Source organism: Eleginops maclovinus, chromosome 3, assembly GCF_036324505.1.
Source record: "Eleginops maclovinus isolate JMC-PN-2008 ecotype Puerto Natales chromosome 3, JC_Emac_rtc_rv5, whole genome shotgun sequence".
NCBI classification, from domain to species: domain Eukaryota; kingdom Metazoa; phylum Chordata; class Actinopteri; order Perciformes; family Eleginopidae; genus Eleginops; species Eleginops maclovinus.
The window spans coordinates 12,120,410-12,261,784 of NC_086351.1; the positions used below are offsets into that span (position 1 = coordinate 12,120,410).

General features: G+C 40.6%; 12 protein-coding genes across 15 annotated transcripts in view; 9 read left to right on the forward strand and 3 right to left on the reverse strand.

Annotated features, from left to right (window-relative positions):
- The first annotated feature begins 3,270 nt into the window (after positions 1–3,270).
- gpr20 (G protein-coupled receptor 20) lies at positions 3,271–5,126 on the forward strand. Its single transcript, XM_063879107.1, has 6 exons — positions 3,271–3,297; positions 3,415–3,681; positions 3,798–4,042; positions 4,252–4,336; positions 4,628–4,753; positions 4,956–5,126. Exons 1-6 carry the CDS (start codon positions 3,271–3,273, stop codon positions 5,124–5,126), a joined length of 921 nt encoding a protein of 306 aa, XP_063735177.1.
- A 50-nt stretch (positions 5,127–5,176) lies between these two features.
- On the forward strand, positions 5,177–16,679 carry LOC134862088 (solute carrier family 45 member 4-like). 2 transcript variants are annotated; one of them, XM_063879785.1, is made up of 13 exons: positions 5,177–6,697; positions 7,694–8,649; positions 10,901–11,089; positions 11,182–11,361; positions 11,607–12,283; positions 12,441–12,590; positions 12,678–12,923; positions 13,074–13,193; positions 13,313–13,412; positions 13,546–13,626; positions 13,705–13,835; positions 14,176–14,244; positions 14,530–16,679. In XM_063879785.1, the coding sequence occupies exons 2-13, from the start codon at positions 8,427–8,429 to the stop codon at positions 14,827–14,829; spliced, it is 2,466 nt and encodes an 821-aa protein (XP_063735855.1). In that variant the 5' UTR covers positions 5,177–6,697; positions 7,694–8,426; the 3' UTR covers positions 14,830–16,679. The 2 variants fall into 2 exon arrangements, with proteins under 2 accessions (XP_063735855.1, XP_063735856.1); XM_063879786.1 differs by having other exon boundaries at positions 5,178–6,697; positions 12,444–12,590.
- A 1,304-nt stretch (positions 16,680–17,983) lies between these two features.
- Positions 17,984–33,865, forward strand: LOC134861590 (DENN domain-containing protein 3-like). 2 transcript variants are annotated; one of them, XM_063878901.1, is made up of 28 exons: positions 17,984–18,121; positions 20,846–21,008; positions 21,727–21,913; positions 22,043–22,120; positions 22,286–22,401; positions 22,560–22,675; positions 22,986–23,097; positions 23,328–23,447; positions 23,546–23,644; positions 23,950–24,069; positions 24,486–24,601; positions 24,792–24,947; positions 25,038–25,134; positions 25,260–25,363; positions 25,517–25,704; positions 25,788–25,944; positions 26,140–26,335; positions 26,476–26,644; positions 27,690–27,949; positions 28,059–28,229; positions 28,500–28,629; positions 28,772–28,879; positions 29,578–29,717; positions 29,988–30,148; positions 30,283–30,419; positions 30,682–30,800; positions 31,318–31,455; positions 31,860–33,865. In XM_063878901.1, exons 2-28 carry the CDS (start codon positions 20,925–20,927, stop codon positions 32,076–32,078), a joined length of 3,798 nt encoding a protein of 1,265 aa, XP_063734971.1. In that variant the 5' UTR covers positions 17,984–18,121; positions 20,846–20,924; the 3' UTR covers positions 32,079–33,865. The 2 variants fall into 2 exon arrangements, with proteins under 2 accessions (XP_063734971.1, XP_063734972.1); XM_063878902.1 differs by lacking the exon at positions 20,846–21,008 and having other exon boundaries at positions 17,995–18,121.
- On the reverse strand, positions 32,856–41,531 carry LOC134861591 (potassium-transporting ATPase alpha chain 1). The gene is made up of 24 exons (XM_063878903.1): positions 41,359–41,531; positions 40,963–41,067; positions 40,266–40,325; positions 39,838–40,041; positions 39,591–39,704; positions 39,294–39,428; positions 38,842–38,959; positions 38,450–38,718; positions 38,140–38,218; positions 37,906–38,025; positions 37,590–37,699; positions 37,319–37,453; positions 36,949–37,141; positions 36,597–36,772; positions 36,342–36,478; positions 36,013–36,163; positions 35,621–35,789; positions 35,136–35,290; positions 34,782–34,905; positions 34,370–34,515; positions 34,097–34,230; positions 33,574–33,675; positions 33,278–33,369; positions 32,856–33,186 (listed from the first exon to the last, which is right to left on the reverse strand). Exons 1-24 carry the CDS (start codon positions 41,368–41,370, stop codon positions 33,158–33,160), a joined length of 3,069 nt encoding a protein of 1,022 aa, XP_063734973.1. The 5' UTR covers positions 41,371–41,531; the 3' UTR covers positions 32,856–33,157.
- A 3,614-nt stretch (positions 41,532–45,145) lies between these two features.
- On the forward strand, positions 45,146–51,118 carry tbrg4 (transforming growth factor beta regulator 4). Of its 2 annotated transcripts, none has more exons than XM_063878231.1 (11): positions 45,146–45,278; positions 45,577–45,998; positions 46,119–46,439; positions 46,753–46,927; positions 47,430–47,587; positions 47,688–47,798; positions 47,890–48,034; positions 49,193–49,435; positions 49,621–49,732; positions 49,870–49,984; positions 50,565–51,118. In XM_063878231.1, the coding sequence occupies exons 2-11, from the start codon at positions 45,582–45,584 to the stop codon at positions 50,664–50,666; spliced, it is 1,899 nt and encodes a 632-aa protein (XP_063734301.1). In that variant the 5' UTR covers positions 45,146–45,278; positions 45,577–45,581; the 3' UTR covers positions 50,667–51,118. The 2 variants fall into 2 exon arrangements, with proteins under 2 accessions (XP_063734301.1, XP_063734302.1); XM_063878232.1 differs by having other exon boundaries at positions 49,870–50,049; positions 50,565–50,674.
- Positions 51,119–52,847: 1,729 nt separating this feature from the next.
- On the forward strand, positions 52,848–65,439 carry nacad (NAC alpha domain containing). The gene is made up of 10 exons (XM_063879449.1): positions 52,848–53,147; positions 56,282–56,562; positions 56,655–62,094; positions 62,392–62,640; positions 63,129–63,220; positions 63,862–63,930; positions 64,051–64,197; positions 64,282–64,416; positions 64,538–64,660; positions 65,207–65,439. The coding sequence occupies exons 1-10, from the start codon at positions 53,063–53,065 to the stop codon at positions 65,219–65,221; spliced, it is 6,636 nt and encodes a 2,211-aa protein (XP_063735519.1). The 5' UTR covers positions 52,848–53,062; the 3' UTR covers positions 65,222–65,439.
- glipr2l (GLI pathogenesis-related 2, like) lies at positions 65,418–71,109 on the reverse strand. The gene is made up of 5 exons (XM_063879450.1): positions 70,673–71,109; positions 69,962–70,070; positions 68,589–68,692; positions 68,087–68,164; positions 65,418–67,017 (listed from the first exon to the last, which is right to left on the reverse strand). The coding sequence occupies exons 1-5, from the start codon at positions 70,683–70,685 to the stop codon at positions 66,851–66,853; spliced, it is 471 nt and encodes a 156-aa protein (XP_063735520.1). The 5' UTR covers positions 70,686–71,109; the 3' UTR covers positions 65,418–66,850.
- Positions 71,110–87,127: 16,018 nt separating this feature from the next.
- Positions 87,128–93,192, forward strand: LOC134862075 (metalloreductase STEAP4-like). Its single transcript, XM_063879760.1, has 10 exons — positions 87,128–87,719; positions 88,117–88,224; positions 88,314–88,384; positions 88,507–88,594; positions 89,597–89,875; positions 89,972–90,066; positions 90,159–90,269; positions 90,483–90,525; positions 90,704–90,868; positions 92,363–93,192. Exons 1-10 carry the CDS (start codon positions 87,501–87,503, stop codon positions 92,618–92,620), a joined length of 1,437 nt encoding a protein of 478 aa, XP_063735830.1. The 5' UTR covers positions 87,128–87,500; the 3' UTR covers positions 92,621–93,192.
- A 3,658-nt stretch (positions 93,193–96,850) lies between these two features.
- LOC134862077 (C-reactive protein-like) lies at positions 96,851–98,926 on the forward strand. The gene is made up of 5 exons (XM_063879763.1): positions 96,851–96,963; positions 97,165–97,219; positions 97,878–97,980; positions 98,074–98,368; positions 98,506–98,926. Exons 2-5 carry the CDS (start codon positions 97,165–97,167, stop codon positions 98,722–98,724), a joined length of 672 nt encoding a protein of 223 aa, XP_063735833.1. The 5' UTR covers positions 96,851–96,963; the 3' UTR covers positions 98,725–98,926.
- A 7,269-nt stretch (positions 98,927–106,195) lies between these two features.
- Positions 106,196–108,039, forward strand: LOC134862076 (C-reactive protein-like). The gene is made up of 5 exons (XM_063879762.1): positions 106,196–106,307; positions 106,453–106,507; positions 106,874–106,976; positions 107,073–107,364; positions 107,544–108,039. The coding sequence occupies exons 2-5, from the start codon at positions 106,453–106,455 to the stop codon at positions 107,772–107,774; spliced, it is 681 nt and encodes a 226-aa protein (XP_063735832.1). The 5' UTR covers positions 106,196–106,307; the 3' UTR covers positions 107,775–108,039.
- A 3,975-nt stretch (positions 108,040–112,014) lies between these two features.
- On the reverse strand, positions 112,015–121,096 carry LOC134862018 (metalloreductase STEAP4-like). The gene is made up of 9 exons (XM_063879673.1): positions 120,861–121,096; positions 120,647–120,754; positions 119,503–119,573; positions 119,027–119,111; positions 116,676–116,954; positions 116,490–116,584; positions 115,660–115,813; positions 115,406–115,576; positions 112,015–113,965 (listed from the first exon to the last, which is right to left on the reverse strand). Exons 1-9 carry the CDS (start codon positions 121,062–121,064, stop codon positions 113,708–113,710), a joined length of 1,425 nt encoding a protein of 474 aa, XP_063735743.1. The 5' UTR covers positions 121,065–121,096; the 3' UTR covers positions 112,015–113,707.
- A 20,166-nt stretch (positions 121,097–141,262) lies between these two features.
- LOC134862174 (G patch domain-containing protein 8) overlaps positions 141,263–141,375 on the forward strand; it is a 29,187-nt gene continuing 29,074 nt past the window's right edge. Inside the window, 1 exon segment of the mRNA XM_063879922.1 lies at positions 141,263–141,375. This exon segment is cut by the window's right edge and continues 40 nt beyond it. Coding sequence (XP_063735992.1) covers positions 141,263–141,375 — 113 coding nt within the window.

The following is a 141,375-nucleotide window of genomic DNA, read 5'->3' on the forward strand; positions in this document are numbered from 1 at the left end:
GGATAAACCGTCCTCAAACAGTACTTTGTTTTTAAAAAGAGGAAATGTTGTTATCCTCACAGAAAATAACCCAACTAAAGATTAAAATGAAATTACAATACCAAAACTCATTATAAAAGGGTCATGATTAATCCCTATCACAAGTAAATTCAGTGGTTAAAAGTGTATAATTGTTTGATTATAAAGAGTTGATGTGCAAGCAATACAATACAATAACTATATTTTACCAGAAATTGACACATTTATTAGCAGGGTTGAAAAAGTATCATATGTTTGTAATACGTCATGCAATCACAGTACATGGAAAGACCCCAGTGAAGTTTTATTGCAAGTAAAATAACAAATGTATTTTAAAATGTACAGTTACAGCAGCAGCTAAATGTACAGTTTTTCTGGAGAGGCTTTCTGTGAAGCTTTAATTTGATGCAGGGAAGCGTGAGATATAAATTCCACTATTCCATCCTGTCTGTCTCCCTTTCTATGTATTTCTGTCTTCCACAAAATCTCACACACACACAACCGGGACTCCCACGGTGCTGAAATTTATTTGGACAGTGTTATTTGCAATCTGCCCCTGGGCTCCTCTGCGCTCCCCTCAGTATCACTTTACATTCATTGCATCACCACTTTCTTTGATGTCGGAAGAGGAAGAGCAACAATGGGATAGCTGCAGTAGATTGATATTGTATGATCTGACCCAAATCAGGGACCTATACAAAACCTCCAGTAAGCTATCTATTTTAAATAGTGCGTCTGACAAAAGTTTAGCCATATCAGAATTGTATTTGGTACATGCATACAGGTTTTATTGTTTAACCCAAAGCTGATTTTGCTGGGAATTGTATTGGCCAAATTATCATTTAATATGTTTCGATACAATGCAAAAAATGTAGTCACAAAGAAACAGTAACTCCCTGCTGGCTCAAATGTTCCTTAAACTTACTGTTTTTGTGCTACTCAAGCCTTGAATCAACAACCACTCTAGTATCTCGCGAGGCTGTCCTTTTGCTAAATGCAAACAGATTTAAGATCACAGTTGTTGTTCTTTCCATTTCTTACTCTATCGACATTTTCACCATTTACAAACCTCAGTCCCACAGAAAAAATGCAAACAACTATCTTTAAATAAAAAGAATAGAAAAAAAAAAAAGAATGGGTTTATTTCATGTTTAAGTTAGGTTTCCTTAATCCCTTGTCTCAGTTGGGTCAACTACTAAATCTATTGTCCTTTCCTTGGTCTCCATCTCTGTTTTTGGGCCTAAATAATGTCCATTTAATGTGTCCTTCTGTGCAGTCCAATACGTTCCTCTAAATTTCTATCCATTATTCTTGGAAAGGGGAGTCTGCTCCAACCCATTTTGTTGAGAGTTAAGTTAAAGTTACGTTTTTTGCTAATGGAATTGCCTACTTTAGCTAAGTGATAGGTGTACTCTAGGACACCATGACGTCTCCCTTAGATGTAACAGAGCACTTATGACCACACATGCTTTAGATTTGGATTGTTAGGTCAGGATAAATTGGGACTAAACAATTATCTCACCAAAGACCAGCTTAAGCAACACATTATTGAACAACACTGGAATGTATTACTTGCGATTGTTATTTTTATCTGAACAGATGAAGTGAGTAGTTCAACACAATTTCCCTGAGGCTACGCTCATAACACTCGTTAGCGCTGTTAATGATGATGAACTAGCTCCGAGTACGGGGATCAGGGGATGTCACTGTGAAAACACCCATTTATTTCCTTCAGTGGTCTTAATGTTCTCTGGCTGGACTGATCTTGTTAATGCAGATGAATCACATTATTCATGCCTCACCCTCAGCTGAGCATGTTATTCTCATTAGCTTGAAAAGACTACATTTTTCATCAGTCTGATGATTGTTTTGAGCCACGAGCGTACACAACACAAACTCGAGTCACATGAGCAATTAAAACACATTTGTTATGGAGGGATAGGGGAACATTCCAGCCTCCAGCCAAGTTTTGGATGACACTCACTGTGATGCTTCATGGAAAATATGGGGTTTAACCTTATGTGACCTGGCAGTTTTTAATGCGAATAGATTTCCCATGAGTTTGGCTCGATCAAGACTCTTCTGGATCTGTGTCCTTGTTGTCAACCCATACTCATAACTATGTAAAGGTTAGTGATAGTGCCCAAATCGATTTTCTAATTATATCCCATTGGGATACACTTCATGCAGCACAGTCACTGACTGCCCTCTGCTGTCTATAATATTCACTCCTGGTAAAAAACTAGCCCATATTTGCACCTTTCCCTCTTCACAACTTAAAACACCATATGTAAAGCATCATATAGCTAACCTGAATGTCTAATTTTATAGTCAAATAAAAGCAAGATTTTGCTTGTGCACTCAAAATACCACCACACTGTGAAATGTAAAAATAATGATGATAGTGATGATGACATGTCATGTCACATGTTGTCACTCTGACATCTGTTACAGTTTCACATCTGATATAATCTACTTTTTACTGTTCTTTACTGTAGCTTTTCTCCCAGCTTGCAGTTATTTAACAGTCCTTAAAAGGAAGGTTCATAAAGTGCCCTTTTCTCCAATAAATGTGTTTACTGAGGTTGTAAAAGTCTCAGTGCTGCACCAAATATTTGAATATGAACGTATCGTCTCTGTGATAAATGTATCCAGTTTATTCAAATACAAGCTGTTTATCTGAATTTAGGAAAAGAATGCATCTTCTTCCTCCATAGGAAATAAACACAAACTGGCCATTTGGATCATGATTAATGCAGGAACAAGTCACTCTTTGAGGTTCAGATCTGTTTTGATCTGAGCTATTTAAATGAGATGAACACACACAGGATTTATTCTTCTGTCATGATTACCATGATAAGGGTAGATGTATTATTGCTGTGTGTTTTTTTAAAAGGTTAAGATTTGTAGCAGTAAGAGTTCAAAGACTAATTGTCAAGTAAATGTTCATTATACAACAACAATGTGTGTTTTTGTCCAACAGTTTCTGCAACAACTCTGGATCAATATCCTCATCCTAACCATCACCTAACTACGTGCTTCATCGTCATCGCCACCAACATTATTCTCATCATCACCTTTATAATGGACTTCAACAGCACTGAGTCCTGGCTTTTGATCAATACTTCATTTCCCACACTGCCTGTAATTGGTAGTGCCAGTAACAGGAGTGGCATGGAAGTATATTTTCAAAGAAAGGCTCATTTAGACGAGGGGCTCTACAATGACTTTTACGGCCTTTGGATCGCACTGATGGTCATAAACTCTCTTATTTTCATGGTAGGCACTTTTTGGGAGCCCTCATAGTACAAGTAGATATACATCCTTATGAGTTTCAACTCATATTGACAATGCCAGTCTGCTCAAACATCCCAATTCTGCTCTCCTCTCCCACAGGTTGGCATGGTGCTCAACATACTCGCCCTTTATGTTTTCTGTTTCCGCACCAAGCAAAAGACCACCTCAGTGATCTACACCATCAACTTAGCGGTGACCGACCTCTTGGTGAATCTCTCTCTGCCGACTCGCATCCTGCTGTACTACAGTGGAGGGGCTTGTCTCACCTGCTCCTACCTGCACATCTTCAGCTACTTTGTCAACATGTACTGCAGCATCTTGTTTCTGACCTGCATATGTGTTGACCGGTACCTCGCCATCGTGCAGGTGGGTTTTGCCTGTAGGGTGGCGCCAGAATTGCTCTCAAGCATTAATTTACAAAAACCTGATAACTCTGACTTAAAACCCAGGACGAAACGACAGATTTTCTTTTGTCCTTGCAGGTTGAAGCTTCCCGTCGGTGGAGGAACTCCAGTGTGGCCAAATGTGTGTGTGTGTCAGTCTGGCTGTTTGCCATCGTGGTCACATATTCCTTCCTTTCCACTGCTTTCCAGCACCCGGGCTGCTGCCTCTTTAAGCTCCTGTTTCTTACCATCACTGAGTTCTTTCTACCGCTCATCATCATTATGGTCTTCACGTTGCGGATTATGTGGGCACTAGCCGACCGCCGCCTGATGCAGCAGAGCAGGTATGATCGATTCTATATCACCAACAAACACACACACTGTAAGGAAGTACATAATATCATGCATTTTAACAGGTTGTGTGTACAAGTGTACAAGCTTCATATACAAGAACACAACTTAAAGTAAAAGGACCAAGATAAATTGACTGACATTTGCATCATTGGCAAATATATGGGATGTTGCAATGGTGGTTTTATCTGTCATTTCTCAGGGATAGGAGAAGGAGGGCTGTCCAGCTGCTGACTACAGTGTTGATCATCTTCACTGTCTGCTTCACACCTTTCCACATCAGCCAGGTGAGTGAGAGACAGACGTGCCACATTCTTTTAAAAGTATTATCATCATGTTTTTCTAGCCCATTATCACCCAAGTAGCCAAAAGAGAAAAGGGTCATAAGATGATTCACCATCTGAGACAGAAAAAACATTCTTTGGTAGAGCTCATAACTCGTGTCCATACTCAGGTCCTTATCTCTTACAAGTGGAATCTCTTTGTAAGTGGTCAGAAACAAAAACTCCTTATCAAGAGGAGTAGATGCAAATGTAACAACATAAGTAATCTTATGACTGGGTTCTGTTGTGTTGCAGGTGGTGGTGTACTTCCACCCTGATATGCCTCATCACCTGATAGCCTACCACTTGACTGTCACTCTCAGCAGTTTGAATAGCTGCATGGATCCTGTGGTCTACTGCTTTGTCACAAATAATTTCCAGGTGAGACCGGAGTATTTTCCCTCCTCACCTCAATGTATCCTATCATCCTTTCTCTCTGCCACCTGTCCATCCATCCATCCATCCATCCATCCATCCATCCATCCATCCTTCCCTCTGGCCATAATTTGTCCTTCCATCCCTCTCGCAGTCACTTATTTACTCATCGATTCATTGAATAATTTACTTCTCTTTCCTCCCTTAGGCTACCATGAGAAATATCTTCCGCCGCGCTGAGCCAGAGCAGACTAGTGGCGACATCATCAGCATGCAGCACAGCTCCAAGGCATCAAGAGGGATGGCCAATGCCATCGCTAATAACATGATTAAGATGACCAAGATCCCCACTTCACTGCAGAGACAATCTGGGGAATAACCACGCACTGTTGATACCCTTTCACATGGGCTGAAGATAACTGAAAGTTTCTGACATGTCACAGTCGCCTCAGGAAAGGTGGCTGATTTTTCTTGGCTCAGAAGAGCTCAGGAACAACAGCTGATAATACTATTAATAATGATGATAATGTTAATACCAACCTTTTTATTCTTCTCAAATTAATTACAATTGACAACAGACCAATTCAGTCTGCAACTTTATCATTATCATCAAGAAACATTCCCACAACTTTAGACTTGAAAACAAAAATGTCTTATTTCTATTATTCCTTGAATATAAAAAACATAAAATACTAAATCTAATTCATGACACAACTTATTGTATGTAATCTTAGATACTGTACTTAGATTCATTGTGTAATATTACTTACCAAAAGCCATGGAATTAGGAAATGCTGGTGTTATCGATGGATGATATAAGCTTTTTTGGACCTGATACTGTCTGGGACCTTTACACTGACAAACAGAATTGGATCAACGTGGAGGACTTCACAATATACAATTGGAGTACAATGCTAAACAGACCAAACCTGAATCTCTTTACCATGGGGAAGGATATATATGTATATATTTTTTCTTTTTTGCCTAGATTACACATTGGGAACTTCTGAAGATCCACTGCTAAACATTTTGGGGGAATGATTACCGCTTTTGTGCAGCAGAGGGCAACATTGCACTGCCTTTCAAAGACCATTATAAGACTAAGGAAAATAAAACCACTCAAAGGGCAACTGTTTGGATGACTGAAAGCAGCTACAACGTGAATGTTTGAGTTGTAAACATTTTTGTATAATTCCAAAGTTTATTATGTGCCATTAAGTTAACCACTGACATTGTTTTTATCAAAACAATTCACAAATGGAGAAACACTCTGTCTTTCTGTATTGATCCTCCTTTTGGAAAAACGGTTCTTTTCTAACGTAAAACATATACAATACACTTTAGTTAAGCTCTCTTTGTCTGGTTCTGTAAATGTAAAACCAGTTTTATTGTTCTAGCCTATTGTGTGAAGAAAAAATACAAACCAAAAACAAAATAATAATCCATTGTCAAAAGTTATTATAAAACCTCTCTTCATTTGATACATTGTTATTATTATCAGTTTAATTCATCAGTATCGGCATCATTCATTTTATTGAATAACCTATTTATTTAGTGCAATGTAAAAACAACTAGAAGCCATAGTAAGGAACATCACAATCAATCCTGGCCCTTTTCAAAATATTAACGAAATAACATTGAGATGTAATTGTTAAATTAGTTATAACATGATATAAAAAGTAATCCATTATTATTTAAACTCGCCTGTTTAGTATCCGCCCACTGTAGGTGAGCAGCTTGGTGATGAGATTTGCGTCCTTTTTCGACCACGCCCCGCTTTGTTACTGTGGAAACCAATGAGATTGATGAGTGTAGTGAAGCAGATGGTCTCTCAGTTAGCTGGAAAAGGTTAGCCAGATTGCTAACCTAAACCAACTTTTACTGTCACGTTATAAAAACATGACAAACACGGACCTACTTTGACTTTACCTTGGCGGAGTATAATCTATGGTATGTTACATTTTTCTGTCTTTAACATACTGGTTCTCTATGTATTAACCGGCTAACGTTAGCTGCCTAATATACGTTAATTTATTAGCCAACCTGACGTTAGCTTGCTAAGGTAGCCACAAGTCAAAGCACAGACAGAGTAAAGTGAACACTACTGTGTCCAGAGTAAGGTGTGTATCTATTGCCATGTGACACGCGTAAGTAACTGATCATTCCCAGTTAATAACTACATAGACTGTAGTGGTCTACGCAGTTAACAAACATAGAAGGGTCGGTATGTGGCTCAGAACTGCTTCCCGAGCTAGACATGTTTTAACTGGTTCAAAAAGCCCCGTAGACCAACCCCTATCATACACCCCTTTGAAAAAAACACGCATTTCAACTGTAGGGGAGAGAGAGGCTTGTGCAGACTAGTCACTACACACCGGAGAAGGTTACTCAGTCACTGAATTACTCTCAACAGAACATTTCTCAAGACTGCCTCTCGTCTGTGGGAGGGCTCAGTTTATTTTGTTCAAACATTAACTTCTACCTTAACTGTGACTGACTGAAATTGGTTGTGTTAGAACGAAGAGTGTGTGGTTAAACTGTATCCCCCACGTCTACTGGTTTTAACGGTTTACAATTACGGTTCAGCTATGGTATTGTAACAAGGGTTTATTTCATAATGTGGCATTTGTTCATGCCTCTGATGTCTTTATACCCTGTTAGTGTTGTGGTCTAAAGGTAGTGTTCAAAGGTATTTCAATGACTTTATCACACTCAAGAAAATGCATGGATGAACAGCTTTATAGTGATCTGAAATAGTTAAATTGTTGCAAAATGTGTAATAGCCTTCTAGTGCTTGGACCTTGACCCTGCATAATAAAATATAATCTCTGTTAGTCTTATCTGTCATTGTCTGTAGAGAATGCATTTAAATTCAGATAATAAGTTAGGAGTTTTAATATTTAAGAGCTTTAGCTTACTATCTAACCGCTGTCTGTTTTTCTGCAGGTTGCTGTGTCACTCAGTAGGTCTTTGCCAAGAAGTTTCCACATACTTTGAATCCAGACCTGCCAGGAAGTACTTTCACTTCCACACACAGACAGGCTTCTGCCGAGCCCCTCTCTCACAGTCCAAGTACAACATGCACTCAATCTCCAACACACACTGAACAGCCACAGCAATCACAAACCTAAACTAACCCGTCTAAGCGTGGGATACATACACAGCAACTGAAACAAACAACACACATATAGCCATCCCCCCTTCTGCTACCTCTTCTGCTTTTTTCCGTGCTCCTCCCCTCTAAATATCTCCGGAGCAATGCAGAACGTCTCTGCTCTTCCTGAATTATGAGTCATGCAAGCCACAATGAGGACCTCAATCGCTCTCCCACTGAGCTCCTGAGCCGTGCAACTGCTCACATCTCAGCTTGATGGCCAAGGGATAAAATGTATGGAACATTTTTTTGGACCCAGTCTCATTTTAATTATGATTCCTGCCTACTCCTCAATTATTTGCAATTCATTGGCTATCAATCCAGAAGGTGCTGACCAGCTGACATGCTATTTGAATAATATTTCTGGATATCTCTGCTGTGAATGATCAAGATGAAACAAATGGACAATGCTGATTGTATTTACATTTAATAACATTGAACAGTTCTGCTCCAAATATTGAAATACTTATTTTTACACTGATATATATCAACCATTCAACAAAGTAAACCCATTACCAGACTGTAATGGGAGGGAGAGCAGAGGAGAGGGAGGCATATGTCCTTCCAGAGTGGAGGAAACCCCAGGAAGAAGCAGAAGAGAGTGACAGCGAGAAGGATGTGGAGGTGGTGGGCAGAGTTATGCACATCCCTCTGCACCGCTGGGTGATGCACGGAGCTGTGATGTTCGGACGTGAATTCTGCTACGCGATGGAAACGGCCCTGGTTACGCCAGTGCTGCTGCAGATAGGTAAGGAGATGCTTGCTGTCATATGAAGACAGACACACTGTTGTTCCTCGTTAAACAAGTGTTCTAGTAATGCCACTTTGTCATTCCTATCTACACATGCAAATTCAATGAAACTTACCGCACTGGAATTTTCACTTTCTTAAATGTATTGCACTATTCTATGCTCCCTGTTTGAATGGTATATGCTTAATGCCACAGAGAAGCACACATACCTGTCTAAATACACGTGAATATATTGAGTAAACATACCTGTCTAAATACACGTTCCTCAGTTTATTCCGAGGGTATTTGAACCCACCCCCCACACAAGTTACACAGAGTATCAGTGAAGCCGTACATTGTTTTACGCTGGTTTACACTAGATGTAATGTGTCACAGGCTCTGTTTGCCTTTTAGGTATATCAGGGATATGTCTGTGGCAGTGCTCCCCTGGTTAGTGTCAGGAAAGTGGCAGACCCACTTTGACTGTTTGCCCAGAGTCAGCTGAGAGCATGTTGTATGTAATATATAAGTATGATTGGGTTTTTGTTTAAACTTACTACAGCGATCTAAAAGTTTACATTCCCGCTGTACCAATAGTCAGGTGACCGCACCAACACTGTAGAATTTGACTGTTGTTTCGCTGCCAGACGTGATCTATTGATTTCCCAGACTGCACCACTGTGTCCTATAACTTGTCTGCCCAACAGTAGCCCACCGGGGGCTATGCAGTTAGATGTAGATGAGGTTTGCCAACATAGCAGAAATTGAACAAAGGTATTTTACCCTGGCTAGGTATGACAAGAATGTCTAACGAAGCACATTTTAGCCTCTCCGCATTCCTCCCTATTCTCATTATTGTAAGAAAGGTTATGTGTGAAAAACTTTTATGCACACTCCATTGAGGATGTGTTTTCAAAGCATGTTTTAGGTAGTACTGCAACATTGAACTCAAACAGGATATTCCTCATTGCCTTCTTGCAACCCAAACCTATTGAATGACTGAGTCATACATCTGGTTAAATGTGCCTTGTGGAGTTTTACTTAGAACAAATAAAAGTCATGTTGGCACACTGTGTTGCTCTTGAGGTCCAACAAACGTCTTGAAAGCGTTTCCTTCTGATTCATAGGGCTACTACAGGTCAAAAACTCCACAAGGTCCCTAAGTGAAGTATCCTGTAGTTCTAGTGACCAAAAGGAGAGTGAGCAGCAATGGAAAAGACAGAAAGGAACTGTTTTCCTCCTGCGAAAAAGTTATCTGCTGTGTTGTTGTCTTAAGAGAGGGAAAGCAGGAGCAGAGCAAGGCAGCGTGGGTATCATGTTGTTCCCGTGAGAACCAGTCGCACCACCCAGCGAGCAGTTTAAGAATGCCAATTTCTTACAGTGAAACCACGTCTATATAAGGTTTGGAAAATCAGGATATGCTCATTTAGCAGAGCAGCTGAGAGATGGGCAGCGTCCACAATAAGTCTTCCATATATCTGGGCCGAACCAGGACATGACAAAAAGATCGAGCTACATTGATATTGACATAGCTGCAAGATAGGGATGACTGTTCCCTGTGTTTAGTGCATGCTGAAGCCTAGCTCTGTCTCATGTCCAAGTGATTTCAGCACCCTCCTGGCTGCTTGGTGTATATTTCTCTCTGTTTTGTTGTAACAGGCCACCTCATTATCTGAAGTGCTCCAACTCAACATTGGTAAAGGAAGCTTATTAAGAGCACTAGTGACTTTGCATGCATTTGTATGTAAAAGCTGTCACGTTATATGCCTTTATAAACACGAATAGATCATAGAAGAACATGCGCATTTTCGTTTGTGGAGAGATAATGAAAAAAGCTTCTCTGCTGAGACTTCCACAGTTTGAGGTATTATGGCAAGCCCCTAGATGATCATAAAACATACAAACACCTCGTCTTATTGATGAGTTTCCTACAAAAATGACAGGATAAAACAGTTGAGTAATATTCACATTTAACACTGGTTCTCATGTCTGTCTTCCAGTCCGTAGAAGTTAAATAAAAAGACTTTTTAAAAAGACAATTCAATCAGATTCAACTAATCGAAAATCTTTGACTGATCTCAACATCATATAATATAGCATATATATGAAGATATATATCACAAAGATATAGCCTCTAGTGCAAAGTGGACACAACGGGCAAGCTAAATAAAAGAATTTAACAATCTCATGGTTTTACATAGTCCATCAAAAGTGTTCTTTCACTTTATCTTAATACTGAATCTACCATTTGTTTGTGTGTGTTTTTTAGGTCTCCCCGAGCAATATTACAGCTTAACCTGGTTCCTCAGTCCGATCCTGGGTCTCCTCCTCACGCCTGTGATTGGCTCAGCCAGTGACCGGTGTACTCTGCGTATTGGCCGGAGAAGACCTTTCATTCTGGCCCTGTGTGTGGGCGTGCTGCTGGGAGTGGCGCTCTTCCTAAACGGATCATTAATAGGTGAGAAGACGGCTGCAGTGAGATTTCTATCTGAATTTTAGAACAAATAACGTTTAACTCCGTGTTTGTTTGATTTCGATGTGTTCTGTTAGGCCTTTCCCTGGGGGATAGTCCCGGCAGCCAGCCAATCGGCATCATCCTCACTGTATTAGGTGTGGTGGTGCTGGACTTCAGTGCTGATGCTTCCGAGGGACCAATCAGAGCTTACCTTCTGGATGTTGCTGACACCGACGAGCAAGATATAGCCCTGAATATTCACGCCTTCTCTGCTGGTAAGACAACATGCATGTAGGGACACCAACACACATGTACTGTCTCCACAGATCAGTAAATTGATATGCATACATATCGTTATCATGCATATACAGTATAAGTGATATTCCCTACAGAATATGAGTCTAATATGTTCTACACATAGAGGCGGTACCGTTTTAGAAGCTGCTCATACTTGTCCTTGTTTCTTAGACTTGGCACACACTAACCTATGTACCTGTGTCCCTTCTTGTCTTCTCTCCAGGGCTGGGCGGAGCAGTGGGCTACATGCTGGGAGGTCTAGACTGGACTGGCACAGCTCTGGGCCAAGCATTCAAAGCACAGGAACAAGTCCTCTTCCTGTTCGCTGGCATCATCTTTATAATCTCTGTCACTCTGCACATGCTCAGTATCCCCGAGCAGTCTTTCGCTCCGTCCAACCGGCTTAAAGTCACAGGAAAGGCAGCGTCTACCAGCCAGTTGTCTTTCAGACCTATCATTCACTCTGCACCTTTCCTTGATGTGATCGCAGAGGAGGATGCGTTTGTTCGAGCATCTTCCCGGCAGGAGAACGAATCAGATTCTGAGGAAGGGGACATGGACTTCCTAGCGGTTGAAAGAGTAAGGAGTAAAAGCGACTCGGTCTTAGCCATGCCAGATGCTACGATCGAGATGGATTCTGATCTCGATCCAGACTCGCAACACTTCCTGCCAGAGGTCCATCACTTTCTACCAGAGAGGCAGGGAGAGCTACAGGATGCTTTTCAGCCATCTGATCACATTAATGGGACTCTGTCTCCTTCTGGTGGACCACCCAACCTCACTGATGGGTTGGTAGCCTCTACAAATCCAGGTTGCACTGAGTCTAAGGGGCCAACACACGGCCCTCCTCTTCACCTTCAGATCAATTCTGGCTCTGAGAACTCAAACCTAAAAAAACAGGTAAAATCTCCTGAATATGTTCTATATGGTCTCTTATATTATATATATATTATATATGGAACTTCTGTGCTGTGTTTCAGATGTGTTGTCCCATGTATTCAGTTTAATTTGCTCCTTTTAATATGTACTGTACATCTGTTCCTCTCTTGTGTCCCAGCAGGTCAAGGCTGTCAATGGTATCAATGCGGGCCTGTCCTCTTCTGACTCCTCCGATGCAATGAAAGACAACGCCCCCAGTAAGCTGCCCAGCCGCCCTGCCAACACCTCCGTTTCCTCACGCCCCCACCCACACACCTTCTACAGACAGGTACAATTGCATCAAACATTTCCCTAATTACTTTCTTTAAAAGTAGTTTTGCAAAAGTGGAAAAAGCTTGTATCTTTTTCTCCTTAGCCCTCCTTCACTTTTTCCTACTACGGACGAGTGGGATCACAGCGATATCGACTGCGAAAGGCAGCGCCTTTGAGCCCTCGGCCAATCACCACCTCCCAGAGTCTGAATGACCTGAGCGAACTCCATCGGCGAGCAGACCGCCGGGAGCTGCAGCTGTCAGCTAGCAGTCTGTCATCTGAGGGCTCCAGTGAGGGGGGACTAGACAAGGGCACAACTGTCCGGCTGCTATGGTTATCCATGTTCAAGGTGAAGTCAATCGGAAATGTCCTTAATATTTATTTATTTTTTACTTTTGCAGTGCATCTCATTCACAATATTATGAGGCTTGCAGTTGAAACTCATCCTTCATGTTTCCCCGGCTAGTCTTGATTTCTTGTTTCTCTCTGTCCTCCCTAGATGCCGAGGCAGCTGTGGACATTGTGTGTGTGTCACCTCCTCACATGGTTCTCCATTATCGCTGAAGCTGTGTTTTACACTGATTTCATGGGACAAGTCATTTACCATGGAGACCCGACGGTACACACACTCTAAAGACACTTGCTAACTGACTGCAATCCACACTTGCCATGTATACCCAGTCTATTTGTGCAGTCCGGTATATGACTGCATTGCTAAAATGATCCCACTGTTTTCAGGCACCATCCAATTCCACAGAGCTTCTCAAATATCACCAAGGAGTGCAGATGGGCTGCTGGGGACTGGTGGTCTACGCCGCTACTGCTGCCGTCTGTTCTGGTATAACCCACACATTTTTTGAACTTCATCCTAACTGCATTATTTACAAATAAAATGTTTCCCCTACCGTTTCTATCCAACTTACCCACACTGTCTTCAATAATTTATATTTTCTTGTCATCTGTCCACTCAGCAATCCTGCAGAAGTACCTGGATAATTTTGATCTGAGCATTAAGGTTATCTACATTGTTGGAACTCTGGGATTCTCAATAGGTACATTTCCACAAGAGAATAATATATTGCAAATAAAATTGCAATACATTTAAACAGACTTCATCTTTCTCAACTTAGGAACGGCTGTCATGGCGATCTTCCCTAATGTGTATGTTGCCATGGTGATGATCAGTAGCATGGGCATCATCTCCATGAGTATCTCCTACTGTCCCTACGCATTACTCGGGCAGTACCATGAGATCAAAGAGGTATGTCCAGACACAGAGTATATACTCAAATATCGTAGTATACTGCACACAGTTACAAACAAAAATACTTCAGGTTTTATGTTTTGTTTAATTTAACCTTGGAACATCACCTAAGTCTTTGCCTTTTTCAACACTTTGCAATGTGTAAACATTTGTAAACTGATGTAATTCTGTAGTCTTTGTTCTGTATCTCCTGACTGTTTGGATTAAGGTGTAATCAAATAAAATCACATGTTTTGCCCTGTCTCTAAGCTTAGTCAACATTATAGTTGTTTTAAACCTAGACGCCGACAATCTACAGTGTGGTTTACGGTAATGTCTTCTTTGTTCTTCTCCTCAGTACATTCACCACAGCCCTGCAAACACAAGAAGAGGTTTTGGTATTGACTGCGCTATCTTGTCCTGCCAGGTGAGCATTCTCACTCTTTTTCCTTCAGCTCTGAACTTAAACTAATCCAGTGGCATCCAGCCAAATCTGATTTTGAAATAAGCACTTAAAGACGACTTATCTTTCTTTAACTGAACCAGATACGTCATGATCAAGGCTGTGAGCTTGAGTGGAAGTGTATTTTCTAACTTTGCCTCATACTCAGGTTTTCCTGCTCTAGGGTTGGTGATAAGAGCAACAGAGAGTATGAATGTCCTCACAGCATGTACTCTTCTGTTGTATCATTCTATCTTGTTTTGTTTCTAGGTCTATGTCAGCCAGATCTTGGTTGCATCGGCCCTGGGCGCTGTGGTAGACGCAGTTGGAAGTGTGCGTGTCATTCCTGCAGTTGCCTCCGGAGGTGCCTTCCTGGGCTTCCTCACTGCCTGTTTCCTGGTCATTTATCCTGATATGGAGCCGAGCAGCTCAGAGCCGAACCAGGGCTTGGTGGGTTTACCTGGAGATTCAGACCAAAGTGAAAAAAAGAACAGTGAACAGAGGCTGGCTCTGCTGAGCCTCACAGATGGAGAAAGCTTGAAAAAGACAGAGAAGGACACTGTTGCCTGAGCATGAGAGGATTAAACCAAATGTCTGTCTCTTTCTGACCGAGGGAATTTAATGAAAAGAGAGAACACATGGCAAACATGTTCCCATCTACAGAAATGTAGGTGGGGTGGATTTGAAAGGAGAATATTTTTTTGAGTAGAGGGCTGACAATCTCAGTGTTGGGCTGATACGCCTGTCTTATTGCTACCTCATCCTTAAAACAAAACAAAGTTTGGATGGCTAGATGGATAGAAGTGAGCCATTAGGGAATGTGTGAGACTGTTCAAACTAACTTAGCTCAGACTACTGAAGCAAATGTAAGCCTTTATTGCGAAAGCACAAATGGGAAGCACGCAAAGCACTTTCTATCTCACTTCAGAACATTATTATCAAACTGATGCTGCAGAATGACGGGATTTGTGATATTTTATTTCACAGTAGCTGCTCCAATAGTGCTGAATAGACAATCGTAGTGCCGTGAAGGTGCGTGTGCATTACATGTACACTGAATACAGATGTTCATATATGTTACAGTGTTAAGGGAATACCTTTGGTTGAGGTTAGGGTTATTGTGTTGTTATTTAAGAAATTGCCAGAAAGTTTCAAAACAACAGTCAAAGCCTTTTGCATTTGTTCAAGACTCAAAATGTTTTTTTTTGTTGAATTTATTAATGCAAAGATCGGTAGTGTGCAGTAGGAATTGCCATTTCTTTTCTTTTTTTACGACTATGCCATGAAACACAATGTTTGTTTTTTCATATGAAGCCAGCAGCTGACAATTTATTCGTTGCACTACTGTTGAGTGCATTTAACAACAAAATGCAATGCAACGTCTACCACAAAACATTCTGCATTGCATTTTTGACCAATAGTGCATCATGGATTCTAACTTTCTTTGGGTTTCACTGGGATTTGTTTTCGAGGTAGCATTTGTTTTGCTTTTTATTGAATTATTATTTTATTGTATATTGAGATACACATTCCAAAAACAGTTGAAAGGAGAAACACCGTCATCATGTAGCATCCATTAGTTGGTTAGGGTGCCAAACTTATCATTCGACAGCCGTAAACTGACCTGATGGTCACAGTGGTCAAACATCAAGATGAATAGCTGCCATACTGCCAGGATTCAGTTCACTTTAGAATGACAAACATGTGTGGAAACCGAGAGGGTCTATGGAGGATCATTGTTAACATTTAGCAACATGCAAGATAATGGTTAGCATAGTCCCTATAACATATTCTCAGGGTCACAAACTGAGTGCCGTGTGCAAAGTGTAATAATCTACAGACTAATGTACAACCTTGACTCAAAAGCACCTAATGCCACTTAGTATAAATGTCATGCTCAGCCTTAAGTCTACTTATAAGAACAATATTTTTATATTTTTGGGAGGTTTTAAGTTATATCTTCTAAAACTAACGTTGCATATTGAATGGTAAAGCAGAGAACTTCTATGCAAGGCCACTGACGGATCTATGCAAGCTTGAAATTTCCCCGGTGTGGGATGTGGTGACCAAATTAAACGTTTTGCAGAAAGAAAAGTGCACTACAGCTTTTATTCCTTTAACTTTTACTTGGTCTAAATGTTTCAGAGATTTTTCAGCAGGAAGCTTTTTAGAAAAACTCTTAATTTTAAGAGTTTATGGAAACAGGTCCCTGACTTACTGAAATTGTTTTGGTTTTATACTAATGTTAAGATGTTTAGGATTCTATTTTATGTTTTGGTTTGAAAGCCAATCCCTTGCGTGATTTTAAAGGGATCTTTTAATAATTGTGCTGCTACACATAGTTTTGTACTTTGTAAACAAGACATTTTTGTACCAATTGTTTTGGAATTGGGCAAAAAAAAAGAATGAATCCACCTTCACCTGTGTCTTTGTTTTCAAATAACAATCGCTCACACACACTTTCTATGTATATAGTCTTCTTTTCCCTTTTCGTTCTTTTGCTAATATTTGCCAAAGTCCTAATGGAGATAAAATAACCTTCCTTTAAAGCAATTAACCATTATGAGTAATTATTGATATAAGGTGCAAGAAAACAGTTAATAAGTTAAGGGATATTTAAACTTCTGTCATGGCACCTCTCTTACCCTTGACAGACAGAGACGAAGCATTAAAAAAATGAAGGGTTTGCGACTGCGAGCCATTGGTTGAGTCCCAGGATGATATTTTGACCGGGGACTAAATATCTTCTTTAGACAGAAAACAAAATAATCTTATCTTTAGCAAACGAGAAAGTCAGCAAAATGTTCTTACAGCTCACCAGAGACGCACAAAGGTATGATGTTCAAAACCTCTTAAGCAAACATACTTAGTGTGTCACAAATTCAAGATACAATTCCCAAAACTTGTTTCAACAGAGTTCATCAGGGAGGTTATTCTAATCAAACCATTCCTCAATACAATACAAATAATCCCTTTCTACAAACTCATTTAAAAAGAAAGTGATTTGATGTATTCCATATATAATCTACAATATGAAAATCCAAGGTGTAGATTATATAATAATCATATAATAAGTTTTACATTCATTCATTTTAACTGTGTAATTTAAATAAAAAATTGTTATAAATCAAAACCTCTTAAATAAGGTTTACAGTATTTAGCACATCTTGGGCTGTATTAGTCAACCACCACCATCTGCAGGCCAGTGTGTGCTATTACAATAGAATCAAACATACTGAAAACCCATAAAGAATTACAGTGTCATTTACAGAAGGTTTTGGGGGTCCACAGTCAGTATGTAATCGCACGTGTGTACCAGGACTAAATTAAGTTTGTTTATTATCCGAGGTCATCAAGTCAACAATGAAAGGTTACATTGGCTTCCATAATATTTGTCAGAGACATTATTGTGTTTAAATGGAATTAATTATAATAAATATATAATAAAGGAATTACAGCTGCTAATGTCTATTATAGTTAAAAATGTTGAATGAATGTTCACGTTTTTAAGTTTTCAAAGGTTTTCAAATGACTTGGGCTACTTTACAAATTCTAAGCAAGACATTATAGAACGTAATTATGGTAAACTATATCTGAAATGCATAATATCTTGGAGGCTGGAAGTTTCTAAAACGTATGCTTCATATTATACTGCGTTTTGCTTCCTCATATCATCAATGCGCATGTTTGTAGTCACAGAGACAGGAAGCTGAGTGACAGACAGTAAACATGGGAGCCGGGATGAGCTCGTGCCATTCAGTCGCGAGGAGTTGGCTGCACAGCTGGAGTGACTTTCGCTCGGCGCTGCTGCCCTGAAAGTGAAGCGGGATGAATGAGGAAGCGCTCGGTTTCTTTTGAGGAGGTTAGTGACCCGAAAGTGTAACTTGACATTTATAATATGTTACTTTAGTCGCATTCTCGCACCTGTGTAGCTTGTGACCCAGGGTCACGTGTCTCAGCCGCAATAATAAAAAAGCATTAACTAAACTTTATGAGTTAACACTTTGCTTGATTCAACATCATTTGCTTAACTTGTTCCTGTATAGACCGGTTATGTAGACATGCGCAGAAATGTGACTGAAAAGTTTTGTAATGTTAATCATGTATACAATGAAGTTTTTGTTATGATGTGTGCCAGTGATCTATTTTTAAATCTGCCCTATAACACAGCTGGATCCGGCAGTTGGTATTTCCTCTACAGGTGATACTCATATTAGCTGTAGACGCTATTAGGCAATAGACTGTTTAAGTTTGACGTATATGATTTTCGAAAGTAGTATAGAAAGTGAAAGGATGTCATGTTGGTTTATTCGAGATTATTTAGCTAAAGAGTCAATGAGATTTTCTTGCATACTTTACAAGTGGAGACGAACCCTGTCCCATTAACTTTCTTTTAAACAGATCAAAGATTGATGTGTAACAGGCAATTGTTTTGTCTTTTAATGTTGGATATATATTTTTTTAATCCTGTCTTTTTACCAGCTTGGTCCTCACTTGAAACTTCATCTTCTCATCTGCTCTGTGTAAATAAAAGCAGAAAGGTTGGGTCTCCTTCACACTAGTTTCCTATGGTTGAAGGGCACATTTGATTTGGACTATAGATGCTGTTTATCAGTCCTATTGCAAGCTTTACCACCTCAAGGTTGGACGATCGGAATCAGATTACCTTTATCCGTCCAACAGAGGGGGAAAAAAAGATATAAATGTGTGTTGGTGTCATTATGTCCGAAGATGTAACACTATTATAATGTTGGTATGGTTTGATGTGGAATGTGTGCAATCGGTCAATGTATGGTTGTAATGTATTGAATATAACTATGATCATGTCAGATCCTTGAACTGATATTGGAGGGACAGCTGCAGGTCATGAGGCACTGTGTTTATTTAATGGGTTATTCCTTTAGTAATGCTGGACATTCCTGCTGCTGAAGTTTTCATTTTGGAGCGATGAAAACACGGCTGTTTCAACAGTCACATTCTTTTCGGGATGATTTAAAAGTATACATGTTAACAAATAATATTTATGCATAATGTGTTTCCTAAGGAGAGCACTTACAATTGTATGCAGCTCAGCATTCGCCAAAAATGTGCATTTATTTTAATTCAACCTCAACACAAGTCTGCCTCTGTCAAATTTGCAAGTATTATTTCTGTGTTTTTCTTATTGTGTGCATGTTATCATGTGCACATTGCAAACATGAGCCTAATTTCCCAAGATTTCCAGACTAGACTTACAAACAGTGAAATTATATTTTAAATTACCCTAAAAAGGAGTATCCCATCATTTGAAAAAAACCAACTGCATATATGAAATATAAGATAATGCGTCTTCATCACATGATGTGAATCTGCAGTGAAAAAAGAAAGCTAATTAAATTATGAGTGACATCCTGTTTCATGCATTTCCTCAACATAGCTTAAAGTCAGTTTAACTAATTTTGTTCTTTTCCTGATTTGTGATAAAAGTGAATAAATAAATAAAAGGGTCCAGCTGAAAGTATGCTGCCAACATTATACATAATAGGGCCCGCTTTTTCATCCTGTTTTCCCTAAAGATGGAGTTTCCTGTTATTCTCTTTGTTATATGTTGAAACATTCAAAACTAATTGATTGATGAGAAGTGCACATGAGTGTAGTAGAACTGAAAGGAAAGAAAGGCAATGGAGAAGTTAGGCGATCCCCTCTAAATACTTTGATTCGTATAAAGATTAAAAAACAATTGCTGGTTGTCACAGGTTTTTAGAATATAAAAGCTGCTATTTGTCAGCTTCCCGAAAGGTATCATCGTGTATATTCAAAATAAAGTGACTATCTTTGGATTTTGTCTTGAAAATATCAGACATTTAAAGACATCCTCTTGCCAATATCTCTTTAGTAGGGCGGTGGCAAAGTGGTTAGGGGCTTGGCCTGGGAACTGGAAGGTCACCAGTTCAAGTCCCCGAAAGAGTGCCCCTTAGCAAGACACTGGTTACCTACACTGCTTCCCGGGCGCCTTACATAATGGCAGCCCACTGCTCCTAACACTAGGATGGGTCAACCGCATTTCGTTGTCCTAGTACTTGTACTCTGTGCAATGACAATAAAGTTGAATCTTTTTTTTTTTTTTTTTTTTTTTTTTTTTTCTACCTTGATTTCTGCCTCCTCAACCCACTTTTTACCCCCATACCCTCTACCTCCTCTTTTTCATGCTCCGTCTGACTAGTCAATACCGCTTCTGTTATCATTGACGCCTGCTCTGTTCTGTTCCCGTTGGGGAATTTGGCTGCTGCTCCAAAACGGAGCCGAACCGTTAAATATCTTATAAGGAAATACAAGTTTTCTCTGACTTAAGTGACGCTGACTGAAATGTTGGACTGAGTTGTTGTATATAAGTACCTCTGCGGTGATAATGAGCTGGAACAAGCACTGATATGTGTCATGTGTTGTGACTTTATATATCTGGAAAATGTTCTCATGCAGAACGATGAAGATGAGAGAGCTGCAACAACTCTCTGCCTTTTTATAACACAATCTTTTTCTGTTTTCTGTCGTCTTGAATTATCTCCTTCTATGACTGATTTTCTGTTTCTTCTCTTTAAACTTTTAGCGGTTGTGATCTGTCAGGTCTGATTTGGAACCCTGGTCTAGTTTTGTTGTTCCATCTGGATCCAGAGTTGGTGTTAGTGATGGCTGACCATCTGCCCCCTGCTCTGCTGGAGGCCTGTGTGGTGTTAGGAGCCTCTAGTGAAAAACTCAGTGAGGTCTATCAGGTATCCGCTTCTAAAACACATGTGACTGATGTACTGTAAACTGAAAATTAGTAATGAGAAATTTTTGTTTTTGAAGTTAATATATATATATTTTTTAAGTTGTATGTTCCTTACTTTTCAGAATCGGACTAGTCCCTCTGAGATTAAAGTATTCTTTTTGAATATCTAAATTCATGTTTGAAGTAAGATAAGCAACATTTCTGTCCATCCTTGTGACGTTGAGATAAAGAGCAAACAAAATGACCGCAAACTCAAAACAACCACAACAACAACAACAACAGGAATGTTAAACTGGTGTTTCCAAGTTTGCTGACTGTATCTCTACTGTCCAAATCTATAAAGACAAAAAAGAAAAACAATCATAATGAGCAAATTATTGATAATATATAACAATAGTGTTTGTTATTTGAGGCTCACCAAGAAAAGACCATTGGGGAAATGTAATACTTAGTGCAGTAAGCAGAACAAGGAAACATTACTCATTGGTCAAGAGAACCAAAAAGAGCATAAATAATGCTAATGCTAATGATGCTAAAAAGCCATACCACTTTTTCCAATTAGGTAGTCAGTATTAGGATATCAGCATTACAAAAATTCCTTATTCTATTAAAATAGCTACATGAAAATCTGTAGAATATGGGTAATGTAACATTTGTCAGAGTAAGCTATAAAAAGAATACAGCACCTCCAAATACTTTCCTTTCTGTCTCCCTCTCAGGCTATTGACAATAATGAATCTCCAGACCACCTCCTGTTGGAGCCTGAGGTGCTGCATGTCCTGGCGCCTCCCTTCTTTAGCAGACCGCTAGATGAGAGTGATACATTGAGGTCACATGGCAGGAGGCGGCGCTCCTTTCTCAGGAAGAAGAGGGAACATCCTTCAGCTGCAGCGACCCCGAGCCAAGGTCTGGTACTTCTATCCACACCACCTTAGGACTTAGTTGTTTAACTAGGTTTGATGATTTCTCCCTGGCTTAACTTTCTCCATGTTATAATTGTTGATTTTTGTTATTTTCTTTGGTTCTATTTACCAGGTGGCAGAAGAAAAAGTGAGGATGTCATTGTACCCGGAGACATCGACCTCATGGCTTTACCCCAACTCTGTTTCCCGGGTATTTTAGAATGCATCGCCTGCACATGCTCACACAAATTTGGTTAAAAAACTACAGCTATTTGAATTTGCATGCATGTTGATAGTAGCACAAATAGATGTTTTGTAAGTATAGTATATCATGACCATGTGTTAACAAATTAGGATACCTTTTTCTTGTTTCCAGGTGGGCTACAAGTAACTAGTGAGCAGAAAGATGAACAATTCCACTTCCTGGTTTTCACTGATGTCTTTGGCAACAAGACCCATGGAGTAGTAATGCAATGTTACCGACCAATACTGGTACAACATGGAATACTTCACGAAATACTTCACACATAACAGTTAACATAAATGTTGACAATTCAAACAATGAGCATGTGTCAATAAATAGTTTGCCAACATAGAGCAAACTGAAATGAAAGCAATTGACTGTCCCTTTCTTTCCTGTGTTTTTACAGGAAGGGACGTCTATCTTCCAGAACAGAGCTGGGGCCTCTAAACATTTCTCTGCCTACGGCTTCTGTGTCATATCCAAATATCCTTACTTTACTGCACTCAAAGATTGTCTGTCATGGTGAGAAATAGCTTGAAAGATGTAACCTCAATATTCACTTCAGTTCATTTAAAGCACAGTTTACTCTGTACATTTAACAAGTCAGTAAAATGATGTTTAGCAACAAAGATCATACAGTTCAACCCTACAGTAATAGGATCTCAGAGGCTGGCTTATTTATCAATGAGGTAAAGGACTCAGTGATTTTCATTCCCAGCCAGTACAAATCTTAAAAAGTATTCACAGATGTTGTGTGAATTTAATGGGTTTAGCTTTACAATACAAAACCTATGCTAATATCTCTGTCTCTGTTTCCTTTGCTTTTTGTTAGTCTGTTAATCCAGTTAAGAACTTGTCGTTTATCTGACATGGAGGAGAGAGTGAAGGAGTTTGCAGCCAAACTTTCCCTGGTGCCTATTCCCCCTCCTGGAGTACTACATTTGGTGTGTATGTATGTGAATGTTCAGTGTCTAGTAAAGTACTGTGGTCCTGTAAACATTCATAATATAATGAGGCAGGAGTTTACAGGTTCATATTGCTGACATAACCGGTCGTTTTAGGTAGTGGTAGTTTTAGCATACGTTCATATGTTTGTTTTCAGTGAATTCTCTGACTGATGCAGCCAGACAGAAGATAGAGAAACACAAACTAAATCACTTTGTATGTTTTGCAGATGTTTACCTTGCATCCTTTGACCATCGTATTACCATCCAGAGAAAAAAAAGACCAACCAGCTATAGATTTAGACCTCCATCTGCCTTTCTTCTGCTTCAGGCCACAGCAAATACTACAGGTACTACACGCACCTGTTGTGTTAATTTTACTGAAAAAGAGGAAGCTCACATTAACTCTCTTCCCCTGGTTGTTTGATTTTTGTCCCCGTCTCTGCAGGTGCTCTCTTGTCTCCTGCAGGAGCAGCGGGTGGTGTTATTTTCTGCTGATTGGGCAAAACTCACGCTGGTGGCAGAGAGCTTCTTGCTTTTCCTACAGGTCAGATGAAAATCTGTGTTTACAAATCTGCTAGGGCACAGTGGTCTACATAACCTAGATCATATGTTATAATCTAAGATTGTTATTGATTTTAAGTCATGAATCAAATATAATGTAGTAAAATGTATTAAAGTCTAATGTCCTAAAAGCACAGTTCTTTGTAGCTTGTGGATTAAATGAGTAATAGGTCAGGGCGTCAGCTAAACATCCTAAAATAATTACTTCCTGTGGCTATTTGATTCAGCAGGTCATCCTTCATTTAATCCTGTGATTCATTAATGTGTCCATCTATGCATTTCTTCCAGCCTCTGTTGTGGCAGCAGCCATATGTTCCTGTCCTGGCCAGAGGCATGCTGGACTTCCTCATGGCTCCTACTGCCTTCCTTATGGGATGCCATCTCAGCCACTTTGAAGAGGTTGCTGCTGTGAGTACACAACCCCACACATTTACATACAGCTACAGGACAATGTTTGTCATCAAAGGCAGTAGAAAATGAAATGAATAATGGGAATGCTGTTTGCTGAATGTACATTAAATCTGCTGCACATATCCAAAACCAAATACATCTATGCTTCAGACTTAGATTAAAATAGGAATGGGACGTCTATTGTTTCTGCCTCTGGCCTCAAAACTCAGGTTTAATGCAGTTTTAGTCACTGCATAGGTCAATACTTTGCATTATGTTTGACTCTCATCTCTTGTTGACTAAATATTCCTTAGTAGCAGAAAAACATTTTGTGGAAATATTGTCAAATATCTGTTTACGTTGGAAGCTTATCAATTCATGGAAAAACAAAATGAGGAAAATATTTACTTTAGTCTTCATCTTCCTATATCAAGGAAACAGACCATCTGATCCTAATCAACATTGATAATGGAAGTGTCTCCACTTCTTGTTCTGAGACTCTGGACCTACCAGAGATTCCCCCGGCGGCTGCAGACTGCTTCACACAGAGGTACTCACTGTAATGCCACGGATAAACTAGTAGCTCAACTACTGCTAAATCCTAGTAGCATACAGAAGTACAAACTAAAGGTTAATTATGATGCTACATTTGATTTGAACTTCTTGATTTTTTTTTCATCAAACTTGGCAAGTGATATGAAATGTTTTTGTTAGTTTACAGTATGAGTGTGTGTTTGCAGGTGTCAGTCCCTGAAGATACATTTTGACCTGCATCAGTGCAACCATGCAAGCTGCACTGACATCAGTGAGCAGAGGGCTCAGAGAAGAGCGTGGCAACGCACCCTCAACCACGACATCCAGAGGATCACACTGGAGCTGATGGTCAACATTTTCAGGTTTTCTATGTGTTTGTGTACTGAGATCTAACAGGATGGTTAACCTTAACATGTATTTTTTGTTGATATGTACATGTATGTAAATAACAGGGATGTTAGCAGCCATCTGAACTGCGAACATCGAGTGTTTAACAGTCAAGAGTTCCTGAAAACCAGAGAGCCAGCCGAACAGCTGTTTTACAAAAAGGTAAACACTAACTTGGTAGAACAAGTGATATTTTGTATTATTGAGTGGTTGACAAATGATCCGACATCTCTAAGCGTACTGGGGTGTTGGGCCAGGTGCTTTAAATCAACGTGGCTGTGTTGCAGGTGTTGGAGACACACATCTTCCATTTCTTCCTTAAGGATCGTCTCAACAAGAAAATTGACAACTTTGCTCAAATGGAACTCAGCACTCGTTCTGAGATGCAGCGGTAAGTAATTCAACTTATCTTCTTGAACCCACGTTATCTCTGTTCAGTGCGCCCTGACCTACAGCCTTTGAAAAATGTCAAATAAACAAATCTTAATATAAATCCTATCAATCCTATGCTGTCAATTTTAAACATTATATTATTCTGCTCTAGGGTGAAAGCTATGGTTGAGGCCCCACGCAGACCCACCATGCAGGAGTTTCAAGACCGTAGATGCAGTTCTATTGCAGATGTTAAGCCGAGTAAGAGACTGGGGATGAGCCTCCCTAACCTCGGAGATGACCAAACAATCAGCTTTCAAAGAAACTCACTACTGAGCAGGATCATCATGCCTGACGCAGGTGAGACTGCAACAGATGCACAAACAATCAAAATTAAAGCAGAGTAGTTGCTAACGTTGTGTGTTCAATCCTTTTTGTTATAGTGCTGAGAACTCTTCCTAAACCAACAAAGGTGTTTAAGCTCCCGGATTTCCCATTCTCTCTGTCCTTCCACTCTGTCCAAGGGTATTACTGTGAGCTGATTCAGCAGCTTGGCAAATCCATCTCTGTCCAAAATGAGAACTCTTCCCTGCTGGCAAGGTATTCAACTTTTACTATTTCTTAGGCTCCAACACTGTCATCACTGTCTCCTTCGTTTTTAATGTTACCATATTACACTGTTTGTTTATCGGCATTTCTTGTTGATGTTACTCTCACTTCTTGATCTTCTACTACAACATTTTTAGTATTTCTCCAAAGAATTGAGGATTTAATACATCACTTCTCCCTCTGCAGATTCTACTACCTGCGTGGTTTCATTAACACACTGTACGGGCGGCGACTGGAGGCTCTGGGTGATTTCCAGAACCTTTACAGGACAGACACTGCCATCTTCCCCACACAGCTGGTCACATGGCTTGTGGACTCACTGCACCGAGACGAGAGGCAGCAAGCTGACAGACGGCCTGAACTCAAGAGACTAATCCTTAAGGTCAATTTTCCCAACACATCACATTAGATCACATTATTCCCTTCTTGTGAAATTGCTTGGCTATAAGTTTGCTGCTTTTGTTTGCCTTTGTTGGTCATAAAGTAGTGAACATGGACATGATGTCGTCTCTCATCTATCAGGTGAAGACAGACAGTGAGAAGCTGCTGGTGCAGCCTGATGAACACGTCAAGAAATTTAAGCTTCCCAAAGACACTCTGCATCTGGAAGAGTTTGTGCGTTGCATTCAAGAGTGCGGGATTGTAAAAGATGCAGCAACTATACACCGATTATTTGACGCTCTCAGTGATGGTAAGTGAGGACAGGCAGCATGATGAGTGTGTTAAGACATCGCCTTTGATCATTGACATTTAAGGAATTGTATACACATTTCCAATAACAAAGTCAAGTGAAACAAATTCATTTGAAATACATAGTGGAACATTTATAAACCTTGAAGGCATTTTGTTTGTTCTGATGGTGGACACATGAGCCATTATATAGTTATTATTTCCTCCACCAGCATCACATGACGTTAAATCTATTACATCTCTTCAATCAAGCAGATGTTAGATGATCTTTTGCACTCATTTAATGCTCTGTAAGCGTGAAGTACAATTTGTGCAGCACGCTGTCTGTTACACACACACACACACACACACACACACACACACACACACACACACACACACACACATGAAACTAGTGTCCAACTGAAGTGAAGGAGATTAATATATTTTACTAAAAAATGGTTCTGTATTTCTACCTATTAACCAGACTTAAAAGTCTTTAATACTGTCAGTGTTAGGAAAATGAAACATTTAGTTTAAAATTAATTTGAAAAATGTTACAGACAATTATCACCTGACTGACGCTTTATAGCCATTTAAGAGTCTGTAAGGTTATTGTTTTTGGTTTAACTGTCCACATCTTTACTACTTTAGTTCACCACTATCATAGCCTTTCTTTTTGGCCACACCATGCAGTTGTTGAATGAAACACTCAACAAAAAAAACAAAACTGTATGCTTTCTGCTCAGCACCAAACAGCAGACGGATTAAGAGTGAGCATTGGACGTCTTTTAACAAGTGTTTTGAAAAGAATTACGACTTAAAGTTGTAAGCTTACAGTGCAATGCTCCAATTGGTCTTTGAGCTCATTACGCATGGATAGATAAATAATCATCAGTAACATATGAAGAACAATAATACGCACTATTGCACTGACTGTCAATGTGGAACTAACTAAATCTGTTTGTGCAAGTGGTTTAATGTACATGTTTTCAGCTTGCATTTGCACATGGTTTCCCCGCTCAATGTGTCAAAATGTCTTTGTCTTGTATGTGTTTGTGTCCCAGGCCAGCCAAAGCAGGTGAAGCCTGATCTGTTCAAAGACTTCTACAACTTCTGGAAGGAGAAGGAGGCCAAGGCACAAGACGTTGACTTGCCCTCTGAGGTCATAGACCATCTTGACAATAGCGAGTGTGTCTACAAGTTGTCGTTGTGTGTCAAGACCTCCCATGGCGTCGGTAAAATTGCCATGACTCAGAAACGTCTCTTATTGCTCTCCGTGGGACGACAAGGATTCCTGGAAATCGCAAAGTTCAGAGACATAGAGGTCAAGTGTTTTTGTAATCCTCCTTCTGTAAAATCATGTTGTCTGTTGAACCTGTATTTCTAAACCTGCAAATGTATTTAAATCAATGACCCCCACCATCTTGTTGCAGGATGTGAAGGTTGCCTCAGCTCCGTTTCTACTTCTTCGTATTCCTTCCCTTCGTATTCAGACCTCTGGTAAGCTAGAGATGTTTGAGGCTAATCTAAAGACAGAGACTGTACTCTGGAACTTCATGGTGAAAGAGATGTGGGCCGGACGCAAGATGTCCGACCAGCACAAGGTACACGTGAATAATGAATTCTCAATGTCTAAACAATCTAAAATCCAACAACAAAACTATGTATGCATCAGCCAACCATGCAGATTCACAGGTCAAATTTGTACTAATTATACATACTGTTATTCTGCCAGAAATATAAGTGGTTGACAAATAATGCATACATGCCTCATTTATTATAGGACGACCACAGCAGTGATTTAGTTACATGTTTGACTAGCAAATCCATTTCAAAGGTTATTTTAACATTTGATTTATTTATTTTCTCTTCAGGACCCTCAGTACATGACTCAGGCTCTGACCAATGTCCTGTTAATAGACGCTGTCATGGGCTGCCTGCAGACACAGAGGTCCATCATTGCTGCCTCAAAGCTGGCCTACTTCGATAAGATCAAATATGAAGGTCTGGGCTCACTTCTGAATCTTGATCTGTTTTTGTTTCTTCTATATACACAAATAATAAGGTTAAAACTCACCAGTATCCTTTATATTCCTCTATACCCACCCTTCATTGTCTTTCATTAACTGTGTTTGTCTCTGCCCAGTACCCATGATTGTGCCTAAAACTACCTCAGAGACACTAAAACACAAGATCAACCCCTCACTGGACCTGGCCGAACCACAGACTGTTCATGTGCTGCTATACACACCAGGTACCATCTGGAGCTATTTACAGAGTGTATGATTAGCACTTCATTGTATGTGTCTTACTGTCAAAGTAGTTTTTCTCCCCTTTTGTCTTATGGATGATCTTAAATGTCCTTTAAAGATGAAAGCAACCAAGACATTTCTATGTGATGATAATCAGTTCATGAGTTCAGTGACTGTACACGTGTGTGAGGCAGCAGATGCTCCAGTGAAAACTCTCCACATAACCTGATTAGTCTTGTTGTGGAGAGTATAAGCAGGCATGATAATAGCGACCTTGTAGTCCCTCATTTGTTTCACTGTGGCAGAGAACAAAAACAGCTGGAGGCTACTGACCAGCACTGACTTAAATCAATACAGAGGATAACAAACAAGATGTTAAGAAGTCTTAGACGTGTGTGACTTGCGCTGTGATATAGAGTGTGTATTGATCTGTTGTTTGTCAAATGTTCTTATTGAAGTCCCTGTCAATAAGAACATTTATGCTAATTCATTTGTGTCAACAACCTAATTGTTATCCTTTCTATCTATGTATTTCAATTGCAACTGAAAAATGAATGGATTCTGTTTCCAAAAAACTGAAAAAATTACAATAAATGACAGGGGTTTCCAATTTGTCCACCCTGCTTTGCAAAGTTTTTACTATATAAACTCAGCTATTCACGTGTCCCTGTGCTCTTTCACACTTTGTCACTTACTCCAGGTCAGTTGTCTTGCAATGACTCGGCGGGTGAGATGAACCCCAAACTGTGGGTGGCTCTCAGTGGGGGCAAAGTGGTCGTGTTTGATGCAGCTAGCTGGTCCATGCTGCAGGACTGCATCCAGGTCGGAGAGATGCAGCTGGTGAGAACTTTATATTACAAAAATGTGTTAAGAGGTCTTGTAGTAAAGTTGGAGAAATTGTTGGATTACTCTTTTAAACTTAGTATAGAAAGTATGTGATGTGATAGGGTAGGAATATTCTGAAAGCGAGCCTTTTTCTGCAGGGTTAGTTTTTTATTTGTGCTAAAAGTGGCTTTAAAACAGTTGTACATAAAGTAAAAATATTGTGGGTGAGTGTCTTATCCCACCATTTTCTAAGATAAATTATCCCAGTTTTCATCTCTCATGTAGAACTGCATGCTGGGATTGGTCCAAGAGCAGGTGTGGATTGGCTCTCAGGACTCTGTAATCTACATCATTGACACTCACAGCATGTCCTGCAACAAACAGCTGACTGAGCACAGACATGAAGTGACCGGACTGACGGTGGACAACAGAGATCAACACAACAGGTAGAGACATGAGAATCTCTACTTCGGATTTATCAAAGTGACTTGAGAGGCTAAAACTGACGTGTTGCAGCAATGTAAAAGTGCTTTTAATTAATCTTTTAAAAAGAAAGGTTCACTCAAACCTTCTTTCTTAGTCTGCAGATGTTCTCCTGCAGCAGTGAAGGGACAGTCCTGCAGTGGGACTCCGCCAGTCTGAAAGTGAAGCGACAGATACACGTCAGCTGCAAGCGTCTGTCCTCCATACAGATCTATGATGGCACTTTGTGGTGCTGTGAGTGCACACATTTCCCTTTTGCTTTCTGATCAGCTATTATTGCTTTTTTTTTAACACAAAATCCAGGAGCACTCAATTGAAAGCCACATTGGCTGAATGATTCTTGTTAGCTCTATGTGGCTTTTAGTGTTCCTCTTTAATATTACAGTGTGGACGACATGACAAAAATATAAAACCTGCATCCCTCTCTGAGCATACCTGTGCTTTTGAAATGCAATATACAAGCAAAGAAGTGGAAAGTGTGTCTGTGTATTCACAGGTTGTGATGGAAGTATTGTGGAACTGAAAAAGAGTGGGACACCACAGAGAAGCATGGCACTTCCTGATGACTTAAGGAGCACGCCCAGTAACTTCAGCAGCTTCATCGTCCTCCCAGAGGTGACTTGACATTCCTCAGCAAAAATGTTAATCAGTAAAGCAAATTAGCAGCCTACCAACCACCATTCAAAGTATTTGAGTAACTTAAGAAAGCAATGATGCATGCCAGCATTCAACAGTTCATAGTTTATAAAGCACTGGCCCCTAAAGTGTTGTGATGTAGCTGGAACAAGTAGTCACTGCATTGGCAGAAACTAAGAGAGTCAGTTTCTTACCCACAACTTTTTACCCCTTGAATATTAGGATCGAACCATATTATAATGTTCCTTGCTGCCAAAGATGTTAATATGCATAACAGCTTGCTGGCCACAGATAAAAGGCTTTTTGTCCAAAAGTGAAAATGTGACTTCCCTAGTTTCTGTGTGTGTGTGTGTGTGTGTGTGTGTGTGTGTGTGTGTGTGTGTGTGTGTGTGTGTGTGTGTGTGTGTGTGTGTGTGTGTGTGTGTGTGTGTGTGTGTGTGTGTGTGTGTGTGTGTGTGTGTGTGTGTGTGTGTGTGTGTGTGTGTGTGTGTTTTAGCGAGGTCAGTTGTGGACGGGCTGTTCCGACTCAGGCGAGCTGATTATCTGGCACACGAACAACCACACAAGTCCATTCAAGAGAATCTCCCTGCCAGGCAGTTCAGGAGTCACCTGTATGATTCGAGTAAAGGACCAGGTAGGCTACAACCCATGTCATGTGGCAAAAATCTGTAACATCTGAGTCCTAACTTGTTTGGATACGAAATGTGTGTTAAACACTTCCTGTTATTTTGTGGATCGTGGGAAATGAAGGCAGAGACACTTTTTGAGGAAGCAAAATTGAATCACTTTAAGAGTGATTCATTTGTTTGGTGCAAATATGTTTGAGTGAAATATTTTCCAATGAATAACAGACATTTGTATTGGAAAGTATTTTTCTATCAGAAAAGGTGCTGGTCACCTTTTTTGTAGGGTAATGTTAACTGAAACACTGTTCTGTCTGAATCTGAGGGGTTGATTCTGCTCTTTTAATCTTTTTTCCCGTCTTCTACCATCATTTATTCCCTGCTACCTTACCTTAATGCTCGCTCCTCCCCTCAGATCTGGGTGGGCTGTCATGGCAGGAGCGTTATCGGGGGTCAGTGTGAGGATCAACTGAGAAGTCAGGTGTTGGTGATGGACGCTGAGAGCCATACTGTGTCAAAGGAGCTGCAGGCCCATTCAGACAGCATCCAGACGCTCTGCTCTGCTGAGGACCGCTACGTCCTGAGTGGCTCTGCACACCGCGATGGCAAAATCGCCATCTGGAAAGTTGAGTAAAAGCAGGGATAGAGTGGAAGTGGAAAGAAGAACACATGTTAGAAAGCATTGAAGACTCTTACTGACCAGATCCTCCTGTGGGTGTCGTAGAGTATCGTCGTAGTATGTTCAGGATACAATGGTGAAGAGAGAACATTTTAAATGAATAGAGGTGCAGAGAAAAATGATATTCTTCCATTTGCTGGAATATCTTTTTGTACCCATATTTAAATAGTTATTAAAAAATGTTATGCTTGCAATTGAAATTGAAAACATGGTGATGGTAGAAGAGAACTGTTAAAAATATGTTTGGTTTTTGTCACTAAGATGTTGTGTCTGAATCTGTTCCTGGATTACGAAGAGCAGATCTTCATCTTCTTGGAAACAAACCTTCTCCGAAATGTGAATAAGGTCAATTCTGTGAATAAGAATGTTGTTTCAAAAACTAGATTTTGTCTGCATATCAAAAGCAGGGATATTTAAATGCTACAATGATTATCATTCATGTTTCTCAACCAATCATAAAATAAAACATTTCAAGTAAGATCAAATAATGTTGGTATGTGTATGAGCCTTCAGTTCTCTAGGTTGCTCCCTTTCCTCCATACAGATGCAGCCTCTACAATCTATTTTAGAAAGTGATCCCTCTGGATACTGCAAAATTATCGACAGAGGATTTAATTTATAGATTTTAAATTCCATAGTGAACAATCAAAAATCAAATACTAAAAGTTTAACAATACAATGTTTTGACAAAACACACATGAACTAAAACAAACAAAGGATGCTACTTTTTTGAGGACATCAGTAGTATTCTTTTATTAGTACAAACAAAATGCAGCCACAGTCAAAGAGCTGGAACATAACACACCTGTGAGTTATTCATTGATGAATTATCAGTAGTAATTACCTTTTTACTTTGTTCAAATAATTAAGGCAGACTCTGGTGTTTTATTTCAATGTCTATATAGAGAAGGTTTTAAAATACATCTATATTATAAAATAATATAGATGTATGACCCAATGGTCTGCAGCATGAGTGATGTTTTGTTGCATATGGATATATGGATCACAGGATGAATTAAAGGGCCTCTCTGGTCTCAGTAGTATAATTCCTGATCCCACCAACCTGAGGGATTAAAAACCATAGATTAATAAATACTTTGTGAACAGTTCTTATTGATTAATACATGTTTAATAAAAGGATAATCCTGGCTTACTTCCTGGATGTCTTCTGACTCCTAACTTCCTGATCTCATCATAGACAAAGATTAAAATACCATAAGGGACAGGAACAAACCACCACTGAACTCTGGAAAAAAAACACAACATGTAACATTAGACCACAGGCTACAGGTGTATATTTGATATGGAAATGATTAATAACGGGTGAGCTTCACACTACCAATGGACTTTGAATTCACAATGTATACATTAGAATGTGTAATTCCCAACATACAGACCACTTTTCCCTTACAATCCATTCTGAGCTTTGAATTGAGGTGTTTGCCTTTACCTGATTGGCATGAAATTGAAGATGTTGGGCATCCCAGGGCAGTAGCAAAGCAGATTACCCAGAAGGAGCTGGAAGACTATGGCAGAGACAAGGACACGGTTCCTGCACACAAATAAAAACGATACAAATCAAACACACAACAAAGCATATTGTACCATTTAAAAAGAACTGCAATGTAGTACACAGACCTAAACCATTACTAAATCACAAGCTAAGATTTGCACAGTTTGTTTGTATCTGGTTCCACAAACCATTTAAAATGCTAACCACTTTTTTCTGTTTTAATGAAATGACTGCAAGACTAGGGACATGTGTGACCATCTTTGAATATGGCGTGAAGGCTGTGTGTTTAGTATAATGTCAGGTTTTTCAATTATTTTCCATTCTGAGGATAACTGTTTGAATGCAGCATAACATTTGGAGGTGTTTATGTCAAAATGATACAGCAGAGGAATTTACCCTGTCAATTTAAAGCTATAACTTTCCCAAAAGTTATACATTATGGGGATGGAGCTTTACTGACCTGAAGAAACCTTGTTGGAACACAGAGAGACGTCGAGTTTTTCTGATCAGCACATCAGAGATCTGACAGATCTCTATGCTCACGAAAAATACAGTGTAGCACGTATACTCTTGGTACAACCTCTGACTGAAGGTCTGTGAACAGAGGTCATAGGAGAAAGTTTTGTATTACACAGACATTCCCATAAACCAATCACTTCCTGTTGGATTAACATATGGGACAAAAATGTCCCCCAACGTAGGTAGATTATAACTAATGAGAGTCTTTACTAACCCATTCCTGCCCATAGCTGTCCTGAACGTCTTGAAGGTGAACATTCTCCCACTGAGAACGCAGGCCGACACACAAAAGTGGAAACCAGCCCTCCTGCGCCATGGCTGTGAAATAATCTGTAAACCCTGCAAAAGACTGTATGGCACCTATAAATCAAAAGAGAAAGAATACACGGAAAAACGTGTCAGTAACACTAACTTGGTTGGGGTAGTGACTGAGCCTCCTCCAGAGGGATTCACTAAAGTATTATCTGCTATATTGTTCATGGGTGCAAAATAGCAGGTCTACTTTTAAGTTATCTGTTTGAAGTAAAATATTCAATTCAAGGTAACTAAGTTCAGCATATATACACACACACACACACACACACACAAACACACAGAGAGAGAGAGACACACACACACAGTCTCACCAATCTGGAAGTATGAGTACACAGCCAGGGCTTCGTTTACTAGACGATCACGACGAGGGTTCCTGGGCTTTAAGTTCATGATGTCGCTCTCTGCTTTCTCATATGCCAGAGAGACAGAGGGGAACTAAAGGAGAGACATTAATACATAAACAATCTGTCAAATTACAGCAGATACAGGAGTAAGGAATATTACGATGATTTAATTGACTTTAAAGGTCACCATATCATGGTGAAATTTAATCAAGCTAAGGAACACGTAAAAATCGATAGCCAGTGAAATGACAACCAAAGTAATAATCTTAAATAAGAAATTAACTTTGTCGCTGAACTGGTCCTAATTACATAATTACTCACAATGTCAGTGGCCAGTTCGATGAAGAGGATAGTGATACACCCGAGAGGAAGAGGCACGCTGACGGTTATGTAGATCAGATATGGAGTCAGCTCAGGAATGTTCTTGGTTAGAGTGTAGGCAATGGACTTCTTCAGGTTGTCAAAGATAAGACGGCCTGAACCCACAAACACATACTTACACCTCAATAATGTAGCTCAATATCTTTAAATCTACAACTGCGCATTGTTCAGCATATGTTTTTAGTTGTGTGTGTACTTTTACTGCATATAGATATCAACAAGATAATAAGATGTAACAATTGTTTTAGATGCTGGTACTTAATGGCATCAAGGCATTATCTCTTCAAGTTACTTTTCAAATATTTTTCAGTTCAAATAAGTTAAGAATAAAAGAGACATACTTCAACAGAGACAGGTGTGATAATGTCCCCCATGTTTGACCACAATTTTTGTGTAATCACAGCTTCGTCCCCCTTAAGTCTCACCCTGCTCCACTCCAGTGACAATGGAGGCAAAGTTGTCGTCCAACAGGATCATGTCTGCGGCGTTCTTGGCAGCGTCTGACCCTGCGATCCCCATGGCGACACCAATATCAGCCCTCTTAAGAGCCGGAGAGTCGTTCACACCATCACCTGTCACAGCGACGATGGAGCCCTGGGGGATAAAAGATTAAAACATCTGAGAATGTGATCTCATCATACACACTGGATATGAATACAAACAAACCAGTGTCTTTCCCCTGCAGCTTCCTCATACACAATCCTCCCAGGAGATCATGAAACTGGCTTTGCTGATCTTTTTTAAATGATGAAATAAATATCACTGAGGTATATGTAGTAAGGTGAGGTGTGTGTGTGTGCTTCTTGTGTGTATTTACCAGTCGCTGACAACTCTCCACAATAATCAGTTTCTGCTGAGGGGATGTTCTTGCAAACACCATCTCAGGATGGTTTCGCAGAGCTTCATCCAGTTCGTCACTGCTCATGTCTTTCAGCTGACCCCCACTGATCACACAGGCACGGGCGTCCCTGCACACAAACAACACAGTGATGGCCAGTTACATATGACATAATACTGTAGACAAAGGCATGCATTCGAATAGTCCAGTGATGATGCCAGGCACTGTAGTTATGTGTAGTTGTCACACAGTAAAACATAAACATTACACTGCATTGGACAGACAGGCAGTGGGCAGTTTGCAAATACCTCTTGTTGACTTGTTCCACAGGTATGCGCTTCCTCTGGGCAATGTCTTCCACAGTTTCACTTCCTTCTGTGATAATACCAACGTTAGCTGCTATGGCCCTTGCTGTGATTGGATGATCTCCAGTCACCATGACGACCTGAAGTCACAAGATTTTTAAAACTCAAAAAGCATTCTCAAATGTTTTCTTTTTTCTATCCAAATCAAACTTAACAACCCCTTTTACGTGTACAGTAAGCAGGGCGATGTGGACATACCCTGATGCCAGCGGTACGACATTTCATCACTGCATCGGGTACAGTGGCTCGTGGCGGGTCAATCATTGAGATGAGACCAGCGAAGCACAATCCTGACGTGGGGAAATTCATCTCATCCGCGTCAAATCGATAGCCACGAGGAATCTCCTTCTCATTCAGATAGATATGACAAAATCCTACAGCAGGAGTGGAAAGAAGAAACAGCAGAGTGATAAACAGAAAAATAATATAACTAATATAAGTTTCCACAAAAAAGAAGAAGCCTGTACTAAATGACAGTTTTGGCAAATAATTGCGCACAGGACAGCCACACGATTAGGTCACATCAGGATTAAATGAAGGGCTCTCATACCTAGGACTCGCTCTCCCAGTCCTCCCAGGTCCATGTAAGCAGTCTGAAAGGCTTCACTCCATTGCTCATCCAGTGGCAGCTCCTGTCCTTTAATCAAAATGGTGGAGCAGCGCTCTAAGATACGTTCAGGTGCTCCCTTCATCACCAACAGGTAGCGAAGGTCCAGAGGATCATCCAGTTCATGGATAGATAGCTGGATAGAGAGGGGGTTGAAAGAAGCTGAATAAACGTATAGATCCACAACGAATCATCACATTATTAAAGTAGGACAAACCTAGATGATAGTATAAAAAAATGGAGAAAAAAAGTGCAATCTTCTTGTTTACCAATGTAGTAATTGATTAAATATGACACAAAGCCCTGTTCCCACCTGGAACTTGTTGGTGGAGTTGAAGGGCACTTCCACTGCCTTCTTGAAGCGATCACGGTACTCCATAACATTTCCTACAGAGAGCTCGGTGAACTTCAGTAGAGCGGTCTCTGAAGCATCTCCTACCACCAGCCTCTGTGAGGGATCATATACGCTTCAACAAAAGACAAACAATGGAAGCAAAACAATTCTAAACAACTAGAGCTTAATTGACAATTCCTCAGCTCCCATGGATGTTGACAATAACCGTCTTAAAAGTTCACACTTTTACCTTAGGAATAGGTACACCTTCCTGATCCGGTCTGAATGTGGCTCTGTTACACAGGGTGGCTACTCTCGCCAGCGAGCGCCATGTTTCTGATGACTGGTCAAAACTCTTGCCTTGGAAACCACACAATCACATAATTATTCAAATATTACTATAATGTTAATTAAGATGAACTTTTAAGCCACACTGACCATTTTGGCACACTGAGATTATCCACATTTCAAATGCATGTAATAGTTGAAATAACAAACTGGTAAAATACTGGGATAAACACTGATTGATGCTTTTAACAATCGCAAGTTTCATTTAATGTGTGTACCTGACTGATCTTCAGTGGTGTCAGCGGCGTGGATGTGGTTGTCAAACCAAAGGTGAGCTACAGTCATCCTGTTCTGAGTCAGGGTTCCCGTCTTATCAGAACAGATCACTGAAGTTGAGCCTAAACACACAAACAGTTTAATAAAGGTAACATATATACATACATGCATCCTAGATTGTCTTAATAAAGAGCACATTCCCTTTCTTTAGACCCTGAACAGAACAATTTACTAACCTAATGTCTCCACAGCCTCTAAGTTCTTCACAACGCAGTTCTTCCTGGCAAGTCGTTTTGCAGTCAGAGACAGACATACCTGTTAACAAAGACTCAGGCTGTTACAAACAAAACCAACAGCAGTCACTAAGAAAATAAATATTTGTACAATATGTTTGCATACTATTGGTTATTAAACAAAGCTAGATTTGTCTTGCTGCCATCAACATCCAATAGCATCATTCGCTCAGTCAATATCTGAGACATAATGGACAATTAACACAATTTAACAATAGCTTTATAGAAATTGACATTTGTTGCAGCGACTCACAGTCACTGTAGCAAGTAGCCCCTCTGGCACATAAGCCACTACGATAGCCATGAAGAAGATCATAGCTTCCAGGAAGGCGTATCCAATGAACATGGCAACCACAAAGAAGGTAAACCCAAAAAAGATTGCGAGACCGGCGATGATGTCAACGAAATGTTCAATTTCTATGGCAATGGGTGTCTTCTCGTTACCAACGCCGCTCGCCAAGCTGGCAATCCGACCAATGATGGTACGGTCACCTGTGCTAATGATCATACCAGTAGCTATACCTAGAGAGCAGAGGAGAAAGAAGAGGCTATTTTTATGATCACAAACAAATACTTAAACAAATGACTGAATAGATTAGGGCCAATGAAGGGTTTGACATGTAAAGTATGCACTGTTTATTGTACCTTCCAGACAGGTTGTAGAGAAGAAAGCAATGTTTCTGGTCTCCAGTGGATTCTCATGAGTGCATTCTGGAGACCTGGTTTGCGGTTCAGACTCTCCTGTCAAGGATGAGTTGTCCACCTGGCACAGAAAGTTCATTCATTAAAGTGTCATTACATGTCTACGAGAGAAAAGACATAGTAAGGGAGGGTATTTGATTATGGATTTGGCCATACCGACTTCTCAAATATGGAGCAATTCAAAAGTAGTAATTTAGTCAACTTCTGTATTCTGAGTATTCAAAAGTGTTACTCCAGCTGACCTCATGTGCTGTTAAATACTATGTCCATAACACACCGATTTTATGTGGACCCAATAATGAAAAACGTAACAAAATCTGGGCTTAAGCTTGCCTCATGTCATATTACAGTAGTCCATATGTATATGTTATACAGAATATGTGTGTGACACCTACCTTGCAGGCCTGACTAAAGATGATGCGAATGTCAGCAGGGACTCTGTCTCCTCCTTTGATCTCCACCACATCCCCCACCACCAACTGGTATGCATTTATCTGGTTTTTCTGGCCATCACGGATCACAATGGCTTGCTATTTTTAAGATTGGGATAAAAACAGCAAAGATGAAGGGATATGAACACATGAAGAAAGACACAGGGTGAGATAGATTGAAACAAGAGAGTGACTACTGAAAAGGATAAATATAAAAACATATATATGTATTTTTTCATTGATTATGTGCGACTAACTAACCTGTGGCACCAGATTCTTGAAGCTGGCAATGATGTTGGTACTCTTGAATTCTTGGTAGTAACCAAAGCAACCAGTCACAACAACGACAGTGATGAGGGTGATGGCCAAGTACAGCTAGAGTAAGAAAGAAGATGTAACCATATAGACAGGCAGCTAATACTGTTTCAAATTCCAATTTTTCCTGCTCAAAGCAATCCACAGACGCATTATGTTTCTATGATAACTCTTAAATAAATACATAACTCACATTGTCAAAGCAAGTGACATTCCCTCTCGCAAGTTCAATCCCAAAGGCGATAAAGCAGATTACAGCTGCAACCCACATAAGACACTGCAGTCCTCCGGCCAGCTGCCGGGCAAACTTTACATACTCCGGAGTTCCTTTGGGAGGCTTCAATTCATTAGGACCGTCTCTCTCCAAGACTTGAGCGGCAAAGGTGGAAGTCAAACCCTGTGATAGAAAACAGAAAAAACTGAGTATGCTTAGTTTAGGAAACTACAAAAAAAAATGTGCTTGGAAACTAACATTCTCCTTGAAACTAAATGACCCACACAAAGGGAAATAAGGTGTAGGGCATAGGTAAAGAAAAAACGAAGTGTACAAGGGAGGATAAAGTTAATAAAATAGCAACTGACCAACATTAGATAAAAAGTACTTCAGAAGAAATGTCTTACCTTGGTAACGCTAGTGTTGTACCTCATTTCTAGTTCCTCAATTGTAATCTCATGGTCATCCTGCAGGAGGAGACATATTACTAAATTCATGCAGAGCAAAAATGTGACTTTGAATAATAGATGATAAATGGATAAGTATTTTATTGATCCCAAATGGGTTGTTTTTTTTTGCATTGCAGCAGCATAAAAAGACAAGGCATTGTACACAGTCAAATTAAAAGACACAGTCATATTAAAAGACTAGAGATAAACAATTCAAAATGTCAATCTCAATAGAAATAAAATAGAATTAAAAAAGTAGAAAATATACATGTGGGAAGGGAGCTGCTGCAACAGGCTGCCACCTAGCATGGCGGCAACAGCTGAATGACCCACTGGCTGGTTGTAATGTGGTGGATATAATTGCAGAAAGGGAATGGTAAATGGCAAATGGACTGCACTTATATATTGCTTTTCCAGTCTTTGCACCTACTTCAAGTGATTTTACATATACAAGTCAACATTCACTAATTCACAAACATTCATACATAGGCAGAGGCTGCCATACCAGGTGCCACCTGCTCAGGGAGACTACACATTCACGCACCATTGGCCATACCACCGAGATAAATTTGGGGTTAAGTATCTTTCCCCCTGAGCCAGCCCACCACGCACATTATCATGACTGTACCGCCCTGAAGCTCCTGTCTTTACTTACTATATCCATTTCTTTCTTCATGCCTTCCAGTTTTTCCTTCTTCTTCAGTTTTTTCTTCTTCTTCTTGTCCATATCTCCATCCATCTCAAACATGTCGTAAGTGTCCTGAAGGCAGAAAATGATTTGCCAAGTGTTTACACAATACACAATGGACAGACTGGACTTTGCTGAGTGATTCCCTTGCATTAATTGAATGACCTTGAGTTAATTCTTGAAAGTATTGTGATATATAAATACAAATAGCTTATACAATTAAAATGTTATATATGAAACATGATTAGGCAGTGTATAAAAAAAAGAGAGAAATACAATTTAAAATGTAATAGTCAAGTCCAGTTTACCCAAAAGCCCAACAAATAATAACAAAAATAAACAGTCATATACAGGGTTGCCTACCTTTTTACTCATGGTTGCACGTGTGTTAGGGGACTGCTCTCCTAAATCAATGGAGGTCCAGACCACTCGATCCTTCTTCTTGGTCCCCGAAATTTTGGCTGTCAGTCAGGGTTCAGTTCCAAACACACACCCGTTTCTCTCACTCCCTCTTGCACACAAACACACACACAATGGTTAGAACCAGGAAAGTTTTTTTCTGGAAAAGCCTTTTATACAAAACAACTCCCCTTTTTAGAAGCACATGCGCACAAACACTTTTGGTCACACACGCATATGTATGTTGAAACACGCATTTTAATACGACTACCTGCGTAAGATGGTACTTCAGGTAGCAACAATGTCACCCCTAGGCAGGACACACACACATACACACAAATACACTCATATCATAAGCTATGCTGGTATCTCTTATCTCCCCTCTGTACGTTTCTTTTCATGATAAACTGATTGGAGTAAAGAGCAGAGTAACAGTGAAGGTTAAAACAGACCAATGTCCTTCCTACCAGTCTGCCTGACATTAAACTGCATCCAAAACTCAATGCTGCACTACACACTACAGGCCAAAGAGTCATTCTGGGAGTCGAAATTGGATCGATTGTCTTGACATAGTGAGCATTAACTGAAAATATTTGCTATTCAGGGGAAATGCGCCATATCTTCTTCTGCCATAAAGCTAAGACCTGGTGGTGGAAGAAAAAGACAAGAGAACTAAAATAGGAAGCACAATTCAAAGCCTGACAGCTGTGGCACAGGCCAGACAGTTGCTGATGTCCTGCTGCACTAAATAGCTACATTCAAAAGGAAAAGACATCAGGGAGAAAATAACCTTCAGCAGTCACAATCCGGGCACATCAGCAGTGCTACAACAGGTAGCATCAACCACTGAGGCAAGTTAATGGTGTCAGCACGTCCGCTGCTTTGTTTTTTCCTCCTGCAGTTTCAGTGGCACAGTGACTGTCTATGTGTTTACTCTAATGCAGGGGTGTCCAAACTTTTTTCACAGAGGGCCACACAGAAAAATATACGGAGAGCTGGGCCACTTATAGAGGTGAATATTGTCTCAAAAGTTAAGTTATAAGTTAGCAAAACAAATCAAATGTAGGTGAATAATGAGCAATACTTGAAAACACTTTCAGAAAAAAACAGCCTACATCTCATCTCTCTTTAGGGTTTCATTTATTTTGTTGGCAGCTCATTCCTTAAAACAGAAGCCTCAGATTGCTTATAATAAGAGTAAATATGAAGGTTCAATTCTAAGCTTGTTATAGCAATAAGTTATTATTATTTTTTTTTATCAACTAAGATTTGTTAGAAAATGTTTTAAATTCTAAATGACTGAATTTATTTGAAAGTTGGGCTCATTAATAGATTTAACATATATATCTGAGAAGTACAATATAAGACAAGCAGAAATTTAATTTGTGGGCCATATTCCATTATACTTTTAGAATTTGCTGAGGGACGATTCAAAATGGCCTGCGGGCCGCATTTGGCCCCAGGGCCGTAGTTTGGACACCCCATCTCTAATGAATAGACACTCCTGTCCACCACATTTTGACCGTGATCCAATTCTGAGTTTTTCTTATGGGGGTGTGGTGTATTAAATCTGTTCAGATGTACAGTTAGTTAAATCGGTTCATATACAGTTAGGTACTCTCGGAGGTCATAGAGAGTGCAGAGAAGAGGTTGTTTAGGAAGCCCCATCTGGGGTGCCATAGGATGTTGCATAACAACCTCTGGAATACATTAGAGGGCCTCCATGGATGAGTAAGAGAAAGACATGTTGGACAAACATACATCTCACCTTATTTGGGTACACCCAAGACATGTAGGATGAGAACATATATCTCTCCTTATTTGGGTACACGTTCTTATAGTAGGCCTACACCTCCTTTGGTCACACACACACATTGGACATGCACACACATTTTCTCCTATAAATTGCATGCACAAAGAGAGTTCGGGGGGACTTTCACAATTGGCTCTGGGAACCTCGTGTTGCCCGTGTTGGTGTATGATACTATGCTGTTGTAATAAACCTTATAGAAGCTGGTGTCTCTGGAGACTTCTTCATCATCTTCACAAACATTGCTGCAAGATATACCTCAGGGGACTTTGAATTACTGAATTTTTTTATAAATAAAGAACACAGTTGTTCACTGACATTCAAGCTCAATACCGATCTGTTCTGGGCTTTTGAGGGTCATTATCAGATATGCGTCAGCCAGCATGATCTCTATATATCAAGAACCTCTGACAAAGGACCATTTCACTTGTAGAGGGCACACTGCTGCAGATACAGTAGCAGATACTGACTCTTTCATGAAATATAATCAGTAATACTTCCGACTAGAAATATCAACCCACACATACACTTAAACCCAACTAATGTGATACTACACAATAAGGTAAATCCTTCCTCTGGGGACTCCAATCAAGAAATGCATTGTTTTAAATCCTGTATCATGATATTCTGCATTGAAAAAAAAGAGTAAAAATTAAGATAAGGTCACCCTGTCCCTTAACTTTTCCTGCCCAGAACATGTTGCATGCTGGGTAAACAAAAGCCAGGTACGATAAATTGTGTTTAAGTAAGTCAATAACTTTCTGTAGCCTACTGTAAACTGTAGAGTGACAGTGGCTGTGTAACACAAGTAATGTCAACACTATTTTATCAGCTCTAATTACACATTAGGGGCGGACAGGTGAGGCTGGAGAGTATAAAGGGGAAGAAGCAGCAACAAAAGAGTGAGAAACGTGCACAGATAGAGGGACCAAACACATAACACAATTGTGTCAAATGGTAGCTTCACCTAAAAAGAGTGCTGATTGTCATTGCTCTGATTAAACATCTCAAGATAAATTATGTGTACTGAGATGCATTTTAACAAATGTTTGATGCAGTGATTCGACAGTTTGACCTTAAAAGGAACTAAGTTAATCTGCTGTTTTGATTTGACCTTTTTTCTCAGTTGAAGTTATAGCACAACAGACATATGACCACATATGAGGTGATTTTTGTAGCACTACACTGAAAAACAGGGAAGTTATTGAATATGTTCTACAATAAAGGGACCCCACCCTAAAATGATCCCAAAGCTTATTTTACCATACGACCATTAATGTGCGGAGTGATTTTGCTTGCACTACACTGTCTGAAGTGATTACTTTTTTTAATAGCATTTCTTTTCAGCGTTGCACTTTGTAGACGGTCCCTGCAAGTTCCCCACTCGTCTACAATCCGGCTGAAGATAGAGGCCAATGTAAATTGTTGAACTCGAGTTGTCAGAAAACGCATATTGGCTTGCATTGCTAAAATATATATATATATGTGATGTAGTTCACTGTACACCTTACTACGTTTTTAGTTGACAATTTTTTGAGTATACTTATTGTGTAAATAATTGTTAATTGACAGTATCTTCATATTTTGACCTAACGATTCAAGCTGTCATTCTCCAAGGAAACCTTCGGAATTAATGACGTGCAAAAATGAAAGAAATTATTTGTTTGAACAAGTCTTTGAACATATGCTCATAAATTCCCGAGTTCTCTCACCCGTGGCTCACCACTATACTGCTCACACCAGCTGCCTGCTACCGGTGCAGCTACCTGGCGCATTCACTTACGTTTTATAAGAAGGCACTACCGGTTGAAAGTCCAGGTACTAACAGTGAACTAACGTTATGTTATGCAAAACGCCAACATATGTTAGCTCGATGTATGTACATGTGTGAACTCAAATAAATCGATACTGAAAAGATTCTGCACATCACTGAGAAGGAGCCTGATGTTTTTACCCAATAGCAGCTGCGTCCGTGAGTCACGTGATACCAGCCCTCAACGTCATTTTTTCGCGACTGCCTTCGTCTGACAGATCCATGTGAACAGCGTTGGTTAAAAGATACTCTAAACTTCAGGTACGTTTTGTGTAAATATGATATCCGACGGTGCTATGACTTAGTCCTGTCTGTGTTCTGCCTTACCTTAAAGCTCAATGTTATGAAGGGACCCTGTACAAAACGCTGTCTGTGTTTCAGAGCGTCTCTTCCTTTACGCGACAAGGTCAGGATTTAGTGTTACATGACCAAAGAAATGGGACTGTCAGCTCCATAACTTCACGTTTATAATGCAAACCAATGGCGTCAACGTAACAAACCAAGATATGAAGCTAACTTCATTCTAGCAACATAGTTATTTTGTGCTCTTGTCTTTTAGACTCAATGGCCAGCCGCATCTTGGGCAGATATGCCCGTGTGCTCTGCAGGGCCTCCTCCCAGACTACCGCTGCGGCTGCTGCCCGCCCCCCTCCACCTGTAGCTGGACCTACAGAAGTGCAGAGGTCTCAAGGCTGGCCCAGAGTCACAGAAAGGTTAATGTGTGAGGGAAGGACACTTACAAAGGAAGACTCCCTCCCTTTTGTACGCACGAAACTTGAGCAGTTGGTAGAAAAGGCAGCAGTACCAGAGGACGTGTTGCTGGCCTGGGAAAGACATGGAAAGAATGGTAATCAAGCAGCTGGTGCCCTGGTGTGGTGGTCTCGTTTGGCACTGAGGACGGGGGGCAACTTTAAGGAAGAAAAACCAGAATTACTAACAGATTCAAGGCTACTGGATATGATGGACACTCTATCTCGGCAGGTGAGGAAGATAAATACAGAGTTGGCCTGGCACTGTTATTCTGTTTTGTAACTGATATTCAAGCCTTTGTGCTTGACTTTTAAGATAAATTACTAATTTATGTGCATTGTTTTCTGCCAGGTGTCTGCCGTATGGAATGGCAATCTAGTATATGCCATGCGAGCTCTCTGGATTATTGGTCTGCCCTCTAATGATTCAGTGCTCAACTCTGTCCAGACTGAGGTCCTGTGGCGAGTACGCAGGCTAACATACAAGCAACTGAGCTTCCTCGCAGAATGGGGAAATGGCAGGAAAGGGTCCCAGAACGTGGCAATAGTGAATGCTGCATTAAAACAGCTGGAACTGCGCTGGACTGAAATAGCAGATGCTAAAACTGTCACTGCACTGTTATCCAGCGGAAAACACATCTCTCCCACCTTGATAGACCGACTTGAAGACAAGGTATCTGCATCAAAACATCAATCTCAATTTAACACAGCAGTAATGTCTAGTTAAACATGTTAACCTTGCCTTAACCTAACATACCAGGGACTTGACCATGTTTAGGATCGTGAATAGGACTTGCTGTCTGTAAAACCTTAATAAATATTACCTCGATAAGGGAAATGTAACGGCATATATTGAAAGGAGAAATCACATATAATCCTTATGCATAATAAAGTATGACATTTAAGCATTAAAAAAAACAAATTTTGAGTTTAAAGGTTTGAGAATGAACGCATCCTACAGTGAAATATTTGCGTCTGTATTGCAGGCTTTGGAGCTGGCAGGGGGCTTCTCAGCTGAAGAGATCGGCAGTGTTTGCTTATCTTTGGCAGCTCAGAGCCGCAGATCTGTCCCGCTGCTCAGAGCGTTGTCCTACCACCTTCTCCAGAAGCCATCATCAGATTTCACCACTCCACTGATACTGGACATGGCTTTAGCATACGGTAATAACATTGCTTGTTACATATCCATTAACAATGGAGGCATGCATGAAGCAAATAGAAATAGTTTTTTTTGTTGTCTTATTTAGGAAGGAGCACTGCTCATTTATAAATACAAATGGTATAAAAGGTGCCAGAGTTAGCCAAAGGTTATATTTAATCTGTAAGACTGTACATAAGGCTCCCTTTAATACATTTTAACAAAAATAAAAAAGGGCATGCAATATAGAAAGCTTATTCAAATACATCAGAGCACACTTATATGTGTTGGTAATAACCTTTGTCGTAGGTTACTGAAAGTGAGAGTGGAGTGGAAATAGGGCAATTTCCTAGCATATTCACATCTTGAATGACCCCCTTGAATATTCCACTATCTATTCTTGTCGTGGTGGCAAGTATTCTCAAAGAGTACAGCTTTAGTGCATTTCAGAACAGATTAAAACACTGTCTGCTCAGTATGTTGCTGTATAACGCTAACACAAACTTTGTCTTTGCCATTCTGTAGGGAAGTTGAATTTTCACAATTCCCAGTTGTTTCAGCGAATGGCCTCAGAGTTGTTACCCAGAGTCCCGGAGCTCAGCTCTGCTGATGTCACACGCTGTGCTAAATCACTGGGCTTTCTCAAATGGCTCAACATCCCTCTCTTTGAGGCCTTTGCTGACGTGAGTCGCCCTAAGAATAATTCAGTCGATTGAGAATCAAAGTTTAAATGTTTGATTATTTTTTTCTCTCGCACTTAAACACTGTATTTTTTTTCCTCAGCACTACATAGCAAACAATCCGAACTACACTACTCTTCAACTCTGTAACCTGCTCATGACTTTTGCCCGAGTGAGCTTCCAGCCAAGCAGAGGAGAAGAGTTCTACAGCAAGGTACTCATCATAAGAAAAGCTATCTGTTGACTGCCTATTGTCACTTCCACTTCTTTCCTTAAAAGTGATTTGTATGTGATTACTTGTTAAGGTTCACTCTGCGCTGGAGGGCGCTCTCTCAGGCCTGGAGCCCTTCATGCACACAGATGTGGTTTGGGCTCTGTGTGTGCTGCAGCAGGCCAAGCCCCAGTACATCATCCCCCTCACACAACAGAATCATGTTGCCAGACTATCAGGTAAAACACACAGCTTTGGACGTTCTTTCTTGGATGTATTTCAACATGCATGCTGTCAGCAGTTTAAATCACCTGCTTCTCTGAACTAAGAGAGGCTGCGAAAGATGTTTAGGCACCTGGTACAAATGCCAACAAGTTGGGATATTTTGTTTAGAACCATAGAAATATTTTTTAGGGATGCACCGATGCCAAACTTCTTGGCCGATGTTAAAAATAACAATTTGGCTGGTCCCGATGCCGATGTTTAAATGTATTTCCACTGTTGTTATTCCACTCTCTGCCAGGAAAAACCCCCCAAAAGTCTCTCAAAATGGTTTCAGTTTCAAAAGCTGAGCAACTTTGTTGTTATAACATCATAGTACACTGTTTATAAAGTACGCAGCTTCCCCGGAACACCTGCAGCTCTGCCCGCTGTGAGGGGACCGGTGAGCGGAGCAATTAGACTTATCACACTTAGCTTTTTTATATACCTCTGAATCTACCTAAACTAGTCATAAATATATTTACTCTTTACTGTCGGATCACTCATTACTAGATCAGCGAGCTGCATGAGGTGGATGGGCTGTCAGGAAACGGAGACAGGGAGAGCTGAAAAGAGAGCGTGTTATTATCCAAAGTTACTGTAAACTCTGGAATAATGTAGTTAATATACATAAGTAAATCGCGGATCTCTGGGTGAAACAGTGTAATAGTCCCAAACTGCCAACATGTTGTGTTGTTTTCTTTAGTTAATGTTTTTTTTATTTTTATATAAAGAGACTAAGGGTGCAGCAGATGTTATGACGGAACGCAGGGAAAAATAACAAAAGCATCGGCGACTGCCATCGGTGAATATCCCCTTATTTGCCGATGGCAGTAAATAGGGCGAACATCGGCCAATGTATCGGTGCATCCCTAATAATTTTACTTGTGAACTTGTGTTTTGCCCGACTGAAATTATGTTTTGTCTTCTGTGGGCTGAATACCATTCTGGTTCAGCAGATGGCAGTGCATAACTGTTAAATCTAGGGTTGGACAGACAGACACATTAATCCCATTGTATCACAGAATGGCGGAATTGCATGGATTAATAAAACATGCCTAAAGTGTTTTTAAAAAGCACTGATGTCATTGAGCGGGCAGCAACCATTCTATTTCTGTTTTCCTTTCTGTCTTTAGAGGGCAGCCCAGCTCGATTGGAGAACTATAAGCTGAAACTGCTCCACATTGCAACTACCCTCCAATTGGAGCATCCGGGTTCCTCAGATACGCTGCCCTTCCTGACGGCCCTGCCTGTCCCGGAAAGGAGCTCCCCCCCCTCACCTCTGCAGAGGAGTCTAAGAGAGACTTTACAGAGTTTAGTGGGTGGGAAAACAGAGGCCCTTCGCACTGGGGTCAACACTATTTATGGATGGACTATTGGTAAGGGTAGCACATAATTAAAGACAATTGTATAGACGCATGTTGTGCCGTCAGTCCCTTTTTTATCAGCTTAGTTTTACACTGAAAGTAACTTTTATTGCTCCGTCAGTAAAGGTGAAGGATTGATCTTTTATGTCATTGAATCAGTGACTTTCTTTACATCTGACATGCCCTTCTCTCCCTAGATGGTGAACTGGTAGTGGATTGTGACAACAAACCAATTGACTTGACAATGCTGAAATCCTCTCACCTTCCCAGTGGAGGAGGAGATGAGGCTTTATCTGAAGGGGCACACAGGTTAGTTATAGAGGAGAATCCTGTGGGCTTTCGTTGTTATAGATTTATTTTTGCCTTTTTAACTTAAGTGTTGCATCTGCTTTTATTTGCCTTAGCGGTCTAATGTTATTTTCGCTCTGTGTTTCACTGTTTTTTAGGCTTGCTTTCTTGGCTTGGGAATTTCCAAACTTTGGCTCAAAGAGTAAAGACCTCCTAGGACGTTTTTCCATGATGAAGCGGCATCTTCAGTTGGCTGGCTTTAACACTGTGGAGGTGGGGAGTGGCAGTGTTTGATTCAAATCTTGTTCAAGTAACTCTCTTCAAACCATTCATATAGGGTGTGCTGAGATAACACACTCCATAATTCCAAAATAACATTTCTGGTGTGTTGGGTTATTGAATATTGTTCCAATGAATAAAAACTGAGAAGCAGTACTGCCACTTCTAAATCTGACAGTCTAAGGCTATGCAAACAATGGACCCAAAGCTTTAGTAGAACTGAGAGTCAGGTGGGTTACGCTGCAGTCTTTTGTATAAATAGAGCTCCTGCCGCAGCTCTGTCTCATCTAGGCCAATCCAAGCGCTCTCTCTCATCTAGCACACTCTCCTTAGCCAATAGTATCTTCACCTGCCTCCTATGTTGGCAGTGCTGCACGATCTGTTATCAGGGCAACTATGTCTACCTGAGACCAAATAAGTAGCACTGTTTCTCTGTCTTAAATGTGTGTATTAATGTATGACTATAAGATTCATTTTACACGTGGGTTCTCTTAAGCACTCAAAGTACTAGTAAAGATAATCTGAAGGTAGTTGCTCAATAGCTGTTAAATAAATATTCTTTGCCCTCTTTCAGGTGCCATATTATGATTGGCTGGAGCTGAAGACGGAACGGCAGAAGGTGGCATACCTTAAGGATAAAATTGGGAAGGCTGTAGCTGAGGAAATGGCCAAGTGAACCCATCAATCATTTCAGCTAATTTGCAGACTCAGCTATATAAGAGCTTCCCCAATCAAATGGGACCACGGATAATAATATGTACCCACGTCCACACTTGGAATGGAGCCGTATTGCAGAAAGGCTCTCATCTTTTTTCAGAAAACAAAAATCATATTTTCACTCTGGTTCCCTTGGAAACTTGTGGGGCTTTCCCTGTTTCCATGGTGATGATAAGCAAGAATTTAGGAGCCAGAGAGAGAGACAGAAATAAAACAACAGCGAGTCTTCTGTAGGAATGCAATGATCAACGAAAAAAAAGTATTTGCCTCTGCAGGTCACATCGAAACAGAAGCTCCCAGGCCATTTGTAGAATGTTGGCCAAAAAATGGAGTTATTTAAGCATCTGGATCCAGTGTACAACTTAAGTATCTCTTTGAATGTGTGTTGAATAATAAATAGTTTTATTATGAGGCCATGTTTTGTCTTTTAATCCTCACATACATGCCTTGTAGGGTTTAGATTCAGGATGTTGCTGCATGCTACATTCAGTGGCCTGCTGAAGTGTGTTGTATTTGGTGTGACATTCAGATCTGATGTGCTTAATTTCACATGTTGCAGCTAGTGGCACATCTCTGATTTGCTGGAGTTTGGACTGCATCAGTAATATTGGCAATATTGTGCCACTAGGTTATTCTTACCGTATACAGTATTTTGCCTCAAAGTGTGTTAGGATCACTAAATACAGCATGTTTAGGAGGTGGATCATTTTGAATTTCATGTCTATTTTTCTTCAAGTCTTGTGTACACTTGATACATTTAATCTCAATGAAACCTTTTGTGCATAAATGTTGACATGTGTTTAGGAGCAGCAGCTTTATTTTGAAGTGACATCGTGGTACACTTTTTGGATAAACATTTTGCTGACCCCTGAAACTGCTTACACAACAACATAGGCAGCACACTGACATTACAGGCTGTTGAATGGCAGAGGGAGGAAGATCAGGCCAGGGAAAAGGAGCCAACAGATGAAACAAAGCCAGAGCAGCAACAACAGGTAACAGGAAACAACAAACGTGAAAATGAAGTGCTGATAAATCATCCCATGATCTGGGGACCATTGTACCTCCTTCCTGATAATTGGGGATTCATGGATCAATTGATGGACTGATGACAAAATGCTAAGCTAGCAGTTCCAGTATTGAATTCCTTGGTCATATCTCCTGTCTGACAATACAGCAGCGTGCAGGAACTGCTTTCCTCTTTTTTATAGCGCAATGGTGATTTATTAATACTCAATAAATCAAGTAAACAGTATTGTAATGTGATCAAAAGATATTGCTTAAACATACTGTTCCTGCTTTGACTGACATTGACGGCAGGTATATTTGTTTAGGTCAACCAGGCTTTTAGACATTATCCAACAAAGCAACACTTCTTGCTGAGCTGGCAATTCTATCATGGGAATCATGGGTTTCAGGTTGCCATGGAAACTACCATTGCTGATCATTTGGCTCAGTGCGGTCGCCCCCTCTCTCTCTTTTTATGTCTATTTCCCCCTGAGTTTTTGATATGTGAAAGTAGATAGACATAAGAGAGTGCTGGAGAGGTGAAGAGGAGCAGAAACAGATGCTATAGCTCGCCCTTGGGGGAAATGTCTCCATGTTGATTCCTTTGGGATGCAATCAGAGCAGGAGGCAGACGGCACAGTTAGCAGTCTACTTTTAGGTTTTGCTTCTGCCCTTTTAATTGTCCATATCTTCTGTTTCTCTTTCTCCATGTTGGTTTTGTTTTCCTTGAAGCCCCCTCCTTTGCTTGATGTCTCCATTTTCCTCTTGTTTTTGCAGTACTGGTCCTTTCCTTCAAGGTTGAGGGCAGCACTGAGAGAACAGTGGAAATCTGCTGACATCATCCCCCAAGATCCAGTCATCGAAGGAGAGGGAGGGGCAGGAAAGAGGGAGAGAAATACAGGGAGGAAAGATGGGAGGGAGGAAGGGAGGTGCTGAAATGTGGTCATGAAGAGAGGATACTGCAGTTCCCCTTCAGAATCTACACACACACATACTGTATATTCAGATTAACTGGATCATGTGACTCTAAAGCACACACCCCCATCAGCAGCATCACTGTGCTGCACCACAAATAGAGAGAGATCAGCGTATACTCCATCTCTCCATCTCTCACTCTGTCTATCTCATTCTGTCTCACACAAAAGTGCACACACATAGACAGACACGTGCTGCAGGGAAGATCTGAGTGTTGGTTCGCTAAGCATTCAGGTCCCCCCTCCCCTTCTTCTTCTTTCTCCCTCTCCTCTCTCACTCTCTCACTCTCTCACTCCCTCTTCCTTTTCACCTTGTCTGTTCCGGCTCTGTGGTTTATTGTTGCGTCAGAACCAAAGAGAGCCAGCAAGAAGCATGCCGGGTGAGAGCTCTTACAGATCTGTCCCCACCGACAAACATCCAGAGCAGGGAGCTGAGGAGACGGGGCTCCCTGGACCAGGTAGGACTGGGGTCTGGGGTTGGGGATGTGAAAGGGAGAATAAGGTACTTTAGCATGCATATGAAGACAGAGATAGGGATATTACTGGAAGGGAGAGGATGAGAATGAGCAAGTAGAAAGTGGTAAATAGATTGGTGCAGAAGGGGAGAGAGCTAGAAGGATAGAAAAGCTACTGCGTTGGTGAAAGTAAAACACTGTGATGTAAACACTATCTGCTTGGAACTGTCATTTGGGGTCATTCCTGTCCATCTGTTGACATATGCAATCTGAGTAAGCTGTGATTCAGCTGCCTGTTAGCCTGCTAACTAAACCGCATGGTCTCCCCTCCAGTTCACAGCTATTAGCATCCTTCTTAAGCCTACACCCAAACTGTAAAATCCCATCCCCACTGTATGCATTCTTTCAATCCCTATTAACAAACAACCTCTCATCTAAATTACTGACTTCCAAAAGCTATGTCTCAATGCCCTCTCCCTGTATCTGTCCTCATCGGAACCCCATAGGCTCATCTTCCTCCACTAAAACCCTGGCCTCTTCATCCCTAGCCTTCTCCCTGCTGCCCCATCTTTACCCCTGGCGCCACCCCATCCACATCAACATCTTCCCAGCAAATTTGAGAGCAGGAAGCGTAGAGTGGCTCATCCCAGTCCCTTCCCCCAGCCTCAACAGGAACATGACACAGCAGCACGGCAGCACTCTATAGAAACAAAAAAACGCAACCACACATTCACAAGAGCTTTTGTCCCACATCTTATCAGTTATTGCTTGGTTACTGCTGTGTATCTGACATTGGGAAACCATGAAATAATTAAATAAATACAAATGAGAGTATGGAGAGAGATAATGTTGTGTCATTGAAGATGAAATGTTGGGACTTTCAAGATAGTATAAGTATCCCCTAAATTATATTCAGTCAATAATGGTCAGCGTGGGATCGACATCATTGGAAAAAAGTCTTGTCAATGTTGTGTCTCTTACATTTATGTTCACAATATAATTGTCATACTGCTGTGAACAACATGACAGTTAAAACAGATATCCATAATGGCAACTCACTGTCTCTTCTTTGCTGGAAATAATTTAAAGTGGGTTGCTTTTTTTCTTTATCTTCATCATTACCCTGATCTTAATTTAGGCTTAGAATTATTTTAAGCTAGCTTGGCCTATATTGGCAGTTCATATAAGAGGATAGATTATGACTAAAGAACAGGGCTCCTATGAAAGAAATAAGAAAAAGCAAGTAAGGGTATTAGGCTGTCTCTTCTACTAGGTTCAATCGGACCAGTAGTTGTAATAGAGGCTCCCTTTAGGGCTGACAGGCCAGCGCTGCAGCCTCTGTGACGCAGCTCCAGTCTGCTCAGCCTGCTGTGGCCTGCTCATTGTACGGCAAGCAAGGTGCTCCATTTCACTGCATCCTGCCAGAGGAGACTTTTAGGTTTGGCAGGATAGTAGGAGAGACAGACATATTATTTGCATAATTTAAAAGACGGAGACTGAGAATGCTATGCTAGCTGAAAAAATACATCACTGGATCATTTAGCAGCCTAGCAAAATGGTAGCTCCAACAGTGCAGTTTTAAATGTGATTTCATTGCTATGCATATAATGGGGGGAAAAATACAGTATTTCTGAATGTGTTCAATAGTTGTTGTTTGGATGGGTTTTCTATAAGCCACACATTGTTAATAATTGTTATTTGTTTATCTACATATGGTCACTAAAGCCATGCAGAAAGAAAACAGTCACCCATTTACTGTATTAGGCTGCGCTGTAGAAGTGTAGAGTCGCGATTGGCTTTGTTGCATGCTGTGCATCTTTCTGATTAGTGGCAGGTTTTAGTCTTTGATGCATGACTCAGCAAGCAAGCAAGCACACACACACACACACACACACACACACACACACACACACACACACACACACACACACACACACACACACACACACACACACACACACACACACACACACACACACACACACACACACCGAGAGCTTATTATTGGGCAGCAATCAGGCAGGGCTGCTAAGTGCTGATGATTGCATCTGCCACCACAACAGGCAGGGCAGAAGAGCAGTAAGGGAGGATATATTCTGTGTGCAGAGGAAAAAAGAACATGGAGGCGAGAGAAAGGAGCCTAGAGTCATAAACAATAGTGAAACAAGGAGAGGCAGCTGCATATTTTTACAGTATACAGTATATGTACATATATATATATATGATATGAATGTATGCTGAGAGAATATGTCAAAGGTTTAGAGAGGGATTTTAAGGGAGTGAAACAAAGGATGGTATACAGAACAGAGAGCGAATTAGTAAGTGATATCAAGGTTCCTGGCAGAGCAAGTGTGTGTGTGTGTGTGTGTGTGTGTGTGTGTGTGTGTGTGTGTGTGTGTGTGTGTGTGTGTGTGTGTGTGTGTGTGTGTGTGTGTGTGTGTGTGTGTGTGTGTGTGTGTGTGTGTGTGTGTGTGTGTGTGTGTGTGTGTGTGTGTGTGTGTGTGTGTGTGTGTGTGTGTGTGTGTGTTTGTGTGTGTGAAGGCGTGTGTGTTTGTAGCTGGCACAGAGCTGAGCCTCTTGTGTGTTGAAATGGCCAATCAGCATGTGGATTGAGGTCACAGTGGCAATGGCCCAGTTAAAAGCTTATGAAGGTTTTGTTTCCTCTATATAGAAACAGGCTTTGCGGAACATCCTCAGGGATTTTTCAGTGAATGTATAGTTTATTGTGTTTTGGTAATAATAAGGCATATACGAATCATTACCCCTTTTCGTTCATACCCCCTCCAATCACACCTGACCCCGTTTCTTTGGTTAACTTAGCCATTTTTCGTCTCAGTTATTTCTCTATCCCTGATGACAGTTATGAAGATGATAGCATGGTCTAGTAGGAAAAGAGGATGGAGAACAATGTAATTCACCAACAGTTAGTTTTGCCTCCGTGCAATTTTGTATGTTGATACAGAAAAAGATAAACTACGAGAGGTTTATAAAGACACTGTATGTACGATAACATTGTTTTCCACTTGTGTCTTTCTAGGGTAGAACATTACCATACAACTTTATTCCCAAAAATGTGATACAATTTCTCCTTTCATTTATTTTAAATGTTGGTTTGCATTGCTTTATGTGTTTTTCAGACATGACCAGACACCCGTCCACTGACTCCACCCCTAGTGACAGTGGCTCCTCTCCTAGTGACAGTGGTTCTAGCCCTTCTCCCAGTACTCCTCAGAAACTACTCCCATCATGCACCTCTCCATTTGGACCACGACTATTTCAAGCTACACCTAGCTCATCTGCTACTCCAAGACCTCAACCTGAAGGCTCTGACCGTCGAAACACACCCAGGCTGTCTGGAAAGTTAGGTGGTCATGGACCATGTGGCCGCCATGTCCCTGTTAAGATGGAAAGAATCAAGGTGTGTGTTTTGGGCGTATGAGCATGTTTGCAATTTAAACTTTTAAACACTGATATTAACTTTATTTTATATGTATACTGTGTTACTCCCAGGTCCTGACTGGTTCTGAGGTGGAGAGTGACTATCCAGAGCCACAGACCATGGATGCAAGGGTAGTGATGGGTCAAGAGACACTGCTCAAAACAACGGAGATCCAGAAAAGGAAACCCCTGGTTGAGCCAACTGGTCAGGCTATCCCTTTGCCAGCTATTCCAAGCTTTTCAGAAAATCAGGCACAAGCAAAAGAGACCCAGATGGAAACTAGCAAAGAGGAAAATCTAGTCCAAATTCCTCAAAAACAGCAGGATCAACAAAAAGACCCTGTGCAGCCTCCAAACTCACTCCCTACCCCTTTTCAAAACCCCCTGTTCCCTTCTCCCTCCCAGCCAGAGCCAATCAAAACAGAAGACAATTTAAAAGACAACCCAGAGGAGGGTCAAACCCTTTCTCAAGATGAAGTGCCTTCCCTCTCTTTTTCTGAGCTGAGCTGTCCAGTTGCGTTGTCCTTCTCTGAGCCAGCCTATGCTGTTGACCCACTGCGAGTGGGTGTGCCCTCATCTCTTGATCCTGACCTATATTACACAGCCCCTTCCACCCCAATCAAGATGAGCTCCCGTTCTTTGCACCTGAAACATCACTCATATCCTGGATCTCCAGCCTGCCCTCTCTCCCCTGGTTCTCCCTCGGATAGTGAGGACCTCTGTTCCCCTCTAACCTCTCCCTCTGGCTCTTATATTACGGCAGAAGGAGGCAGCTGGACCTCCTCCTACACATCTTCCACCTCTCCATCCACTTCTCCAAATCTGCTCCTCATAGAAGAAGCACAGGAAGCTCCAGCTTGCTTTGTGGGCTCTTTATCAGAGATTGGAGATGAAGTTGGGGAGGAAAAGGGGCGAGTAGGTCCAGAACGTGTCGAGGAAAGGCCTGCAGACTTCTGCCTGTACCGTCCTGACGGTTTTGTCATGAATTCGCGGATAGGTATAACAGGGACAGTGATCCCAGAAGAGGAAGAGTCTATAAAAGGGGAAGAGATCAAGATTTCCAGAGAAAGCTGTCGCCCTTGCTGGGTGACTGACGATGCATCTCCTATAAGGAGCAGTAGCAGCCATAGCAGTGACTCCCAGGAGGATGGGGGGGAATCTGAAAGCTCACTGTGCCCACTGACAGAGGCCGGTGCGGGGAGAACAGAGTACTCTAGACCCATGCAAACAGACTTGAAACTGCAATTGGAAACATGTATATCAGAGGAACATTATGGAGGGATGGATGACGACCCTGAACTACCCTCAACTGCCTTTACTCCTGATACAGAGAGCATGACCATGGCCTCATCTAGCCTTAGCCCTGACTCACCTGTCAGCCCCCTGGATGCCTTTTGTCCAGGAGTCTTTGGTAGATTCGGTCCCGGTTCTTTCATGCTCTCCCAGGAAGCATGTGCAGATGGTATACCAGATGATGAAATGATGATCCCTGCCTCCCTCATCTCCTTTCCCCTACACACCAGTCTTATTTTTAAGGCTGATTCAATGGAAATCACCCTCTTCCCGACAGAGGATGAGAATGATTTGGGGGAAAGTAATGACAGAAATGAAGAAAAAGATGTTAATGCTTATGCAGCAGGAGAGGAGGAGGCAGATGTTGAAGATGACGATGATGATGATGATGATGACGAGGATGATGATGATGATTATGATTACGATTATGATGATGGTGATTGCATCATTAATGCTGCTGCTGGAGCTGTTGATGAAAATAATGAACATGATGACATTGAAGAACATGAGGAGGCAGGTGAAGAAGCTCAGGTGGAGGTTAAAGTAGTAGAAGGAACGGAAGAAGGAGAACAGGAAGATGGTGATAAAAAGTGTGATTGCAAAGCAGTGGAAGCTCCTATAGATGAGGATAGTTCAGCATCATTCCTTCATTCACTTTCAGAAACATCTATCAATGAGGGGTTAGACGAATCCTTCTGTTTCCAAGACGATACAGATGACTCATTAGATTCTGCTTCCTATAATGGGGAGGAAGACGAACGTTTATACAGCACTGAGAGGCATGCACAATCACTAGAACCCACAGCAACGGACACACTTGATCTTTCTGAAGTTCCAACAGAACCTGAACAGGGGTCTATCACTGGAGCAGGTCCTCCTGAACCTTTGCACACACAACTGAGCACAGACAAACCTGTGGATCACCCCAAAACCACCTGTCTTTCTGAAGCCATTGCTCTGGATGAAGCTAAACCCCTTGAACTGCAGTCAGATGATGAACAAGAATCTAGCAGTGGAATAGATCAAACTAAAACTTTGCACATGCAAGTCAGTAAAGACAAACCAGACGATTGCCAGAAACCATTTAATCCTTCAGATTATTGCCAACCGGAGTCTTCCAGCAATCTGTACATGAGTGGGAGTGAGATTGAGATGATGGACATCTCTGGTTCGACGAACCCTCTAGAACCACCTAGAGAAAGCTCTAATCTTTCCTCTACTCCTGTTGTCCTTTATGGTCCAGCTGATGCTGTAGCTGAGTTCCCCATCCCTATTTCTTCTGCTGCTTCTGCTCAGGGGCCAAGAGATCTTAACAGTTCAGTTCTTCTGGAATTGGCTAGGGGAAATCCCCAGATTAAAGATGATGATTTGCAAGAGAGCAATGATTTTTCAGGGGAGGAACCCACAGACGAACCAGAAAGAGACTCTTTCAAATTGCTCATCAAGCCTCGTCATTGTCAGCCAGAAAGCCAGAGGGCTGTAGGTGCAAGCAGATGTGTATTGTCAAAGTCTTTCTCCAATAAATCAGATGTAAGGGCAGAGGCATTGTGTAGGACCGTTATTCACAGGGAGTCTGACACTGAGCTTGACCAGAGGAATGGAAATGCCTCTGCTGAGTCTAAGAGTGTGGAGTGTAGAAGCATTGATTCTGCCACCAATGACTTGAATAAAGGTGTTCTTCTTCTCTCCTGCCCCAAAGACCCTAGTCCCAATCCCAGTAATATTCCTATTTCTGCCTGTCCAGAGGTCATCTCAGAACTTGCTGACAATCTGACACTGACCCCAAGTGACTCTGCCCAGGAGAACCTGACAGAAAACACCCTGAGTACTGATGAGGGGGTGCTGGGAGCTGTTGGAACCCCACACTCCCCCCTTGCCATTTCACCCAAAAGGGAAAACTCAGAAACAGACAGCCGGGGTGGGAGCAGGGAATTGCATCCTGGAGCTGGGGCGTGGTGTGATGAAAGGATGGGGCTGGGGTTCAGTCTAGGGTTAGGATCAGGGGCAGAGTTTAGTCTATGGGGAGCAGGAGAGTCTCTCTCTCTGTCTCTGGGTAAAAGGTATGAGTTAGAGGCAGAGGGTCTGCTAACATGTGATCCAGAGGGCCAAAATACACAGACAGCCGTTGTCCCAAACATTATCAGTGGAGTCTGTGAAAATTATGACAATGTTCTGGATTCTGTTCTGGATGAGGAAGACAACAATAGCCTGTATGGAAAGAGGGACCAAATGGCGGATGAAGAATTGGTAGGAGAGGGAGCCTCAGAGTCCAATTTGGCTTGCTGGAAATCCATTGAGGAGATCTCAGAAGCAGGCGGAGGGGAGGATGGAAGCTCCAGATTCCCAGAGGATGATGTCAGTAATCTAAATCCAGACAATGATGGAGATAACACACTCACACAGAGACAAGACACTTGGAGGAATTCTAACAACAACAATGATTCTGCATTTGACTCTTTGGAAGTAGCCATGTGTGGAAGTCTGAATGCTCTATCGGAGGAAGTGAGACCTCAGAGTGTGAGTGTCAGTGTGAGAGACTCTGTGTCCAACATTCCTCTTGAGGAGATGCCTCCTCAGATGTCTGACACAAATCCAGATAAAGGGGAACAAAAAGACAGCTCCATAAACGAAGCATCAGAAACAAGACAGAAACAGTTTCCAAAGGAAGGTGCCTGTAGCATCTCAGTTTCATCAGTAGAAACTCAAGAGGCTGTAACAAATCAGCATCTCAGTCTACCAGATAAATCCACGTCAAGAAGTGTCACTAGTCCAGAGTGTCCGACAATCAATCAGGAGATTGATACAGCATTTTCTTTGCCACATGGATCCTTTGGTACCTTCACTCCTAAATGTAAATCCAATGATCCCAGACCACGTAGAGCTTGTCAAGAAAAGAAAGAAAATATAGGTTCTCAGCTAGGACCACAGATGGTGAAGCCTCAGACTGAAGGCCAAAGAAAAAGGGATGTCAGTCCTGTGACAGACAGACTTGTTGATGAACCAAAGACTAAAGATGCCTTTACGGGACAGCAATGTATTGTTAGTAACTCAGGGGAAGAGGACGAGGAAGAAAAAACAAAGGAGAAAGCAAAAAAGAGAGGTGAGGAGAATTACAAAAAGAACAAAAAGGAAAGAAAAACATTTCCTGCACAGAATTGCCCAGAGCACTTTTTGTGCCACACCCCTCATGGGGAACTTTGCACAGATAAACCAATCACTACTAAGAAAGGGAGGAGAGGGAAGCAGAACAAAAACAAGGTATCCATGCCAAGCAGTTATGCTGACTCTAGCACAGAGTCTGTCGATGATCCAAAGAAAACGTATGTTCAATTAAATGCCACAGCAGATGGATGGTTAAAGGGGGAGACCGACATTTCAAAAACTAAAAAGGGCCGAAAGGCAAACAGCAAAGCTTCACCGCCCGACTGTCAACAAAGGACAACTGGGAAAGAGAAAGCTACATTTGGTTCACAGATGCAGAGGGATAACAGTCCCAGTCCTGATATCAGAAGTCCTAGCGATGGACACTGCAATTCTACCACACATACCCCAGACAACCTCAATGTTGTGTTGGCAATGAACCAAGAATTACAGCTGGAACAGGAAGTGCTTGATAACAGACCACTATCTGATCGTCAGAGAGGACTCACAGTGGATATTAATGACAACAACATAGATTCTGGCCATAGCCAACCTGCTCATGACACCTTATCATACTCTCTGACTCCACTGTCTTCCTCCCCATCTCCTGTTTCCTCTTCTTCCCCTCTACCATGTGCCTCAGCAGAGCCAGAAGATGATCTTCCGACACCTGTTCAGGAATCCCAACCTGTCCTATCAGCCCTGCATCAGCCTTCACTGTCAATATGTCACACCACACCTACACTTTGCTGTACTTCAACCAAAACACAACAAGCCCCTGATCCCCAATTTCTCCCCAACAACAACAACAACCTCAAAGAGGCCACTGTTGTCTTTTCTGCATCGACTGCATCGACTACATCTACCACAAGTGTCTCTCCACCCTCATTCTCCACTGCTATGCTGTCAAGCCTGTCCCAGCCTACCCAGGAGTCATTTTCACCTGCTCCTGGGACTCTAGATTCAGCATGCGTGGCAGATTCAATTTCTCGTCCCCAGTCCCAGAATAATCTCAACATCCAGCCTCACAAGCAAACCAAGCAAGGTTGCCCATGGAGCACACAAGACAGATTCAGAGGTGAGTATAGAAAATTAAGGCTTGTTTGAGGGTAGTAAGGTGCACTAAACACCTTTATCATTTTTGTAACAGTCAGTTCTGGAAACAGTAAAAAGGATGAACTTTGGGATTTTTATAAATAAAATAAATCTGAAATCCTTTATTCGTTCCACAGCAGGCAGATAAAAGGCAAACGCGTAGACTTACATATTAAATAAAAAGGGAAGCACACATTAATAAGAATATAATTAAAAAATAACAAATTCATAAGCAAAGTTTTTGATACAAATCTGATCAAGTATTATTTTGATCTGTAAGGTCCCAGCTTGGCTGAGGGGGAGACAGACAGTGAGGATGATTGTGGACTGCCTCGACGTAGTCACAGATCCCAGGCCCGTGGAGTGGCAGGAAACAGAAATGAGGCCATGTGGAGAGAGTCTGGTCCATCCAATCAGAGGGAAATACAGGCTTTCTCTTCCCACCAGATGTCCGACAGACAGCCAGGCTGTCCAATCAACCACAGCCACAAGATTGCAGAAGAGTTCGACCTATCCTTCAAAAACAATTGTGAGTTTCTTCTGACCTCCTAAGGGGAACTAAGGTTCAACACTAAGAAATCCCCTTAAACACTTCACTATTTCTTCTGTCACTTTATATCTCTCTTATATATTTCTACTCTAGGTGAACCACAGCTACTGTTCTATGTGACATCTTAAAGGTGTTTCAATATAATGTGGTTAAGTTGTACAGAATAGCTGTAATTTAGCTTTTACGATGGATGATAGCACAAGGACGTAATCTTCTGCATCATATAGTTCACTGAAATAAAATGACCTACTATAAAGATATGATATAATGTATTTGCCATGGGGTAATTACATTTCCTGATGTCGATTAGTTGAGTTTATACATTTCTGTAATGAACACTCTTCATCAGCAAAGCATTAATGAGATAGAGTCACTAATGCCTTCATTATTTCTACAATGATGTGGCATAAAGATGCAATAAACTTTACTTAAATGTAAAATTATTTTAAATAAATTATTCTCTGCAGGTTCTATATTGGCTTCCTGTAATGAGTCTGAGAGTGAGGGGTCAGTGCCTGAGCTGGAGGAGCCAGAGCCGCTGAGACCATCAGAGCCCCAGGTGAGACAGTTCATGCTGAAACCATCTTATCTTTTCCTGAACGGATTACGCCATATCCTTTATTTTTTAAACCCTATTTCTCATGGGTATGGCATGCAAAGGAGATGATATGAGTGTAACTGATCATAAAAAAGGCTGGTATTTTATACCATATTAAATTGGGATTGCATTTAACTTATGTTGAGAAATATCATTTGTTTTTTCAAGAAGTCGACATAATGATTTTATAATCAGGAGGAAACTGTTGCTTTCACAGCTTAAACCAGCTGTATTATGTGGAAAAGATCTTGACATCGGAAGCTATTGAAGCTGAGAAGAATATAATACACAATTAGTATGCCTATAGGGAATCATGGTACATGAGCATATTTTTTGTATTACCCAGAGATAGCCTGCATTTGGCCATATTGCTTTTTATGTTCAGTTGATGAAATTGAAAATGCCTTTCTTCATTTCTCCATATGGCACATTTTGGCTCTTATTCATTTGTATTTTTTTCAAATTGATGTTACTGCTGTTATGACACATAAAATGCATAGCACTGAAAACCCAAATTTAAGATAAGTCAAATGTGATGATATAAACAATACTAATGTATGAAAGTGTTATGGAATATAACAATATAGTGCTTTATCTTTCAGTCTATATCCTATGCAGATGAGGGGCTAAACCGACCAAAACAGAGCCGCAGTGAGAAGAAGGCTCGCAAGGTCGGATTCCTTACTGCATAAAAATAAACAAATCAAATTGTAGTCTATATGACACTAGTGTTTAATTTAAGTTATTTTGTCTTTCTTGCTCCCTCTCTATGCTGCTGTGTTTGTATGTAGGCTATGTCTAAACTTGGTCTGAAGCCGGTGCATGGTGTGACCAGGATCACCATTAGGAAGTCCAAGAGTATCTTGTTTGTCATCACCAGACCAGATGTGTTCAAAAGCCCCGCATCTGACATTTACATTGTGTTTGGAGAGGCTAAGGTAAGTCTTTCTTAATTTGGTCTCATTCAAGCTCTTTTACATGTATTAAATTGGCTTTCATCCTCTCCAATCCTTTCCTCTCAGATTGAGGACCTATCTCAGCAGGCTCACAAGGCAGCTGCGGAGAAATTCAAGGTGCCTGTGACCTCTTCTCCCTTGGCCCCACCTGTCCCTCCCAGCCTCACCATCAAAGAGGAGAGTGAGGAAGAGGAAGAAGAGGTACTTTCTGTCCAATTTCTTAAAAGCTTTCGCACTATTATGTCTGTACACTATTTTGTTTTGTTTTTAACTGTATGTCTCTCTCTATCCCTCTCTATTTTTATTTTTTCCCCTCCATCAGGTGGATGAGGGAGGTCTCGAGCAGAGGGATATTGAGTTGGTGATGGCTCAGGCCAATGTGTCACGCGCCAAGGCCGTCCGTGCACTGAAACACAACAAGAATGACATTGTGAATGCTATCATGGTGAGGAGGAAAGAGAAGGGGACAGAGGGAACGAGAGCGGAAAGATTGAGAGGATAGAGGGAGGGCACATGGTGGACAATATAATGAGTCATTGCCAGTGCATGGAGGAGGAGGAGGGTGGAAGAAAGGAGAGCAGGGGACAAATGACAAGAAGAGTTTCTCCCCAGTAACTGAGCACCTCCACAGTTCTGTAGGTCATCAGTGCAGTAGGGTGTCCACCAGGTGGCAGCATTAACTCACACTGAGATTACTGATTTGTTGAAGTGACGCAGTAAGAAATGTTTCATGATGGGGCAAGAAGCATAATACAGCTGCCTTAGTCTACTAGCAAAAGTTGGTGAAGGGCAAAAACAGAACTTCTCATAGGCCTACTGACTTTCCCAGATCATTTTATTTATTTAGGCAGACATGTAGAGTCTTATGTCTTCTTTTCAATAGCAGATAATAAAGAAATTCTAATTTAACAAAGAAAGATCAGTTGCATGTTTTCTAACCTAACCTTTTTATTAACTTAACCTTCTATCTTTCTCTCCTTTTTCCGTGCAGGAGCTGACCATGTGAGTGGTGAGAACGATTTTACTCCTGACCCTCTTCTTCCTCCAGCCTATAAAGCCTAAACGCCACTGACTCTTCTGTATCGCTGCTACTGTATGTTGCATCCCCAAGATCTGCTAAATAAAGTCTGTTCCAATGTGGGCTGTGACTGCATTGCAATATTAATTTCCCTTAAGAGGTTACAGTGTTATTTTGTAAAATGTTTGGTTGTAACTTTATTTTTTTTACAAAAGGAGCAGTATAGTCCCTCACATACTTCAAATTCAAAAGGCCTATGATTAAAACTAGCAACATTTTCAGTATTAGCACATATACAGTATATACAACAGGCCCACACCATTTTCACCCCAAATCCGTCAAAAAATAGTTGACATACATGTAAAACTATCAGTTGTTTCAAATGTTTTTACCTGAACAATGACACAGGATTCAAATGTAAACAAGAGCAACTTTAAACACAGAATTGGAAGCTGCTCACTCAAGCCAAGTGACAACAATATAGGTAAATATTAAGTTAATCTTAATTGACTAAAGTTATTTAATTTTATGCTGATGTTAAAGGTTAACAGGCCTGAAGATATGAGAAATTGAAAACACATGAAGGCTTATTTTCTATCCATATCTCAAAGTCTTCGTGTGAAAAGAAATGTGTTATTTAAATACTGAAAATATGCTTTACTTTAGGGTTGCAATAGATTCATATGCCAAAGGTCAGGTTAAATGAGCAAGGAAAACAAGAGATAACTGCTTTTTAAAGGAAAATGTGCCAGTATGCTACTGATATAAAACATACTTTGCACTTCTAAATCTTCTAAATCTTTTTGGCAATATGCAAATCTCCTAATGATTCAGATCTTTAATATAAACCCTTCAAAACATGAATTCATTAATATGTATATATAGAAAACTGCCTACATTTACTAAAATGTTTCTATATTTATCATATTACACATAGTTTGCCAGAACTGTGCCAGACTGAGATCTCACATTTAGTTCCGTTTCTCAATCTCGTATAATGTCACACATTACAGATGACACAAGAGTTCCCAGAGAGATGCTAAATGTATTTCTGACAGTTTGTCAACTTAATTTTATAAAACTGGTTAGAGTACAAAACAAAGGTACCGAGTACTGCTTTGACAAATAATGGCCATAACACAAACTCATACCAAGCATGTTGAGTCATGACGTTGAAGTACAAGCAATGACTCCACAGGTTAACAAAAAACATGTCCATTCAACTTAGTTTCCATTCTAACTCCAATGCAGATGTGAGGCTATAATGATTATCAGTGTGTGAAACTAAAAAGACATATTGGCATTAGTGAATGAAATACTTCCACAGGCAATGTTATTGAAAAGTAAACTGTCCACATAGTCACTTGAAATGTTTTGTCAGCAATGTCAAACAGTAGTGGTTTGTTCATTTTAAACACTCTATCATACATGCCTCTTTTCAAATCACAAAAGCTAAAGCTAATTTCATCTTTTAAATTCCACATGATATTGGTATGGATCTGTACTATGCATTAGGCGGTGCTCTCCTGAGTATCCTTCAGTGCAGGCACTTCAGATTCTTCTGGAAAAAGGAATAAATGCCTTTGGGCTTGAGTCAAGTTTGGGGACTAGACATCATTAGGTGGTAGCTTGAGCAGGGAGGACGTTGTTCTCAAAGTGTCCCTGGTTAGTGATGTTCCCAGCGGGGAAGTATCTGGCCACCACAAAGGAAGAGCCGTCTGATGCAGTGGCCTTACCGACACCCAGCTTATTACTGCTCTTCCACACCATTGCTGTGAAATGGCCTAGAATAAGAAATAGTAGACATTAAAAGCTGCAAAAGCAGGGGTGAAAAACTGACTGTTAGGACAGGGTTGAAGCTAAGTGCAGTTCCTCTAAATATTTACAGACAAAGGAATTCTAGTTCCTCGCTCATCAATTTCAAACCTCCCTGTGGCTTACTTTTTATTCCTTTCATTTGCTATAACAGGCGTCTTTACATGAATCAGTATGAATCACTGTTAACAAGCTCCTAGGAGTGATCTGCTTCATGTGTGATCAAGTTAAACAGACTCATGCACACTGGAGTCTGAGGCAATGGGAAAGCATCTGGTGGAATTAGGCCAGACTGGAAATGACATATGTGCTGAAGAGTGATACAGAGGACTGTGAGTCCCCTCAGTTTCCCCATGGCTGGTCACTGAGTCAGACAGTCACACTCTGACTGAGGTGTGACATCAACAGGGGAACATCTTTTCCCATGCCGGGGTTGACATAGCGGAGAGAAAAAGAAACTGACAACAAGCAAACAGATTATATCAAGGAGAAACAGAGCAGGAACAAGATACATTGAGATAAATGCATTGAAGTAAATGCGTCAACATGCCATCAAAAACATGTTTCGGTAAGTGTTGGATACAATGTATTGCAAAGATAAAGCAAAAAAAAAATCAGGTTTAACTGAAAATAGTGTTTTACATTATATTCAGGGCTTCTTTTTCGTCCAGTATTGATTAATCTCCTGACCTTTTTTCCTTCCTTACTTTTTAAAATCATGTAGGGGTTATTAAGCATCAGAATATGATTTAAAAAAGACAACCACAAATTTGAAATCCAAGTTTGGCGTTTTTCTGAACAATGGCTTAAACAATTAATCAATCATAAAAACAATGACTGACATTATCGACAACTAAAGTCATTGTTAAACTTTTCTAACCATGATTTTGATTTTTTTTGTGTATATTAGTATTAGAATAGTTTGAATGATTACTTTGATTTCCTGAATTTAAGATTAGTTAAATGTTAATGCAAGAGGAGGTTTGACAATACGAGAGAAGGTGATGAAGACAAACAGATACTCGTGTAAAATCTCACCCGTGCCAGAGGAGAATCCAGGACGGTTGAAGTTGTACTGTTTCACTTCATCATACCAGCGGTCTGTGACATCTTTTCCTGCACATGAATGGAACAAAGTGGAACTTAAAGGACAATTCAATCAGTCTGTTGTTGTGCATATTGATCAGAATGAAAGCAATATAAGAAGTAGTCTGCACCCTGGAGCAACACATCTCCCTTGGCACATTTCAATGCTGCATTTTTTGTCACCCAGTGCAGCACTGTAGGAGAGGTTTTATGAATCACATCGTTCGGCGCTGACATATTTCTGCAGTGAGTCATGGTGTCTGAGCTCTGAGTGCCAAGTGGAGGGAAAATAGATCCCAGCTGTTCACTCTCAGGGTAGAACAGTCTGCTGTAAACCACTTAGACTAAACTATTGTATGTATGGAGGATGGGTATCTCAGGAGGAGCACACAGATTCATTCAGTTTTGTCAATAGCATTTTAAAAATAAACAAGTATTTATGTACTGTATGTACCTGATTGGTCATAGGAGGCCCACGCAAGGTTCTCTCCAAAGCTCCCTCTACTGGACTCTGCACTGTGTTTCAGGATCCTTGTGCTGGCCAGACTTTCAGCATAGCTGTTGACAGAGACAAAACAAGATGAAGATAGTACTTCTGAAATTGTCTTCTCCTGCAACATAATCCACTCTTGTCTCTGTGACTAAAGCCATATCCTTCAAACTCATCCCTTTTTAAGATTTAAGCTCCTCAGTGGTCCCCTTTCAAGATACACAGTGAAAAATCCCTCCCACACATTTTAATCCAGGGAAAAAATGCAAAACCTAGACTGAAACCAATTCCACTAAACATGGTTAATTGGGTTGATATTATTACTGTTTAAAAGCACATCTTGGGCTTATACTATATTACTATTAGTTGCACAATGACAAAGGTGTCACCTATAGGTATTATCAAAATGTTTTTTGCAAGGACAGTACTTACTATAATTTACATTGGGATGTTGTGTAACAAAACCGTGTCTCTGTTTAAAGATTGTATTTGCAATCATGATCTTTTATTATAGGTCCAATTAGCTGTTTAACTTATTTTGCTGAATTTTGTTCTATTCAAATAAACTTTGTAGTAAAAACAAAAACTTAATTTCTAAATCTACAATGTGATTATTGTCTTATCTATCCTCCTGAACAGTGGGTGAAAGAGTTGCATCATTTACGTAGTAGCTTCACAGAGGCCTGTTTAAACAGAGGGAGAGGTAAGAGCGCCATTCATCTTCGTGGCAATAAACTGTGCAGTGCTTTAAACTCTTCTACTCTAAACTCAAATATTTGCCACCGTATTTATCATCAGTATAAACTGTTTTTAAAATACACCCAGATTACCATAGATGGCGAGTGTTTATCATTAGATTCATTACACTTTATATCTTAAGGTCAATATTTGTATACGTTTTAATATGTCAGAATCAGGTTTGCAACTGCTGTGCTTTTAATGTCAATATACATTCCCATTATTCATTCCTTGAACCTTTATTTGACGAGATAACTGAGGTAAAATCTGTTTAACAATGCAAATCAGGCCAAAAGACCCTATCAGGTAAAATCCCTGCTAAAAATCCCAGTTTGTCTAAAAAAAACAATATAAACCTTTACACTATCAAGCATGCTTCAGGAAATCCCAGTAATAGGTTGCCTCTATCCTTCCTGACAGCACACAAGTTTGCATTTAATCAACACAATAAACTGTCATCATTATATTTTAATCACATTAAAAAAAACTGTCATTGTTGTTATATGAAGTGGTTCTTTTTATTTGACAGGCTCTGACAGTGACTGGAATGAGTAGCCCTTGCTAATTAGGTTTCTGATTTGATCTGTGCATTAACCCACCGGGTGGCTTCTTTGCTCAACTTGCTGCTCAGCTTCAGTGGAGAAGCCTGGTGCTTCCTCCTGAACTCATTATGGTACTGCAGCACCTCCTCAGAAAACTGCTTCGAGGCTGAAAGACAGGGAGGAGAGACACGGGAAGGTAAGGCATCCAGAGAGAGAAATCTGACAAAGGAGACGTCATGATGCCTCATGAAGACTTGTGCATGGCAACAGAATACTCTAGCTGAAATGTGAAGTCACCATTTGAAGAACAACTGACCTCAGACAGTGAATACAACTCGATGACAGATGATGGAGTAGAAAACGTCATCCATACCCCCCCTCTGCCTGGTGCCTATCACTCAATGGCCTTTTCATATGTCCCACGATCTCTCAAGTGCTCACACAATAGGCACATTGAAACAACCCCACACAACAATACAAACACAAATGCTGCCTAACAGCATCTACTCAGCATGCTGCAAGATGAATGTTACTGTAAGTCAGGATCCGTTAAAGCCCTTTTTAAATTGCAGTGCAAGCATCATTAAAAAGGAAAAGAAGTATATTTATTTTACAATTTTGTATTCCCTCCATTTCAAACAAAGCATAGCTCACAAACAGCTACAGTAAACAAGCAAGCCCACACACAGTTTCAGAGGGGCAAAGTTCTAACTCGAGCCAAATTGATACAATCAGAGTTAATATCCTCAGGGTGCTGTTTCCACTTACCTGACTTTCCCATGGTGCTGACACAGGAAGCCTTCAGTCAAATCTGTAACACTCGTAGCAGTGAACAAAAGCAGCCTCCTTTCTGTCTTGTTTTCTGTTCCTGCTCTCTTTCTTTGTTGCTTGTTCTCTCTCACTCTCTTTCTTTAATGCAGTCAAACACTGATGCCCTGAAACAGCTGCTAATGCCTTTATTTCAGGGCCTTTTTCGTCAATTCCTGTCTCATTCCACCTAGAAGTCACAGCACTTGTGCAAAGTTCCCCTTTAGCTATTTATCTGAGTGTACAGATCTTGATGTAACATGCTTCCTTCTCAAATTTGGTTTCACTTCATTAAGCCAAACCTTCCTATCTATTTCTCTAAGCCACACACCCTACTATCTCTATCTGCTGGTCGTACTCTATCTTTATGGCTCAGAGGAGCACACACCCACTCTTGTCTTTACATTCCCACAAATGAAAGGGGAGCCCCTGCAGACTTTGATGACATCATCTCTGTGAGACACATGCCCATATATGGCTCTGAGATTCGCGTATTCTGTAATTTAGTAACCATGAACAAAAGAATGTTACTCTTAGCAACTGTAACCAGGGCAGTGGCTTTCCTGTCATGATGCAAAATTGTGAGGTGCCACAACCTTGGAGACATAGAGTAATACAGGTATACTCAACTGGCTTTATAAGATGAAAACAATAAAAGACCCATAAACTGTCCGGGGACATTCAATGCTAAACAGGGGTAGGGCTTGTTTTTAATATACAAGCTCTATTGGTCTATTTTAGTCCAACTTGGCACCTTATCTCCGGCCGCAATTTGAGTATATTGTTACGCTGTTATTTCTGAACTGCTGACTTTCTGAAAACAGTCTTTCACTTTTGCAATGCTGATACCTTCAAGGTGCTTTGGTGCTAAACATAGTGTAGGAGACTTTCCCCTTTCATCTTTCAGTTTCTTCAGGAACTTCCAGATCCAACACATTCGATTATTAATGAGTGATGATCCCTTTATGTCCACCCACAATGAAAAAGCAATGATTGAACAATTTGCCTAGTGCTGTTGACACACAAGGAGAGGCAGAATCCCAATTTATCATGCTGCGCAACAGGTTTCTACTATTTGCTTTTCCTGTATGAGGTATGCTTCCCTCTGTGCTTTAATGGTATTTCCGAACTGGGATATCTATCATTGGGGGGGGGGGGGAGACACCTTTAACAAAAGCAGAAATGGTGCGAAGGAGAAAATAATAATGGATTGCCTCATATTTTTGTGTACCTCATAACTCAGCTTTCAAATTTGTGTCTCCACTTTTTGTACATGCTACAGCTTGTAGAAAGAATACATATTTTGGAAAAATGCCCTTTGTAACACCCTCTAAATCAATAAGACTTGCTTTTTTCAGCACCAAAGTGTTCTGATGAAACTGCCTTAAAGTGTAGGAGGAGGACACTTGATTACTATTCTTCCAGGGGTGAAAATGAATTATCAGCACTTTGTTAATATGTAATAAATCAAGGTTAATAAATACACACAGTGCACTAACTAGTTAGGCCATTCATTTGTAGATAATCCAGCAATGTTAGGCTATCACTTCCATATTAAAATATTTGAACAATTACATGGTGTCTCCACAATGATAGATATCATGAAATAGTGTACAGGCATCCATGACCCCCAGAGGATGAATCCTACTGTATGTACTACTGTGATGCCTTGTCTTTTCCTCTAGCGCCACCGTCTGATCATAGTCCCAACAGGGCTACTTTGGTTTGGCATAACAGACCAAAATCATACAACACCAATCATACCCTAGCATAGTGTCATTGTGAGCATATTGCTGTGCTAACATTAGCATTTAGCTCAAATCACATGCTGTGTAGCCCCACAGAGCTGATGGTGTGCCAGTTAAACGTTAGTCTTTTTTGTTATTTTCCTTTTGCAACCTTCTGGAAATGTAACTGTCTTGGTGCAATGGTGCAATTCTTACTGCCGAAAACAGGAAATTATACTTCCGGAAATGGCTTCATAAATGAGTCATAATAAGCAGAATGGCTGAAGAAGCCTTTATCTTTCAGCTTCAAAACAGGTCCAACAAGTTCAAGCCATAATTCATAAAAAGTCAACTAAAAACCCCCACAACCAAGCCAGATCATCACATTCTCAGCTGGTGATGAATCATTGCACCAGAACTCCACACATGTAAAATCACTTTGGTCACAAGAAGCTGTCCAGCAACACTGACTGAACAACAATCAAATTGTACTTATTTTTTGACTCCTTGTTATTGAGGGAAAGGAAATGCTCAGAGCTTCAGCGTTTTCTGTCTATGAACATTACTGCAGAAAAATAACTGCTCAAAGGGAGCTCTGTTCTTCTCACCTTTTCTTGTTTTAGAAGACGTCAAAACAAGGAGTTGTTTCCTGAGCTTCAATGAGACAAATGTATGTGTCTTTACTAACATATATACAATGTACTGTATAGTAGGACTGTTATTTTGCAATGTGAGTGTTAATACTTCTCTGACCCCTTGTGTGTAGTCCTTTGTAGTGTAATTATTGAAAATGCCACAAGGTGGGACTGTTAGCAAAGACACTGAACAAGGACGTTTTTGGACTATTAGTCACACTAAGTGCAACTAATGACATCTTAGTTTCATAATATGAGTGGACATGATGGGATTCATGTGAAAAGTCAAGCCACTTGATTTCTCATTAGCTGGATAGTGCTATCTTAACAAATTGATTTCCTTCTTAGTTCCTCCAACCATTTGCAAAGTGATGGGACTGGACAGCTGGAGGAAGACATTTACATTGTGGTCTCGAGACAATGAGACTTTACAGCCATACATCTTAATTCATACTAATTGATATAGCTGTAGGGTGTGTGCATTTGTGTGTATCTGCTGTGTGAATGTGTGTATTTGAGTGAACGTACATACACATGCAGTATGGGGGATGGTTATGTGATTTATGGAGAGTTCCCCTTTTAGAGGGACAGTACAGACATCGATCCATGCAGATATTACATCATTTATCTCTGCACATTGGCTATATCTGCTGTACTTATTGCTTGGCTCCGCTCCCTGTCAGCTGCGACATCATTCCTTCGCTTCTCCTCTCCTCCCCATCACTCTCTCTCTGTCTTTTATCCCCTCCCTACCTTCTCTCCAATCTGTACTTTAATTTTTCCTTACCTGGAGCCCCTAATGAAAATCTTCCAGCAGACCCCTTTTGAAAAGAAGAGAACACCCAATACTTTCTGGGCCGGAAATAATTTATCCACTGCTGTCATGACAGAAGTGAAAGTGGATTTATGGCAACAGAAATGTGAAATAACTCTTACTGGGGCTGTAAGTGCTGTTCGTTGCATATAATTCCTCTTTAGCGGTCCCAGGAGGAAGGTGAGGACTTTTTAATAACTCCTTCCATTCACCTCCATCCTCATTAAGAGGTCTAGTTGACTGAAAATGGAGAGATCTACAGAGGGGGTGTTGAGAGGATTGATCCAAACTGAGAGAAAGAGAAGTGAGGGGGTTGTACTTTTTCGAAGGAGTTGTTGGAAGCTCTCTCTGCAGAGCTCTGCTCCAGAGTTTGACACATCAAGAAGCCTTTAATGGTGTCATTAGTGTAACTGTTCCTCCGAGGACAAATGATTCTGCGGGTTAAGAGGAGTTAATCACCTGCCAATCAAACCTCATCAAGCTGCCTCTACGGATGAGGCTCTATACAAATCTCATCATATTTACGGAGCCTTCAATTAAGCAGACACAGGCGAGGAGACACATGCAGAGGAGAGAGTGACAGGGTGCAAGCAGAGGGCAAGATGGTAGCAAAGGAAATAAGATAGAGATAGAGGGAGACAGTAAGCAGAGCCGGACGACTCCTGTCTGACACTAAGCAGCAGAAATGTAATGTCTTAAAAGGCCATCGCAGTCAATAAAGTTCCTAATGTGCTTAAAGCAATTACTGTGTCCAGAGAGGAGCAGAGTGCATGCAGGATATTAACCTCAGTAACCCGCTCTATCTGGTCCATAATTAAATTATCCTCACATACTCATTCTAATACAGACACACACACTCAGATGCATACACACACACACACACACACACACACACACACACACACACACACACACACACACACACACACACACACACACACACACACACACACACACACACACACACACACACACACACGCAGACATGATCGTCTAAGCATACATTTAAGCATGTTCACATAAAGTAATGAACATAAATGTTGAACAGTATCCTAACCTGACCAGAGAGGAACAACACAATAAAAAAAGTTCAAGTACAAAGAAAGATGAGGATTTCTTTATGTAGTGAAGGTTATCCTGTCTTTCCATCCATTTTAGGACAAATGAACAACTCTCTGATACTGTCAATGGTCTCACCTTCTTATTAAAGGATATCTCTTTAACAACTTCATTCAATGGTTCCTTAGTTTTCTATTGTCCTATAAGTCCTAAAGTCATTTAAACATCCCTTGAAACTAATTTAGTAATAATGTCCTACAGTAGCTCTGTTGAAAATTGAGATAGTGATGAACTGGTCTCTAGAGAGTCAAGCAATTCAATCATAAAAGCAACGTAGATAGGTAGCTCATAATTACATTGCTGGGAAATAATGAAATAAAGGAAGTATATTCAGAAAAACATTCAACAACCAATCCTTTTTCGAGAGCTTTGGCAATATTACTTTACAATTTGAACCAAATTTAAATTCTAACAAACTCCATTACAGAAAGAAGTGCTAAGAAAAATAAAGCCATTCATTAGTACATCATTTTCAATTTCCTCTTTGCTTTCCCTGTGTACACAGGCCCTGTAATCCTGGCTGACATTTAGATCTGCTGCTTGTTTTTTCAACTCCTTCTCGTTTCTCATTTCATGTAGATTCAAATTGAAATAGCTATGTCCAAGTAGTGTAACTAATAGCTCTTCACGTTGATTTAATGCTGTTTAATAGTTGTCATACAAAATGTTATTTGCACAGCCAGAGAGAAATTTTGACACTGCGGATGCTAATTATGTATGCTGAAAATAGCTTACCACCCTTAAGCATTAGGAATGAGCCCCCGGTGGAGCATCTGGGACGACTTCTGTAGTTGGACTGGGCAGCAAGATAATAGCAGTAGTATTTCTGGATGGTGCCTCTTTGGTTCATTTTGTTGTTGTGTTTGTATTGTTAGGTAATCTGGGAATTTCAAGCTGCTACTTTGGGTAAATTATAACAAAGCTGTCTGTTAGAGAATGGGGAGCAAAATTGTGCTTATAATTATGTGTGTGTGTGTGTGTGTGTGTGTGTGTGTGTGTGTGTGTGTGTGTGTGTGTGTGTGTGTGTGTGTGTGTGTGTGTGTGTGTGTGTGTGTATTGTTTGCCATGCTGAGGAGGACTCCATTGTTTTGGCCAGACAATACTCGAGGATAGGCTGTCTGGAAAAAAGAGTGAGCCCATCAACAGACTGTCATCCACACTCTCTCTGTCTCTCACACACACACACACATACACACACATACACACACACACACACACACACACACACACACACACACACACACACACACACACACACACACACACACACACACACACACACACACATACACACACACACACACACACACACACACACACACATACACACACAAACACACACACACACACACACACACACGCACACGCACACTCACACACACACACACACACACACACACACACACACACACACACACACACACACACACACACACACACACACACACACACACACACACACACACACACACACACACACACACACACACACACACACACACACACACACATTCTAAGCACATATACACACAAAAATAAAATATAGCCATCAAGTACTCCTAATACAGATTTGAAGATAGGAAAGGTATTTCCAAAAGTTACCCCCACTCTTTTGAACCAACCAGTATGCATATTTAAGAACGCATTATGCACATGGATATCCTCTCATCATGTAAGCCTTGTCACTTGGACAACAATTTGTCACCCTGTAGTGTTTAAGCTGTCATGATGAACCGAGTGTGAATATTAACAACTGGGTTAGTGTGCGGAATTTAATCAAATGAACTGCTGCAAACCCAGCAGGAATTACAGCTTATACCACATTATAGCAACTAAGCACTTTTGGAAAATGCATACATACTGTATGTCCTTGAGGTATTTGAACATCATGTGTTAATTTAATGATGAAAATAGTAACCTCTGAGCAAACTAGAATTTCAAACATGCACCACTGCACATTTAAGGAACTATCACTGTATGTTAACTGGAAGAAAATGATGATCCTAATATGTGGAACCACATCTATGCTTCAGTCTGCTGAGCGCTGTAAAAAGAGAGCCTCTTTTTGGACCTCAATAGAATTATTTAGGTAGAGAAAGTTGTTGTATTAAGATCTCGCTAATGCAATCCTTTTTTAAAGATGTGATCTTTAGCACTATAATTTCACCTCTCAACTAATACAAATAATTGCCTACCACAGAGGCATCTAATTAATAATGAAGTAAACGACATTCATTTATATTAAATTTTCTATAGAGATGTCATACATACAGTTTATGACCTAAACAAGATATCCAAGATCCATTCAGCAGAGAAGACATTTAAATGGGAATTTGATGCTGTCAATGGAAACATTGTGGTCTAAATGAAGGACACAGACAAGATGCAAATGTTACAAAGGTCAAATGGCTCATGTTCTTCGGTGTAATTGTGTATTTATTAGCAATATTACGTTTATATAAGAATATTGCAGTCTTCAAGGATTCACAGCAAGCACAAAGAGCAGGAATTAAATGTGATGTTCTTTGTTGCTTTCTTTGGTGTTTGTTGGTATTTAAGTGAGAGATAAAGCCACCTGACAGTTCAACACTCCAGGTCTGTACTGCTAATATTATTTGTATTTGCTCTCACTGTGTGTTCTCCCATTTTTGTGGATGTGGATCATAGAAGGCTAGACAGAGCAAACAAAAAAAAATGTAATATGAAGAGAAAATGCATGACCATAGCCTTGGGGAGTAAAAGGACAGCACGATAGGGACCATTTCTGTGTGTGTGTGTGTGTGTGTGTGTGTGTGAGTGTGTGTGTGTGAGTGTGTGTGCGCGTGTGTGCGGGCGTGTGCGTGCGAGTGTGTGTGTATACATGTGTAAGAGACATAAAGAAATGGACCATTTCTCTCAGAGCCAAAATGAGGTTGGGGAATTGGATAGAACACTTTCGTTCCCCCCAATGAAAGTGTCTCTCTCATATTCGCAGGAGGACATATGGGGTGTGAAGCAAAGCCATCGGATGACGACAGGGGGAGAGGAATGCTCTCGGGCCCAGAGAGATGACAAGGGAAAAAAAAACCTGAAACTAAGTTAAGGGGGAATCAGTCGGGAGATTGCTTGGTAAACCTCTGGTCTGGAACCACTGTAAAGTTTAATGAAAAAAGTTCCTTAGTCTTTCCTATGGGACACATATGGGTGCCAATGATGCAACTATCAAAACAAAACATGGGGATCTTGGGCTCATGCTGACGGGCTGCACAGCATGTTCTAGCATCATGCAGCACAATATGCAGTGTCCACCTAACCTCACTTCATCACTGTGAATGGGCTGATACACTTAGCCTCACACATGTGCACTTGTGCAAACGCACCCATGCAGCATGCACGCGCCTTTACGCATGCACACACACAGGCAAGGCAGTTTGGTAGACAGTCGGTGCGGAGATAGATGGGGGAGGTAAATAGGGGTGTCATGGCAGTGTGATGGAATGAGGCAGGGGAGAATTCATCCTGTGTTTCCTCTAGCCTCTGTCCCCCTGCTGACAGGCTCCTGAAATAGGGCCCACTGTGTCTGTATATATATGTGTGTGCGTGTGTGTGTGTGTGTATGTGTCTGTGTGAATGTGTATGTATGTGTCTGTGTGTGCGTGTTTGTTTGTACGTGTGTGTATGTGTGAGACATAGGGTGCATTTGTCTTTTGGATATGCTTCCTCCTTTCCTCTCTGTATGTGTTTTTTAACTTTGGTGTGTCTGTGTGTGTTTCTCCCTCTGTGTATTGGGTATCTCCCCAGCTCTGGGAGCGGGATGAAAGCGTTGAATGTTAAGGGAGATAGACGTAATACCAGGGAATGTGGGAACGAGAGCTTGTCCTCTGGGGAAAATGAAACATCCTTCCTGTTTCATTTTTTTGCTCAAGTCTGGATTGAACTGTAATCCCACTGGGCAGTGGTCAGTAAAGTGTTGTTAGATCCCGCTGAGAATCCATCTGTGTTCTGTTCGGGTTGGAAATACCTGGGGGTAATCTTTTAAATACTGCCGTGCTGAAGGTAACAGAGACAAAGCTGCAAATGTGTTAGGTACTTAGCGTGTGTTTTCCTAGATCCGGCAGCAGTGGGACCGATTTTAGGTCATTCAAATGATGCCTTTGTGAAGAGAAGAAAAAACAACATCCTTTGATTATGGAAGAATGTTGCCATGGTGGTGATGCCACATACTGTATATGCAAATCAACCGCCTGCTGCTTTTTTAAACAATGACTAAAATATTAATTTGATGTTGCGTGTACGTTTTATTTATACAAAAAGTTTGTTTGTGCTCTTACCTTTTTTGACTTGCTGTTATGTCAAATTATTTTTGTTTATAAGACGCCCTTTCTGTCCTCCTGGGACACATTCCAAGAACTCCCATCAATATGAGGCGTTAAAGGAGCAGCTTAAAACTGCAGAACCTTGCAGAAGTTAAAATTGGCTTCAGGCATTGCTTTGGGAATGAATGAGAGACCATTTTGTCACGCATATTTTACCACACATAAATATAGATTTTGGTTGCTATGTCTATGGGAAGGTACAAATGAGTGGTAGTTGTGTGTCAGTACATCGTTACTGACCAGTGTTGTTTAGAAATGTTTGCAAAGGCGACCTTTTGTTTAGTGGTTGTCCTCTCAAACCTCACTCGACCTGCTGGTTTTAAAGAGGAGGGTTTGTGATGTAGTGCCTTGTGAAATAACAGTTTTAGAAAAACAAATAATTAAAAGTTAGCCATAAGTGAAATAATGGTAACCAAGGCAGGACTGTTATCCTTTATTGTATATGTCCACACTACCTTTCTGTTTTCACTTTAATCTCTCTTTTTTCTCCCATCTTTCTGGCTCTGTCTGTTTGCCTTTGTCTCCTACAGTCTCTCTCTTTTTCTCTCCCAAGGGATAAAGACCCTCCCAGCCTTCAGCTCACTGAAGCCTGTGTGGAGTAATTAGAATTAAAGTATTAGAGTTAAAAAGGAGGATTTGAGTCTGATTATGACGAAGGAAATGTTATAATCCAAATACTCCCTCATGGGTTTTCTTAAATTTCAGTGCATTTGACTCTTACACCAAACAGAACAAACATTTGCTGGTAACTCCTTAAAGCTGTGTGTGTGTGTGTGTGTGTGTGTGTGTGTGTGTGTGTGTGTGTGTGTGTGTGTGTGTGTGTGTGTGTGTGTGTGTGTGTGTGTGTGTGTGTAAACATGTATGGTGCTCATGGGTGTGTATGTATTGTGCCATGGTGGTGTGGTAAAATGTAAGTGAATCCTCCTCTATATCTGCCTTAGTCTTTGCAGTGAAGCTGACTTTTCCTCTCGATTAAAAATGAATGTCCCCCCTTCTGCTCTCTGTCACGTTTCCTCGCTTCTGTCACTTTCCCTGCTCCCTCTCTTTTTCGCTGTTATCCCCTCTATATCCTCTCTATTTTCCTTCAAGCTATCTCTATATATCACCGCCCAACACACACATGCACACGTTCCTCCTGGCTCTCTCCTCCCATCTCATTCTGTGCGACCCCCCCCTTCTCTCTCCGAACATATTTCATCAAAGGCCTCGTCACAGGTAACAGTCACCCTGATCTCATTAACTGCTGCTAAACGCAAAAGACTTGAAAGAACACACACACACACACACACACACACACACACACACACACACACACTGATTGTAAAACCCTAACGCCAGTGTAGGAAAACAAAAGACAGGTACCTTCAGGAGAGTTTACGTTTAAATGTTAAACTGGGGATAGTTAAAACAATTTAAGGATTTTAGACTACTGCACGAGCACTGAGATAGGCTTTTATATTGATGTGTGTGTGTGTGTGTGTGTGTGTGTGTGTGTGTGTGTGTGTGTGTGTGTGTGTGTGTGTGTGTGTGTGTGTGTGTGTGTGTATGTGTGTGTGTGTGTGTGTGTGTGTGTGTGTGTGTGTGTGTGTGTGTGTGTGTTATACCCCATCTCACTCAGTCTCTGTCCTGTTAGTAGCTGTATTAACCTGGGGTCTCTCTGCTCTCCCGATCACTGTAACCCCATTAACTCCCATTAAGTCTCATTACCACCCTCGTGAGGATCGTTACCGCTTGCTTTATCTAATTTCCTAAACACGACAGTATGCATTCTGTGGATGTCTTGATGCAACACAATTTTTGTCAGCAGTTGCGAATCATTATGCAATGGAGGTGGGACTATGTGTGAATGGTGGTTTGCCAGTCAACGATTGACAGTAATTGAGCAATGTACTGCCCCCCCAAAAAACGAAAAGGCAGCCCACACTGCCAAGGAAACTGATTTTTTAGGTCTGAAGAGCTGTGTAGAAAAATTACCAGAGAAAGGGGCAGTGGACTGACAGCATGACACAGAGTCAACTATAATTATACATGACTGTCAGTGTGAAATATCCAGCAATGCGTGGTCACTGATATGAATTATATATTCACTACCGTCAGGACCTGTGTTTCAAAGTGGGATTTGATGTTGTAAGGGCCAAGAGGGAGTGAGATCTCGAGTAAAATGGAGAGAATAACAGAGAAAGATGAGTGAATGGAGTGATTAAAGATGAGAAGGGAGGGCAGATTAGGTTAGGCATGAGGGAAGTGAAGAGTTACTGCTACAGCTCACTGAAGTCTGTGATATTCCCAGGTGCATCGAAGATGAAGGATTTTTCTATCAGCCGTTTTTAAATGAAGTGTTAGTTTTTAACTATTCACTCGAAATGTTGAGATAGCACTTCCTTTATGTTAATTTATGGTCACAGAAACATGATGACCGTGCACATCCTCCATGCAAATATGCTGAACACAGCATGCTGCTCCCAGTTTATTTGGTTTCAGTTCTTGTTTAAGTGTGTTTAGCAACATATTTGATTTTATGAAATATTTTTTGTTTTTATCAATTCTTATGTCATTTCAGAACTGGTCTGTTTTAAGTATTTTCAACAGGCATAGTGAAGAGTAAATCTTAAATGGCATAATGAGGAGCAAAACCTGCAAAGAAAAAAGTGATGCAGATCACTTAAGGTGCACTGCCACTCACATGTGATGGACACTATAACTGAGCCTTTTTAATATAATAAGTCAGTGTATTTAATCTGTCAAAAGCCCTGCTTACACACTCGCTCTGTTAGTAGTGCTGCTTTATGGCTGAGTTTGAAACTAGTGCTGCCACAGTTACTGCTGCCGCTGATGCAATCCTGCATTTCATTAACAACTAGTGCCTCAGCCACACATAGCAGGATTTACAAGATAGATATTCCTCTCAGGGGCTTTGGGGCATCTAGTACTGTAACAGTCATATGGTTTCTGACACAAAGAATATCCCATGATGTGAACTGAAACGGATGCCAGGTATGTATATATTTGAAAGCGATATTATTTTAACGACAAGCTACATACCCCTTGAAAACTAGAACTAAAGAACATTAATTAATTCAATTGAAAACAAAAATGATTGTTGTGAATTTAACTCTGTTTAGTTTGTCTAAGATTTTGTTCCTGTTTGTTCTTGTGCACCCAGGAAGCTTGACAGTCGGAATTTCTACAGTTTGAAGGTTCCGACCTCTGACTTGAGTTTTATGTGTCATTAGTCTGTGACGAAAACCCTTTCCAAGTAGACCCCTCCCATGTTACAGCTCAGACTAAGATACTTTTTTATGGCAATTCAAATCTTTGCAGAGAGAAATTAGGTAAAAGTGGTGACTAAAAGTATCAAGTCTGCACATTTTTTGTGAACTCATCAATGTACATGAAACAAAGAAGAAGAAAAAGAGGAAGTCATTTACCCAGCAAGAAAAGCAAAGATAAAAAAAAGCACCCAAATTTTCATCCATTTTTGATTTACCTAAACCAGGGGTGTCCACACTTTTTTCACTGAGGGCCACATACAGAAATATAAACAGAGAGCTGGGTCACTTATAGAGGTGAATATTGCCTCATAAGTTAAGTTATAAGTTAGCAAAACAAATCAAATGTAGGTGAATAATGTGCGATACTTTCAAATGGTTCGAGGAAAAAACTGCCTACATCTCATCTCTCTTTAGGGTTTCATTTATTTTGTTGGCAGCTCATTCCTTAAACAGAAGCCTCAGATTGCTTATAATAAGAATAAATATGGAGGATACATTTCAAGCTTTTTATAGAAATAAGTTATTGGGTTTTTCAACTAAGATTTGTTAGAAAATGTTTTCAATTCTAAATGACTACATTTATTTGAAAGTTGGGCTCATTAATATATTTTAACAAAAATATCTGAGAAGTACAATATAAGAAAAGCAGAAGTTTAATTTGTGGGCCATATTCCATTATACTTTTAGAATTAGCTGAGGGCCGATTCAAAATGGCCTGCGGGCTGCATTTGGCCCCCGGGCTGCAGTTTGGACACCCCTGACCTAAACGATTAGTGCGATGAGAAAAACAGCTTGTGAATGGAGATTACACACGTCCAATTAATTTACCCCGTTGAGCCAATTCCTCGGTGATATTGAGTGGCAATAGTCACCACATTTAGGTCAAAAAACTGTTGCTCTTTGCAGTCCAAAATCACGCACCTATGCCGGTGAGGCAACCTACAGTAAATGCCCTGTGCTCCATTGCACCATCTATTGCTCAAAACAAACAACAAAAACAAACAAGAGAGAGGCAATCTATTGTCTATAGTTGTCTACGGGAGAAATGACTAGCACTTACACCTAAGGACACCTTAAATAACTCCTTCCACTTCACATTTCTATGGAGGCAATTGTCAACAAACTGTGTATGTGTTAATAACTATGGCATATTTAACTGCTCCAACAGTTGTAACAAGACTAACAGGAGAATGAGAGAGATGTCAGTCAAGCCCAGTTAGTACACACCCCCACACTCCTGAGAGGGGCTCTAATCAAGCAACAGAGGTGACAACACCTGTGTGGGCGCTTTAAAGCTTCTATTTTGTACATCTCCACATCATTTTGTTTTCAGGGACAGAACTAAGAGTGTCAAATGTGTACACTCTGAAATAAATACACGCAATTTCCAGAGTCTCAATTCTTCAGGTTCCATGTAGTATTGCATACATCAGTTTTACCACAGGACTATTGCTTTTATTATCACTCAGATTAGAGCCCCTATAAAGCTGGAACCATGTCCTGATGCCGCTCTGAATTGTAAGAGACAGAACGAGAGAGGAGAAGATGTGTGTGAGCCTTTGAGACAGAGAGAAAGTGAGGTAATGCATGTTTATGTGCGTGCGTGCGTGCGTGCGTGCGTGCGTGCGTGCGTGCGTGCGTGCGTGCGTGCGTGCGTGTGTGTGTGCGTGTGTGTGTGTGTGTGTGTGTAGTGAAGTGTCTTACAAGCGAAGGCTGGATCTGACCCATTAACTTTACAGGCCGTTCATTGAGCACCTGCAGCAGGGGTCAGTAGGGAGATTTCACTGTAAATCTTTATAACGATCACAACGATAGAACAGAGGGAGAGTGAGCGAGAGAGAGAGAAGCACAGCTTGCAACAATGTTCCTGACTGTCCAAAGCCAAGAGAAGTTTCACAAAGGATACGTCTGCTGCCAACGAGCCAGCTGGACTTTATTTTCTTCTGTTACTCATTTAAACACTCTACAATTAAAAGGGCTTTGACAGCTTAGCCATTTTCTGAGCAAATAACGAGTACATGTGGGTTGTTTTTCAGCCGGTAGCATTCATGTTTCTGCCTTAAGGAAAGCTGTTTTTAGATGTGTCCTTTCTGACTGTTTCAGGTCACGGCCTGCACACCCAAACCATGACCTCAAAAGAATGGCTGAGGGGGCTCATATGAGGACACTCTGTGCCTCAAGAAAAGAGAATGAATAGGTGAAGTAAGAAGAGAGAAAAGTCACTGTACCAAACATCCTGCCTTAGACCAGGATGTGTCTTACTCTCCTTTTTTGCCCTGCGGCTCAGCAGCTCCTCGGCTTGGTCACACCTCAGATCAAGCAACTTCTACCTACTAAACCCCTGCAGTACTGTGCAGCCGTTCTCTAGCAGGACTTCTAACACTCCTTCCCCCTCTCTTTGACATGGCCCTTTTCTTTTTTGACATCAGATCACACCCAGCAACAAATCTTTCCACTGTAGGTAATTAATAATTCATCCCCCCTGACCATTCTCTCCAATGAATAATTGCTATAGTTATTCATGTATCTGATAATACATTACCTGAAGAGCATCTGCTCTGATAACCCCATCTCAGTAGAAAACCTACATCACTTCTCCTTCGCTTCTTCAGCTCTCTAAGGTCTTATTTCCACAATGTTTACAATTACACGTGCGTTAGAGCTGCTTTTAAGATTCCAAATAACCCTACACTTTACCAAACAAAACAAACTGCATTCAAAAAATCAATAATTGTTCTACAATGATCTTGAAAGCAGGATGTAACTGAATCAGTGAGCCTCATTTCATGCACCAGAATTCATTAGCATACACTTGTGGCTCTAATGCACACTGTGTTTTGCTTAGACAATCAGATATTGCATAGTGTAAAGCCAATCATGCTAATGGCTGTAGCCTGGGAATACTGGATAGTCCAATCATCACCCTTGCCTGAAAGTGCCTTCTTCCAGACTTGACATTTGATATGTGATTGCTGCTTTCATTCAGTTTTGTTTTGATCATCAGAAAACCACCCACACTGTTTGAGGCTGGATTGTTTGTTTAGTTGCTCGCAAGCACTTGACTGCAGCTGTAGCGCTCGCTGAGGTCGGGCTCTGTTCTTTAGTGCCTGGGCTGTTGCTGAATGATCTTTGAGCTTGACTTCAGAGGGCAAGAAACTCTGGGTCAGTTATAACTGACCACTCGATATAGGAAAAAATAAAAACCATAAATAACACTGACCTGCCAGATTTACATTAAACTTTAACACTTTCTCTGTCAGATGATCTTTGGTTGCTTATATTTTTATTTACTGAAGCAAAAGCTCATGATATGCTCTTTATTTATCAAGCAAAACCCCGCCGTCATCTCATGAGCATCACTTTACTTTTAGAGTTAGGATCCGTGGGAGGAAGAGTAAGAAACTAATTGTTTACCAAACAGCAGAATAATTGCTGTTAAGGTCTCAGGCTAATTACTGCCCAAGAAACCAGATCAGCAACAAATTTCATTACACTATCTTATGTGTGTGTGTGTGTGTGTGTGTGTGTGTGTGTGTGTGTGTGTGTGTGTGTGTGTGTGTGTGTGTGTGTGTGTGTGTGTGTGTGTGTGTGTGTGTTTTGTCACATGTAGAAACACACTTACATAAACACACGCCGCCCACTTAGCGAAGCAGCAGAGCAGAGGGGAGTAATTACAGTGTGGGACAGGTCAGTAAGCCCGTGGATCACCTCAACCCTGAACACTGGAGCTATTCTGGACCTCTGGGAAAAAAGGAAGGGCTGCACACAGAGGTCAACTTCAGTTACCAGGCTAAGGACATTAATTACTCACAGGGCAAACTCAAGATTAGACTGTAATTTGTGGGTTTGCCTGCTTGCATAAATCAGTGAGCGCCTCTTCTGACCACCATGTCAGTGACTGATTATAAGGATTGGGTTCTTTCACAAGGCAAACACCCTCCTTCTATTAAAATGTGTGTTATTTGTTTTGCACACATGTCAAAGTAATTATGCGCATGGTAACCCATTTGCAAGTTATGGTCATATAATGGAGATCATGCAGGGGAAGAGAAGAGGGGGTTGGGAGCATTCCAGCACATTGTGTTTGCATACCGTGACCCAGACTCTGTCCAGGAAAGTGTTTTTGTAGAAAACCTAAAGTTATTGAACCTAATCTAGGAAACTGGTTTAATAGAGTTTTTATCACTTTTTTAAAATTATGCGTAAATGCCTTAACCCGCAATACTGGTCTTGGAGCTACTGACATAAGATAAGGTTTTATATGTGCAATTCTTTTTTTGTCCCCACATTAACTAGAACTTTCACTAATTTGTGTCTCAATGTGTGTAGACATAGCAAACATTTTGTGAAAGATTGGCAAGCTGTAAGGATTTAAGTTTTGTTTTTCCAGTGTTGCATAATCTGCCACAGATGATCCAATGATTTACCAGAAAAAGGCCAAAGTTGCAACTGTGCCATAACATTTCCCAGCCTCCTACAAACACAGAGTCTGTACAGAGAAATCTTTCCCTGACACCCGTGCCAGCAGGGACACATACCTCCCACCTTCTGCCATGGAGTTTCCCAGTTTGGAAAGACCTTACCCTCAGGAATGGGAGGGGATGGGCCAATACAAAACTGACTAAAGCTAGAAATATCTTTCAGTCTTTAGAGTAATCAGCAAGAAGAGCAGGCTTGAGGGGCAGACACTTCATTTGCTGACACTCTTTTCCAGATGCAGCAATAATAGCTATTATTTTGAAGACTATTTTTTTCTTACATCTGCCTTGACACTGGACACATTTAACGTCTTCACAGAACAGTTGGTTGAGTGTTTTGTTCTGTCAGAACCACAGGAAATATCATCACTTTGTGTCAGACTGTGGCCATGTCGGTTGACATCAGCGAGTTAAAGGAGGTGAAGCCAGAGAGTATGTTGCTGTGTCCCCTGAGCACCACAGCTGCCCCTGAGCAGAAGCTGCTGTGTATCTTCGGGACCGGGGACCTTGGGCGATCTCTGGGCCAGCGTCTGCTGCAGTCTGGCTACAGGGTGGTGTATGGCAGCCGCAGACCTCACAGCTGTGGCCCCTTGCCTCGGGGAACTAAGGTACAACACATTGCATGACGTCTTCACAAACTCCGGATCAACTTTTCTTCCAACTCCTTTTTGATGTTTGTTGTGGTTGTAATCGGCAGCTGATACTTCTGGAAATGTGTTGCATGATGGTCCTAAACCAACTCCAATAACTTTGTTGATAAATGTCGAACAAGTGCGTACACAATTTCGGTAATAAATTTTTTTTTAATTGTCAGGTTTTGAGTGTTAAATAAGCTGATCAAAGTCACTGAAATTGTGTGTGTTCACGTCAGTCTGCACATGTTGCTTTGATTAGAGTTCATCTGATCATCCACTGAACTGAGCATGTTGTTAATAATACTAATATTAAGTGTGTTTCATCATGAAATGGCCATCCATGACAATAATGTTTGTGTGTGATGTGCAGGCGCTGAACCACGAGGCAGCAGCCCTGTCAGCCGCTCTGGTCTTTGTTTGTGTTCACAGAGAAAATTATGACTTCATGGAGGCACTTGCACCTCAGCTCAAGGGAAAGGTAACTTGTTGCTCAGTCAGATGCCTGTGTTTCAGCAGTTGGTCAATTTCTGACTTTTAATCCACTCTGCCATTTACATCGATTGGAAGGTGCTGGTGGACGTCAGCAACAACCTCAAGAAGAATCTATACCCAGAGTCCAATGCTGAGTATCTGCAGAGGTGAGTGGGAAAACAGGCAATAATATAATTACCTCAAATATTGGGAACTCATGGATCATGTGGTTTGAATCACCAACAACCAGTGGCACATGAAGCGAAACAGTTTGTTGTTTGTTGTCCAGGCTGATCCCTGGAGCTCACGTGGTGAAGGCTTTTAACACCCTGTCTGCCTGGTCCCTGCAGAACGGACCCTCGGATGCTAACAGACAGGTAGTGAATGTGTTGTGATGTTGTTAAAACAATATTTTGGGTGCTTGTTTGTGGTGGATTTGACACATGCAAAAATTGTAAAAGCATCTTTTTCTGCTTTTCAGGAACATTTTTTCTGTGATAGCGACATGTCTCATCTTGGATACAAACTGTTATCAAATATTTTATTTCTTCCCCCTGCAGAACTACAAGCATTTTATAATTGTAGGATGTCTCCGCACAGTGGGGCGTTGATCAATAACTTACAAATAATTGTCTCTTTCACAACGGAAAGCATTTCAGTCCAAATTATATTATTAACTCATTTTGAAGTTTCAATCAAACAAAATTCAAGTTAAAGAAGGCAAATCTGAGGAGCCAGCCTCGTGTCTTTGCTATGAATGCCATCTCTGATGTATCCTTGAATCAATTAACTCAACAGTCTCTCTTAGATCTAAGCTCACCATGCTTTGCACACTCGCTCTGTACTGCAGCATATGTGGGTTTTTCAGTTTCATTTTGATCTTGTTGCACAATCCCAGAGGATGGTAAAAACCACACTTTGTCTATGTGTTGTGTGTGTGTGTGTGTGTGTGTGTGTGTGTGTGTGTGTGTGTGTGTGTGTGTGTGTGTGTGTGTGTGTGTGTGTGTGTGTGTGTGTGTGTGTGTGTGTGTGTGTGTGTGTGTGTGTGTGTGTGTGTGTGTGTGTGTTGTGGGGGTGTATGTTTATGTATGTTTGAGTTGGTGTATTTGGAGCACAATCGGCATAATCACATTTGTGTTGACTGAGAACTGTTGTTAGTTTTTACCTGCTTTATCAAGCTAAATTTAGTATTTCATTTTGAAAGCTTCTCCAAGTACTTTAATGTTTAATCCTCTGGAGTCAAAACCATCCTTTCATCATTGCGTGTGCAAATACATGAACATAAATGCATAAACATGAAATAATAAAGACTAATATACTGCTAACATGGGCCATTTCAAGTGTTTTTAAAAACCATGGGTTGTTTTTATTTGCTCCAGGTGTACCTGTGTGGGAACAGTGTCCAGGCAAAGCAGGCAGTAGAAGAGATAACCACCAAACTGGGTTTTGCTGCTCTGGATAAAGGGACTCTGTCAGCAGCCGGAGAGCTAGAGGACTTCCCTCTACAGCTGTTCCCAGAGTGGAGGCTGCCTCTACGCGTGGCTGTCGGTCTCACCGCCTTCTTCTTCTTCTACTTACTTATAAGAGAGGTCATTTACGGATATGTTGACCAAGGGAAAGACATCTCCTATAGAATCATGGTGTCCCTGGCCAACAGGGTAAAGATTTGTTGGTGTTCGTCCTTGAAAGTAACTTTCAGTGGGGCAGGTTTTTTCTTAAAATAACCACTTCTCTGTTAATCCTCCATCTTTCAGGTGTTTCCCATTGTGTCTCTCATCATGTTGTCTCTGTGTTATGTGCCTGGTGTCATAGCTGCTTTCCTTCAGCTCTACAGAAGAACCAAGTACAGGTATGAAATAAAATAAGAATGGGTTCACTGTAATTCAGTGCCTGATAAGATTATGTCCAATATATTTTAATCCTACAGTTTGCTTGTTTTAGGCGTTTTCCTGACTGGTTGGATCGCTGGATGCTGTGCAGGAAACAGATGGGACTGATAGCACTTGGCTTTGCTTTTCTACATGTTTTTTACACTCTCATCATCCCCATAAGGTATATAAGAGGTTGGACTGATACTCTTTTTGTTAAATAAACTGTGCTTACACATTCTGGTTGTAAAAGCAAAACAAATAATGACAACTTGAATTTAGAGGATGACATTAAGTATATGTAGACCATATGTTTGGGTTTTGTTCCGGTTACTCACTAGATGGAGTCAGGCCTCATGATTTTTTATCCACATATTTTTGTCACTATCTTCCACAGATATAATGTGAGATTCAAGATTGCTGCAATGACCATCTCAAAGGTAAGACTATAGCTATAAAATAAGCGTGTCGTTAAATCTAAAGCTTTGTGTTTGCATCAAAAAGTACTTATTGATATACAACAACAACATCAGATGATTTTCCATGATGCTGTTCTGTTTTAGAACAGAAATGATATAACTATACACATCGCTCTTTCTTATTAACTTTCCCTTTAAGATCAAGGAAAACAGAACGTCAGAGTTTGACACCACAATGGCATGGCGTGCAGACTCTTACTACTCTATGGGGATTCTGGGATTTGGCCTGTATGTCCTGTTGGGAATAAGCTCTCTTCCCTCCGTCAGCAATGCTCTCAGCTGGAGAGAGTTCAGCTTCATACAGGTGGATACTGGCATGTTTGTCTGAGTCATATGATGTGTGGGTATCTGGATGTGTTGTTGAGCTTCAGTGTGTCAACACATGTGGAAGTGAAATATACAGAAACCCCTTTCAGCTGTGCAGGAGGCTTCACAGCTGCCAAAATGTGCCTGAATTCTGCATCCTGTTTACTCAGTGAAAACACTGGTGGTTAAACTGGTGGAATGTGGTTTTTTTATTGAGAGTTTCCGGTGGTGCTGGCCCCGTGGTCTCCCAAGTAATCTGTCTAACAGCTTTTCCCTAGCTGTGTGTGTTTTTACAATATCTTCAAATAACCGATGCAAACATTTTTCCTGTAAACCTAATATGACAAAGGTTTCTAGTGTATTCTGTCACATCTTCAAAACTTGATCAGCAAAAAAAAAAAGGTACACAGTACTGTACACTTTCCAATTGCCTTTGCACTTAAATGTAACACCACTAATTTAATTTAAAAACATCACACCATTTGTTGCCAAGAGATTTGGCACTCACAGTCCACATAAAGAAATCTTGAATGAATGAAAACTAGCACATTGTTTGTTATTTTAGACTCCTTTTGATGATATTTCATGAGCCAGCTTCTGATAAAACGACTAAACAAGCTCATTGGGAAATATAATTTGAGACAACTGATTGTCTCACCTCTACACTGTGCCCTTGAAAAGCTGCAAATGACAACCAGATTGATGATTCAGTTAACACAGAGATACATGCTCATAATATTAAATAGGCTAGGTTGGTATCCACACACAATTTGCCCACTGGAAGTAGAAATAGGTGTGAAATTGTGTACATTTACAGAGAAGCTACTGGACTTTTAAAGTGTGATGATACAGGCAGAAAAAATAACTGCAACAGTAACACATCATGTATATTAGCCAAGATTCAAGCTATGAGTGATGAGGACGATTCTGTGCTTCAGCTCCAATGGAAAACAGTGAGGCCAGATAACTTCTCATTTGAATTAATCTGCTGAAAGCATGTTGGTGATATTTCCATCCTTCCCTACCGCTGTGATTGTTTTTTTTTAATTAAGTTTACCTTTTCTCACACTTTGACCAATCAAAAATGAAATCAGCCAAACCATAAGCAGCAATCGCATTCATAAATGTAACTGGGTCATGTCAAGCTCATTTTCTCATTCCACATCCCTCCCTTTACTCCAACCCAAATTAGAGCAGTGCTTTAAATGTTAAGTTATTCATCAAATGTAATTTGGGGGGCATACATCATCCTTCCCCACAGTCTTTAGGTTCAGATCATTTGTGTGGAATGAATCTAAGCGCCTGTGAATGTATGCACCTTCTACAGTGGTTGAATGATATTTATTTATGTAACATTTATGCACAAAGCAGATGTGTATGTCAAACACTTATATGTGTAATGATCAGAGCCTATTACACAATGATGACTTCTATGTTTGTTATGGTAAATATGTGAATCTGTAAATATCTAACTGGTTTTTCTCTCTTCTAGTCCAAGCTGGGATACCTGACGGTGTTCTTCTGTACCTTTCATACTTACCTGTACGGGTGGGACAGGTTCCTTCATTCCTATTCGTACAAATGGTTCACTCCTCCAGGCTTCCTCCTATCTCTGGTGGTGCCCTCTGTGTTGATTGTGCTCAAGCTGCTGCTCCTCTTACCCTGCGTGGACCGCAACCTCACACGCATTCGACAGGGCTGGGAGAGAACTGATCCAGAAGACGGCAGTGATAAAGCACTGCTAACTTAGAGACAATCACAATAACAGACACAAAAAATTGGAATGCAGAAGAACACAAAGACATCACATTGAAAGTCCTTTCAAAGCGTTATCATCAGGTAACCCTGGCTCATTGTTCTGGAGGTTATGGATCCAGACTGTACAATTGAAACTATTGTTCTGCTCATGATTGAAACTCCTTTCGGTCTCTCTTCATCTGATCATCTTTGAATTGTTCCATTTTGTCCATTTTGTTTCTCAATAGCACTGGGAAGGCTTTCATTAGTTAAACAAATACCTTGAACACTAGACAATCACAGACAGACACATAAAAGCAGCCTTGCAACTTTTCAACAAGATAGTTAAATGTCTGTACTTTATCCTTGTAAATCTAGGGAGTGGGTCCAACTTTAATTATTATACCTCCTACAGTAAGTTCTTATCAACCTTTATCAAGAGTATATAGTGGCTCATGTATATTGTATTTGCTTTGTATCTTTTTTTTTGGCATATTTGAATTGTTTGATCTATTGTTATTCATATTAATGTTTCTATATGTCAGCTGTAACCACATTTTAATAAACTAAGGTGCAACCCAACAACATTGTTTTGTGTCTCTTTCTCCCTCCCGTATGTACCTCATTCTGTCTGAAAGCTCACTCAAACTCTGAGGGTTTTTCCCTGCTGACTCGAGTGTGCTCTGTCTAGTCGTCCTGGTCGGATCCCTCTCCAGGGTTCTTCCGGCTGAGCTGATGCTGTTCTCCAGGAAACATTCGCTTTGAGCTGCAGGCTTCTCCCCAGTCACTCCAGGATCTCATCACATCAGTGGAGAGAGGAGCGTGCAGACTCCTCCATTACTGACGTCCTCTGCAGAGAGGATACACTAGGAGGATGCTACAGCACAGATAGGCCTTTGATGGTGTGTTGCATTGATTTATAGTAGTTTATCATGACAGGAGAGAAGAGAGCAGAGAACTGAGGACTGGCTGTTTTTAGTTACACATGATCAAGCATCCATCTATAAAATTAGTAAAGGGGGCATGCACCATTGTTGAGTCACATTCATGATCTATGCATTCAAAACACAGGGCACACAAACATACATCTGTGATGCAGAAAGACAGGAGGGAAAAAGGGAAGGAAGTAAAGATGCTAAATATATATTTTTCATATTGTTGATTCCCCTTCTAAAAACAATTGAAATTGGAAAATGTGGAAATATATGGTTATGATACATTTTTGTAAGCCATGTTTCAAAGTGTTTTCCCACTAAATGAAACGCCTGGACAGAACCGGTTGCTATTGGATTTTACAGTGGAAAGTCAAGTCGTACTTGTGTATACAGTATGAATTGAAGGAGTTTGAAGAGTCAAAAATGGTCAAAGGTACACGTTTTTTTTTTTAGGTTGGTTAACATTAAACTGCCGTAAACATTATGGATTATTCAGTGCAAACTGACATTATTATCAGATGTGGTTAACCTTGCAACATAGCTTACAATTTCACGCTTAAAGTATCTGAATCTACTCAACTCACCCACCTTGGTGCAATAAAGGAAAACACCAAGCAAGTGCAGGGAAATTGGCTATGGCCCAGTGAAAATTGCGTTGCGACTGATTTCGTCGATTACTGCAACAACAGAAAATACCATAGCATGGAAAATGAATAACTAATAGGCTTGATGTTCCCAGTGTAAAGTCATCTGAAAATAAGCATTAAGGCATTCAAACTACAACAACAATGGTTGTTTAAGAATTATGATTGTTCTCTACAAGACAAAGTTATGGAATTGCGTCATTTATATATTTAGATTGATCTTAATGAAAAAACTACAAGGCAGAAATGTAAATTTTGAGAATATTTCATGTAGAGAAAAAAACAAAAGGTAATAAATGGTGTCACTTACATATATGATAATGTGCAATCACAATATAACTATTTCAACATCCATCCATCCATCCATTTTCTCCCGCTTTTCCGTCAGGGTCGCGGAGGTAACAGCTCCAGCAGAGAGCCCCAAACTTTCCTTTCCCTGGCCACATCAACCAGCTCTGACTGGGGGATTCCAAGGCGCTCCCAGGCCACCGAAGAGATATAATCCCTCCACCTGGTCCTAGGTCTACCCCTCGGTCTCTTCCCAGATCGACGTGCCTGGAACACCTCCCTAGGGAGGCGCCCAGGTGGCATCCTCACTAGGTGCCCGAACCACCTCAACTGGCTCCTTTCACCGCGAAGGAGCAGCGGTTCTATTCCGAGTCCCTCCCGGATGACTGAACTTCTCACCTTATCCCTAAGGGAGATGCCAGCCACCCTGTGGAGAAATCCCATTTCGGCCGCTTGTATCCGCGATCTCGTTCTTTCGGTCATAACCCATCCTTCATGACCATAGGTGAGGGTAGGAACAAAGATGGCCCGGTAGACAGAGAGCTTTGCCTTCTGGCTCAGCTCTCTTTTCGTCACAACGGTGCGGTAAAGCGACTGCAGTACCGCTCCTGCTGCTCCGATTCTCTGGCCTATCTCACGCTCCATTGTTCCCTCACTCGAGAACAAGACCCCGAGATACTTGAACTCCTTCACTTGGGGTAAGGCTTCATTCCCTACCTGGAGTGGACAATCCATCGGTTTCCTGCTGAGAACCATGGCCTCAGATTTGGAGGTGCTGATCCTCATCCCAGCCGCTTCACACTCGGCCGCGAACCGATCCAGTGAGTGCTGAAGGTCACAGACCGATGAAGCCATTAGGACCACATCATCTGCAAAAAGCAGTGGTGCAATCCTTAGCCCACCGAACTGCAAACCCCCTCCCCCACGACTACGCCTCGAAATCCTGTCCATGAATATCACAAACAGGATTGGTGACAAAGCGCAGCCCTGGCGGAGGCCAACCCTCACCGGAAATCGGTCCGACGTGCTGCCGAGGACCCGGACACAGCTCTCGCTTTGAGAGTACAGAGATTGGATGGCCCTGAGCAGAGACCCCCTCACCCCATACTCCCGCAGCACCTCCCACAGTATCTCCCTGGGAACCCGGTCATACGCCTTCTCCAAATCCACAAAGCACATGTAGACCGGATGAGCGTACTCCCAGGCCCCCTCCAGGATCCTTGCGAGAGTAAAAAGCTGGTCCGAAGTTCCACGACCAGGACGAAAACCGCATTGTTCCTCTTCAATCTGAGGTTCGACAATCGGCCGGACCCTGGTTCAATGTCCCCAGCCTCCACAGGGATGCCTGAAAAGCTCCGCCGGAGGTGTGAGTTGAAGGCCTCCTGGACATGGGACTCCTCCAGACGTTCCCAGTTCACCCGCACTACATGTTTGGGCTTACCAGGTCTGTCCAGAGGCTTCCCCCGCCACTCGACCCAACTCACCACCAGAAGGTGATCAGTTAACAACTCCGCCCCTCTCTTCACCCGAGTGTCCAAAACATGCGGCCTCAGGTCCGATGATACGATAACAAAATCGATCATGGACTCTGCCTAGGGTGCTCTGGTACCACGTACACTTATGAGCATCCTTATGTTCGAACATGGTGTTTGTTATGGCCAATCCATGACTAGCACAGAAGTCCAGTAGCAAACCACCACTCCGGTTCAGATCAGGGGGGCCGTTCCTCCCAATCACGCCCCTCCAAGTGTCTCCATCATTGCCCACGTGTGCGTTGAAGTCTCCCAGCAAGACTAAGGAGTCCCCTTCAGGAGCCCGATACAGGACTTCTTTCAGGGTCTCCAAGAAGGCCGAATACTCTGAACTGCTGTTTGGTGCATAAGCACACACAACAGTCAGAGTTTTCCCCCCCATGACCCGCAGGCGTAGGGAGGCGACCCTCTCGTCCACTGGGGTAAACTCCAACAAAGCGGCACTCAACCGGGGGCTTGTGAGTGTCCCCACACCCGCTCGGCGCCTCACACCTTGGGCAACTTCGGAGAAGAATAGAGTCCAACCCTTATCCAGAAGTAAGGTTCCAGAACCGACGCTGTGCGTAGAGGTGAGCCCCACCAGATCCAACTGGTAACGCTCCACCTCCCGCACAAGCTCCGGCTCCTTCCCCCCAGAGAGGTGACATTCCACGTCCCCAAAGCCAACTTCTGTCGCCTGAGTCTGGTCCGTCGAGACCCTCTGCTTTCATTGCCACCCTTCTGGCAGCGCACCCGACCCCATCGTTGTTTCCCGTAGGTGGTCCACCACGATAAGGTGCTGGTTCTCGGAAAGGCAATTAATTATGTTGATTCAGCAAAAAGGACTCTAAGGCCAAAAAAAGCAGAAGTTGATTAAGGAAGGAAACAGAGAAATACAGGGACAGAAATGGGGAAGCACGGAGTGCACAAATCTCAGAATCGTACTCATGCTGAACACATCAACACATAGATTCAAAGGTAAGATTGACACATGCCAAAGGGCAAACTAAAGGAATTTATATTTGCCAACTTTATTGTTTGTGTGGGCAGTCCAAGATAAATCAGATGGAAATAATTTGTATTTTTTGGAAGACAGTGTTACTATAAACTCATAAGTGCTTTTTTAATTGAAATAAATAAAGATTGTTTTTTTCATGGTATCTTTTGTCTTTCAATTAGATGATGTTTTTGCTGCTGTCGCTGATGTTGGCATCATGTGCTGCAAGTCCTCAAGGTAAAACATAATCTTTAATTAAAAGATGGAATACCAAAATTAAATATAGGAGTTTGTAGCACTCTGTGGCCGTTTACTTTTAATACACCAACAGAAAAATAGCCATCAGAGTATAATGTTTTAATATAAATATAATAGTATTGTGATTTCACAACTGACTTTCAATCAGAGACTTATTACTCCATTTAATTTTATAAGAATGAGTGAAACAGAAATAGAAACTGGATGAAACAACAACAAACCAAAATGCTATAAGTGGATGTTCAAAAATGAACCATTAGTGTCCGAAGCTGTCGTCTTACTGTCAGCAAATGATTTCACATATGAATTCAGAATCTGTTTATAGTCTTCAATTTACCATTAGTAGTCTCTCTCTTTTTAAAGGTTTTTCTAAGTTTTAAGCATCTCAAATGTACTTCCTCAAAGTTGCCTCATTATTTTGAATGATGCAATCGCCCTGATTTCCTGTAAGGTGACTTTCATAGAAATAAAAATAAAATGTATGAAATTCATCCAGTGTTGTGTTTGAGTACAATTTATGTATTCAAATATTTACACTGATAATGTATAATGTACTCAGTCAACTTCTAGCTTTAACTTTTTGCTGGAAAAGATGAAAAAAAAAAAGGTAATTCTACACGTTTCCTCCCTGTGTTAGATCTTTCAGGTAAAATGTTTAACTTCCCACAACAAACCAAGACTGCTCATGTGAAGCTGACAACATCACGTGTGACTTTGACCTCTGCAACCCTCTGCCACAGGTAACACTGAATTCACAAAATGCATAAATCAATCCACTGAGTTTTTGACTGTTAAATGTATGATGCATTATGATGTCTATTTGATGCCTACAGGTCCTTCACAGACCTCAAACGAGACCACGCCCTATTGTCTATGTCCACACAGTCTCAATCCAATGCCTTTTTGATCTTCTGGGATAATGCACATAAGGAGATGGAGCATCATGTCATTGATCAAAAGATCGAATATGGATGGTGTGACTACAAGCCAAACACGTGGCACTCTATTTGCACAACATGGGACTCTACGTCTGGAATAGCGCAGCTATGGTTTGATGGACAACCTTCCAGCAGGAGATTTATCACCACTGGAACAATCAGTGGAACCACAATAACTGTGTTAGGACAGGTACTTTAATTTTGTTTATACTGATACTGTATATCCTAATGTTTGACTTGTTGTGTTTCTTTAGTCTACAGAGTTCAATTAAAATATTATACAATTAAGCTTTAATCGACTTTCTCTTAAACCTCTGTAATCTGCAGGAGCAGGATGTCCATGGTGGGGGGTTCGACTTACAGCAGTCTTTTGTTGGCATGATGTCTGATGTCCACATGTGGGACTACACCCTCTCCGCCTGTGAGATCCAGAAGTACATGGATGAACTAAACTTCACTCCGGGGAATGTGCTCAACTGGAGCGCTCTGGAGTTCCAGATCATCGGAAGAGTGCTGATAGAAAATAAACAAATGACCTGTCACTAAAGAACTGTCACTGTAAAGATTGAAAAAGTGAATGCTTTTATGTATGATCAAACGTAATGAAGTCAACATGTTAAAGAGTTTTTGATGGTTCAGATAATCTTTTCCTGTGTGCACAAAACATTACTTCAAGTTTCAGCTCAGTCTACAACCATGTTTCTGTAGTCTTTTGACACCATATTTTTCAATAAATGTGTCCTTCAAACGCCAGTGTGGAGATAATCAATTATTATTCTGACCCCCAGCAACGCATATAGGGCTCAAGTAAGAAATGGACCGAAATGCACAAATCATAGCAAGTTATTTTGTTGGTTACTTTGTCGTGGCTCAGTCACAGGAAAGCAAAAGGATATGGTATGAGAAATATGTTTGAGTGCTATCAGAATACCTCAGAATACCTTTAATAGTCCCACAGAAAGGACATTTGCAAGACAAGACAGGAAACATAGTTACAGAGGCAATGTTTCTGTATATTAGTGTCAAGATCCTTGTTTTGTGTTTATAGTTTCCTGTTTTATTTTGAAATGTTTTCCCACCGTTGTGTCTGGTGTAGTTTTACTTCCTGCCTTTGGTTTTCCTTATGTCTGATTGTTTCATTGTTGTCACCTGTTGCCTTGGTGTTTCTGCCTCCCCTTCCCAGCTGTGGCTTGTGTTGTGATTAGTGTCTTTGTATTCAGTCCTCCTTTCCCTTGTGTTCTTAGTCAGTTCGTTGTCATCCTTCATGTATCAAGTCAAGTGTTTTTCATGTCCTGGATATCCTGAACTTGTATTTTTGTTAAACAGCTTTTATAATAAAAGCTTGCTTTCGGTTTAAATTGGTATTTCACCTCCTTGTGCTGCACTTGGGTCCTAATTTCCCCCCAACCCTGACAATTAGGATGCAATAGGGAGAAGATTCAAGACTCAAAGGTTTTAATGTCGAATGCACATAAGCTATGGGAATGGCAATGAAAAACGTAAGTCCTGAGCTCCTCCACAATGCAACATAGTCATAAAAGACAAAACAATAAAACAAATTCAAATACAAAAATGAAATAAAATAGTGCACCTACGTATATACACGTAAATAAAATATGATATATACAAGAAGAGAATGTAAAACTAAACCTTGTATATAAAGATGAAATTAAATACTTTTACAGTGATAGATATTCAGATAAATAAATTATAGATGACAACAGATTAATGCTTATGGAGGCCCATTACAGAGCTCAGGCGTTTAGCAGTCTTATTGACTGTGGGATCAGATGGCAGCAGACAACAGTTTGTTACTGTGGTGATGGGGTGTCTTTTATAATCCTGTGTGCTTTCTCGCTGAGCTGCTGGGAGTAGAGGTCCTCCATGGATGGCAGCTTTGTCCTGGTGAGAAATGACAAATAAACTGATATGCTTGTGATAAGACATAAAAAAAATACAAACCTTTAGAAATGTAAAGATGTTTTGTTTAGCAGTCCTCTTAGATTACGTATGTCTTTCAACAATGAAATCTGCCATTGAGTTTTTGCAAAATGTATAGTCTAGTTTTTCAAAATATAAATACAATATCACACGAACACATGTGAACAGAGTGTCATCACGGCGTCTTTACCCAGCGATTAAACAAACCACCACTTTGCCCACAGCACATGTTTTGTAAAGTTCAGTGTTACGCCCCACTACTTATTTCTGTTTATAAAATAAAGGCAGAGATGCTGCTCCATGACTGCTGTATACATTACCCTGTGACAACTTCTTATAGAGATAATATTAGGCTGTTGAGCTGTCAGATTGTTTGAAAGGCCCCCTATTGGCCAAAAACTGATGAATAGAGTTTTAACAGCGTTTTCAATGTTATAATATAAAGTTGTGGCAGGGTGGTGTGTTTAAGTTTGGATTATAATAAATTGGGATAGAAGAACGACCACACCACCTGGAGACTTGCACCCCAGGATATAAACATAAAAAGGTCGGGACACATGTTCAGAACTGAGGGGCGGAGAAGTGTTTCAAAATAAAGTCATTTTTATCAAGTGCAAATCAAAAGACAAAAGGGAAACAAGGTTAAACAAAAAGGAATCTTACCTTAACCTTAAGTCCTTTATATGTTACAGGCCTATACTCAAATTCAAAAGTTTCTCCCAGTTCTTTGTTAAATCAAACACACTCCCACATGCACTGATTGTTCATGCACGTTATTCTATACAGAGAGATACCGGCAGTCTCTCCACTTGTAAAACTGTCCCATGGTGCTTGTTGAATAAACACTTTGAGAAGAAATGGACAGAGATTGAGCCTTTCAGTAAATCTTTAAATCATTAGCAGAAGTGAAACAACAACCGTTTCCACATCAAATTAGGATTCCTATAAGCTGTAAAACACATTGCTTTTGATTCTCCTGTTGAATCAATTTAGTATTTTGTTCTGCATACATATATGAACTCAAAAGTGTCTCTTGTGTTAAACTAGCAGATTTCTGATGAAATGTAGGGCAACAATTATCACAGTGTGCAATTAACTTGAACTTAATTCCTCTGGAGTTTGGCTGCTGTTTCTCTACATGAATTGGACACTTTTATCAGTAATTTACCCATCTAATTTGATTAAAACTGGCACAGATAATATGTAAACCACTCCACAGGAGTCACCCTAGAAATTAAATAATAATCGTTAAAGCTGGAAATAATTGGATGTCTTCATGTGATTTAATTAATGAATACTCTTGGTCTAGTAGTGGGAGTAGTGAGAGTTTGCATGTATTTAGTCATAAACTGAAGTATAGGACAATAAACAGTTACTGAAAAAATATTAATCTAAAAGCAAATCAAATAGGTGAGGAAAAATGTAAAATTGAAAAACTGGTTTTGTCAAATCAAAATATAAAATTAATAAAAAAATAAGCTGAAACGTCGATAATGTTAATGTTAACTCGCTTAAAATGTATTGAATTACACCGTGCTGTACACTGACAGTCACACTTTTTCATGTCAAGTCAATAATTGCTAGTGGTTCACAGAAGGTGCAGAATGATCCTTTAACAGAATGAAATGTACATTGATTAAACGGTGCGTGTCCTATATTAATATCTGAATAATGTACACTAGAAAAACCATTATAAGAGTTAGAATGAATATATGTAATACATAAATCTAGTGACTGAGGCTGCAAGGGAATGTGGTCGTCACTCAACCAGAAAGATGTGGGTTATTTGATCCACAACCCGAGCAGTCAACATGTCGATGTATCCTTTGGCAAGATACTTAACCGAGAGTTGCTCCCGAAGACCAACGGTGTATGAAAGTTAATTCCTAGAGCTGCTCTGAATTAATGGGTGTGAATGACTTACATAGTATCTAAAGCATTTTGAGGGATCGAAAAGACTGGATAAAGCAACATATAAGTACTGTCCATTTACCATTTAGTCCATGTGAGCAGTCTGTCCTTGTTGTACTAGAGATGAGTCCTGACTATCAGTAGAGACCTCTGTTGTTGGAACTTAAAGATTATAACTCACTCATACCACAATTATGAACCTGTTTGACGCTACAGGAGAAGAGCCAGCAGGTCATCAAAGTTATGGGATGTAATGTCTGGATACCATGAATCTTTGTACACATTTTCATTGTTGAGTTCTTTACTGTTTGTTATTCTCTTGTTCGTTTTTCATTTTTGTTGTGATAAGCTGCTCAAAGTCTATTTTGATAAGTCTAATATTAAACACCATAGAATGCCTACAAGGAAGGACAAAAGAAAAAAAACATGAAGCTAATAACCACAATAAGGAAGCAGCAGTCTAAAAGCAAATCAAATAGGTGATACAAAACTAATGAATAAAAAAAGGGTATGTACAATAACTGAACTGAAAAGTTTACAATAAGGTTCAGAGTTATCCTTAAACAGAATGAAATGCAAATTGATTATTTGTGTAATATCAGTGGGCCCATGATAATTGTTTTAGGACAGGTACAGTTTGAAGCACTTACAGGAATATTTCTGCATTATGGGAAATGCTGTGACTAGCTTTTTTTTTGCACAGAGTTGTATAAGAAGAATAACACCATAGTCATATAATAGATTGATAATGCTTTTCTAATCCAACTCGAAGTTCAGCAAATACATTTCCACAAATGTCAAATCCTCCCATCCTTGTGATTTGTTGTGTCTGCTCAAACTATACAAAACATCATAAAACAGAACATGGCTCTTGGCTTACATTTTTGCAAATTTACAGGAATTTGGAACAGGATTCTCATTTTTTTCAGAGCTCACTACAGAAGCACTTTAAGCTAAACCACTTTAAAAATATATCATTATCTCAAAGCTGTTATATTATCATCTTACAGGAGCAGGATACCTATGGTGGAGGCTTTGACAGTGCTCAGTCTTTTGTTGGCATGATGTCTGATGTCCACATGTGGGACCACGTCCTTTCCCCCTGCGAGATCCAAAACTACGTGCATCATCTAAACTTCCTCCTTGGGGACGTGCTCAGCTGGAACGAGCTGGAGTTCCAGATCATCGGAAGAGTGCTGATAGAAGAGAAACAAAAGATCGAGACCTGCTATTAAACCTTATGTGTAGAAAGTCAATAAACAATATGAAAACACAATCACTTAGAATAACATCAAATGTATTCAAATTAACTTTGAATACAGTTAAGAAACAAAGGATTTTTGAATCTATTATTGTTGTTTTTTTTAAATTTTGATAGATCATTGTATAACAATAATTCTGTTTGTGCTGTCATTATTAATTGTTTGATGTATTCACTTGATTTCATAATGTCAAACATCATCTATCCCATTCAAACTGCATTTCGCGAGTTAATCTGTTCATCTTTTTTCTTAAAATATTACTTTTGTTAGATACTGTAGATGTAAAATATGTTGTTCATTTTAGTTCTCTCTCAATGGTTTTATTTCAGGCAAGATATTCATATTTTTGTAGTACAGTTGTAGACTTGTATTGCGTTTAATGACATGTATAATAATACACCTGTATTAAAGCTTAACAAAACTAAGTAAGGAAATTGTAAAAAAAAAAAAGGTTTTATAAACACCGCAGATTCTTTAACCCAACTGTTGGTTATGTCAATTGCAGAGTTAAAACTTTATAACTCATTGACAATTTTTCCTTTTTTGAAGCAATGTTTAGTTGTGAGAAATACCTAAGATTTGGATGAAGTTATTACAAACATATAAGTGTGTTTTTGTATACAATCAAAATAATTTTATAAAACAGTATACATTTTACAATTCCGGGTAAATTGTCATAAAATGGGGACCATGATAATTGTCCTTGTCCTTTTTATTTCATTGTACAGTACATTTTCTTTGTTAGTTAATGAAATCAAGACTAAGATCAACAGCAGTTCTTTGGTAATAGGAGGATGATACAAAGCGAGAGGGTATAAGAGATTGCAGATTGTGTGTTCAGATAATGCTGTTAGATGCTAGATAACAGGAGGCCTTTCACTAAATGTTCTGCTTTGGGCAAAAAAGGGCGCTGCATATTTCTCTTGTAGCACCAGACTCTGTTATAGAGACAGCTGCTCCATCCCCCTAGTTGGCCTCCTCTGCAGCTCCATCATCTGATTCATTTCTGTTTTGTAATTATTAACTTTTCCTCTTATTCCACATCTGCCATGCTGCACCTGCCCACAAGTTGTCCCTACTGAGTTTGAAGTCACACATGGACCCTGCTGTTCGTTGTGTGCTTCCCATTGCACTGTATAACAGTAATATATCACAAAAGCTTAAGGTCCTACATGGGTGTTTTTTGTGTAATCCGTTGTGAACTTCTTTATTTCCCTAAATGATTTTGTCTTGATTTAGTTATTTTAATTGTTAAATATGTTGCATAAACATCCAGTACCTTTTACATTCTATAGTAACTAAAGCGCTATAAACTGGACGTCATTCAATGTCATATGGTTGATAAAACAGCATTTACTTCAAAACACACTTCCAGGTTGAATGATGATCGATTATGTTTTAAATGAGAGTAAAAGGACTTCTATTTTCTAGAAATCAAAATGCTTCAGTGCTTTATCTAAGATTTCCAGTATCACAGAAGGGACCATTTAAAACCTTGTTGATCATCACTTAACCCATGATCTCTGACCCTAACTTGCCAGCAGTTGGAGTTTTAAAAGGTTAAATCTGTATGTGTCCTTCCTCAGTAGCACTGCATCAACACATCTTCTACAAAAGAAAACTGTTTATTCATTTTTTGAATTCTAAACAAGCATTACCTGTTCATGTGGATTCTGTTTAAAACAGACTGTTCACAATGAAATAAATATTTTTAAAAAACAGATCAAAGTTTCAAATGCAATTAGACATCAAGAGGGAATGAGCAGCAGCGGTTTAAAACTCTCTCTCATTCATTGTGGTGCAAATCATCATGACACAGACATACTGAAAACGTAAGATCCCAACATGATATCCAATATAAATATAGAGCAAATTAGGGTGCTCTATATTGTATGCATTTCACGCTGATAGTTAAAGTGTTCATAGCAACTTCACAGCATTTTATTGTGAACTACGGGTTCCCTGGATATCTTAAACCATTGATAACAGCTCAACAAGGCTTGGCAGTTTTTTTTAATGTCAAGTATGTTTCCGAGGCCCAAACCAGCTCTCATTCCCCGAAGTGCCAGAACGGCTCGACTTACATTTCATCTGTCTTCTTCAGCCTAAAGGCACTTAATGTATTATATAAGCCTATGAATACGCTGGTACTGTTTGGATTGCTGCATCAGGTTCAGCAAGGCAAAGACTTTCACTGGGTGTAGAAACATGGGTGTGTTCTCCCCTCTTTTCAGATTCATATTTACTGTATGTATGCCTCATTTTTATTGTTTCAAGGGGATTTTCCTAGAATGTTTTATTGAATTTTTTATCTTAATTTGTTTGGCAGTTTATACAATTTCACAATCGCACTTTTTAATTCATTGTACAGTACATTTTTTGTTAGTTAATGGTTGTATCAGAAGCAATGTGAGTGGGGAAGTTCAATGGCTTAATATTAAGAGTAGTGGCTTATGGATACTCTATATTCCTACTTAATATCGGAGACTTTTGCAATATAAGTAACTTGATGTATTGTTATTTTATTTGCATCTTCCTAACTTCACAAATATAAACATATCTTCTTATAACTTTAAGGAACTTAAAGGACATTTCCAGTAACACTGTTTTAAGTTTTGGTAATAGGTTGGGAGTAGAAAGGTGTGTTACAGGTTGTCTCTCTTCATTCTTTACCAGGGCAGTGTCGGTTCTCCACACACACACACACACACACACACACACACACACACACACACACACACACACACACACACACACACACACACACACACACACACACACACACACACACACACACACACACACACACACACACACACACACACACACACACACTCACACACACACATAAGCACACGTGTGTATGAACAGTGTCCAAAGTCTTTGTTGTTATGAGGTGTGAACAAGGAAGCAGAATAAAAAAAATAGTTTCAATATTGAGAGGAATGAGGTTGCAATGAGGGTATAAAGCTCACTCAGATTCACTGTCCACAACCTCCTGACACAGACTTAAAGGTACGATCATAGCATGATATCCGATGCAATATAGAGCATATTTGAATGTGACAGAATATTACGCAAGTTAATAGCAACACAACAGCATTTAATTTTGTGGACGTAAACTACCATTTTCTTTGTCATCTCGTTTTATTTCTATCAGATGGAATTTGTGCTTCTCCTGCTGATGGTGACAGCATGTGCTGCTATAACTCAAGGTAAAATGAAATATATATTCTTTATATATCAGAGGTAAAACATAAGGGAATTTTAAAGTCGAGCACGTGCTGTACACAGTATGTGTGTGTGTGTGTGTGTGTGTGTGTGTGTGTGTGTGTGTGTGTGTGTGTGTGTGTGTGTGTGTGTGTGTGTGTGTGTGCATATGCATATGCAATGGTGTAAAACATACTGTAAAAAACATTAACCTTAACAACCTTTTATTACATTCCAACTCGACATAGGGGTTGTAACCACATGAACTGTTTTCTAACAGTATCTATTTAGGGGCACTTTGTGCTCAATAATGTATTTCTTCATTGTAAAACATTCAAAAAGCATTTCACTTTTCCCCTTTTTCTTTGTAGATCTGTCTGGTAAAATGTTTACCTTCCCTCAGGAATCCAACACAGCCTATGTGACACTGTTTCCAAGCAGACAGTATTTCCATGCTATAACTGTCTGTCTCAGGTAATGTTTAAAGTGCAAAGTGAATGAACTAACCAAGTATCTGTTTAGTATAACTGAAAATTATTGTATTGATTTTTTTTCTTTCAATTCCTGCAGGACAATTACAGACCTCAAAAGGACCCACGTCCTTTTCTCTCTCTCTTCCCCACCCTCTGATCCGAATGCCTTTCTCATTATTAAGCCTGAATCTGATGGGATTGCCCTCAATGTCCATGGTAAAGAGGAAATACTTGGGGCAGAGGACTACAAAGTGAACACATGGCACTCAATATGTTCTACATGGGACTCTGTGACTGGCGTGGTGCAGCTGTGGCTAGACAACAAGCCATCCATTAGGAAATATGTTGGTGGAGGAATAATCACAAATCCTCTTATTATCATAGGACAGGTACGTAATGGATAAGGAAAAGAGGAATGTCTCTTGATTGGTTATATTCTGTATTGACTGTGAAAGAAAACATTTACAGCATTGATGTGTTTTTTCACAGCTCACTACAGAAGCACTTTAAGCTAAACCACTTTAAAAATATATCATTATCTCAAAGCTGTTATCTTATTATTTTACAGGAGCAGGATACGCATGGTGGAGGCTTTGACACCAAGCAGTCATTCGTTGGCATGATGTCTGATGTCCACATGTGGGACTACACCCTCTCCGCCTGTGAGATCCAGGATTACATGGATGACAGAAACCCAACTCCAGGTAATGCAATCAACTGGAAGGCGCTAAACTACACACCCAATGGACGAGTGCTGAAAGAAGACAAACAACTGGCCTGTCATATACAGTGTAAATAGAAACAAATATATAAATGTCATACTCCTTACAAGGCTTTTTCTGTTGAGTATGAAGTTCAAACACCATGTTAACCTGAATAGTGGCATTTATCAGCTCGATCAGCACAATAACCTCATTTCTCACCACCATCTTAAATGTGTGTGTTTCATTTTCATATCAAAGCTGCAAGTTGTTATTTGTAATGATATAACTTTTGTCTGTCATGTTTGCTGAAACTTGTATGATGGTCTTCCTGAAAGTTCATTGAAAATGGCACATGCTGCAGTCCTGTCTCATGTCCGTCATTCTGACATAATCTTTTTTTATTTTTTGCATTTATCTCATAGTTTTGACATTTGTTTATGCTATGATGGTCGTATCAGAATCAATGTTAATACACAAGTTCAATGCCTAGACCTAAAGGCAAGGCAAGAGAAGTTTGTTTATTTAGCAGCTTTCAACACAAAGCAATTCAAAGTGCTTTACAACATTAAGAGACATTAAGAGCATTAAGAAATAGTGTAGCAGAAACACATTATAAAATGGCATTAAAAAGCAAAGATAATAAAATACACATAACAGGTATAATTTACATGAATAAAAGTCACAATGCAGTGTGAGATATGAATGTACTTCTCCCCACACTCCGTCGCGTCGGCTTGTTTTGCTGACGTTTAACTTTTACTCTCCTTTGCTGACATCTTGACAACATGTCTCTCTCTCTCTCTCTCTCTCTCTCTCTCTCTCTCTCTCTCTCTCTCTCTCTCTCTCTCTCTGTTAGATAAGAATAGTTCACATAATCATATGATATACAAACAACATTAAAATACATTTCAAATGAGTTTATATTAATGATACATATATATATATATATACAGTAATATAATGACACCTCAACACAAGTGTGTGTTCAGACTCACAAGAGTGTCCATAGCAATAAGAAAAAAATAAAATAAAAGAAGACGTGTGTGTGTGTGTGTGTGTGTGTGCGCGCGTGTGTGTGCGCGTGTGTGTGTGCGGGTGTGTGTGTGTGGGTGTGTGTGTGCGCGCGTGTGTGTGCGCGTGTGTGTGTGCGGGTGTGTGTGTGTGGGTGTGGGTGTGTCTGTGTGTGTCTGTGTGTCTCATTCACTGTCCCTCAGGATGTGGCATGTGTATGCATATTGGGCAGCAAGATGTGCCTGGTCTCCTTCTCCTAGGAGGATCTTTAACTTTGAGAGGTCACTCTGGGATCACAGAGTTCAACTTGTTAAAGTAAATGTTCCTCATTTCATTGAATGTTCCACACTTTAGGAGGAAGTGCATCTCTGTCTCAGTCTCACCTGTCGTGCAGTGACCACAGATTCTGTCTTCTTTTGGTTGCCAGGATCTTTTGTGTCTTCCTGTTTTTCGATTGCCAGTTTGTGGTCACTGAGCCTGTCCTTGGTTAGGATCTGTCTCTGCTTTCTGTCTCTGACAGTAGAGAGATATTCTGCCAGTTCATAATCTCTTTTTAGTGCCAGGTAGCAATCTAATCTACTTTGGCTTTTAGTTTCGTCTTTCCAATGCTGTAAATAGTTTTCTTTACATTGTGTTATAATGAATTTTACTGTGATTAGTTCTTGGAGAGCGGTGTTGTTGTGAGCCTGGTCAGAGTGGGTCTGAGAGGGGGCAGTTAGCCTCAACACCAACTGACATAGGGGACTCTTTTCTGGGTTTAGCTCTTGGCTTTGGAGGGCTTTGGAGTGGAGGGTGTCTCGGAGGCTGGATTTAAGGTGGTTAAAGAATGTGAGTGCTCTCTTTTGAGTGTTAATTATCAGTGGGTATCAGCCTAATTCTGCTCTACATGCATTTGTTGGTGTTTTTCTCTGTACACGTAGAATGTATCTGCAGAATTCTGCATGTACAGATTCTGTTGGATGTTTGTCCCAGCGGGTATAGCTCTGGTGACTGAGTGGACCCCATACTTCACTACCGTACAGCGCAATGGGCAGGATGACACTATCAAATATTTTAAGCCAGATTTTAATTGGGATTTGGAAATTATAAAATGTTCCCTTGATTGCATTTAGAGCTCTTCTGGCTTTTTCTTTTAGTGTATTCACTGCCATGTTGAAACTTCCTGATGCTGTTATGGTTAAACCAAGGTACGTATAACTCATACTATGTTCAATGATATGATTATTTATGGTAAACTGGTATTTGTTCTCCTGACATCTGGGGCGTTTTTGGAAAACCATGACATTAGTTTTTTTCATATTGACTGCCAGAGCCCAGTTCTTACAGTACTGTTCTACCATGTCCAGCTGTTGTTGTAGTCCTTGTTCAGTAGGAGAAAGCAGAACAAGGTCATCGGCATAAAGCAGATACTTCACCTCTCTATCTAGGAGGGAGAGGCCAGGAGCTGCACATTGATCCAGCTGAACAGCAAGTTCATTTATATATACATTAAATAAAGTCGGACTTAAATTGCAACCCTGATTCTCTGGGTGAAGAATTCAGTTCGTTTGTCTCCAATTTTAACAGCACACTTATTTTCTAAATACATTGATTTAACCAGATCATACATTTTGCCCCCTATACCACAATGTAGGATTCTATAATAGAACCCTTCATGTCAAATAGAGTGGAAAGCTTTCTTGAAATTAATGAAACAAGTGAATATCTGGTGTACATGTTTGTTAATTAATGAGTGAAGCGACATGGTCGGTGGTGCGGTGTTTTGGAAGGAAGCCAATTTGATTTTTACTCAAGTTTGAGTGTTGGTTTACTCAAGATGGAGTGTTGGTTCCTTTTAAAACTTCTGCTGAACAACTGCTGTACTTAAGCAAAACTGGACAGTAAAGACAGTAAACAAGTGTAAAGACGTGAGCTCTTTGCGACATCTGTATATTCTGACAATGTTAAAATGTATTGATTGTTGCTCTCGAGGATACCATTTCCAGATTTCAACATTTTGAAGAGCCCCTCTCATTAGCCTGTGAAGTTTGGAATACGAAAGAAGAAATAAAATTTGTCTTGAGGCGTCATAAATCATAAAGATGTGTTGTGAATTGTTAGATTCTCTGGCTAGGAAGCGAGTTTTTCTAAATGTCCTCATTTTTGTTGATCACATTTTGTGCTGTGAATGATTTTTGCCCTAACTATATGCACCAGTGAGGCTGCAGGCTACTTGCAAACATCCAGGGAATGCCACAATACATTAGGCTGCAGACAGGAGCTATAGCAGTAACACCACTCACCTTAAACGCCTCTCTTTTGACATTCTTGCTGAATCAATTAAGCATTATGTGCTGCGTGAGAACTCAGAAAAGCCCCTTGTGGTACGGTAGCTTCTTGCTGATGTAATGCAGAGCAACTTTTACCTCAACTGACTGAGAGTTTGAGGGTTAGGCATGTGGTAAAAGTTTAATTCAGCGGTCAACAAGGAACACTGTCACATGGGATACCCTTTTCCTCTTTGATGTCCTGGGCCCTTTGCTGAGTTATACTGTTTCAAATTGAGTCCTGTGGCTTCTGAAATACATTTACAGAAACACTTAATATTTACCATAGATGTGAAGGTTCATATTTAATATTTTTAGGGTAAAAAGCTTAAAGAGGGCAATTGAATTTAAGAATCCATATACCAGATTTAATAGACTTTGACAAACAGGCTTTTTTCATAGTAAAAGTGAAATGCTTTAAAAATGGTGTATTGAGGTTTTAAACTTAGATTGGCAGCTGGATTCTTGCGATATCACATATCACGTGAAAATCCACCCCGTCCAGCTTCAAGTTATGTGTTTGAGTCCGGCCAACTGCGATGTTAGTGTATGTGGGTGGTGTTTGTGTTTGACTCGACAACACAGATGTTAGTGTTGTGAAAAACAATGGCTGCTCCTACAGTGAGCGTACTTTATGAACGATAGCATCAGTTTTAATTAAATGGACTTTGTTTTTGTTTATGGGAGGAAAGGAAAAAAAAACACTGCAACAACTGAAGTGGTTTTTGCTTTTAACCTGACCTTTTGTAACAGTTTCAATTATAGATGGTTCATCCAAGATAATCAACATTTTATAAAAGTGCCTGCCCTTCCTTAACAGTGTCCCATGATGGTTTCTTAGATGGTTCTGTGAAACCCACCAGTTGAGGCAAGTTGAAAGTCTTCATAGCTTTTTATTTTTAAGATCAACACAAAACCGATTAAGGTTCAATGTAATCAGCTCAGCTATGGTTTTGAACCTGTGTAACAGTTGATATAGAAAACATCTTGATTTAGTAGAATTTTATTTCCTTTTTTTTCTTCACAAACTTCACAATAAAATAATTATAAATAAAATATTATACAATATACAGTAATGTCTTACAACTTTACAGAACTACGACAAACAATTCAACTAATTTAGTGTCAAGATCATGTTGGTGCCAAGCTAATGTGCAAACACTCAAGCTATGTCCATACTTTGGTATCACAGCACGAAACTATGGGTATCCAGGTCACCCAGTGGTGTTTAATCAAACACGAGTAAAAAGCAAGGTTGTTTCACAAGTTTTCTGTATGTTGCTACATCTTAATTCTCTCCTCGGGCGATGTTAAAATGCTCTATCTTATTTATTCATCAGCACACACACACACACACACACACACACACACACACACACACACACACACACACACACACACACACACACACACACACACACACACACACACACACACACACACACACACACAAAAGGAAATGAAATCCAGACTAAGATCAACAGCAGTTCTTTGGTAATAGGAGGATGATACAAAGCGAGAGGGTGTAAGAGATTGCAGATTGTGTGTTCAGATAATGCTGTTAGATGCTAGATAACAGGAGGCCTTTCACTAAATGTTCTGCTTTGGGCAAAACACACGCAGCATATTTCTCTTGTCGCACCAGACTCTGTCATGGAGACAGCTGCTCCATCCTCCTCCCTTGCCTCCACTGCATCTCCATCATCTGATTAGTGCTTTACATACTAAGATATCTTGTTGTTCCAAACCTGCCATTCTGCACCAACAGCAATCATGGCTCTTTATCACTTCTGCTCATGATCAAGTCTCTTGCATAAACCCATGCGCCTTTATTGGTTACACCAAAATCTCTGTAATGTTCTTTACTGGTTTATTAAATATCTTTTTAGTAATACCTGTTTTTCCTCCTCGGGTTACTTTTGTCTTCCAAATATGTGGTACTTTCAGGTGTTGGCACTGGTTTACATTTGTGTGTGCATGAGTGTTTACTCTGTATGTGGTAATATGATTAGCTTTAGCTTACTCTCCTTTACAATGTTTGTGTGCATCTCTAAGCATAATGTGTTAGTGTGCTACAATAGTAATGTTTGCATGCCCTTAAGTGGCAGGCAGTTTTGGGCAGAGAGGTATTTGTGTTGGTAAAAAGGGAGATCAATAACATCCTGAAAAGAGAAAACCTCAGGGATACAATCACACAACTTGAACAGAGTGGAAAGAGGTAAGAGGAAACGGTTGTCTTTGTTTATCAAAACAATGAAAACAAAAAAATACAGCACAAACATGAAATCAAAGCTCAAAGTAAATAGACATTAAACACATTTATATCCACAGAGACCTTTCCATTTGGGTGAAATGAAGTCAAGTATTTTGTTGTGTTTGGCTATTGCATAATTGGGAGTAGGTAGTGCTGACTGATCAAAGGACACAATCACACACCAAATGAGCATTAATAAAATGAGAAGTATTACTCATCCTGCAAACCAAATCTTTTTGTTTGGATTTTTGCAAAAATAATAGCTTATTTTCTTTGCAAAATCTAAACATGGAATATAGTAAATCAATACATACATACAATTTGACTTTTTTTTGAACTTATGATCCTTTGAACCTTGAATTCTCTTCAAAGTGCACAAGATTTGTTTTACTCTCAAAATAATTACTGAGTAAAATTCAGAAATATCAGCGACTCCTACGGCTTCAGAGATTACAGTTCACAGGTTGGTGACCTTACCCATCTCCTCCCTCGGCTGGTTCCTCTCCCAGCCTTGTCGAATGCGCGTTAGGGTTCGATCCACGCAGGGGAGGATGACCAGCGCTTTGAGTACCAGAACCACAGAAGGCACAATCAAACAGAGCATGTAGCCTGGAGGAGTGTACCATTTGTAAGTGGAGAGACGAAGAAATTTGTTCCAGCCGTAAATGTAGCCATGTGCTGTGCATATGAACAGGGTCAGATGTCCCAGCTTAGACTGAAAAAGAAAATCACATAAAATGAAAATGGTAAAACGAGAGTGAGATATTTGAGGAAATGTACTTTTGTTTTGTAGAGATCGAAACCACTCTCATTTGCCACCACTAAAACCATAATGTGTTGTTAATACACTTTCGTTTAAGAACAAGAGCGGTACAACACGGTGATTAATGAGCAGCTGGTAGGCACATTCTTTCTCTGATTGTGGTATTTTTGTTATAGCTCATGAATACCTCATAATACAAATGTAAGTTATTATAATTATTGTTTTATCAGATTTATTGACCATAGAAATACTCTTGGTCCATTTATCCTAATTTAGACAACAGCCCTTCTAAGGTGTTCAGCACAGTGCCTTACATAAAGCTCTTAGAAGATTTTAGATTTCCGTTTAACGCCAATACTGACACTTTCAAAACAATGTTTTTCAATAATATAAACCACACACTGCACTTTTCTTTGCTATCTTCCTGAAAGATTTGTCTTGCCTTTTTCTGTGCTAAATCCACAACAATGAGCTAAAAATACAAATTGTTTCACAGCCGTTCCAGAGTAATTGGTTTTGTAGCACCGGTGGCCTTTGAGGCTTGGTTATTGTTAATTACTTGAATAATGTGCTTTCATTTACATTTTTAGCATTCAGTTGCTGATGTTCTCATTCACATTGACTAGAACAGCATAATAAGGAACATTGATATTAATGTGAATGTGAGTGTAGTAATGAACAATGATAATCAGGGGTCTTATTTAACCCATTTAGAACAGCAAATCCTCCTGCTGGTGTCATTTAAAGTCAGTCATTTACATTCTTCTGTTTATGTATACCTGTTATTATATGTCTTTCACAACTTTTCTTACCAGGTCACAAGGTTTATTTTGACCTAGACCTCTATCTCTAGATATCATCCCCTATCTGAGTTCTACCTATGGACCTGACCTTTACACAAATGCACCTGCGACCTGTATTAACAATGTCCTCCCTTAAGGATTATACCATGTATCATAATTTTGTTTAATGAATAACTTAACATTTAAGATATTGGGCAAAAGCCAGCCAGGCTTTCACTGTGTGTGCCTGTGTTAGGCAGTTAGTTAACTAGGCTCGGGGGAAATGACTGCCCATGACATATTGCTTTTACAACACATTAATAACTGATGAAAACTTGGAAACTCCAAATATAGATTATCAAGGCGCTAAATTACTTTTTTTAAACTGATAGTAGGCACATGACTGATAGCGTCTGTAGGCCTTAAGGTGAACACACACACACACACACACACACACACACACACACACACACACACACACACACACACACACACACACACACACACACACACACACACACACACACACACACACACACACACACCCATACACCCATACACACTATTACATCTACACATGCACATAAAGCATATCCAACTGCGCTCTGACCTGAATGAAGCTGAACTCTCTCCAGCTGAGAGATCCTCCCACAGAGGGCAGAGATGTTAGTCCTAGCAGGACATAAAGGAAGAAGCCCAGGATTCCTAGCACATAGAATGAGTCTTGGCCCCATGCCTCTGTGTTATCAAAGTAAAATGGAGTGGTTTTATTGTTCTTCATCTATGGGAGACACAGACACAGGACTGTAAGTATGGTTAGTTTGATGTCGTTCTTTCCTATGTACACAAACACTGTAGCTGTACCTCATCCACCACAAGTGTGATGAGTTTGTGTCTGACAGAATAGCGAGTAGGAGTGATGAAGGTATAGATGGCATGGAGAAAAGCAAATCCCAGTGCAATCAGACCCATCTGCTTCCTGCAGAGCATCCAACGGTCCAGCCAATCAGGGAAGCGACTGGAAAATGCAAAAGTGAGTTAGACTTCCAAAAAGGATACCTCTTTTTTACAATAAATTGCACAGGTAGTGGATATGCATGTGATTTCAAACTCTCAAATACTGTCACATGGTCAGGAGGGCTTGGCATAAATTTGACTGCATGGGGCAGAATGAATATTTCAGGCATCCCCTCTGTCTCCCCCTTTCAACGCTAACATCTCAAGAAACACAAAAACCACACCTTTAAAATTGTGAATTCAAACTAAACTACATGGTTTGGCAAAAAGAGGTTCAAAACATGGTGGTTTTGGTTAAAATAAGTGTTTTTTTAAGTAGCCTAAATCCGTAATGAGCAAGTTAGAAGTCACATTCAGTTTTCGTTTCACATGGGCTACAAACAGTGGCCTCTTAAGAGAAAGTCCTGATTTTGTTTGATCCATCTATGCACCCAACCTCCCCATAACACGGACCATCAAGCTTATATTGTAAAGCCCCAAACTTCTGGAACAATTGCTGTGATATTGCTGCCAATGGTTTACATTGGAGACTTAAAACCCAGGTGCATCTCATTGAAATGCTAAGGATGACTTTTGCGTCTGTATCAGATGCAGAGGGCCTGGACAAAACATTGCTTCTTAACAACCTGAGGATGAGACCATGCTGGGACATATCTGTCCTTGGTTTAATGTCTGACCTGTACTTGGTTCCTCTGTAGAGCTGAAGGAAAGCAGCTATGACACCAGGCAGGTAACACAGAGACAACATGATTAGAGACACAATGGGAAACACCTGAAAGATGGAGGACAACACAGAACACATCCTTTAAAAGGAACATAAAATACCATTCACAGGAAACTCAACCAGGTGGGGTAAGGTTTACCTTGTTGCCCAGGGACACCATGATTCTGTAGGAGATGTCTTTGTCTTGTTCAACATATCCGTAGATGACATCCCTTATAAGTAAGTAGAAGTAGAAGAAAGCGGTGAGACCGACAGCCACGCTAAGAGGCAGCCTCCACTCTGGGAACAGCTGTAGAGGGAAGTCCTCCAGCTCTCCGGCCGCTGACAGAGACCCTTTATCCAGAACAGTGAGGCCCAGCTTGGTGGCCATCTCTGCTACTGCCCGCTTTGCTTCTGCACTGTTCCCACACAGGTACACCTGGAGCATGGAGGTTTGGTTTACTTTAAAATGGGCTGCAATTACTGTAAATCATCATGAACAAAAAAAAAAAACAAAACGCTTAAACAGTTTCTAAGAACAGTAAAAATAGATCTGAACAAAAACATTAACTGCAATTAAGGAACATGGTAAATGAGATGAGCTTTAAAAGTTGTATTATTACATCTTGAAAAATAGAGATCTATGTTGTAAAAACATCTCAGGCTTTGGCTACAGAGACAGTCCTTGTTTTTGTTATCCTTTGCCTCATTTCAGGGGTTTCCTTTCATTGGATTTGTGAAAAGAACAAAAATACAGAATATGCCAGACTCATCAATTAATATTATGCCATCATTAATAATTGTTTACACAGATCTTAAAGTGATAAAGATAAAGATATTCATAAAATATGTAGAAATCACTGTTTTCTAGGAATCCAGAACGTTTCAGCATGTGCTCATGGTGTGTCTTATCTGAAATGGTTTTGTTAATCAGTCAGTAATATCAAAAACCAAGAACATCTTATCTTCAAAAATACTTCCCCCTTGCTAAATTCTGCTCAGCTATGTTTTTTGCTGTTGCTAATAATTACTCTAAGATAGATTGTTGTTGGATGACTCACCCTGTTTTGAATATCTTCCGCATGACTGCACCGTGTACACCTACAGTGTCTGTCTACAGAATTACCCTTTTTTCTGTTGATCTCCACTGTGCTGTTTCAGTAATTATTGAGATGAAGCCCCTGGAAGCATATGACTATGTAGAGACACACACATACTCAAACACTGCTCAATTTGTAATCCCATTGCTAGATCTTCATGCTGAAGGTTATTACCCCACTCACGGCTCTGTGATAAGACGATTAAGTTGTTTGAAAAGGGGGGAAACAATCTTAAAGAGGGACAGGGATAGAGAGAAAGAGAGAGAGCAGTTTGACAAGCATATAGCGGAATCAGTGGGATTGAGCAGTTTTACCCCAGGTGTGTGTATAAGTGGACCGGGCAGCCAGCCATGTCTCCCCACATTACTGCACCAGTAACAGCAGGGGACGGCCGACAGACTAAATCTCCATCTGAATGTTAATGTGACAGAGCCACAGCCCTGCTGTGTGTGTAATCAAATTGCCGTCTAAGGAAAAGCAGACACTTACAAGCATATGCATGTGGATATATAATGTACCTACACATGCACTAATAAAGACACACACCTTCAAACACTTCAGTTCTCTCACAGCTACCTGTTTTCAAAGAAAATAGAGCACTGCAGTGGTATTTGTGTGTGTGTGTGTGTGTGTGTGTGTGTGTGTGTGTGTGTGTGTGTGTGTGTGTGTGTGTGTGTGTGTGTGTGTGTGTGTGTGTGTGTGTGTGTGTGTGTGTGTGTGTGTGTGTGGGTGTGTGTGTGTGTGGGTGTGGGTGTGTGTGGGTGTGTGTATGTGTGGGTGTGTGTGTGTGTGTGTGTGTGTGTGTGTGTGTGTGTGTGTGTGTGTGTGTGTGTGTGTGTGTATGTGTGTGTGTGTATGTGTGTATGGGGGGTTGTTTGTGTTGAAGAGGATTGGAGGCAGATTCAGGTTTGGTCTCCAGAGGTTCCAGCGTGTTTGTGTTTCTCTTTGTAGCTGTGAATAGGAAGCTGCAATAAACATTGGTCTTTCTACTTTGTAACATCATTAAGTTTGTTTGTTTGTCTGTTTATACAAGCACTGTCCTGGTTTTCTCTTGCATTGTTATTGAAAGACGGCAAAATCAATCATCCTTATCAACACAAAATCAAATCAAATCTCTTCGTTCATTTTGTGTGGTCTATGGTGAAACGTTCATTTCCTATTTTTAACAAGTCTGAGAGACACTTATCCCATCATATTCCAGGAAAAGTTGAAAGAAGTTATTGTTGCCTGGTTTGAAGTCCAAACTGTCTTACCATAAAAATATCAAGTTGGTTATCTCTCATAAGGCTACTGCTCTGTCTTTGTATTTTTACTCCACTTAACCAAAGCCTCCCTTAAGGCACAAAAGCTCTGTTTTGTTTGATCCCACTGACTTCTTTTAACAGATGTCTTATATTCTCTCCTCTCTCACCTGTTTTCCTGCCAGAAGTCCATTCTGCAGGGCCCAGGCAGACAGCGTGTTAAGGCCTTTTACCACAGAAGCTCCAGGGACCAATCTAGAAAACACACAGCAAAGACTTTAGTTTCTATCTACTAATACACAAACAAACAAAGAAGGAAGGGCGTCAAAATGATGAGAATCAATGTTTCCTCTTCGACTGAATAGACACACAGCAGGCCGTCCTGCCAAGGGATCTGTAACCTCGAAATTTGTTTTTGATTTCTTTACGATTCGGTTGAGAGTTTATCTTTCTCATGCTCTAAGTGTTTTATAGAAAAGACATCCAGCATTTGAAAAAGAAAGACACCTGTGGTTTCAAAGTGATTGTTGACGTTAAACCCAGATTTGTCTGAAGTCAAGTTAGCTCCATCTTTGACATTATAATAATAATAATAATAATATTTATGAATGACACTTATTTTCTTTCTTTCACAGGAGTATGTTACCTCTGCAGGTAGGCGGCATTGGGCTCTGGGTACATGCCTTTCTTCAGGTTGTTACTAAGATCCACCAGCACCTTGTAATAAAGCCATCAGTATTGTGAGAGAGGAGGAAACAAAAGAAAAAAGTTCAGTTATGTAGTTATTATATGTGTTCTTATGTTCTTATGAAGGGATAATGTTATAAGTTATTCAGAAATTCTGATAACGTTTAAATAGTTTAAAGTAAAAACTATGTAAGATAGTGTTGCAGGAAAAACATTTTCACACATTTTAGGATGAATCATAAGTGTTGTCAAATTCTTATGATTCCAATATAATGCTGTATAATAGAACATGGGGGAAATATCGAAAACTAAATAATAATCTGGAATTAAAAGAGCATTAATAAATATACAATCTATTTCAAGAAGTATTTTTCTGGCAGTCTCTAACAGGTCATCAGTTGAATAAGACTTTAAGTTTAATTGGAACAAGTTGAACTCCAAATCTTGGATCCATATGAACTTTTCACAAAAAAAATACCCTGTCCATGATGATAAATTAACGTGTTTTTATAGCTGTATATTTTAAAGCTATCAATAACTGAATTATATTTTTATGTTTTGGGGAAATTTTCAATTGCAATTTCAAGTTTATTCTATGGTTAATGCTATATCTATGTGTACTATATTGTCATTTTGTCGTTAGGGAACCCCCTTTGAACTGAAATGGTACATCTCAAGGGGTTTTCCCTAAAAGGAATTTTTAACAAACTACTATTTTGGAAACCCCTGAAATGAGTTAGTGTGAGATTGTGAGAAAAGCATCATTAGTGTCTCCCTATGACCTCAGACCTACTTGTTGTTTTACTACTTTACCTTACACAGAGGGATAACAAAAAGTAACTGATGTGGAAATATTGACACACAACTGGTTAATTATTAATGTCTTTCCACTTATCACTCAGAGATTACAGGGTGCATTTTTGTGTCAATATGCAGATTCACATGTGGGAGAACTAAAAATCCAGCAAGTTTTTTTCGAACTTTACTACACTCTTTGATTTGGAAAATTCAACTGCTTTTGATTTTTAATTTGTTTATGATTAAAAATTAACTAAGAATTGTTTATGTTATTGTTTCATATCCATAGTCAGACTTTGATTCACCTTTCCTGCAAGATCAGGTGCCATTGTCTCGAGGAATCCATAATGTTCTCTGTGCACACAAATAAAGATCAGACTGGCTGATTGGGCTGCTGTTTCGTGGCTCATCACCTGTACAAAACACAAAAATCAAGACATAAGAACGCATCTTTAAGCTGCATACAAGCACCGTTTTGTGCAATTTGACAAACTAAAAGTTCTATGCCATGTGTCGTACCTGAGCTCCCTGAGGCAAGGGTCCACAGCTGTGAGGTCTGCGGCTTCCGTACACCACCCTGTAGCCAGACTGGAGCAGACGCAAACCCAGAGAGCGTCCTAAATCCCCCGTCCCGAAGATACACAGCATCTCTGGCACAGGGGCAGCAGAGGATGCAGCAGCTGCGCCCAGAGGATGCAGCGACACACTCTCTGGCTTCATCATCTCTGATGTGCAATTCGCCACTGTCACTCTAAGTTTGGATGGTCAGTGTTCCCTGCTGTGTAGTTTTATTGCTGTGGAATATGACCTGTAGCCTCTCCCCTCGTTGAATACGCGTATGTATAATCTTTTATTACACTGGCAATCGGCACCTGGAATCACATGCATATGAGTGTGCGAGTGTGTGTCCCGTCTTATGATCGTGTAATTGGCACTGAGTCATTATACCACCAAGCAATTATAGTATTTATAGTATATTTCTTATCATGTATGTCACTTGATTGATGATATCACTGGATTGGGCGATCCAGAAATTGACTGATACACCAAGATTTTAAACTTGGATTCAGTTGAATGGGAAAGTATCTGCAATATACACGTCTAACCTCAGAATCACCTTTACTTTTGTATAAATTATCGCCTCTTAGAAACACAGACGGCTTTAAAGGCAATATCTAGTTCAGCCAGAATTAGATTTTTTACATTTGAGAGAAAAAAAGAAATCTCATTCTGATGCTTTCCAGGGCTGCCTTATTCTATCTTCTTTCTCTACTCTAGACATGGTGCCATGGGGGAGATCCTGGCCCACAGATTCATTATCATTTCAAAACCCACTGTTCCAACCAAACGACTGGGAAGATAGGATTTGTGGAAATGTAGTGTTCATGTCCACATGGCTAAAACATCTGCAAAGTTGTGAGACGAACAGACTCAACAGAGCAAAAATGAAGCTAGGCACATATGTAATTGTTTTGTGTTTGGCTGCTTTACTTTGTGTGTGTGTGTGTGTGTGTGTGTGTGTGTGTGTGTGTGTGTGTGTGTGTGTGTGTGTGTGTGTGTGTGTGTGTGTGTGTGTGTGTGTGTGTGTGTGCTGAAATGGCAGGGTCAGGACGATCAGGGCTGAATAGAGTCTCAGCTGTGATCCACAGTACCTGGGGAGTTGGCTCTGCAGATCGGGTGCCTACCTCGCTGTAGAAATGACACACAGCATCACATCAACTTTACTGACTCTTTGCACAAAAATACACTCTTCACCACAAAAGCAGCCTCATTAAAATCACAATGTGCATAAAGATAGCCGGCTATATTTATGGCAGACAAGCAGCACATTACCCCAGGAGCTTTTGCAGTCAAGTCCATAACTAAAGCATTAATGTCTACCTTGGGGGATATCGTAGCAAAATGAGAAATCATTTTATGCCTAACCTTTAAGGCATCTATTCACTTGTAGCGCTGCTAGAATAGACCTGAAAGCAGATCCACTCCAATGACTCATTTACTCGCTCTGCCTCCGGGACATCTCTCTTTTCTTCTTCTCTTCCTTCTCTATCTGCCTAAAAGTCATTCCCTCTTTCTCCTATGGTATCATTTTTTCTTTCTTTCTTTTGCTCCCTTTACTCAGTTCCTAGTGCTCCCCCACCTCTCTTTTACCAACGTGTTTCTAAATAAACAACTAAATTCATTGAGTAGATTCAAGTAAAGCCGGCTGTAATGATTTTCACTCTCTGTTTAACAGATCAGAGAAGGATGCTTCTTTGCTACCAAGGTTATGAGTTTCCCTTATTCTTCTCAAACAGGAAACATGCATGGTGAACATGTTCAAGGACACTTATTCATTCCATGGAGACTTGCTCCAACTAATCCCTTGAGATTTAAGTGGTGGTGATGTGATGTGGCGACACTTGTGCTTACTGGTAGTTACAACACTTGAGGTTTGCATATTACTACGGATTTGACAGTGACACTAAACTACGTGTGTCGACCACTGGGGGCAGCAAACAGATCTCAAAAGGCTCATCTACCATTGATGCAACCAAAGCAGAGCAACTTGGGGAATCTGTAAGCTGAATCAAGATGACAAGAATATACAGAGTCAACAGAGGTCTATGACACCAGCTTTTGTTTTCTTCGCCACATCCAGTATGTGCATGTGTAATTTCCTGTAAATCCCTTGTGCCTACATATGCATTTGTAGTCTGTGCAAGACTTTGCAATTGACAATGAAAACAGAACAGAATGCAAATAGACTGAATGTCTGCTGCTGAATTTGAAGTTGTGTTAAAGGGGCTAACATTCGATTTAGGGGTTAAAGGAGACGGATCGGATGATATTTATCGATTGACCAGTTTTGCATTAGACAGATCTGTTAATAAAAACAAAATGTAAGCAGATTTAAGGAAACCAAACAGACTTTGATTGGTGGAGTTTGTTTAAGGCGATGATCTAGGATAAGGCATGTGTTGGAAAAAGACATTTACCAGTTCTCCTGTTTTAAAAGCTGTCCCTGCTCAGCTAGTGTGCAGTCCAAAATGTGTCTTCAAATGCGACAAGACAAAAGCACACTCATACACTCACATGTATGTACACACCTCTTCAAAACCTGAGTCCTTGAAGGCTTCCAAAGAAGTCCAAAGAGGATTTAAAAGCATGTCAGTGTTTTGTGGTTATCCGAAAACATCTTGCGACATTTAACAGTGATGCGCTCAGGGGCATGTTTACATCAAACACATGCTGAACTGCCATTTTATAAATGTCAGGGTGAAGTTCCGGACTACAGCTCATGTGAGACACTGAGCTCAAATTGTGTCAGTGTTGTGTTAAATCAGCCAGCAGTGCATTATTAAAAGAACATGCAATGATGCACTATTGAGCATTAGACACTCATCCTGCCAGTTAACATTTCTTTTTCCATTTGCAACTCTCACTGACAGCACTGCACCACATTCACTTCCAGCAAGAGCGAGCTGCTGTGGTGCTGAGGTTCAATTCCCGAGGGGGATTATTTTGAAGATTCCAGCTGTTTCCAGATCTTAGAGGGCACACAGAATGATATGAGGCACAGTTAATAAAGACAGTTTCGAGTTACAGCGTGCATATTGTAAAGTTCCATGCTGCTACAATGTACAACAGAAAGTCTGCAGGATTGATGAGTTCTGAAGGATTTTCTGTATGATGGCTACTACTGTAATGCATTAGGTATGAGCTTCAGATTGAGGTTATGACAGAGCTCAGGTTTTGAGGTTGTTGAAAAAGCAGACATAGCTAAAGGTAAGAAGGCAGAGAGAATTGTACTGTATATACAATGAGACACAGCGACAGAAACAGAGAGAGAATAGCAGAGGGAGTGGGACACAGAAAAAGAGACAAAAGGAGAAATGCAACTTAGGAAAGCTGAAATTGTGCCTCAGTAGAACAAAGATGCTTGTTAGAACCAGAGTTTCCCACAAGTATTCGCAGAAATATTCTATAAATATTCCATTAGCAGCTTTCCAGACAGACACGCCTGGGATGTTCATTATGAAACACACTAGGTTTAGGAGATTCAGAAATAGTTTGGATGAAAGTGTAACCCATTTCTGCAGATGTATTTTATGAACATGCTGCTTCAAAATAATAGTTCACATGCTTATATGGCATGTATTTTATATCCACACAATAACATGTCAATGTTAAAGTATGTGTTATGTTACTGCAACTTTTCCTGTTTGTTATAGCATGTGCATAGAAACTATATGTGTGTGAGTTTATATTCAATATTACATTATCGCCATCCCCACAGCAGGCCTTCATACCACATAGAACCAAATTTCCGAACTCAAAGAGCCTCATCCGCTATCTCTGCTTTAACAGGATGAGCATTGACTGCATGTTTGAAGTTCAGAATCTTATCTGGCAAGCCAAGCGGCAGAAATCAGAGGCGGGGAGGAGCTGCATGAAACTGGAGATTTAGAGATTTTCCCCTTTCGTCCGACACACATCGATGCTGAATTATATGGCCTTGCTCATTTCAGAATCCAGCCTTTTCAACAACACAGGGGGCTGTGCCACTTTGAAAATATCTCCACACAGACAAAGCTTGCATTGGATTGTTTTATCCTCTCCTTGGAAAGCAAGCTTTGACAATCTTTTTGCCTCATCTATCTCCTTCCTTCCCTCTCCCAATCCAAGACACTCTTTGTGTGATCTAAGACAGATGAGACTGAACAGAACCATTTTGGTTGCCATGCTGTGATGAATCTGTGTCATTCTATATAATCATAACTTTGATGAACAGCTGTGTCCTGCAAATAGCATGCGTCCACACAGCTCCTCCCCCGTGGCTGCAGGGAAATCTGCAGCCTATTATAAGGCAGAAATAGGCCTTAAGAATTTTTCGCCTCATCTCCTCAGCCTTACCTCCAGTCGAGTGAAAGAGCTGACAAGGTAGGAAAAAGCTGACACAGAAGTTAGAAGAAATAAGGAGGAAAACCTCGTGCTCATCAGAGGTGCAATTTCCCTGCTCTGTATTTTTTAAAGCAGGAAGGGCTAAGGGAAAAAGAGAGTGGGCTCGGCAGCATGCAATTTGCAAAGATTTAATGAGTAGTATGGTGATTAATGGTGATTAGGTAAATTGTTGTTACTATGTATATTTTCAAACTGATTCTATAGTTAACAAGGAGGAAAAATTCTCCTAACAAGGGAGGATGCCATTTATTCTCAAACTGCCTTCTGGGATACAATGCCACAATGAGGCGACTCACATATACCCATGATTGGTGAAAAAATAATTACAAGCCTGCAGCAGGTCTGTAATATTAGTAGCATAGTTACTAAGTTTAATTGAGGCCTTGTCTGTTTTGTCAGTCTAGTTTCTAACTCCCTGTTTCTCTGTCTCTCTGTCCTTCTGATTTGCATCTGTATCTGATTACTGGTCAGACTGCAATTCCCAAGCTGGATTTGTACCTTTATACACACATCGCAGAAAACAAAGCAGCATTTAATCCCATAATAACAGCTTCACTGTCTGCTGTTTACTATCTTTAAACCATGATAGAACTGTATTAGTATACTTCCGATGCAATTCATCTGAGTTACAGTACAGTAAGTTGGTTTTGTTCAGAAAATATCAGAGCTAACATTTCTCTCCTGACATCCATTATATTACGTTGTGTGGTGGTTTTTTATCAAACCACCCTAAAGTGAACTTTAAAAATGTTGTCAACCTGCATTCTCTGCTTGTGGAGTGCTTTGTGGGTGCATTTCAATACAAACCAAAGTAAGGAAGTAAACCACACATTATTAAATAAGCCTATTGAAACATGTTCAATATAAAAAGGTATTTGTTAACAGTTAGTCGTCTATCTTTCTGTTCATTGACAGTAAGTGTGTATCTTTGGCTTTCTCTCTGCCTGGCCATCTATCTGTTATGTGAGTTTTGTCACCCGTCCATTATGTCTCCTGTGGATGTAGTAATTCAGGGAGACATCATTTTCAGAGATTTTCTTTGAATAGAAGTGTATTGGGATGTTAATGTAAATGCTTTGTTCCTTACATTTTTTCAGAATTGCACAAAAAACATTGTCAGTAAATCAGAACCACCCTGCCTTTCCGTGTCTTGTGCTTCCCTGGAGGAAATATAACCATACAGAATGTCGGCGCTGATAACACACCACTTTGTTGTGCATTTTGCTGTCTCATGTGGAGTTTTTAATGGAGAAAGAGAATAATTCATTGTCTACACCATTGTGTTCTACTGTGCTGAACGTTCCTGCGCTTTCATACAAAATTGTGTTTCCAAAAAGCAGATGGTTTGCTTGCAGCGATAAGAAATAGACATTTAGCAGATAAATGAATAATAAAAATGATGATTGGGTGTAATATCTAATATTCATACTGGCAAGCTCCCATAAAAGAAAATGACTGTGTTTTTTTACTTGGTGTGTGTGTGTGTGTGTGTGTGTGTGTGTGTGTGTGTGTGTGTGTGTGTGTGTGTGTGTGTGTGTGTGTGTGTGTGTGTGTGTGTGTGTGTGTGTGTGTGTGTGTGTGTGTGTGTGTGTGTGGACTTTTAAAGTGGGAGATGGAGAGAAGGACACAAAGAGAGAGGCTAAGCAGGTTTATGTCCTCGTCATTCAGGAAAAATCTTGAGCGGGCACACATTTTTGATGACTTTCAACACACAAATATTCAAGAATTCAAGCCTGAATGATATGTGTAGATGTTTTTTTTTGTGTGTGTGTTTCTGTTTGTGTTTGTGTTTGCATTTGTGAGTGAGTTTGCATGAGGCAGCGTCCTTGCTAGGCATCTGGGTGAAAAATGCAATGCATGCAAACCTGAAATGGCAGGTGTCGGCAAGAACAGGTGAAAATCACACACTGGTGTGTATGTGGGAATTGTGTGTGTCTGTGTGTGTGTTTGTCTATGTTTGTAAGAAACTGTAGAGATAGTTAAACACAAAAGGCCTGTAGGGAGGAGGAACAATATTTGACAAAGGTTGGCATGAAACCTGCTGTACGCAGTCGTTTACATTAGATTATTCCCTCCAGCGTGTAAATGACTCTGCTAAATTATTCCATTTGATAAAATTGACCCCATTTAGAAGGGCACAGATGGAAAAGGAGTGGAGAGGGAGATATGCCGTTCAAATTTGCATCAGTTGCACTTTATGCAAGTGTGCATGCATGCGTGTGTAAGAAAGAAAGGCAGGAAGACAGGCAGTAAGGAGGAGAGGCAGTTTGACTGTATGTGTAGGTTAATTGCTGTGTGACCATGCTGAGAGCACTGAACTGTGACCTGTCCAGGGTCAGGCATGGTCTTCACTGATTGGCTCACAGAAGAGAAAATGTATAATTACTCTGAATACCCTTGCTATTGACCTTGATATTCAGCTTAACACATTCAAGGCATCCTTGTATAGACAAAGGATATGTGGATAGTGCAGGTACTCAATACTAAATGCGTCTTTTCTCTGAAGATGTCTTTAATCGAGCAATGTGTCTAACAGGGACCAGTTAGTATAAACTGTCGTGGTAGTTCGTGTGTAGTTCTTTAGAATGTGTTTTTCGTGTGTGCTAGTGTGTGTGGACAGTAATCCCCCTGGATATGCCCATATCACGTATGCTGTCAGGTAGCTGTGGAGACTCAAAGAAAGAGCCAATGGAACGTATTTGTGAGGAGTGTAATTATGCCTGACTTCCTGAGCTAAAGATTGACATTTAAGTGTCATCACACTACATCCTCTTTCACTCCACAATTGTGTGTGTGTGTGTGTGTGTGTGTGTGTGTGTGTGTGTGTGTGTGTGTGTGTGTGTGTGTGTGTGTGTGTGTGTGTGTGTGTGTGTGTGTGTGTGTGTGTGTGTGTGTGTGTGTGTGTTGTATGATTGTGTCTGTACTCTGTCGGTTGCATTGGTGATACTGTACATACAAACTGTACAAAAAGCCTCAGGATGTGATCCCCTCATGTCTGAAGCTGGCCGTAATGTTACTTGACAGGTTATGACAGAAACCATGACATGATATGATATCATCTCAGCTGGCAGACCCCTCACAGAGACAGCATGTCTGCGCTCAATACTAAATGGATGAGGAAATACACATGATGCAGAGTACCTTATTCTAATATATGCTGATGTTTTGTATTGAGCACAGTTTTTATTGTGCCGCATCATATTGTATTGTACGCTAATTTGATCTATTGTGTATGGTAATGCACTGTGCCTTTCAGAAGATCGTTTGGTAGTGTGTTGTATTTCATTGTGTGGGTACCAGAGGCTAATTTACCCGAGTGCAGCTGACATGTCGTGAAGACTGTCTGTAAATGTTAATGTTCGAGAGTCTCAATATTCCTTTATGTTGATGTGCAAACTGTGTGTGTGTGTGTGTGTGTGTTTGCTTCTCTCAGTGTTAATGCCATGGAGAAATGTGTGAAAGCTGTCAGAGAACATCAGGTTCCTAAAATAGACACTTACCATGGGGAAGAAGGGGAAGAGAAAGAGTAAAAGCGAGAGAGAGAGAGATTGTAGAGTAGGTATTCACATTTGCGAGACAAAAAGCTTGGATCCTAGGACAGTGACAATGATTAATTATAGATAAGAGATCACAGTAAACAGATATCCCCACACATCAACAATCACAATGCCTTGTAGAATTTCTGAAAGCCTCCTGTCATGGCACACCCGAGGAAGGCCAAACACTAAAGAGACAGAAGCTCTATTCAACACACACATAAGAAAGTCTAACATGAGTATGTTCCATATATTTAACACCTCGAAAGAAAGAGTGAGGAAAGAAAAGAGGTTAGGGCGACAGGAATTTTTCCAACCATTCAAAGTAGATCAATTAGCACACTCGTAAAAAATGCTTGTGTTTTGTAATCTATCAACATTAAGTCTGCATAATAAACCCATCTCATGGCAAAACTAGAAGAGGCTCTTGGATGCAGATAATCAGTTTAAAACATGAGCCAAAGGTGACAAAATGTGGAAAAAATGTAAACATTAGCGTCACATCATCATCGACTGCACAACTCGAAGACTTTGAGAGAGCTTCTATTGTCATTGTCATGCATGGCAGACTTTAAAAAAATGTATCTGCACATCAGCTGGAATAACAAGCAATGACAAAGCAATGCTGATAAAGTCAAGCACGTTTTGTGTGTCCGAATTTTTAATTTCCCCGTCATTCATACCTGAAAATAAATTCCTCAAAATGTTCTCAAAAAATGTAATCCAATGTAAAGTCCTCCAGCATGGTTTTGCAAAATAGTTAAAAGTGATGTAAAGGACAAATTAGTGTTATCATTTAAAAAGTGGTATGGCCCTTTCTGATGCTCTGCTTTAACAGAGCTTACTAAGACAGGTCTTCTTTATCAAAAGCACAGTGAATAAGCTGCCGTGACTCGAGGGTCAAGGTAAATATGAAACCATTGAGGGTGATTAATGGTATGGTGACACTTTTCGTAATACTTTCCTTCAATGAATCCTGGCATTAGAGATTCAGTTGTCTATAGATCATATTTCGAAGGTGCAGTCAACATTCTTCACATGTTCCTCTGGTGTTTTCATTTTTTGTTCTCTGGGATCTGTGCCTACCTTTATTCTCACGTCTGACTAACACTTTCTCCCTGTTAAACAAAAAGGAGTGCTAGGTCATGTTAATATGTCTTATATTACATTCAATGCCCTAAAGTAGGTACTATATTGAATGCAAAAGAGTGAAAGTGAAGGTATAGGGGAAAGTGCAGGAGAGACAGGAGTTTAAGAGACTCTTTAAAGATGACGAAGAGCAAGGAATGCTCTATTGCAGTATTAGACATAAGAAGGAAATATACACAAAGAGAAAACTAGAGAGGAGGTTGACTCAATCATCAAATCATTATACACTTCTGGCAGGCAGCTGATGAGGGACTATAAGCCACTACTATCTCTTTTTTTTCATACCAACCCTCTGCTTTACACCGGAGTGGTGGATAATCAAAAGATAGGCTGATAGCACGGGAGAGCAAGAGGGCCATTGTGACCTCATCTCTGTTCCCCACACTCTGACATAATTAAAATAGAGACTTTATGAAATCATTATCAAGCCTTCGTCCAACTGCATTTTTTTCCCTCTTTTCAACCACACTCACTTAATCAACAGAAAACATTTTCAGACTTAATTACTCTGCTTAACAACACAGAAAAGTAGACCTGTTAAAGACACTGTTATTTTATGGGTGCAATCATGGGAGCCTTTTAATTGCTTCAGGCCAATAATAGAGAGGTCCACTGTGTTATCGTGGTCTCTATATAACCAAAGCAAGCTCCTCAGGGAGTAGTTACAGCAGTTATTTATTGTTCTGCTGTAAATATGGCTACTATAATTTGTATTTCTAACCGAAAATTTGTATTTCTAACCGATAAACTATCTTTACAAATAGCTTGGTTACTTTGAAGATTAACTTTCTATATTGCAGATTTGTCTACTTTGCTTTCACAGTGATGGAAGTTCTGTTGGGTTCCTTTTAGATTACGTTTTCTGTAAGAGGTTTTCTTAAAGACTACACTTGTGTGTCTCTTAAAATCAAAGAGCTTAAATGGAACAATAAGACTGGTTTTCATTGACAGAGCAATACAGAAAATCCCTCATCCTTTAAACTACATCTACAATACTTAATGTGGACTTATGAAGTCAAAAACTTCCTAGTAAATCTATATAAATGAAATTCCTGTTTTACAATTGCAAATGTTTTTCATTGACAAGACAAGAACTACAAGACAACTTAAGGTTCCTCACTAGTGAGTAACTAATGGGGAACGAAGGATGTTGGGTTCAATAAGGCGGCTGTTGACTTGCTGCCACCTTACATCGAACTTAAGGGGCATTCAAATGAAAACTGACCTCAACGGAAAAAAACAATCATTGTCTGTTTGTTCAAAGGTCCTCCAAATAATGACTTTTATCTTTCAGAAGCAAAGGCAGTTGCAGTTGTCATGCTGAAAACCCAAACCCTCACTGAGCCTGGTGGAATTTCTTAAAAGCTTCTGTCATGGTACACTGGAGGAAGGCCAAATGCCAAAGAAACATCAGCTTTTCTCACCACAAAAATAAGAACGTTTGAAATAATTATTTTTCAAAGCAGTCAAAACATTCAAATAAAGAGTGAAGTGAAATAAGTCCTTTATAAAAGAAGCTATTGTTTGTTAAGGATGTGTAGGACTGAGTTGAGTTTTACCATTTAACCAATTTTCAAGGTGCAGACTTTGAAATAACAACACTATTTGCAGAGGAAAATATCACCCAAAAGGTTTCATTCACCTTTTAAAGGTTTGGAAGATTTACTAAGGTTTAGGTATTTTCTATGACTTGAACAATGATGTAGAACTTATGTAAGTTTTCATTTTAACCAAATGATAATAAGATAAGTCAAGGCCACAATTTGTTTAATTGACCTTTGCCAGCGAGGATTACCTGTCTGGAGGGAAAATGTTACTTACAACTTTTGGAAAATGAAGCAAGAGATGAAATGTGAAAATGTTCCACTAAAATGTGTTGTATTTTCTCAACCTTAATATTATAAAATGGAAGTGCAAGCTTCTGAAATAACAAAATAACATAATTCCCTTTGTTTACACAAACAATGTATTCCTTTTGATAATTTCAAATGCATAATTTACATGTTAGGATTTTTCCTATCACTCCAGATATTAGCAGACTTCTGAAAAATGTTTGTGTTGTGTAATCTTTCACAGTTAACATTAAGGCTGCATAATATTCCTATGTCATGGCAAAACTAGAAGAGACTTTTCAGATTCAGATATAAATAATTTACTGCATGAGCAAAAGGTGACGGAATGTGAAAAACTGTGCTTGAATGGCCTTTGAGGTGAAATGATTATGTCGGCTTAGTCAAATAGTTTCAGTTGCTTTGCTTAAAATTGAGCCAAAAGTAAGCAGATGGCAAATCAATCCTTTGATTCTATTTTGTAATGCACTGGGTTGTTTTTGACAGCACTGACAAACCCATTGTTGTTTAGCTTTGAGGACTTTTTGAAATTCAAAGTATTGTACAATTATTTGGGGGAAAACATATCGTGTGTAAGCAATTTAATTATCTTTGCCATGAGAACAGATTGAGTTCCACTTTCTTCCTCTAAACCCATTGACAACCCTCCGTCCTCTATAGTCGCCTCTCTTCAGCCTCACAGATCGATGGATCAATTCTGTCTGGAACTCAGCTTTCCCCATGTCTTTTTGAGAACCTTCATAGCTTCTATCCCTTGTCCTGTCATCCCGTTCAATTCGTAGCGTTCCCAGTTGTAATCCCTCTCTGTCTCTTTGACTCTCATTCTCAACTCTTCTTATTTTTCACTCCTTTCCTTCCTCAATGTACAGCTGTGTTTATGTGTGTGTGTGTGTGTGTGTGTGTGTGTGTGTGTGTGTGTGTGTGTGTGTGTGTGTGTGTGTGTGTGTGTGTGTGTGTGTGTGTGTGTGTGTGTGTGTGTGTGTGTGCGCGCGTGTGTGTGTGTGTGTGTGTGTGTGTGTGTGTGTGTGTGTGTGTGTGTGTGTGTGTGTGTGTGTGTGTGTGTGTGTGTGTGTGTGTGTGTTTGAGAGAGAGAGAGATTTTCTAAATCCCAGGTAAGAGAAGAGCTTTTCTGTCGGAGAATTTCATTTCAACACCTCTCATCTTCCACAGAGAACAGAACGATAGGAGTCTTCCAGTTATGAATCCAATAACCACTGTGTGTGTGTGTGTGTGTGTGTGTGTGTGTGTGTGTGTGTGTGTGTGTGTGTGTGTGTGTGTGTGTGTGTGTGTGTGTGTGTGTGTGTGTGTGTGTGTGTGTGTGTGTGTGTGTGTGTGTGTGTGTGTGCTAGACTGTAGTCTGTTTATAGGATTGGAGGTTACTCTCATAAACTCAAACTGAAGGTCAAATAGACAAAGAAAGACAGACAGATTCGGGTATACAGAGAAAAGAAGCACCGGAGGTGTATGTGTAGGGCCATCACATCATGTGGATGAGAGGCTAAAAGTGTGCAGAGGGGGGAAATTCAAGGTGTCATCATGACACAAAAGCACATACTCACTGTCTTTATGTTAATAGGCTTGTATTGACATATAAGCAGGCATGCTCTTACACACACACACACACACATTTATATACACACACATATGCACGCTGCAGCTCAGTAGGAAAGGGTGTATTGAGTTGGAGAGCTGAGGTTAGCTCTAAGTCATTACAGGTCACCATGCCAGGCCTGGCTACCAGATTAGATTAAAGTCTAGCTGATAGACCCAGCCAAGCACATTAAAACACACACACACACACACACACACACACACACACACACACACACACACACACACACACACACACACACACACACACACACACACACACACACACACACACACACACACACAAAAGCACAAAAGCACACATACACGTGTGCATGGCATAAACACAAAAGTGGATACCCCAGCACATTAATCACAGTGAGCCTGGGTGTAATGTGCTGTGATGTAGCTTTGGTTTCTTGTAGAGAAAGAGAAGCAACCGCCACACAACAGATAAAAGCAGAAACAGTCCCTGTGGAGCAGACTGTTGGGAAGCCAGCCTATTAGTTAGTTGAAGAGACTTATTAGATTAAAGCAGCCTGAGATGGGTCACTGTGCCGGTCCTCTTGCTCCAGAAGCTCTCACCACCAGGGCGACATGGCCACAGATACTCGCCTGTGTTTAATTATCTGGGAAATACATCTCTTTTGTTGAGATTAAAAGGTGTTAGTGTGTTTGTGCGTGTGCAGTTGGATGGAAGAGGGAATCAAATGAATAGAGGAGCAGCTGCTGTTTATCTGCATGGCATCTCTGCTTTCAAGCACAAAACAACACTATAAAGCTCCCTTTGTGGGCTATACGTTACTGCAAGCAGAGACGGGCCCTTCATCCTGCTCTCTGCGTCACTTGCACTTCTCTCTCAACAATACAGAGAAAGATGGAAGATCTCCCCTTCCCTGTTCTACCCTCTGCTATCTCTTTCTGCCTCAGCAGCATGCCTATCTCTCTGATAGGTGATGTATCTCTGACCTTCAGTGTTGAATTTGCCATTTGCTGCCAAGTGGATCTTTAACTGCTTCCATGATTCACATGACCTCACTTCCTCTGACCCTGCTAGGCACTGCCCGACGTGGCTGGCAGCAACGATTGGAGGGGCAGCCAGCCAGGCCAGATAAGCGCATCTCCAAATCAGCTTGGACTGTTAGCTCTCTTTTCCCATCCTCTTCCTCTCCTCTCCTCTCCTCTCCTCTCCTCTCCTCTCCTCTCCTCTCCTCTCCTCTCCTCTCCTCTCCTCTCCTCTCCTCTCCTCTCCTCTCCTCTCCTCTCCTCTCCTCTCCTCTCCTCTCCTCTACAGTAAATGGTATAGGGTGGATGAGTTTCTTTAACACCATATTTAATCTTAACTGTCATTGCTTTGAAGTACAATAACTGTAGATGAGAGGACTCTTGAGTGTGCTCCCGTGTTTGACTAAAATTGGCTGAGCACAGTGCATTTCCCTTTGTCCTCTGGGATGAACTAGAGACCCCATCAACAGACCTTATCTTTTATTGAAGTAGCAGCACTGATATTCGGATAAATAAACTGCCTTTCCGAACCACATATTCATATGTTTCCTGCCTACCAGACGCAGTGGCATTTTTTGACTCAGTCAATAGCATTTACAATAAGGCTTCACCATGCCGAAAAAGTATGGAGTCGAGGTTGCTAAAGGTTCATGGCACGCATGCTAACAACACAAACAAAAGAAGAGAGGAAATGCAAAAAAACTGGCCAGGTAACATGACCAAGTAAATAGACTGAGCGTTGTCAATATTCCTGGACACGGTGTTGTGCATTCCTGTATTGGTGCTAACTCTGAGGGCCATTACTTTCAGCTGAAGTGTAATATATTGAAGCAAGTCATGGGAGGAGAGAGGGCTGCTGAGAGGGCAAAAGAGTGAGAAGGAGGAGGGGAGGGGTTAAGATATGTCTAACCTATAACTAAAAGTGCATAAAACCTACATCTTGAATCTTCACGCCACCAGAATTGATTATAGGGAGTTTAAACAAATGCATGCAAATACAGGTATAAGCCCAAGAAGAAAAACTCAAGGAGAAATATCTGCAGACACATGTGCATGCTTCTCCGCATGCGTATGAGGAAGAGATGCAGTCTCATTAATAGTGTTAGCGCAGAAGCACACCTTAATGATCCCTATCTTTCTCCGTTCCACTCCCTCTGAAAACATTTCCCTTTAACTGCAGGACCAGTCGGGTTCAGGTCAGGACAGAGCATAACTCATGCACTCTCCATTTATCAAAGACCTATCAGAATCCTTTACCAAAGAGTGAATAATTGACCAACACCCAGGAGATCATGCCCAAAACCTAAGCCAGGTTGTCAGCTTTGACAGGCCCAATTTTGGCCCTCATCCCATATTTTACCCCCCGCTTCTCTCTGTTTAATGTTGAACAAAGGCTTACAGTATTTGGAGCTGAGGTCTTCTACCTCAATAGACTCTTCTGACCAGATTTGACCAGCTCCTTGTTTCCTATTTCCCTCTCACTATGCAGTGAGCTTGTGCCTACACTGCTCAACCATGAAACCATAACTAAATATAAATCATCCCTTCTCTCACTCTGTCACTCTGATAGCCCCTCCACACCCTCTCACTTGTTCTCTTTAGTTCTCTTCATCCCTCTCTCTTTCTCTCACTCTAACTTGCTCTCACCCTAACACAAACACAACTCTAATAAATTGTGGCACTGGTAATTACATAGAACCCACCGGTAAATTTCACTTCCATTTACATTTAGATTACAGAATATTTCATTCCTATCAATCTGCAGTGCAAGACCAATGTGTGCATGGCTTTGCCCATATGCAGACACAACTGTTCATGGCATTTTTATATTCTTACTGGTGCATGTGCAGACACTCAGCGATGAACGCACATATGCTCGCATTCAGTAAGACTAAGTGTGCAAGCGCTTGCGAGAGCTCACACACATGCAGGTGAGGAGACATACACACACATAGCACCCACACAAACACATTGAGCAATACATCTTAATGTTCACCAGCACGCATGGACAAATGCACATATTAGGGTAGTAAATCCTAACTTCACTACCCACGTACAGTATGTGCAAATATATGTGCTCACACATCCGCGAACAGCTGATGGTATCTTAAAGTCAAATAATAGCTTTGTTATATTGTTTTGATAAATTGATTGCCACAATTTACCTTGAACTGTGAAATACTTATCTGAAAAAAGCAATCACCATTTCTTAAATCTCTTGGCTCTTGTTTGTAAGAGTGGTAAAGACATTTTTTGGGGGAGAATATCTATCTGCCTCCAAATTAAACACAGAATGTTTTAAATACTGTTCACAGTGATGTTATGGTGAGTCTTTGGACTCTGGGGACATCCTGTCCAACACAGACACACCACAGACACATTACACACATTGTCTTCACACACAAACTCACGCACTTCTGGATCATATTACATTCAGATGCAATCTCCTCCACTACGCAGAAAAAACAGCAATATGTGCACAAAACTGTAATATTTTCGGCTGTTTATAAGGAGAGAGGGAAGTGAAAAGAGCCAGAGGCGGCAACTGGGGAAAACAGATATCACCAAGATTTTGCCCACTCTCGATCTTTTCTCTCCTTTTCTTTCAGTCTGTCCCCTAGTCTGTCTCTCGCTCTGACTCACCCACCCACCCCCATCCTCGCAGTATTACTGCATCCTTTCCAACTGTAATGAGTGCACCAGAAGCAGGGAGATAGCAAGGGAGAGAGGAGGTACTTCAGGGAATTACAGTGTTTAAAATATACACAACGGGTTACCTCTTGTGAATGATCAGTGCAAATACCCCCCCCCCCCCCCCCACCTCCCACCTCTTAAGGTACTGAATCACACACACACCTGTACCATTCAATGTGCTTTCAGACCCATGACATTAAAAGAACATGATTAACAAATACAATCCTTATTGAGGAGCTTGACGTGGCTGTGCCATTGTATTTTGCATTACTTGATTGTTCTGGATGCTCTCATTACTGCTGCCGCTTCACTCTGAGTGGCACTCCAGGACACAGAAAATATATTACCTAGCAGTGGTTAAGTGTATGAGACATTAACTAAAGCTTTTGCCAGAAGATAGTGTGTAGGTAATTTCCTGAATAAAATTGGTTTTCTTTCTTTCGTGTGAGAGAAGTGTATTCCCAGGTGGTAATGTGGCCAAGACAAAGCACAAAGACAATGTTTCCATCACTGACACAAGACACATACAGTTTTCCACAGGTGTTTATATATCCGTCTATGTGTTCGGTGTAGTTTTTTTTTTTCACCCAGACCCTTTATTGTCATTAGAAGGTTGTGCTGATATGATCTGCTGAGGTTTGGGCTAGTGTGGCTGCAGGAAATTGGAGCAGCGGGGTGGTATTAGAGTTTAAACTGAATAGCAGTGGGAAACTAAAAAAGCTGGCTATTGGGACAGATCAGCATCAGTACACTGTAAACATCCACACATGAATACACACTTACAGAGTGGAGTTACATTGAGCAGAGGAAAACTGCTATACTTATGTAAGAGCATACAGACCTGAAGGCTCATGCAGAAACACATGATCAGCATTACTGTGCAGTAGATAGCATATTATAATACTAAAATCATGAGCCCAGGCACTTCCTCCTTCAGGCAAAGTTGACCAGACACCAACATTAATGCATTAATGAATTAAGTGAAACAGTTGTGTTTACAGCTTTGTGACAATGCATTTCTCCATGGGATTTAAAAGGCTTGTTAGCCTAAGAAATAATATAATAATGATCATTGACAATCCCTGAAAAACGCAAAACCCAACAAATGTTTATATTTCACAGGAAAGTGAATTTCTGGTTGAGAATTGTATTCATGTACTAAGAAAAAAAAAACGTTATGTTGTTGAGGTCACTGTAGAAGAAACATGATACAGTGTCTTCTTAAGTAAGAATATGTAAGAACAGACACAAAGAAGAGTACATCTTTGAAATCGTTTCATGCAAAAAGCCATACTGTTTTACTGTGCAGGACTCCCCTCACACACTTGAGCATGTGTGTGTGTGTATTAGTGTGTGTGTGTGTGTGTGTGTGTGTGTGTGTGTGTGTGTGTGTGTGTGTGTGTGTGTGTGTGTGTGTGTGTGTGTGTGTGTGTGTGTGTGTGTGTGTGTGTGTGTGTGTGTGTGTGTGTGTGTGTGTGTGTGTGTGTGTGTATAATGGTAGAGTCCAGCACTAGTCCATTAATAGGCCTTCATCTGAGGATATGTATACAGACAGACCCATGCTTCTTTGGTTCCTTGTTTACTGTAACTGAAAGCTGCCGGGTCTCTGAGGAACAAACCTCTCATGAAGGAGGGCATGCATGTAAAAAAGCACCATCACACACTCTTAGAATTAACAGATCAAAAATGCAACGTTGCTATGAATAAAATTGCTCCAAGGCTAGTTTATGTAGTGATGCAGGCAGCTACAAAGGGCTGTGGTTTGAGAGGGCTGTGAAGTCGAAGCACCTTGACAGGAAACTTGGTAAGAAATTGCTGTAGAATGGGAAAATGAGTAGGTTGTAGCAACAGTTTGACAAAGAGTGGGAGGTTGCCAAGAATAATATGTTTGCAAAAGCTGCAAAAGCACAAAGATCAGCGATATTTGTATTGAAAGTGTTTGGAGGTTTCATTGCCTCAGATAAGTGATTTCCCTGTGGTTGTTTGTTGAGTAAATAAGTACAATAAGAGAAAGTTTAGTTCAGGTTCCTTATTTATGTGCATCAAAACAACAGAATAACCATGATTTTTTTTTTTTTTTGCTTTAGTCGCTGAAAGCAGAATTGATAACTGCACTAAATCTAAAGCCTTGGAAGTAGCCTATCAGCTACATTTTTGTTTAGCTATAACTCATCCACACTGAAAGATGTCCTACCTTAAACAAAGCTTGAACATGATTACAGATAAAAGTTGTTCTAACCTGAAAGATAAATCTCGTTGTGGGTTCTTTCATCAAGTTAGGTAAGTTAAGATAGGAAGCATAAACGTGGACTCTCTCCCCAGTCTGTGACTTGTGCTTCTGTGTCTTTCCACCTCATGTTTACCTCTAAAACCCAGAGCTGTCTGTAGCGTTCAGTGTTGACGTAGAGTACAAAAGGCACCCTAATCCCGGGCTGAATATGCATGGCGCGCAGCGCAGTGCTGTGGCTGCTCGCAGTTTAATAGTTTCAGCACCACGTTGGTGAACAGCGCCATACGCCGCTGAGACACACAGGCTCAGCTGCAACGAGTTCCGAGCGGCTCTTTGACGGCAGCCGGCGCAGTTTGACAGGCCGAGCCGGAGAAAGAACCTTTTATCTGTAATCAAATCATTGGCCCCGGGGTTGCAGCTGAGTGAGATTTCCTTTCCCCTGACGATACCGAGATCTTGTAAAAGCATGGCACTTTTATTTTTGATGCCCGCCAAAGGAAAAGAGAGGCAGACAGGGGTGAGGTGGACCAGAAGACACGAGAAAGGGAGAGAGAGATTAACACACACATTTTTAGGGTTGCTAATTTAAAGATATTGGGTGAAGCACAATGATACCTTGTCAATAAAGTTGATCCCTTTTCCCTTTCAAAAAAGAGAACAACAAACTGAAAGGACGGGGGATTTTTGAGATGGGGAGAAGGGGGGCACTGTAATTTGGAGTTACTCAAGCGCGTGGACAGAAGCGATCCCCCAATCCAAGACCCACGCATGCTCGGGCTCGGGCTGCATATTGTAGGCAACACACACATAATGTGGTCCGGTGCAGAAAGAGAGGGGGGATGAGCAAGAGAGAGAGAGAGAGAGAGAGAGAGAGAGAGAGTGAGAGAGAGAGAGAGAGTGTGTGTGTGTGTGTGTGTGTGTGTGTGTGTGTGTGTGTGTGTGTGTGTGTGTGTGTGTGTGTGTGTGTGTGTGTGTGTGTGTGTGTGTGTGTGTGTGTGTGTGTGTGTGTGTGTGTGTGTGTGTGTGTTTCTTTCTTGAGAAGGAATCTGAGCCACTTCAGCCTGCCTGCGCTACAGCCAAATAATAACTACAGGACTGTTCTGGATGAATGTACCATCTCTCCCACCTCGAACCGCAGGAATTTCATTAACAAGACGGGTGATTTTAAACCTCTATCGTGAAAAGAGGGAGAGAAAGGGGGTCGGATGTTCCCCCTTTCTTTCCTCTTCGACGTAGAGCGGAGTCGCACCTGCGAGAGTGCCTGCTCCTGTTGTTTTCGCTGAGAAGCCCAATTGGGGTGCTGCTGCCGCCGCTGCTGCTTGCCTCAGGCTGCATATACTTTACAGACTGGACCAGTGGACTGGGAAAAAGACAGAAAGAGAGAGAGCGCGCAGGGTGAGCAACAGAGAGGGGGGACAGGAGAGAGAGAGAGAGAGAGAGAGAGAGAGAGAGAGAGAGAGAGAGAGAGACGGAGAGACAGAGAGACAGAGACAGAGACAGAGAGACAGAGAGAGAGAGAGAGAGTGAAACAGAGATTGGATGATTTCCTCTCCTCCTCTGGCACTCCACAGGCGCTCTTTCATTTATCTAAGCCCGACCGACGACAGCATGCCAAGCGCAGACTCCAGCGGCACAACTCGGTCAGTATAACATTCCTGTCTCTCAACTGTCTCGGTTTTTCTCTCAGTTTTTAGTTCACTCTCTCTCGGACGCACGCACATCACATACGCAGGCAGGTCTTTTCCCACTTTACACATTGTCTTCTTTTTTAAATTCAGCCACCGACTTCCCAACAAAGGACAGGAGTGAGACTTTCCGGGTTGCACCGGCACCTGCACAACATCCGTGCAGGACCCGTCTTTGGGGACATCCGGGACACTGCCGACACCAGGACCCGACGCAGAGAAAGAGGAACCATCGTTTATGAGCCCAAAGCCCCGCTAGGCCCCTGGGATGGCGTGCAGTGCTTGTTACTACCTGGTAATCAGCTCCACACACCTGAGCAATGGACACTTTCGGCGCGTCAAGGGAGTCTT

Coding starts and splice junctions, on each gene's coding strand:
- gpr20 (XM_063879107.1), top strand. CDS start 3,271: ATGGTCATAAACTCTCTTATTTTCATG. Junction 3,298..3,414: donor TAAACTCTCTTATTTTCATG/GTAGGCACTTTT, acceptor CCTCTCCCACAG/GTTGGCATGGTGCTCAACAT. Junction 3,682..3,797: donor GGTACCTCGCCATCGTGCAG/GTGGGTTTTGCC, acceptor TTGTCCTTGCAG/GTTGAAGCTTCCCGTCGGTG.
- LOC134862088 (XM_063879785.1), top strand. CDS start 8,427: ATGGGAGGGAGAGCAGAGGAGAGGGAGGCATATGTCCTTCCAGAGTGG. Junction 12,591..12,677: donor CACACACCTTCTACAGACAG/GTACAATTGCAT, acceptor TTTTCTCCTTAG/CCCTCCTTCACTTTTTCCTA. Junction 12,924..13,073: donor TATGGTTATCCATGTTCAAG/GTGAAGTCAATC, acceptor TGTCCTCCCTAG/ATGCCGAGGCAGCTGTGGAC.
- LOC134861590 (XM_063878901.1), top strand. CDS start 20,925: ATGGCTGACCATCTGCCCCCTGCTCTGCTGGAGGCCTGTGTGGTGTTA. Junction 25,705..25,787: donor GATCATCATGCCTGACGCAG/GTGAGACTGCAA, acceptor TTTTTGTTATAG/TGCTGAGAACTCTTCCTAAA. Junction 30,420..30,681: donor TGATGGCACTTTGTGGTGCT/GTGAGTGCACAC, acceptor GTGTATTCACAG/GTTGTGATGGAAGTATTGTG.
- LOC134861591 (XM_063878903.1), bottom strand. Junction 35,790..36,012: donor TGGAGAGTTGTCAGCGACTG/GTAAATACACAC, acceptor TTTATCCCCCAG/GGCTCCATCGTCGCTGTGAC. Junction 33,676..34,096: donor TTCCAACAAGGTTTCTTCAG/GTCAGTAAAGCT, acceptor ATTTGTGTGCAG/GAACCGTGTCCTTGTCTCTG.
- tbrg4 (XM_063878231.1), top strand. CDS start 45,582: ATGGCCAGCCGCATCTTGGGCAGATATGCCCGTGTGCTCTGCAGGGCC. Junction 45,999..46,118: donor TGGACACTCTATCTCGGCAG/GTGAGGAAGATA, acceptor GTTTTCTGCCAG/GTGTCTGCCGTATGGAATGG. Junction 47,799..47,889: donor GAGAAGAGTTCTACAGCAAG/GTACTCATCATA, acceptor TTACTTGTTAAG/GTTCACTCTGCGCTGGAGGG.
- nacad (XM_063879449.1), top strand. CDS start 53,063: ATGCCGGGTGAGAGCTCTTACAGATCTGTCCCCACCGACAAACATCCA. Junction 62,641..63,128: donor CCTATCCTTCAAAAACAATT/GTGAGTTTCTTC, acceptor TATTCTCTGCAG/GTTCTATATTGGCTTCCTGT. Junction 64,417..64,537: donor GTGAGGAAGAGGAAGAAGAG/GTACTTTCTGTC, acceptor CCCCTCCATCAG/GTGGATGAGGGAGGTCTCGA.
- glipr2l (XM_063879450.1), bottom strand. Junction 68,693..69,961: donor TTGAGCAAAGAAGCCACCCG/GTGGGTTAATGC, acceptor CTCTGTCAACAG/CTATGCTGAAAGTCTGGCCA. Junction 67,018..68,086: donor TGGATTCTCCTCTGGCACGG/GTGAGATTTTAC, acceptor TTCTTATTCTAG/GCCATTTCACAGCAATGGTG.
- LOC134862075 (XM_063879760.1), top strand. CDS start 87,501: ATGTCGGTTGACATCAGCGAGTTAAAGGAGGTGAAGCCAGAGAGTATG. Junction 87,720..88,116: donor CCTTGCCTCGGGGAACTAAG/GTACAACACATT, acceptor TGTGATGTGCAG/GCGCTGAACCACGAGGCAGC. Junction 90,526..90,703: donor CTGCAATGACCATCTCAAAG/GTAAGACTATAG, acceptor TTTCCCTTTAAG/ATCAAGGAAAACAGAACGTC.
- LOC134862077 (XM_063879763.1), top strand. CDS start 97,165: ATGATGTTTTTGCTGCTGTCGCTGATGTTGGCATCATGTGCTGCAAGT. Junction 97,981..98,073: donor TCTGCAACCCTCTGCCACAG/GTAACACTGAAT, acceptor TGATGCCTACAG/GTCCTTCACAGACCTCAAAC. Junction 98,369..98,505: donor CAATAACTGTGTTAGGACAG/GTACTTTAATTT, acceptor TGTAATCTGCAG/GAGCAGGATGTCCATGGTGG.
- LOC134862076 (XM_063879762.1), top strand. CDS start 106,453: ATGGAATTTGTGCTTCTCCTGCTGATGGTGACAGCATGTGCTGCTATA. Junction 106,977..107,072: donor GCTATAACTGTCTGTCTCAG/GTAATGTTTAAA, acceptor CAATTCCTGCAG/GACAATTACAGACCTCAAAA. Junction 107,365..107,543: donor CTCTTATTATCATAGGACAG/GTACGTAATGGA, acceptor ATTATTTTACAG/GAGCAGGATACGCATGGTGG.
- LOC134862018 (XM_063879673.1), bottom strand. CDS start 121,064: ATGATGAAGCCAGAGAGTGTGTCGCTGCATCCTCTGGGCGCAGCTGCT. Junction 120,755..120,860: donor CCTTGCCTCAGGGAGCTCAG/GTACGACACATG, acceptor TGTTTTGTACAG/GTGATGAGCCACGAAACAGC. Junction 116,585..116,675: donor TGGTGTCCCTGGGCAACAAG/GTAAACCTTACC, acceptor TCCATCTTTCAG/GTGTTTCCCATTGTGTCTCT.